This window comes from Gobio gobio, assembly GCF_949357685.1.
Source record: "Gobio gobio genome assembly, chromosome: 15".
NCBI classification, from domain to species: domain Eukaryota; kingdom Metazoa; phylum Chordata; class Actinopteri; order Cypriniformes; family Gobionidae; genus Gobio; species Gobio gobio.
In genome coordinates this window covers 9,073,112-9,217,290 of record NC_137108.1, presented here as the reverse complement: position 1 = coordinate 9,217,290, position 144,179 = coordinate 9,073,112, and the positions used below count along the sequence as shown (strand labels likewise).

Below are 144,179 nucleotides of genomic sequence, written 5' to 3'. Positions count from 1 at the left end.
TTGTCTCCTTAAACGCTCGCTTTTTTGGGTCAACAGCTTATAAAAACTTATTTCTGTTTTTTAGCTTGTTTGCTGTACACCTTGTCACATCTCAGCTTTTAGACATTGTTCTGTTTTTTGTTATAAGTCCGAAATGACAATGAGGCAGCCTCCCGTAATGCAAAGTCAATGGAGAGCGTTGGATTGTTTCCCCCCCCGGTGTGGGCGTGGCCTAAATATGCTCTGTCTCTATAGTTAACAGTACACCAGTTTAAAAAATGTAATTAATACATGGTGGAAAACATGTTTATCTATCATTTCAAATGTGTATATTATAATGTATTCTCTTGAAAATGATTTATTGTCAAATGTGTGTTGAATGTATACATACTCCTCTTAGGAATTTCACCATTCAATGGGAATCTATTTGAGAATATTCTTAAATAAGGACATCTATTCAGTGATTGGTTCATTCCTATGACATCATACAAAATCCCGTTTGTGGCACAGCAAAGTGTCGTAATTGAAAGTGTCTTGATAACTAACTTTTAAGCACAGCTTTGATCCAAGAATTTTTTTACTCTTAAGTCAATTCTTAGCCGTGTACTTGTGAGTAATTCTCAGATGCTTGATAAATACAGGCACAGGGCCCGTATTTATCAACCTTCTTAAGGTGCCATTTTAGTCTTAAGTGCTGAGAATTCATGAAATTTACTCCTACTTTCAAACTTAAGTATAAAAGCAAGTTATCAAATTTCTTAAAGCTAAGAATCACTCTTTGAGCCAATATTTTTTTTTACTCTTAAGTCAATTCTTAGCAGTGTTCTTGTGAGTAATTCTCAGATGTTTGATAACTACGGGCCCTGGTCTCTTCTCTGGTCCAACCACCAACCGCCTCATATTATGTCCAGGACCAATCATAAAAGAGAGGGAGAAACAGCAGGAGCAACAAAACGTGACACATTACATCATGGACGTAACAGAATCCTATTGGACATTCTGATTTATTTTAATGGAATTTCACTTTGCCCTGTACGATCTTAGAATCTTATTCGACATTGTGTTTTTATTTAATGGAATTTCACTTTGTCCTGTGATATTTTTTATTATTACTTATTATAATAAATAAATAAATTACTTTTAGAGTCATGAGAATGAAAATAAAGACACCCTGCTGTTGGCCATATCCTTCTATCTTTTTCTGACCTCATAAGCAGAAATAAAAATAAAACTTCCTGCACGCGCTCCTCCATGGCAGTGAATGGCAGTGAAAACCAGGCTAAAACTTTACAAAAAGGATCACACAATGATAAAACGCAATTATATTAAAGGGGTGATGAATTGAGAAATCATCTTTCCCTTGAGCTTTTGATATATAAGAGGTCATGGTGATATAAGGATATCCTGTAAGTTTCAGAGCTGAAAACTTTCTTGTTAGTCAAAGAAAAGCTTTTATAGACACCAAACCAAGAAAACGATCTTGTGCTTCATCCTTACGTCACCGCTCGACGAAACACCGCCTCTACAGAATAATAAGCACGTGTAATTCAGTAGCCCCGCCCACCGACTCATGGAGCTGGTCGGATTGCGCTAGCCAGCAGCAATAAACATGCAGAGGATAACACGATATTGCGCTATTCCTGGTTGTGGAAGAACACAGTCGCTGCATAAGCTTCCTTAGGATCCTAATATTAGGAATTTGTGGTTGAACTTTATTTTTAATGAAGTTCCAGCTCATGTGGGGAAGACGGTGTATGTGTGTTCGCTTCATTTCACCGCGGAATCGTTTGAAAACATGACACAGGTTGACACTGGATTTGCAGACATATTGAGATTGAAACACAATGCTGTTCCATCTATATTAGACCCGACAGGAATGGTGCAGCACACTTATGTGAGTAAAACATGTTTTTTTATACGTGATAGTATTGCATTGTTACAGATCACACAATGTTACTCTAAAAGTTAAAGGGATAGTTCACCCTGAAAGTAAAATAAAGCAATCTTTTACTTACCCTGCTGATGTCCTATGTCCTTTTATCTTTTTTGACACTTTGAAAAACGTACTGCACGCGACCAGGCTAAAACATTATAAAAAGAATACAAAAGTATCAAGCTAAGATACAGGGAGACGCACGCCATATATAGAAAGTGTTCAGAGGTATACTATAAGGTTTTGCAAGAAAGAAACCGTATTATTCAGTGTGTTCAAAATACTGAGCTTGGTCGTTACTCTGTGTGCGAGTGCAAGCCAACAGCGCTCATGCAGTGTTGTCATGACAACCGGCACAAAGCATTCACCTCAGGAGGTTTACCTTATTATTATTACCTTATTATTATTACCTTATTATTTCTTATTATTAACCTTTTAGTGCACAATTACCATCGCACACCTGTAGGTAATAAAAAGATGCTAATAAAAAGTTTTCATATTTTTTGCAAGTACTGATAGTGTGCGGGATTTCCCTTTATTCGTTGAGATTATTATTAACCTTAAAAGAGACGAGAGTCGCGTTTGTTTCTATTGAGTCTGATTTCTCAACAGGGTGCGTGTGTGCTTATCCTGGGTGCCATGACAACAGTGCGAGTTATAGTAATATGCTGATGGCATGCGCTCACAGGAACACGCACAGAGTAACAGCCGAGCTCAGTGTTTTGACTGAATAATAAGGTTTCTTTCTCGCAAAACCTTATGCTGCGTTCACACCAAATGCGAATAGAGCGTCCGGAGCGAAAGATTTCCCTCCTGAACACTTTCCATATATGGCGCGCCTCTCCCTGTATCATTGTGTGATACTTTTGTATCATTTTTGTAAAGTTTTAGCCTGGTTTTCACTGCCATTCACAGCCATTTGCATTATTCACCTGGCGGCCATTTTGAAAACTCGAACGCCGTTGAGGGATACACAAACCCGGAAGTTGGACTCCGGTATGGTACTATCAACCAGTAGCAGCAATGGAAACTTTGTGGACTACGAATCTTACCGGTCTGCCTGAATTAACAATGCAAAATGTAGAGCAGTGGGCCAATACGGCCAGCAACATCCCCCGGGCTGTGTTACTGAAGGGATACAGCAACTGAATCGAAGGATATATCCACGACGTGGAAGGTGCAAACTTACTTACAAACTTTTCCGCTAGTTTGTTATGCTAGGATAGTTAGCTGTGATATGGAAAGACATTTATTTTCAATGAAAATTAAGAAAATATTAGAAAAGTGAAAATAAAGCTTCTAACGCATTTAATCAGTGTTCAGGGTATGTAAACAGACGTGCTCAATTAGAGACGATAAAAGTGAGTGGCTCCAATATCATTGGTCGTAAAAAGTTTGTGGCTCGATGCCGAATCTCCTGGCGAAATGCGGGAATCATTCAATGCACGGCGCGACTCTCACAGTGCATTATGGGTATTCTCTAGCCGTCGAGCATACATCGGTTGTAAACTCATTATTGCGGTGCATTGTGGGATTGAATGAGTGCACTTAATAACGTCCACTATGGTTTCGGACACCACTAAATGGCTGTACCCTCAAATAGTGGCCACAGCTGAATCAATCATCCATCCATCTTCCAAACCGCAATGGTCCAGCGCAATGTCATGCATACAGGTATGAATTCCTTTTTAAAATTATTATTATATTGTTTGATTAAGGTTTATACATACTAGTTTCCGTGGCAGAGTTCAAGATAAATCTTTTCATCATTACTGGAGCTGCTAGTTTGCTACGTTTCAAATAAACAGCAAGCAAGCACAAACTGCAAAAATGGCTGCCTTTCCGGCGCACAGTGTCCGGAATCACTCACTCGTTTTCAAAGTGAACTATATCAGTGGACTAATGTAGGGAATAGTGAATGAGGGTATAGGGGATGATTTCGAACACAGCCTATGTCTTCATCGAACTGAATCTCTGAGTTTGTCAATAAACCTGTTCGTACTCGCTATTGGATCTTCTGTGATTCTTTTACAGTGTGTCGTGACAGTGTACCCCTCAAGCTTCTTAGAACGTTGATTGCATCATTGCGCATTGCATTATGGGTAGTCACCGCCATGTTTTAGGACTCGGTCAGGTTTATACAATGATAAAAATTACGAATCACCAGAGGAAAAAAACTACTGTATTTACGTTAATACTTTTTAAGAACTGCTTGCACTCACTTAGAATGAATGGACTAATATTTGAATATTCGTGCGGCCAGACATTGCACATATTCATCACATTTCATACAATCAGAAATCATACGGCCACCTTCTACCGCACACAAGACCACACATTGGTTTGTCTTATGCAGTTTATTTTTTAATAGCCTAACTAAAAAGTCTGTATCTGATATTTAAAATAATAAATACATATTGCTTGATCTCAGCCAGTGGATTGTTTATTCAATCAATATAGCCTATCATATCGCCCTAATTCCTTAACATTAAGGGCATTAAAGAATTAACAGGTGAAGGCTCTGACACTGACGCAGATCAGCTCTAGCTACTGAGATGAAGTAGTGTTCTAGAGCTGAGGCGACCATGTTACTATCCTTTGAGATCTCATATTCCAGATTTATCTCATGCCGGCTCTCGGGTTCTCCTCTGCTACGATGACGAACCACACCGAACACATAAAAGTAGACCTGGTGTGAGTAATACGTTTGACCAATGGCAAACCTAGGAAGGACCAGGTTCTCCATAATGTCAAAGCAGACAGTGAATATATCACCCACGTCATTTAGTGTGTCATAAAACTGATGGGCTCTGCGACCGTGAAATGTGTAAAGAATCTTATTCTGCTTCTCTTCTGCAGTCAGGTCAGAATCATCGATTGCAATGTGGAATTTGACACACAAAGAGCACACATCTTTGGCAGGATGACCAAAATCCAGGCTGAAGTCATACACAAAGATGCTCCAGTATAGTGAGTAGGAAACTTGTAGATGATTTTGCTCAAGAAACATCTGATGCATTTGTGCCACACTCAAGTCACTCGGCAGGAACTTTCTACCAGGTGCACCACGGCGGGCATAGTGGCTTGCTCTACAATTAAAAGAATGTATGTGCTTTCGAACCATGTCCTTCTTTGCAGTTTGCTCTTCAATTTCCCTGGAACCACCACGATTTTCGGGATGTGCTTTGCCATTCTCAAGCCAGTACTTTGCAATACCTTGGACTCTGTCTTCTTGACACCTAAAATGAAAATAATCATAAAAACCAATCATTCAGGTATATTACCCATTTCAAAGTAACAGCACAGCATTAAGAGCTGTTATGAATGCATGCTACACTTGCGACCAAGCCATTCCCACTGTATCTATTTTCTTTTGCTTTGTAACGGGAATCTGAATATGAATCTAAACAGAGCCGGCCCAAGGCATAAGCGAACTAAGCGGCTGCTTAGGGCCCCCTTGGCACTTTTAGCACATGAAATGACTTTTTGCTGCATGTTATTTTGATGATTGAAATCGCGAAATGGCCTTAAACAATTACTAAATAAACTGCAAAATGTTACGTTTTCTAATATATGCACGGATTGATTCTGACACTGCACAAGCTCGCAGCACCATCAGACACTATTCGCTTGTTAGCCAGGGTTCAAAGTGTGAGAAAAATCGGCGCTAAAATGTACTCGTCAGTTGCCCGGTAACCTTTTTATGAATGGATGGATTTGAGAATGTGATATGGTTTAGTGCGAATATCTTGTCTGACGTGCTGAATGTTTTGGACGGAGTAGGCTACACTAGCATAGCTTCCAGTTTCTCAGTAAATGTTTTTCTGCAAGTGCTATATCGTCCCCTTGGAATTATAAGTTATGTAGCCTACATTTTGGAAGTTTATATTTAGAAAATAAAAAGGTTCTTTATACACATTCGAATGGAATGCAAAACATTTAATTTTATTTCCGGCAAAATTAAAAACTCTGTTTAATGTTTGAAAGAAATCAACATTTCTTGTTTTTAAAAGAGTCTCTTCTCCTCACCAAGGCTGCATTTATTTGATCAAAAATACAGCAAACATATTAATTATTATTATGTAAAACAGCTGTTTTCTATGTGAATATTTAGTAGGCTACACTCTAAAAAAAAAGGTGCTATATAGCACTAAAAGTGGTTCTTGGCTCGTAATCATAGGGGAACCTCTTTAAGTGCTAGCACCAATCTTGGTGCTTCAGTGGTTCTTCAGCGGTTCATTGGCTGAGGTGCTATAGCACCGCTACAATATACAGAACCTGTTAAGATATGGTGCTATATTTTATTTTATGTGTAAAAGTGTAATTTATTCCTGTGATCAAAGTTGAATTTATCATCATTACTCCAGTTTTCAGTGTTACATGATCCTTCAGAAATCATTATAATATGATGATATGATGCTCAACAAACATTTATGAGTATCAGTGTTGAAAACAGTTGTGTAAAATGTTTTTAGCATTTTTTAAAATGCTTTCTATTTCAGAGAAATGCTGTTATTTTGAACCTTCTATTCATCAAAGAATCCTGGGGAAAAGTGAGCATATTCAGCATAAGAGAAAATTTAAACTTCCCAGTCTGAACTGTAGTACTGTAAGACTTACTGTAGGGCTTTGAATATTAACACCTGACCACTCTTGTGGGTTTGCTACTGGTAAAATTAAAAACCGTATAGGGGTAAAAACATGACAGCCAGATATGATGTAAGCAACAATCGTATTGGTGGCACCGTGGGGCCCCCAAATAAAATTCTGCTTAGGGCCCCATAAGGGCTTGGGCCGGCCTGAATCTAAAACAATCTCCACAAAAAAGCCGACTCCTCAGCGTGCCTCTATATTGAAACCTCTCGAAATCATATGATTCGATTCGCGCCTTATGATTTGTTTATCGGAACATAACGGCTTTTGCTGCCAAAGGGAAGTTTCGTCTAGAGGCTTTTGCCAACAAACCGATATTTTTGAATACTGATATTTTGGGATTTAGAGGATTTGAAACAAACATATTTTCTGAAAGCGTACTATGTGCAGAAAGCTTTCGCTTAATGTTATTATCTAATTGTTGACGGAGGTGGCGTTTAGCAGCTTTTGCATCTGAACTCTGAATGTGAATCTGAATGTCAGTATTGAAATGCATATAAATGTCAGTGTTTTTCTGATATTAAAATTGAGGACAATTTATTTTTAAATACCTAAAAATGGGTATTAAATGTCAAAGAATTATGATTGTCCTAGAATCAGATTTTTTTTTTAAATGAAATCTTCATGATCTTTCAACCGCTACTGAGATTGTGTAATTTGTTCTATTAGGACATCCGGAAGAGACACTGGAGTGGATCAATCTCCGGGAAAGGCTAGTGGCTGAACCGTCTGGATGATGGGACAATGAACACAACTACTGTGACTGTAGATATGAGTCTACATGGAAAAATAAGTATGAACAATTCATTCAGATAAACACAAAAATTAAGAGACGGCATTGTGTTGCGTTCATTTTTTAAAAACTGTCAATGTGATCTCTATTATTAACTTACCATTGTGTTATTAAATGTATTTCAATAATAAATTATACTCTGAATTTTGTAATATTTTAATACATTTTTTCAACATACATTTCTATGCACTTCTGTGATTTTCTAGACTCAGCAGTGAACGGGACTTTTATTTTGGTGTGGAGATGTGACGTCATAAGGCTGCGCGTGCGCGCGCTCCTGCATCTGTTGTGATTCGGCTGAAGAAAGGTTTGTGTTTTAAGCGTTTAAAGTGACACAGAATGAATGATGTAAGTTAAATACATAACATTGCATTGATTTAATAACGTTGTGTGAGCAAAGTAACATAATGAAACTCACGAGAAACAGAAAGCGCGTCTCATTTCGCGAAGTAAGTTAGTGATGGGTGAAACTGAGCTTTTCGACACTTCGAGTCAACTGAACCAATTGATTCGTAACGAATGATTCAGTGATTCGAAGCGCTATGTTCCTATTTCTATCTCGATCTCTATAAACCATGAAATGACTAAACTGACTAATATAACAAGGGTCTGTATAATTTGCATTAATTTATAGTGTTAGTTTTGTATAATCAGGTAATTTAGGTCCATTAACTATCGTTCTGACTGCACAGATATCTCATTTGGGCGTTTCATTCATGACAAAATAATCTTTCATGGAAATATGACACTTAAATGTAAGACATCAGTAATACTCAAAAGATGACCATCAGAATGACCAACTAATAATAATATTAGACTCAAACCAATGTCTACAAATAATGTTTTTCTTTGGTGTGCGATATACTTATTTTTTCAATTATACAATTTGTGAGGAGAGAAGTCGTGTAAAAACCAAACACCACGTTAAAAAGACTTGCTTATGAAAATAAGATAATTGAAGAGGTATTTTGTTAATAACAAAACTGCATATGAGAGAAAAATGTGATTCCAAACTAAATGAAATAAATGGTTAGGGAAAATATTCCACAGAGAAATTCATTTTAATAAAATAAATTGAGTCTCCAAACATTTGTTTTTAGGTCAACTTGATTTAATTAATGATAAATGCAGTAATAAATCAATTACATATTTTCTTTGTGTATATCTCTTCTCCTCCATCTAAATTAGTTTGGGTTAATATGTTTCCCTAATTTGAGTGGGAAGATTTTTGGGGTTATCTTAAGGGTCCTGCACACTGTGCGATTTTTCAAAATCCTCTGCGAATGTTGGTTGTCAGACTGTACGAACATGATCCCCGATGTAATACATGTCACACTGTAGGATCTCAGTTGTCATTATGTCAGACTGTACGACAGTCAGACGCGAAAAACGGACGCAAACAAGAGACTCGTACGGGCTGAGTTTTTCGTCATCAATCCGTGACATGTTCACAGGGCTCTACGCTAACATTTTTCTTGAGGAGCACTTGTGCTCCTAATTAAAATAAATTAGGAGCACAGTCAAAAATTTAGGAGCACTTTCTGATCAATAACACGTATTCCAATTATAACTTTCCCATTACAGGATGATCTTTGTCCCTTTAAATTAATGTCCAGGGGCATTTTTACCATTATAAGAGCAATGTTTTCTAATCTTATTAAATGTATGCATCATCTTTTGTCAATTTCTTCATTTAAAATAGAAAAGTTTTTTTTTAAAAATGTTAATTTAAACAATACATTCAGTTAGAGCAATAAGACACAACCAGACTGTTACCAATCAAATTAAATCAGCATCAAAAGTAGAAGTGGCACAGCAGCTCTATCTGAAATGGTGTTTAGATACATTTACATGCAGCTCATGGGTAAATAATGTTGTATAAATGTTTTAAATATAAGTTTTTGAATTTAGAAATAGGCTATGTACAAGTTAAACTTAGTTAAAATATTTATATTTTAAATAAAAAGTCCATGCAAAGTATAAATTTGAAAATAAAACCGCCAGTAGGTGGCGTCAAGTCTATGTGGGAGTCATTGATTCAGTCGTTCAAACGCAGATTCATTCAATCGAACCGCTTGGAGATGCACAACTGGTGTTGTTTTGATTTTCACGAAATAAACATTATTGTGGCTAAAACGTTGTTACTTAATATCAACTTGTCTATTGGACTTTTGTACAAGATCAGTATCACATTTGCAATCATGCCAATACTCGAGTCGGAGCAATAGCAGTCCGTAACTTTTCGCTAATAAACAGAACTGCGTGCATTTTGCGGAAGAACACTGCAGCCGGATCTACTTCTCTCTGTGTGTGTCTATGGCGATTGGCGAGTCACACAGGGACTGTGCTCCTCCACAGCGCTGCGAACCAAACTGGAATAGTCAGAATAGAAACACTTATTGTATGTGTACCGTAGTGATTCAGGGTAAGATAAAAACACGGTTTGGAAAATGGATTCATGATGTACTCTCTCACTCATGCATCTAGTCATTTTTAAACTCAATAAATGTTATGGGCTGCAGCTGATAAAGATTAAATCAAGAACTCATACAGGAGCGTTTTTAAATTATTTTATATTAATTCATTTTTGGTGGCATTTTTGCCCCAAGCCCCTGTTAATTTCCGACCTTGTTTATGATAATCCAAATGTGGTATTTCTAGTTAAGTTTGGCTGCAAAGAAACATCAGCGCGAGGCGTCTGCTAAGTGCATGGCTGCGTCACACCTGTTTCACTCATAGACCGTGGTTTCACCTTTTAATCTGTGAAGTGTTAGTCCGTCGCACACGTTTTTTGCACATGCTCCGCTGACAGAAGGCATGAAAAGCAGTTGATTGCAGCACGAAACGTAACAGTTGCTCAGTCAGTCAGTGTTTTTAGTTTTTATTCCGATTGTAGGCTATTATACATTTATTCACGAGAAGCGATCGGGTCACTCGCACCGGTGCGCCTAAATATTTTTTCGCAGTCGCACGCAGTAATTTTCAGGCGCAATTGCGCCCAAAATGGTCGCTATGTAGAGCCCTGGTTCAGTAATGGTGAGCCGCATTCAGACACAATGGTAGCGTTCAGCAAACAACAAAAACAAGCGGTGGCATTTTTCATTCACCTGACTCTTTTCGACATGTTCCCTGTTTGATGTTGTCGCACAAAATGCGTCATCAGGTTCTGCGCTCCTATTGGTTCTTGATTTGACGGTCGTCCTAGGAGAAGTCACACTGCAGGATTGCGCCTCAAATCTTCTGACACTGCCAGAATTTTGTCCGAGGTAAAATTTGATCGCAACGGTCAAACTAAGGATCAAAGACTTCAAAATGTCAAAATTTGTCTTAGACGGCCAAATCGTGGCCAAAATCGCACAGTGTGCACCCGGCTTAAGGATCAAAGACTTCAGATTTTAGCCTAGGATCAGAGAAATCTTTTAGGATTTCAAAATTTGTCTCAGACGGCCAAAATCGCACAGTGTGCACCCGGCTTTAGTCGGTATTGTGTAACAAATAAAACCAAAGAAGTGTCATTTAAAATCGTTCACAGAATATGTCCTGAGAAAGACACATTAGATATGAGATGTCATAATTTCTAAGTGATGCTAAGTTTAATTTTAAGTAAAAAAAATATTTATTTTTATATAAATTATTGTTGTGTTTCAATTTATACTTACAAAATTACAGAATTCAACAGCAAGGTCTTGACACATTTTCAAAGTTACATACAAAAAAAAACTCATTCTCATCTTATTCTCATCTTAAACAGGACAAACACACAGAAATATTCCTGCTGAAGCAACTAAGATCTACTTGACACACTATTATAAAGATGGCATTAATTAAAGAGGAGAGTGAAGACATGGAGATTGAAGAAACATTTAGAGTGAAGCATGAAGAAACTGAGGAACACACAGGTTGGTTTCATTCTCAGAGATTCTTATAAAAATGTACAATGGTGAAAATAATAAAAAATGCTGGCACTGACTGGCAACATTTTTAGAAACAAATCACTGGCAAGGAAAGAGTTATAAATGGATATGATTATTTTAAATAATCCAATCATGTCAGGCATTGCCAGTTGAGCGAGATGGGTCTAGCTCAAGCCTGCAGCACTCCTCTCAGAAACTGAAGCCTCCGCGCCTCGATATTGAGTGAAGTTGTCACTGAGGCACTAACAGACTTTTTTATGGATTTTCGGGAGGAGATTGGAGCTTTAGCTTTAATTTCTAAATTTCCAGAACTGTTTATTTCACACCAACATAATGAATTGTTCTGCATCTGTGAGAGTGTGGGCGGGCTTTTGATAAATGCGACTCTACTTCCTGCTCTCTACTGCACAGACTCATTCCCAAATCTGCGCAAGATGTCAGCACCGTGTGCGGGCCTCTGAAAGCTTCAACTCTCGTCAGTGGAAGCCAATGAAGTCGCATCGTCCATATATTTTTATGGTCTAACTGCAGAACCCATATACGTCACTCACAACAGTCTGAGGACAACAGCGCAACGCCACAGTCTCATGCCGGAAGTGGGCGGAGCTGATTTATCTTCATTTAATCTTCGTCAGTTTAAAACCATGTTAATAATGTCAAGTATTTTATTAATACGTTCTAATTATAGATAGATAGATAGATAGATAGATAGATAGATAGATAGATAGATAGATATACTCACTTTTCGTTAATAGGACATAGTTAAATCAAGTACATATTGAAAAGAAAAAAACAAAAAAAAAAAAAAAAAAAATATATATATATATATATATATATATATATATATATATATATATATATATATATATATATATATATATATATATATATATATATATATATATATATATACACACACAACCCCCCAACGTTTTGTTAAGGATTTTTAAAGTTGCTATTTATATTATTTGCTATTTATATTATGTCTTAAAAGATTATATTAGATAAATTGAACACAAAGCTTAAAACACTAAAAATTAAAACAAAGATTTGAATATTTATATGACACAAAATATATTTTCTCTCAAGCATTTCAGAATGATCCTTTTTTTCATAGTAGACACAATACACATTACACAATTCTACACTGGAATGCATAATTCAAGCAGATTCAGATTAATCAAACCCCAAAACAACGCACAAAAATAATTTAATTTTAATAAATGTACTTTCCCCTTAAGTAGCAAAGGCATCATATACTAGCTGTGGTTTGCTTTAAAAAGATACACAATCAGACCAAAGAGAATACATTTAAATAAGTTGTAAGTTATTGCACTGCAGGTACATGACAAATTAAATCTAAAATAAATAAAATCTCCATAAACATGCAATTAATTCTATAAATACAAATCTTTAAATAATAAATTGGAGAGGAGAAATGTCAAATGCTGACAGAAAACGCAACAATTGCAGTGAAGAAGAGACCATTTTGATTATTTTATAGTCTGAAATGTCCATTCAGGATAAACTTGTAAATACGAGGACGTGCAAAACTTGAGTATTTCTGTAAACATATTGTGTGCGGTGTTCGTCCAATCAGTGACACTGACACTGCAAATAAGGATGTTATCCCATGGTTTAGTAAAGGACAGTGTGGAACGGCAGTGTATGAATACCCAGGATTAATTGTTCATCTCCGGTAAATGATGATCAGTGTGAAAAGTGAAGCAATAAGATAACCCAGGATTCTGTATACCTGGGGCTTACTATTTCAAGTGTGAAAAGCCCTCATGTTTTTCATCCTAATGAAGAGAAGCTAATATATTTTTTAAAAATGTTTGTTTTACTTTTTCTTCCCATTAAAATGAATGTTTTTTTTTAATCAGCTTCCATTGTCCTGGGGTGAAACAGTTGTAATTGTACAAGAGAGCCAAGTTTCATTGTTCTTAAGCAAAAAATACCAATTACTGCATTGCAAAAACAATATTTTAAATTCATAATATAAAAGAAACATTCAGAACATCATGCAAATGGACATCATGCCTAGCACACACAGTAAACCTTGATCTGCAAACAATATCTATATTTGGCAATACATATCACATGTTTGGTTGTGTGTTTGATTCAATTTTAATAGGACACATTCAAAAATATGAAATATTGTTTTTATTTTTTTAGCTTAAGCACATTGTGCTTATATATAAATATATATAACTGGATATATAATTAACTTTAAAATATAAAAATGTACAAAACTAAAATTATTTGTATTAAAGTCCCTGTAAAGGCAATTCTGAGATTTGTTTCTAAACACATTATAAATGTTAGAAATGTATTGCTGAAACACATTACAAAGACTGTGAACTATGAAGTACTGAATTCAGAAGTTAGACCGTTAAACAGTTTTTCACCGTTGCTGTGTTCAGGATTTTCTGGGCGAGGCTAAAACGGTGGCTCGATGACGCACTGGAGCCACCGAGCCTGGCTCCTCCCCTAACACGATCATAACTAGAGCACATTCGCATCAGTTCGATCGCGAGTTACTGTTAGTACTGTTAGTTACTATAGTCAACAACTTACATAACAGCTTACAAAACAAAAACGATGAAGAGGTGGATTAATTTTTTGAACAGCAACCTTGATGGAGAGCTGAGGATCATCACCGACACCTACCTCTTCAGTGACTTTACACCGGATCATTTTACAAACTTTCACCGGAGACAACTGGGATTCACTGATAATCCGCTGCAGAACCGACTATCCCCCGTCCAGGCCTTCATCCTCCCGTCCCGCCGACATCTGGTGCGTCGTCGTGATCATAGACGCTCGTAATCAGTGAGTGTTGTCTTGTGTGCAACTGCCGCTTTCCCGCGAGTGGCCGTGGTTTCGGCGCCGACAGCGGACACACCCCCAGTGTTTGGGAGCAGAGAATGCTGCTCATTTTTTCAGGTTTTTGATAAGCTATTTTATGTACTTCCCGGATTTTTTTATGATTCAAATTTGGCTGGGTGGTTAATAACACATTTATCTGTGGTGTGAGGAACTCAGAACACATGTTTAGTTTTGACTTTACAGGGACTTTAAGTGGCCTAGTGTTGTCAAAAGTACCGACCGCCATACCAAGTCAGTACTGGCATTTAAAAAATTTGACGCTTTGAGCGCTGTTGAGAGGAATCATAAACACCTCTGACTGGCCATTGTGCTCACACGATCATCGGATGTGTCTGTGATTGGCTACATTTACAACATATTTTTGAAGTGCTGATCATTGTAGCCAATCACAGACATATCCGATGAGTATGTGAGCACAATGGGCAATCAGATTTGTTTACGATTCCACTCAACAGCGCTCAAAGAAAATTTTTTAAACTTTCAGTACCGAATTGGTATCACGGTGGGTACTTTTTGACAATACTAAACTGACTAGATTTGCAATTAAGAAATGCAGCTAAATCAATTATTGCAATCATTGTTTGCATTTATAATTCACTCTGATAATTAAACATGCATCAACAAATCATAAATTACCTTTACGCCCTAATCTATTTAATTATTCTTGATTAAAGGGATAGAAGGAGATTTTATCTGGAATCGTGGTCCTTGGTGATTCACAAAATGCAAGTCAATGGCAAACCGTCACTTTGAGAGTAAAAAAAAGAACAACTTGCAGGCAAAACACAGGTAATACCCTTGGCTCCTGACATATCAGGAATAGAAATGATCGGTCTGTCTCTACAGTATTTTTTAATCACTCCCAAAGAACATATTTTATTATAAAATGTAAATACTAAGTTTATGAAATGTAATAACTTTTAAACCTGTGAAAAGTAACGTTTTGCAAGTAATTAATTAACTCTACTATTTCTACAAAAAAAAACTACTATATAAAACTACTATATATTTTTTTTTCCCTGGACGAAGCAAAGCTAATGAAGCTAGCGTTAAGCACATTTGACCTCGTTTATGACAGAAAACTGCGTACGGCTGTTCCACGCAAAACTTGACATTTATCAATATGGAAGTGAGTGGTGGCTGCGATCAAATCTCAGGTCAGGTCTCAGCTCGTTTACAAGTTTTTGAGGTTTGAGAACTTGCGTGCATCACAGCAAATCTGGCGGAGAATTTAAATGAGAGCGTTTTCCCGACTTCCTAAAGCAAGTAAAGCGTTAATAATATTGAGAACGCTCCTCAGATTACATGTAACACCTCTTATAGTAGCTTAGTGGGTATAAGATTTAGTTGTGTGTTGGTCTTGATGCTTTACATGTATAAATGTCTGTTGCTTTGTGCCATTAATGCGAGGTTAACTTTTATTTGTCTTTTTTAGATTTAATGGCACCGAAAAAGGAGACTGAAGTACTGAATGAAATGGAAGAGAAAGATCAATATAAGAATCATAATAATTTCATAACTGGAGAAAAATCATTCAATTGCTTACAGACTGAAAAGTCTTCCTTGCGAAAAATAGCTCCAAAGGCAGGGACTAGAAGTCACTTCATCTACCAACAGTGTGGAAAGAATTTCAATAGAAAAGGAAATCTTAAAGCCCACTTGAGAATTCACTCTGGAGAGCAACCCTACACATGCTCTCAGTGTGGAAGGAGTTTCAGAAAAAAAAGTGACCTTACAGCCCACTTGAGAGTTCACACTGGAGAAAAACCCTACACATGCAAACAGTGTGGAAACAGATTCACTCGAAAAGGAAGCCTTAACAAGCACATGAGACTTCACACTGGAGAGCAACCCTACACATGCCCTCAGTGCGGAAAGAGTTTTACTCAAAAACCACACTTTGAAGTCCACATAAGAGTTCACACTGGAGAGAAGCCGTTCACCTGCCAACAGTGTGGAAAGAGTTTCAATCAAAAAGGAAACCTTCGCAGGCACATGATGATTCACACTGGATAGAAGCCTTGTACATACCCTCAATGTGGAAAGAATATCATTCAAGACATGAACCTAAAAGTTCACATGAGAGTTCAAACTGGAGAGAAGCCGTTCACCTGCCTATAGTGCGGAAAGAGTTTCAACCAAAAACAGGCACATGAGAATTCACACTGGAGAGAAGCGAGTGTTGTCGATCTGTTCATCACTAAAGTCTGAATCCGATTCCGAATGATGATCAAAACATAGATGGAGCAGATCACATCCATCAACTTGCAATGAAATGGTTTCGCCATTTAATTTGCTGATGTTACAAAGCTTTAATTATATCGCTGCTGTTCCATAAGCGCCACTTCTCATGGTATCTTGATGTCATACACAGATCTGTCTGCGCTAGTCAGACACGTCTGTTCTGATTTGTTCCTGTGTTGTCACATTGTTATTGTTTAGCAGTGCTTAACCCATAAGAACCCACAGTGACACGGGTGTCACAAACACTGGTGATTATCTGGAAAGGTCTTTTTAAAGCAAAATCCCTAAATTTCAACTCAGGAAGCAGGGCTCTACGCTAACATTTTTCTTGAGGAGCACTTGTGCTCCTAATTTAAAAAAATTAGGAGCACAGTCAAAAATTTAGGAGCAGTAACACGCATTCCAATTATAACTTCCCTATTAGGATGATCTTTGTCCCTTTAAATTAATTTCCAGGGGCATTTTTACCATTATAAGAGCAATGTTTTCTAATCTTATTAAATGTATGCATCATCTTTTGTCAATTTCTTCAATTAAAATAGAAAAGTTGTTTTTAAAATGTTAATTTAAACAATAAATTCAGTTAGAGCAATAAGACACAACCAGACTGTTACCAATCAAATTAAATCAGCATCAAAAGATCCATCTTTGCAGTGTAGAAGTAGCATAGCAGCTCTATCTGAAGTGGTGTTTAGATACATTTACATGCAGCTCATGGGTAAATAATGTTGTATAAATGTTTTAAATATAATTTTTTGAATTTAGAAATAGGATATGTACATACCAAGTTAAACTTAGTTAAAATATTTATATTTTAAATAAAAAGTCCATGCAAAGTATAAATATGAAAATAAAACCGCCAGTAGGTGGCGTCAAGTCTATGTGGGAGTCATTCATTCAATCGTTCAAATGCAGATTCATTCGATCGAACCGCTTGGAGATTCACAACTGGTGTTGTTTTGATTTTCATGAAATAAACAGTATTGTGGCTAAAACGTTGTTACTTAATATCAACTTGTCTATTGGACTTTTTTACAAGATCAGTATCACATTTGCAATCATGCCAATACTCGGAGCAATAGCAGTCCATAACTTTAGGCGCTTAATAAGCATAACTGCAGGCGTCTCGCGGAAGAACACTGCAGCCGGAGCTACTTCTCTCTGTTTATGTCTATGGCGAGTCGCGCAGGGAATTGAATAGTCAGTGTACCGTATGTACATATGTACCTTATATGTGTACCGCAGTGATTCAGGGTAAGATAAAAACACGGTTCATGATGTACTCACTCAGGGGCGCCGCTAGCAATTTTGGGCCCTATGAAAGAATATGAAGTTGGGCCCCCTACCGCACCATAGCTATCCAAAATTTTTGTCTGCAATTTAATAATTCTGACCAATTAAGCTCTGCTCGCTCAACCCAGAATGCCCCAATTGGCATTGATTAAAATTAAGATACAATTTATTCAAAACAAAACTTAATGACGTGGTCACAATCATGTCTGATCCACTCCATGTCTCCTGGCATTGCGCATCTTATGATGTGTCCTTTCTAACTCATGCTGTTCACTTTTCATAATCAACATAGATTGACAGATTGACAACATAGACATACAAAATAACATGATAATATGTAAACATAAATATAAAAGTAAATACTTTTTCTTAATGGCTACAACAATTATAGTAGCCTACAGTACAGAGAAATTTCATGTCGTAGTGGGCTTTGAGCAAATGTCTTTTTACCCGTGAGCGGTTCATGAGTGGAGTGTTTTGCTGGATTTTGCCGGAAATGCAGAAATAAGACATTTTGTTATATTTGTAACTCTTTGGTAGATTATACATTTATAATTTCTATTACATTACTACTAGTACTGTTACTACTAATAAAACCAATCTCTGGGGGCCCCAAAAGTGTGTGGGCCCTTAGAAATGTCCTAACTTTCCCCCCCTTAGCGGCGCCCCTGTACTCACTCATATGCATCTAGTCATTTTTAAACACAATAAATGTTATGGACTGCAGCTGATAAAGATTAAATCAAGAACTCATACAGGAGCGTTTTTAAATTATTTTTAATTAATTCATTTTTGCCCCAAGCCCGTGTTAATTTCCGACCTTGTTTATGATAATCCAAATGTGGTATTTCTAGTTAATTTTGGCTGCAAAGAAACATCAGGGCGAGGCGTCTGGTAAGTGCATGGCTGCGTCACACCCATTTCACCCATAGACCGTGGTTTCTCCTTTTAATCTGTGAAGTGTTAGTCCGTCGCACTAGCCTGGCGTGGCCATACTCAATTCTAGTCAGAATATGAGTCTGGTACCGCTCCATTGAGCTTTGATTATGGGGCGTGTTTCAACCGAGCCAGGAAAGACCTCAATTGGATAGACCCACAACCAATCAGAGCAACGGAGCGACGCGTAACGTTAGTTGTCAAATGTCAACAGAACTCAACTGCACTGTTACCAAGTCCGTGTTTTTCTCCATGTCCGCGGGTTGAAGCGACCCCAATTATGTGATTATATAAACCCAGGAATGCGAATTTTAGCAGGCAACCTTGCCAAAATAACATATTTTGCCAACCAAACGCCATTTTTTTCCGGAGAACCCCCCGGAAAGTTATAGTTTTGGGCTATAGTTTTGAGTAGCAATTGTGCGCGACATTGCAAAAACACTTGGAAACCCTGTCTGCACGCACGCTGGATTAAGTAACATTACAAGAAAAAGATGAAAAAATGTAAACGATCTTTGCCAGTAATAAAATAATTTAAGGATACACAGAGTACTTACCAACACGATCATCGTTTCTGAGAGAAATAGTAAAGGTGAACGCATATACGAACAAGTTCTCCGTTTAGGATAAGAGCAAATTCAACCCAAGAGCCTTCGATGACGTGGATGATTACGTTACTGTTGATCATCTGTCCATCATCGTCTAAAGCCCGCCCTGACAATTTCATTGGTCCGAACAGTTTCTGTTCGGGCATAATTCCTCCTCTATGGAGCGAGTCCAGACCGAATTGCCCGAGCAAAACATTTTGTGGGCGGGGCTAAATTCGGCTGGCATCCAGGCTACCGTCGCACACGTTTTTTGCACATGCTCTGCTGACAGAAGGCATGAAAAGCAGTCGATCGCAGCACGAAACGAACAGTTGCTCAGTCAGTCAGTGTTTGTAGTTTTTATTCCGATTGTATTATACATCTATTCATGAGAATCGATCGGGTCACTCGCACTGCTGCGCCTAAATATTTTTTCGCAGTCGCACGCAGTAATTTTCAGGCGCAAATGCGCCCAAAATGGTCGCTATGTAGAGCCCTGGGAAGTCCCTAAGTGACATATAAGGAACACCCAGGTTCAGTCATGTGACACTTTGTGCATTTTTTGTTGCCATGGCAACATTTCCAAAATAGTGGCCTGTCTGGTTAGCACATGTTGCAGTGTGAGCAATTTTTTAATACGCTTGTTTTTGTTACTGAAGGTATGTTTCAACCCATGCAACAGTTCTAACATTTTAATAACTTATCATAGATTACACTTAACCCGATTTTAATACATTTCTTAAACAAATTGATATAAAACAAGTTACGAAAATATTGTGGTGACATATGTCACATCGGGCTGTTAATCTTACAATAGTTGGTGGAATTTTGATGTTATGTATTTGTCATATTAAGAAAAATATTAATGAGCTGCTCAATTAATTTAGCAGATTCAATAATTTTTTTAGTGTTATATATTTTCTCTATGTTTTATATACAATCTGGGACTCAGAAAAATGTTAACTTCACTGTTTAATATAATTGAAATATTGATTGGTATTGATCTGCACCAAATGTCAGGAAATCATGGATACTTGGGAAAATGACAAAATGACATACCATGGTGGCTGACAAAATGTTACGCAACTGTTTTCAGACTCTACTAGCATGTCTACATTTCACTGACTACAATGATTCTTAAAATCAGCAAGCAGGGGATAAGTGTTGGAAGATCCGTCTATGGCTTGATATGTTTTGTTAATAATTTTTTAATAATATGCATAATTTTGATAAATGTTGTAGAAAAGAAACAGAAAAAAACATATTAAATGTTTTTTTTTAAACTGAGTAATAAATGCCCAATGTGACATATATGTTACATAAAAAATGTATCATAAACGCCCAATGTCACATATGTGTAACATTACAGATCTTTCACAAGGAGGGGTTGTATTTCAAAAACAACTGCAGAAACATGTTACAAGTGGTCCATTAAGCCTGTTTTATATGCCCCATTATTTTCCTATAAGGATAAATTGGTCCGGGTTCTTATGGGTTAATTTGTCAATTTCAAGGTCTAGGACTGTAGTCAAGTCCACCTTTTGTCGAGTCCATGACCAGGGACCCGTTTCAGAAAAGAGGTTAAGTGAAAACTCTGAGTATGTTAACCCAGAAATGAGGGCAACTCTGGGTTTTCTGTTTCAGAATGGGAGGTATGTTAAACCCGAGAAAGCAGGGTAAGTCAAGCCAGTTTCTGAAAGAGAGGTAATTCATACTCAGAGTCAGTTACCAGGGTAACTAACTCTGTGAACCTAAACAGGTCAGGAACAGGTTTTCTTTGGTAAACCCAGAGTTTCTTTTGGTCTCCTCACCCTTTTTAAAGCATCAGCGATGTTTAAATACTTAATTTGTTCATTACGCTGCACAAATGCTTTTCTTAACGAAGATTTGTGTCTCATTTCATGCACAAATATCTAAAAAAATTATAAATTAAATCTATAATCTAAATTTTGCACATTTTACTTAAAACAAGTAAAATGATCTGTAGTGGGGTAATAAAAATAATCCTAATACAAATGGAAACCAGATTATTATTTTTTTTACCCCACAGATAATTTGCAAAATAAGAAAAATGCACTTCAAAGGTTAATTCACCCAAAAATGAAAATTAGCCCATGATTTACTCTCCCTCAAGCCATCCTAGGTGTATATGACATTCTTCTTTCAGACAAACAAAATCAGAGTTACAGTGGGGCAAAAAAGTATTTAGTCAGCCACCAAAAGTTCTCCCACTTAAAAAGATGAGAGAGGCCTGTAATTTTCATCATAGGTACACTTCAACTATGAGAGAGAATGAGAAAAAAAATCCAGAAAAGTACATTGTCTGATTTTTAAAGAATTTATTTGCAAATTATGGTGGAAAATAAGTATTTGGTCACCTACAAAAAAGCAAGATTTCTGGCTCTCAAAGACCTGTAACTTCTTCTTTCAGAGGCTCATCTGTCCTCCACTCGTTACCTGTATTAATGGCACCTGTTTGAACGCGTTATCAGTATAAAAGACACCTGTCCACAACCTCAAACAGTCAGACTCCAAACTCCACTATGGCCAAGACCAAAGAGCGGTCAAAGGACTCCAGAAACAAAATTGTAGACCTGCACCAGGCTGGGAAGACTGAATCTGCAATAGGTAAGCAGCTTGGTGTGAACAAATCAACTTTGGGAGCAATTATTAGAAAATGGAAGACATACAAGACCACTGATAATCTCCCTCGATCTGGGGCTCCACGCAAGATCTCACCCTGTGGGGTCAAAATTATCACAAGAACGGTGAGCAAAAATCCCAGAACCACACGGGGGGATCTAGTGAATGACCTGCAGAGAGCTGGGACCAAAGTAACAAACCAGTGCCAGACGTGTCCCCTTGCTTTAGCCAGTACATGTCCGGGCCTGTCTGAAGTTTGCTAGGAAGCTTTTGGATGATCCAGAAGAGGATTGGGAGAATGTCATATGGTCAGATGAAACCAAAATATAACTTTTTGGTAAAAACACAACTTGTCGTGTTTGGAGGAGAAAGAATGCTGAGTTGCATCCAAAGAACACCATACCTACTGTGAAGCATGGGGGTGGAAACATGCTTTGGGGCTGTTTTTCTGCAAAGGGACCAGGACGACTGATCCCTGTAATGGAAAGAATGAATGGGGCCATGTATTGTGAGATTGAGTAAAATCCTCCTTCCATCAGCAAGGGCATTGAAGATGAAACGTGGCTGGGTCTTTCAGCATGACAATGATCCCAAACACACCGCCCGGGCAACGAAGGAGTGGCTTCGTAAGAAGCATTTCAAGGTCCTGGAGTGGCCTAGCCAGTCTCCAGATCTCAACCCCATTGAAAATCTTTGGAGGGAGTTGAAAATCCGTGTTGCCCAATGACAGCCCCAAAACATCACTGCTCTAGAGGAGATCTGCACAGAGGAATGGGCCAAACTACCAGCAACAGTGTGTAAAAACCTTGTGGAGACTTAAAGAAAACGTTTGACCTCTGTCATTGCCAACAAAGGGTATAAAACAAAGTATTGAGATTAACTTTTGTTATTGACCAAATACTTATGTTCCACCATAATTTGCTAATAAATTCTTTAAAAATCAGACAATGTGATTTTCTGGATTTTCTTTTCTCAATCTGACTCTCATAGTTGAAGTGTACCTATGATGAAAATTACAGGCCTCTCTCATCTTTTTAAGTGGGAGAACTTGCAAAATTGGTGGCTGACTAAATACTTTTTTGCCCCACTGTATATTAAAAAAGTCCTGGCTAATCCAAGCTTTATAATGGGAGTGACTGTTGCTCTGTTTTTAAAGTCCATAAAAGTGCATTAATCTGTCATATAACTGCTCCACATGGCTCCGGGTGTTATTAAAGGCCTTCTGAAGCGAAGTGATGTGTTTGTGTAAGAAGAATATCCATATTTAAAACTTTATAAAGTAAAGTTTCGGCCGTTCAAGTGTTGAAAGTGCCTCTCGCAATTCAAAATGCTTACGCCACGTCTGATGAGCGCAACTGGTAGCATAAGCATTTTGAATTGCGAGAGGCACTTTCAAAGCTTTTTTTTCATGGAAGGCCATCGGCCGGAAATCAGATGCATTTTTTATGGACTTCAAAAACAGAGCTACAATCACTGCCGTTATAAAGTTTGGATTAGCCAGGACTTTTTTTTAATATAACTCTGAATTTATTCATCTGAAAGAATGTATACACCTAGGATTGCTTGAAGGTGAGTAAATCATGGGTTAATTTTCATTTTTGGGTGAACTAACCCTTGAAGTCTCCCATTGTAACCTGTGGTGGTTAAGTTTTTCTGTCACAAGATGGCACCAGATAGTCCACGACAGCGGAGTGACACGTTAAGCATATAGTAGTAATGGTCAAGATAACTCGTAGTACCCGGATAAGCGGTGTGTTATTCACTTTTGCTGTTGTTATCTCGGAATAACATACAGCTGGAATGCGCAATTGAACAATCAGAATCAAATTATTCCAGAGCTGTGTAATAACATTAGTTAATGCACTGTGAACTAACATGAACAAACCATAAACAACTGTATTTTTATTAACTAACGTTAACAAAGATGAACTAATACAGTAACAAATGTATTGTGCATAGTTGGTTCATGTTCAACCTTATTGTAAAGTGTTACCATAATTTCTTTATTTTCGTGCTGTATTTGAGCAACATGTAGGCTTACTGTAGACAGTCACACAACGCACAATCAAATTAAGATGTTTAAGCCTACTTAGACTTTGGATCAATTATAAATTTTTGCTTTGCCATTTTTATTGTGTATTGTTTGCTACTGTGTTGCTGTTTATTCAAGTCTGCACGTTGAAAAACAATATTTCCGATCGATGATGTAATGAATAAAACAATTTTCATGATTACCCCAAGTTTATTGCTGTTGTTATCTTTTTCAAATTATAAATGATATAACTAAATAAATTCATAATTAATTAGGTGAAACTGCGTTTGAATTTGTCATCACATGTCATCTTTTGTCATACATCCTATGCAGTGTGGTGAATTATTGCTCTTTATTGTCTATTTAGGTTATTTTAGTAATTTAAATAACATGGGTTATCTTTATATGTGATTAATGACACTTAATTATATTATTACACCATCCAAATATGTATTTATTTCCTTCTAATTCTTATTGTCATTGCAGGCTGATTTAGCCTATTCACCAAAAAGTGATTATTGTAACCTGCTTAAAATAGCATAAAACAACAGGACAAAAACATAATGACGAAAAATAATTTCATGGCTCGATAATAATTTCATGGCTCTATACATTACTTTGTGAAGACAGTGTCATAATACAGTGACATGTTTTTTAGTCACATCAAAACAGAAATCATTTCCATGGGTACATTTTTACCCCCTGATGTCAAAGACAAACCCTGACTAATGTCTAGAAATAAATCATCTGAACAATGTTTTGAGGTGTGGTAACTGTAGTATAAGCGGAATATTATTATTCAAAATATAATGCACACCTGAGGTGTAACGGACATTCGCGTTGTGACTGCATTACCACCTCAGGTGTGCATTATTTTTCAAATAATTAAACGGCCCGGAGCCATACTTGCCAACCTTGAGACCTCAGAATTAGGGAGATATTCAAGGGGGGGGGGGGGGGGGGGATATATAATCACACACACAAACAAATGTAAAGAAGAATATAATTCATTTATGTGTACATAATTTATACATACATACTATGTACAATAACAACAACACTCCTAGGGCCCTATGAAACCGTTTAGTTTTTTCTCAAATTCCGTTTAATTTTTTCCCAAATTCTGTTTTTTGCATTTTAATTTTTGCTAATTCCTTTTTTTTTTTCGTTTTAATTTTTGGGACCCTTAACTATTATTTTAGTCATAAAAAGTTTTTAATGTTAATATAATAGAACATAAAACATAAAATAGGAATGACCTTAAATTTATTGAGGTAACAAACATCACATTTACTTTTCAGGACAAATACTGCAACATAACACTGCACTCTAAGCACTTCAAGTCACAACTAGATATTAGTGCTGTGAATTGATAATAAAAAAAACCCAGAATTAATCGCACTTTCTGTAATTAATCATTATTAGTTTTTAATATTTTTATAATGTAATAATTTCAGTTACTCTCCGAATTAATTTAGAAACAATTTAAAGACAGCATATTTTAAATGTGTGTTGTAATGGCATCTTTTTATGAATGAAGGCCAGTATCACTGATATTAATGTCTATATGAAACATTGATAACGTTACATTACAGTATAACTGAAAGCTACCAATTTCAACATTTATTAGGCTTTAAAAAATAACTTTTAATTTAATTGAACTTAAAACAATCTTTACATAAACCCATTATAATAAATGTTATATTTACCTGTGGCCTTCCCTGTCAGACATAGTCTACACAGAAATTGAATAAAGTTATCAATACCTTTCTTAACTGCATAAATAATAAGTGAAATATAGATTAATCATCATTAAAGCTACAATCTTCTGTTTCCGTTGATCTTTGAACATTAATGAAAGACATTATCAGTGCTACTGTCACTTTAAGATCTACCTCAGCCAAACATGATGTGGATAATGCTGCCTTCAAGTGCTATCGGAAATTAGATGATTCCGACTTCTGAAGTCGTAATTACGAGCGCATTGCATTCAAGTTTCAAAATGTGAGGGCGTTCATGTGCAATGTTTAACTAGGAAACTCGTATATTACGATAATTCCGAGAGCACGTGAAGGCAGCATAAGACACGCTGACCCGCGCATCTCATTTTATCTCAAGTTCATTTAAGGCATTATTTTCCATACTGTACATTAAAGTGCATTAAAAACAAGGCAAAATACAGCAAGCACTCCCCTTGAGGGAACTGCTCGGCTCGGTACTGAGGGCTTAGCGTTGAGTTTCTTAACTTTTTCGCCGACGAAAGCAGAGCAGTGGAGAGCCTGAAACGGCGCCCAGTGACGGATGGTGTAGCAATATTGTTGTCCGGGTGGAAATCGGGAGAAATTCGGGAGAAAGGTCGGCCCGGGAGATTTTCGGGAGGGGCTTTGAAATTCGGGAGCCTCCCGGAAAAATCGGGAGGGTTGGCATGTATGCCCGGAGCCAATTATTCCTTACTTATTATTATTATAATTATTATTACCATTGTATTATTGTTATTTATGATGAATGAACCTCATGTTACATTCCACGCCTGTCCCGGACTCATCATCATGGATTCCCTGCACCTGGTGTTCATCATTTGCGCTCCCTTTTTATTGAACTAATTTCCCTGCACTCCTTGTCCGTTCTCGTTGCTGTTATGTGCTGTTTGGTTGATGTTGTTGGTCCTGTTCTTACTCTTCCCTGCCGCACCACAGACTGTAACAGAAGAACGGACCTTACTGAAGGACTTCCACAAAGAGATGGGTATCTTCCTGACCCTGTGTTCTCCCGTGTCTTCCCAAGAAGACACGTCAGCGGTGGATCGCCTGTGGGGGCTTAGGCATGACGGTCGCCTGCTGGAGAGGTATGTGGAGGAATTTGCTAAGCTGTATTGTTTGGTGAACTGGCCAGATGCACCACTTAAGGCGTTTTTTCTGATGGGCCTGGACGAGGACACTATTCGTTTAATTGAACCTGCCTGTGCCTTTTCCATGGTATATATATATCTGATTTTGTTTTTAAATTGTTCTGATTTCGAAATTTAAGAGGTTCATAAGAATTTGTGTCTTCCTCGTCCAGTCCCCTCAGAAAAACACGGGGCCTGGTAAGTTCACCCTCAGCCAGTTTCCTCCGCATATCCCTCAAGTGGGTCTCCCGGTAATGTCTGCCTGTCCAGAAGCCCAAACCACGGAGAAGGAGCAGTGTTTCCCACACATAGACTAATTTATGGCGGTGCGCCACAGAAAAAACACCGGCCGCCACATATTGCGCTTCGTTATAATTATATATTTTTTTAAATGACCGCTATTTAAAACACGCAGCGTATTCGTTAAGCTGAATTTCCTTTCCCTGCTCTCCCTCTGTCTCTGTCTCTGTCACTCACGCGTCTCGCGTCTCACATGCACACACACACAGCCCCTCCCCTCGGTGCACACGCTCTGTCTGCATGAAAACGAGATCAGATCGTCCCTGGAAGCGGGAAGCTTGGCCTTGGTGCAGATAAGATAGCAAAAAACTCACGAAAGGTTTGTATCTCGTGAACACCTTTACACAATCACACATTAAAAAGTGCTATAAAAAAATGTATATTCTGAATACAATGTTGAGTATATTCAGCATGTTAATGTTGGAGTCCTGACCTGACCCTTCTTTAGAAAGTTAACTAGTCGCAAGTTTGCTGTAAAATGCATTTGGGTTGTCGAGGTCAAAACACTATATGTAGCAGCTGTGAATCAAATAAAATGTATTATAAATAATGTTATGTCATTTTTATTTACTCTTACACTGAATGTTTGCTGCTTCAATCCAGATGAGTATTGAAAAGTATTTTCCGCAACTGAAAAAGGCACGTGTTGAGGATGAGGACCAGCCAGAACCAGAGGTATCAGTCTGAAACAGAGCTGAACAGTCCGACCAGTGTAATTAGTTATGTTATTAATTAATATTTTCAGGCTTCAACCAGTGCTGCTCAAGCAGAAAGACAGGTTCAGGGAGAGAAAGAGAGAGATTTGTTAGGCATTGAAGAAAGAGTAGGAGAGGAGGACAGCATCCAACATGCTGTTGTGAGAGAGCCAGCTGAAGCAACAGGTGAGGTGGACAAACAGATGTAGAAACAGGCAGTAAGAAAGCAGGTCTCAGGACAAGGGAACTTATTTCTATTCTTCTGTTTCTGGCAGATAGGACTTTGGCAATATCCAAAAGCACCAAATACAGGAGCACTGGATTCAACCCTGAGTGGTTGAACATGCCTCAGTTCAAGTCATGATTGTACCACACACAGCATGGTAAACTTAATGTCTGCATAATATGCTATCCTTTACAAATAATAAGAAATATTTTATTGATTCTTCTTTTTCTTTTTTTTCTTTTTTGATTATTTGTCTGGGGCTATATGCCCCTGGTAGGGTCTCCCAAGGCAAACAGGTCGTTGGTGACGGGCCAGACCAAGAACAGTTCACAAACCCTTATGTCCACAACCACACCAAGGACCGTGACGTCGCCCGGCATGCCGCAGCCGGGGCCCCACCCTGGAGCCAGGCCCGGGGTTGGGGCTCGTATGCGAGCGCCTGGTGGCCGGGCCTCCCCCCATGGGGTCCGGCCGGGCTCAGCCCGAAGGAGTGACGTGGGGCCGCCCTCCTGTGGGCTCACCACCTGCAGGAGGGAGCGTAAGGGGCCGGTGCATAGCGAATCGGGCAGCAGTCGAGGGCGAGGGCCCCGACGACCCGATCTCTGGACACGGAATCTGGCTTTAGGGACGTGGAATGTCACCTCGTTGGCGGGGAAGGAGCCTGAGCTTGTGCGGGAGGTCGAGAGGTACCGACTAGAGATAGTCGGGCTCACCTCCACGCACAGCTTGGGCTCTGGAACCACACTTCTCGAGAGAGGCTGGACTCTCTACCACTCTGGATTTGCCCATGGTGAGAGGCGGAGGGCTGGAGTGGGTTTGCTTATAGCCCCCCAGCTCAGCCGCCATGTGTTGGAGTTTACCCCGGTGAACGAGAGGGTCGCTTCCCGGCGCCTTCGAGTCGGGGATAGGTCTCTCACTGTCGTTTGTGCCTACGGCCCAAATGGCAGTGCGGAGTACCCGGCCCTCTTGGAGTCTCTGGGAGGGGTGCTGGAAAGTGCTCCGACTGGAGACTCCGTCGTTCTACTGGGGGACTTTAACGCCCACGTGGGCAGTGACAGTGACACCTGGAGGGGCGTGATTGGGAGGAACGCCCCCCCCTGATCTGAACCCGAGCGGTGTTCTGTTATTGGATTTCTGTGCTAGCCACGGTTTGTCCATAACGAACACCATGTTCAGGCATAAGGGTGTCCATCAGTGCACGTGGCACCAGGACACCCTAGGCCGGAGGTCGATGATCGACTTTGTGGTCGTGTCATCAGACCTTCGGCCATATGTCTTGGACACTCGGGTGAAGAGAGGGGCGGAGCTGTCAACTGATCACCACCTGGTGGTGAGTTGGATCCGATGGCGGGGGAGGAAGCTGGACAGACCCGGCAGACCCAAACGTACTGTGAGGGTCTGTTGGGAACGTTTGGCCGAGCCCCCTGTCAGAGAGATCTTCAACTCCCACCTCCGGCAGAACTTCAACCGGATCCCGAGGGAGTCTGGAGATATTGAGTCCGAGTGGACCATGTTCTCCACCTCCATTGTCGCTGCGGCCGCTCGGAGCTGTGGCCGTAAGGTCTCTGGTGCCTGTCGAGGCGGCAATCCCCGAACCCGGTGGTGGACACCGGAAGTAAGGGATGCCGTCAAGCTGAAGAAGGAGTCCTATCGGGCCTGGATGGCTTGTGGGACTCCGGAGGCAACTGACCGGTACCGGCAGGCCAAGAGGACTGCAGCCCGGGTAGTCGTGGAGGCAAAAAATCGGGCCTGGGAGGAGTTTGGTGAGGCCATGGAGAAAGACTATCGGTCGGCCTCGAAGAGATTCTGGCAAACCGTTCGACGCCTCAGGAGAGGGAAGCAGTGCCCTACCAACACTGTTTACAGTGGAGATGGGCACCTGTTGACCTCAACTGGGGATATCGTCGGGCGGTGGAAGGAATACTTTGAGGATCTCCTCAATCCCACCGACATGTCTTCCGTTGAGGAAGCAGTGGCTGGGGACTCAGAGGTGGACTCGTCCATCACCCGGGCTGAAGTCATCGAGGTGGTTAAAAAGCTCCTCGGTGGCAAGGCACCGGGGTTGGATGAGATCCGCCCTGAGGACCTCAAGTCTCTGGATGTTGTGGGGCTGTCTTGGCTGACATGCCTCTGCAACATCGCATGGCGGTCGGGAACAGTACCTCTGGACTGGCAGACCGGGGTGGTGGTCCCTCTTTTCAAGAAGGGCGACCTGAGAGTGTGTTCCAACTATAGGGGGATCACACTTCTCAGCCTCCCCGGGAAAGTCTATGCCAGGGTGCTGGAGAGGAGAATTCGGCCGTTAGTGGAACCTCGGATTCAGGAGGAACAGTGTGGTTTTCGTCCCGGTCGTGGAACACTGGACCAACTCTATACCCTTTCCAGGGTGCTGGGGGGTTCATGGGAGTTTGCCCAACCAGTCCACATGTGTTTTGTGGATTTGGAGAAGGCATTCGACTGTGTTCCCCGTGGCACTCTGTGGAGGGTGCTCTGGGAGTATGGGGTCGGCGGCCCCCTGCTTAGGGCTGTTCGGTCCCTGTACGAACAGAGCAGGAGCTTGGTCCGCATTGCCGGCAGTAAGTCAGACTTGTTCCCGGTGCATGTTGGACTCCGGCAGGGCTGCCCTTTGTCACCGGTTCTGTTCATAATTTTTATGGACAGAATTTCTAGGCGCAGCCAAGGGCCGGAGAGTGTCCGGTTTGGGGACCACACGATTTCGTCACTGCTTTTTGCAGATGATGTTGTCGTGTTGGGTTCCTCGAGCCAGGACCTTCAGCGTGCACTGGGACGGTGAGCTGTGGGTCATGACCGAAAGGACAAGATCCCGGATACAGGCGGCCGAAATGAGCTTTCTCCGTAGGGTGGCTGGGCGCTCCCTTAGAGATAGGGTGAGGAGCTCGGTCACTCGGGAGGAACTCGGAGTAGAGCCGCTGCTCCTCCACATCGAAAGGAGCCAGCTGAGGCATCTATTTCGGATGCCTCCTGGACGCCTTCCCAGGGAGGTGTTCCAGGCACGTCCCACCGGGAGGAGACCCCGGGGAAGACCTAGGACACGCTGGAGGGACTATGTCTCCCGGCTGGCCTGGGAACGCCTCGGGGTTCCCCCGGAAGAGCTGGAGGAAGTGGCTAGAGAGAGGGAAGTCTGGGCGTCTCTGCTTAGACTGTTGCCCCCGCGACCTGGCCCTGGATAAGCGGAAGATGATGGATGGATGGATTCTTCTTTTTATATCATTAGCATTTATGTAATAAATGTAATATGAAAAAACAAAAAAACAAAACAAAGTGTGACTGTGGAATGTCTGGCTATTTAGCTCATTTGATTAATTATCAATGTACTTTTACAGGGATGTTTTGTAGACTGTGTAGGCAGCGCAAGCCTGCGCCTAAGAAAGGTGCCACAAAGAAAAGTGCCACTTTTACCTATAGAAAAGACTATTTGGACCGGCACATCACCACAGAGCACCACCAGGAGAGCAGTACGTTTTGGGAGTTCATTTTAGTCCATCCTGAAGTCCGTTTTGCAGAGATGGACTAAAAATGAACTCCCAAAACGTACTGCCAGATTCTGGAAGATGGACTAGAGGATGTGGTGCTGGTCCTTCAAGAGTCACTCTCAACCTATCTGTCCATAAAGCCTATAAAAAAACCTTCTTCATGTATTTTACAACACTTCAGCTTATGATTCTTATTTAGTGGGGGTCATTTTTTAGGATTCTTTACCTAACTGAAGTCTCTGAGATCCTGACACCTTGCACTTCTGGAGACTCCAGGTAGGTTGCAGCTTTGGAAAATGGTGGCGCTGGAGACTAAAGGGTTCCTGATGGTTTCACCCTTAATTCTTCACCTTAATTCTTAATTCTTTTGCAGTTAACAGGTGTCTTTTCTTCACCACCTGTTTTTGTCAGATCCTGCTGACCCAACGAGCATTTCACTGTCCAATGGTCATGCCTTAACTGCAATGTCTAGTATTGCATTAGTATTGCATCCTTCTCATGGGCATTTAATACTTTTTGACTTTTCAGTCTGAGTTAAATCTCTTTTTTGGCTCAATTTATCTGTAAAAGAAAACATGCCTAATAATTCTGCACACCTGAATATAAAGTGATTTTCATTTCCAGCCTTCATGAACAATTATATATCACTTATACATTATTAAATACTAAATCAATAGTAGTTATTAGGATTACTGTGGTTTGGAATTGGTGAAATGTGCCTGGAAAAAAAATATGATCAGAAAATCAACGTGCCTAATAATTCTGCACTCCCTGTATATTGCCGGTTGAATTCCTAAATATTGTAACTAGATATAGTTTTTTTTAATCTAGGTCGTGTGAATGGGGTTGCAAAGCAGCTAACAGACAACTTCCCCAAACTTGTGACCATGGCCTGTGCTGCCCACAGACTGGCCCTTGCCTGCCAAGATTCATCAAACAATATGAAATACATGGCCACTTTCAGGGACCACCTGCAGGACCTCTACTTATATTTCAGAAATAGTGCAAATCGTACTGCCACTATGAAGGCTGCATCCACCACCCTGGGTGTCAGTGACTTAAAGGTAGGGTAGGTAAGAATGATCTAAAACACTTTTGTCCAAATTTGTTTAAACTTTCTTTATATGTCAATACATAATTAAAATGTAAGTACTCTGAAAAAGAGAGTATAAAAATCGAGTGACTCTAGACTTTTTAATCTGCAATAAACACCGCTCATTATTTTCGTTCGGGCCGAAACAAGTGATTGGCTTGGGCGCCTGTCACTCTCTCTCGCTACCATGGCTACCACCGCTTTTGCTCCAGGATCTGCCACATGCACGCACCCCAGTGTTGCCAAGTCGGGCTACTTCCACACTGTTGCCGCGGGCTGTTTTTCATGTCCGCGGGTTGAAGCGACCCCAATTATGTGATATTTTGCCCCGGGATTTGCGAATTTTAGCAGGCAGCCCTACCAAAAAGGCACATATTTTGCCCCCCAAATGTGATTTTTTTTCCGGAGAAACATGATTGGGCTTGTTTTGGGCTAGTTTTGAGTAGAAATTGGGCGGATTTTGTTGTGAAAACCTGGCAACCCTGCCGCACCCGTTTGATTTGAGGAGTTCGCGAGGCTGTATTTCTGCTGGACAGGTAATCTTTCATTTTGATTATACATTTTTTTGGTTTATGTTTTCATGAAGCATGTATCACTAGCACACGTAGCTGCCTAATATAGCTAACATAACATTTTCTTAGAATAAAGTTACAATGTTATACACTTAGCGAGCCATTAGTAGAGATGATAAATACTCAATATGCTTAGCTCAAGTTGATCGCTGTCGTGTTGAATTTCGCAAAATGTAACTTTAGATAACAAAATGCATGTGTAAAAGCTAGTATACTGCATCCAGGAACTTTTTTTAGAACTAAGTCAGCTTTAGCTACTACCCTCTGTCTAAACTCTTTTACCATGTTCACCGGGAACTTTACCTGCACGTTTATTTCCGCGGTTTGTTTTTATATTCTCTACCAATGTTTACTGATGCTTTTATCTTGTATCTGTGTGTGTCGTAGACGTGTTGTGTGTGTATTTTAAACTTTACCAGTATCGGCATTCTAGCTTGATAGTGAGTACTAAAATACATCTTATTTGTTTTATTCATAATGATAAAGTTAGATTTTTTATTACATGTGATTCTTACATGATGTCACTACATGCACTTCTTCTCCGCTCGCCTCAGGTAAATAATGCGTCTTTCAGCTGACGGTCGGCGTGGTGCGTTCATGTGTTTTGGGGGCGTGGCTTTGGAAAGAGTCCAGAAGGGAGAAGGTGGAGTGAATGGAAATAATGAGCTGTCTTTAAAACAGTCGTGAGAGGTCTACAGACACTTCATACTTTCTTTTTCAGAGTACTTACATCTTAATTATGTATTGATATATAAAGAAAGTTTAAACAAATTTGGAAAAAAAGTTTTTTAACCAAATCCTACCTACCCTACCTTTAAAGCTAAAGGTAATATTATTCTGATACAAAAAGTTATCTTCTGTCTTTTCATAACTAATCATTATTGCATATGACATTTATAGGAAGTGAAGGACACACGCTGGCTCTCACAGCACAAGGCCATTGAGACCCTGCAGAGGAACCTCAGTGCTGTCCTTGGAGCCTTGGCAGAGGTGCCTGGGGCGAAGGGACTATTTACATTTTGTGCTACATACAGGTTTGTGGCTGCCGTGTACCTCCAGGCCGATGTTTTGCCCCATCTCGCCTGCCTGTCTAAAGGGTTTCAAAAAGCGAATGTAATTTTTTTACATATCAAAGAGCAGGTATGATAAATGTGCACAATCTAATTCAAATCTGTTTGATGTGATGCATTGACATTTATTGTTTGCATGTACTAAATGGCAGGAAAACTTTTTTTTAATTTAGGTTCCTGTGACAATACAGAATCTCAGACATGTCAAAGAGGCTGGACAAACTCCACTCCCTGGATCCTTCTTGTCTTGCCTCCATAAGGACCTTGATGATCCCCAAGGACTTGGAGCCTACAATATACAGCATGAGGAGGAGTGGGATAAAAGAGGGCGAGAGGTCCAAGATGAGTCAAGGGAGGGGCAGTGGGTCAGAATCCAGCGAGAGGTAAATGATAATTTGCTTAGTGCATGAGAAGTACAGCAATCTTGTTAGGTGAGCTTCACTTTCTTCACATAGATGTGACAAGATTAAAAATTGATTTGTGTAGGCCTAAATGGTACATTTTAATACCTTTTAAAAGATAATCAGTAGTCCTGAACATACTCTCTGATTTGGCCCTTAATGCCTATTATGTAGGCTCTTCCTAAAAAGATGCTGATCTGGTCATTGTAGGTCATTCGCCCTTACATAACTGGCCTGGAAACAAATCTGGAGGGAAGATTCCATAATCTGGACATCCTTGGAGCCTTCCATGCCAATTTTGCCCTTGACATGAGAAGGAAGTCATTCAGGAGTGGCTCTCATTCAAGACCCATGTCCTTACTGGGATATTCAAGGTGAGTGAATTGACCTGACTGTTCACACACACACACACACACACACACACACACACACACACACACACACACACACACACACACACACACACACACACACACACACACACACACACACACACACACACACACTAATGCCATGACAAACCCTTATCTTTAAAGAACAAGGAGGAGCTCTTGAGTTTACTGGCAAGTGAGTTTGATGAGTGGGCCAACCTCTACCCCTCTGAACAGGGTAATAGCAAAACATTGAAATTCCCAATGTCTTTATATTGGTGCATTTTCTATTGATAATAATTAGCATTTTGCTTTATCTTCAGATGAAAACAGACCTCAGGAACCAACTTCAAGGAGAATACCTGGCAGCTTGCCTGAGGATCTCCATCAATGGACCCTGTCCTGAGGCCTTCCCTTATGATAGGGCATTAGAATCCTTTTTTAGCAAGCCCCGCAAAATCATGTGCTCTGACAAAAGTTGCGGATTTTGCAGCAAGTAGGGTGTTTATAGTAAATGTAGTATAGGGTGTAAAATTTGTTGTGGATTTGAAAATTAGCTGTGGAATTTGTATAGGGTGTGAATATTTTGATAAATATAATAAAGTTCTATGTAAATAATCACTAGCGAAGCAATTATTTAGAACCCCAATCCCCCCCCCCCCCCCCCCCCAAACCCGCCCCCCACCACACATTGCTTTCTAATCTGAGGGAAACATTGAAGAGGGCCGCCGCAAAGCCAAAGACCTCATTAAGGGTGGCCGCCGTGATACCCTCGTCTCCGGCCAAGACAGCCTTCGGAGTCCTCACAAAGGGAGGAGCGGTGGCTCATTGATTTTTGGAGACAGGCAGCCAAGAGTCCGCTCCAGTCATCCAAGAGTCTCCTAGAATCCGCTCCAAGTCTCCATGAGCGTGCTCCAGTTCTCCACGAGCCCGCTCCAGCGCACAAGCCCGCTCCAGCCCACGAGGCCGCTCCAGCCCATGAACTTGCCCCATTCCCTGGCAACCTGAGACTCCTGACCTGTCATGGCCGTCCAAGGCTCCTGACCCGCCATGGCCGCCAAAATACGAGCTTGGTCATAGATATATCCATCATAGATGCCTAATTCTACTGATCCTTGCAGGCACTAATGAGGCATCTACGCATACATCTGTGACCAGGCTCGTTTTTACCTCACTTAGCGGAAGTTATGGCGGAGCTCAGAGATGATCACGTTCGTCTGATAAGAGGTAAAATAATAGGATAAATACTGCTCGGTTTCTCGCAGAAACTGATCGTTTCGCTAAATAAGACCCTTATTCATCGTCTGGTATCGTTTAAAGCCATTTGAAGCTGTACTGTCATTTTGACCTTGAACCGTTTGGAGCCCATTGAAGTCCATTATATGGAGAAATATCCTGGAATGCTTTTATCAAAAACCTTAATTTCTTTTCGACTGCAGAAAGAAAGACATGGACATCTTGGATGACATGGGGGTGAGTAAATTATCAGCAATAGTTTATTTCAAAGTGAACTAATCCTTTAAGGTAGGGTTCCTCAAACTCAGTCCTGGAGGGCCACTGTCCTGCAGAGTTTTGCTTCAGCCCTAATCAAACACCTGAGCAAGCTAATCAAGGTCTTCAGGATCATTAGCTGTGTCCCAAAGTGAAGGGCGCGCACTTCGAAGGCCGTGCACTTCGAAGGCCAGACCAGGCCACGCCTTCGAAGTGCATGAAGGGCGAACCGAGGGACAGGGTTGCCAGGTCTGCACAACAAACCCCTCCAATTGCTAATCAAAAGTAGCGAAATCACGGCCAAAATGGGCCAGCATATGCCAAAACGCGGGGGGCTCCCAGTACAAATATTGCTAAAGTAAAGACAACTTACACCTGTGGACTATAGGCAGAGCCGGATTAACGCAAAGGCAAACTAGGCACGTGCCTAGGGCCCGATTGGCGGGATGGGGCCCAGACAGAGGGACAAAAAATAAATAAAATTAAAATGTACAAATGTCCTATCTACAATTTATTTCAATATTTATTAATTAACTAAAAATAGTGACGATGTTTATCTTAACCATAGACTGTTACATTACGTCACATTAACGCCAGCCCATGACTGTATTTATTATAATCAGGTCAGAGCGGGACAACAAAGCTAGCAGGCAGGTGTTTTGAGTAGGCTAACATTCAAGATGCTTTCGGTGCGGCAAAACGTAAAAAGACAAAAATGAAGAGGAACAAAAGAAGAGACAGCGGGGGGCTTTATAGAAGTTTCTGTCCGCCAGCTGTGAACCTGCTCGAGTCAGCAGAGCCAAAGGCCGAGCCATGCCTGGAGACACGGCCCGAAGACGCGGTGGAAGATGCGGCGGAAAATAAGTAAAACAACATTTCCGTGTCAAGTTTTATGCTGCGTTCACACCAAACGCGAATAGAGCGTCTGGCGCGAGTGATTTCAATGTTAAGTCAATGGAAAGGCGCGTTTACTCGCGTCTGGAGGTCCCGCGGCGCGGAAGGCGCGTTTCGCGCGGAACGCAGCATTAAGTTACAAGAAAATCTAATTCAAAATGATAATAAAAGATAAAAACAAATGTAAAAAAAGAAATAAATCATTAAAAGAATAATGGCATGGCCCTACTTTACATATGATATAATAATCATGTATGGCTCCCATAATAATTATTATGGGACAATTATTTTAAACAATTTTTGTACAAAGTCCTTTATTTTACTCTTGGAGATATAAGTCAGCCTTTCCAGTCCAATGCACTCTGAAAGTTCTTTTATCCATTGTTTTATAGAAGGTGCTTCCACGCTCTTCCAGTTCAGCAATGGCTCTTCTGGCATGTAACAATCCAAAGTCCAATAGTCTAGTGTGTTTCTTTGTTTGTGAGAAACCTGTAGGATATATTCCTAGTACACAAAGTTTGGCACAATGTGGTATTTTATGACATCCTTCCAGAACTTCTGTATATCAGAACATTCCCATAGACAGTGAATTAGAGTTCCTTTATAATTTTGGCATTTTGTACATATATCAGGAATATTGCTAGACATATGATTGAGTTTTTCAGGTGTTATATAAACCCTTGTCAACCATTTATACTGTAATAATTTAAGCCGCGTGCTTATGATTTGTTTTTGCGCTTTTAAACATGCTTCAGTCCATTCAAATTCCTCTATTTATTCTTGAATGGCTTTCCTCCATGCGTTTAATTTGTCTACAGCAGACTCTTTATAGTTAGACATTATTAAATTATAATATTTTGACAATTGGCCCTTTTCACCTCTTTTTTCAATTATTTCCTTAATTAATGACAGTTTGGGAATGTACATAATATCTGTAGACCTGGAAGACATAAAACTTTTAAGCTGTGAATATTTTTTTTTTAAATGTTTTGAGGGAATCTGGTGTTTATCACAAAATTCTTGAAATGTAAGAAGTATACCATCCATATACAAGTCTTTAATAGTCTGAATACCTTTAGTTTTCCATAGTTTAAATCCTCCATCCTTATATTTATTATTATTTATTGTTAGACAGTTTCTAAATGGTCTTGATGAATGTGAAGGGGTCATGTTTGCCTTCTTGTTCTTAATTACAACATTTATAAATGTTGTAAGCTATTGCATTTTGCAGAAAATCTTAATTAAATGTGTTGATTAAATGTAAACAGAGCAAATAAGATAAACTTATTTGCTCTGTTTACATAGTTTACTGATACCTATTGTTTATTTACTGGTACTACTGCCTTAACAATGACACCCAATGGATGAGGATAATTTAATAGCATTTAATAGAGCCATGTAATGACCTATAAATAATGAATATCAAAAAATAGTCTGATGGACTGTTTAATATACAACAATTTGTAACCAAAGACTAGGCTATGTAAAATGTGAATTCACTTTTATTAGTAACTTTGGTAAGTTTCAGATTTCAATTCAAAAATAACATCGATGGAGGGGGGCCCAAAAAATGCAGCCTGCCTAGTGTAGTCCATTTATTTAATCCGGCTCTGACTATAGGCTACAAACAAAACAACCCACATCAACAGTAAATGCTTCCCAATTCCAGACTTGGCAACAATGAACCGAGCGTCGTTGAATGGGCTAGCAGGTGTGTGACAACTGACAGCGGACATTCGCGAGGAGATTTTAAAAAGAGAAATGGAGCAGAATTTATTTATTTATTTTTTGCTTTTTATGAGTTTTATTGGATTTTGACATGCTTCAAAGCCTGAGATGATGGGAGACCGGACCATAAGCACGTAAATCTGTAGCATGTGGTTAAATATTTAATCGTTAAGTTGTAACTATTGTTTATTTATTATGTTAATTGTAACTGTTACAATATATTTTAAACATTTATATATTTACGTCCAAGTCTTTATTTAAGTACTTATTTTTATTCAACTCACATCATCTCAGATGCAATTGTAGCTTTTTATGACATGCCAGCCGTCGACCGATTCAGCCCCGCAAGCCTGCGGACAGTGGAAATATGCACTCATCCCAGAAGAAGATGATGTCCCGCTGGCACAGACCTTACCAGGGTTTCTATTGTGCATTACCATCCCGGTCCAGCTCCACCAGCGTCTCCCGCTCAGCTCAATGAAAGTGTAGAAATGTTTTCTTCTGTTTCAGCTGTTAATTAAAATTTCTGTTGTTTCTGATGTTTATTGTAGGCCTATGAATAGTTGTAAAAAGTAATTTATGTCAGGTCAACTGGAAGAGAGACAGATGGATCCAATAGCGATTTAAGTTGTACTAGTTGAGAGTATAAACAGAAATAGTCCGTAGACTACAATAAACAGGTTGACACAGAGGCAGGAAGTAGATAGCAATATCGTCCAGCTGATCCTCATGAAGCAACAGGCAATCCTCCGATGAGAACACAAACTCAGGCACGTAGATCAGGAAAGGGTGGTGACGCAGGGAAGCAGCGGACAACTCAGATCGGCGGAAATCCAGAGACCGGAATGGAGAGATCACTCAGGAACCAGAGGGGAACAAACACACACGAACAGCACCGGGAAACAGCCTAAAACGATCTGACAAGAAAAACCTGACTGTTTTGTGATTCATACCTGGTTATATTATGTCTATGAAACAATAGGTTGTTGCTGGTTCCCATCCCTAAAAATCAGACTTATAGCAGTCTTAAACTTAAAGTAGTTAAGGCAGTTATATAATATAGTTAACTACTGAACCTTATTGTAAAGTATTACCCAATTAATATTTCATTGAATAATAGTATATCAAATATAATATTTTTTTAATAACTCCTTCGTGTTTTATATAATGACCACTAGGAGGTGTTCTAGGCGTATGTTTTCCTTGATTAGTTTTCCCTGAAGAGTTGAAAATGGAAGTATCACTAAAACACGCACATCCAGCACGCGCAGAGCATAAGCAGCGCTTATTTTTTTTCACCGCCCATGTTAACAGATTAAAGCATACACCGTTTAAATGATTAATCATGTAAACTACCTATACACATACATGTGTGTTTGGCACAGAGGGGGACACGGTCACATTCTCAGCAGATATATGCTGCCCGTCACAAATCAAAGCATGAGACAGAGAGGGGTCGTAGGAGAACAGCGGAAAGAGTGACAGAATGGACGACACACCAAGGCACTCGTCTGTATAGTAGCTATACAAGGGCAGCAGTTGAGCTGCGCGTGAAAAACGCTGCCAATGTGAAAAGTACAATTGACTCGCGCTGAATCCGATCAACTAAACTTCACTGTGGTCTAATCAGCCTTATCTAAACTTCTGCGATCGTGTTGTTACTTCAAATAACAAGTCAAGAGAGTGAACAATGCACATCAAGACAGGAATTTTATTTCACTATTTAAGATAGCCCGTTGGGCACTGCGGTGATACATTTTGGTAGCCCGACTGGAAAACACATTAGCCCCGGGACATCGGGCGGGCCATTTTGCGAGCCCTATATTCTATTACATACATTTTTTTTAAACAAATTTCCATGGCTTTTCCAAAACTTTTCCAGGGCTGGAAATTGCTACTTTAAAATTCAATGACTTTTCCAGGTTTTTTATGACCGTACAAACCCCGTCTCATGTGACGATCAAGACTTCCTTTTCGGTTGAAACCTTTTCTTTCCACACTGAGGGCATGTGTAGGGTTTCTCTCTGGAGTAAATTCTCAAGTGGACTTTAAGGTTATGATCAAAACTTATTCCACACCATCGGCAGGTGTAAGGCTTCTCTCCAATGTGAATTCTCATGTGCCGATTAAGACTTCCTTTTCGGTTGAAATCTCTTCCACACTGTTGGCAGGTGTAAGGCTTCTCTCCAGAGTGAATTATCATGTGCCTGTCAAGGCTTACTTTTTGAGTGAAACTCTTTCCACACTGTTGGCAGGTGTAAGGCTTCTCTCCAGTGTGAATTATCATGTGCCTGTCAAGGCTTACTTTTAGAGTGAAACTATTTCCACACTGTTGGCAGGTGTAAGGTTTCTCTCCAGTGTGAATCCTCATGTGCTGATTAAGACATCCTTTTCGATTGAAACTTTTCCCACACTGTTGGCAGGTGAACGGCTTCTCTCCAGTGTGAATTATAAAGTGGTCTTGAAAGTGTCCTTTATGATTGAAACTCTTTCCACACTGAGGGCATGTGTAGGGTTTCTCTCCAGAATGATATCTCATGTGGTCTGTAAGATTCCCTTGTTGATTCAAATTCTTTCTACCCTGAAAGCGGGTGGAATAACGTATAGTTTCCTTCTTTTCAGCTTTTTCTCTGCTTTTTCTTGAAGTCTTTTCAGTCTGTGAGCAACTCAAATATTTTTTTTCAGTTATGAAATCATGATAATTCTCATATTGATCTATGTCTTCAATTTCCTTTAGTACTTCACACTCCTCTTTCAACGGCATCAGGTCTAAGGCAAAAAAAAGAGACAAAAGTTAACCCGTTTAATAGCAGAACACAACAGGCATCAAAACATTTATACATGACCAACTCACTTTTTTCTTATCAGTACAAAAGAGACTCAACATACTCCATCGATTTAAGTCATACAGGTAAGTGTTATACATCATTATAATCTGTTAATTTTCTACTTCTATTTTTGTGCACTCAAAATAAAAACAAAAAAAATTAATTAAGAAAACAAACATGATACTGCCGCCTCTCTCTCAATTAAGTCCATTCTGAAACTTCATAAAATGAACTGCAACTTAGTGAACACATGTCACACAAACATGAGACATATGTCTAAAGAAATGCTAATGGGCCACACCCATGGAGCGTGCGCTCTACGCAAAGGCCAATTCTGAGGAGATCTATGCAAACAAGTCAATGCCCACATTAATTCGGTCACACACCTGATCTCAACCCACTGGCTGTCACAGATCATCTCGGGCCACTCATCAAAGAGTGCTTCAAAGATTCTGCTACTGCACAGTAGTACAAATGTGCAAAAACCAATACGCCTGTTTTATAAATCAAACAGTGGCCACACATTTCAAAAACACACTGGTAATGCTGATGAGAGAGAATCAATACACCCTCATTACAGATGGCTCAAATGACACGGATAGGAAAGAAATGGGTTTACATCATGGTACCCACTGAATTATAGCCATATTTTTACTCATTCTACTCAGCCAACAGCAAGAGAAGAGGATATGGTCGTAGGATATTAAAATCCAACAGGAAAAAAAGTAACAGTTGCTTTTATATTTGTAGGAAATAAAGATGACCAAAAAATGAATAATTGTGTTTATTAAACAGCTGTACACTGCATAGATCATGGACTACCCTTCCATCTGGCATCCTTCTATTCCTTACATAAAATCGGTTTCATTTTTGGAAAGTGTGATAATGGGAATGTGCGCATCAATACATTGAACCACATTGGAAAATCCTAAAGGAAACGTCTCAGGTTATGTCTGTAACCCGTTGAGACGCTGTGGGAACACTATGTGATTGCGTCATGAAACACATATGAAATCAGCCCAATGGAGAGACTGAACATCATAGGTGGATGATGTCACACCAAGGGAACTCGAACTGCATCGATATGCTGTTGGAACCCTATACCCACACCTACATAATAGCGAGTGCCGGTCCAGGTGAAACCGTAGAGCACACAAAGAAAAAAGTACCCTTGACGCTGGAGTGGAGCCCAAATCCAGGTTATAAAACCTCACAGAAGTGTGTGGAGAGGACCAGCCCGCCACATCACAGATATCTTAAAGGGAAAATCCTGAAAGTAAAGCTTTAGAAGCAGCCATACTCCCAACAGTCTTTGAAACAGTAAGTGACCGACCTAGCTTTAACCAATTTACAGCTGAGAGAATCATATCGATACGAGCAGGAGAAAGAGCGCCTGCATCATCGTTGAATCGCCAAATCACACCTAGTCCTCTGAGCTGGAAGAAGATCACTTTTCTTTGAATTGAGCACATGAATGCCCTGTAGTAGTAGTGGAGCCAGAATTGCATCCACACATTTCGTGAATGTAACGGGTGATAAAGCTAGACCAAATGGAAGAACCTAATATTGGTACACTTCACCCCCCGAAAGGAACTTCCTGTGTTGTGGTAGGATGGAGAAATATGCGTCCTTGAGATCTATCATGACAAACCAGTCCGGGGACTTGATTTGTGACGATTTGCTTTAGCATGAGCGTCTTGAACTTGAGATTGTTCACAGTGAGATGTAGAAGCCAAAAACTGGACGTAACCCCCCTTTTCTATTGTCAGCAGGACCCAATGAGATATTTATATTGATTATATATTTGGCAGTAGTTTACACACTGCCAGAAACTCTACTTAGGGTACCAGTCTCGAGACTGGCCTCTGGTATTTTTCCAAGTCAGTTTGGTGCTGGTAGGAAACAACCCAACAGACTGCTCTGGGACCTCCTGCAGAGCAACATGACATCATGACTTTGCGTAAACATACACGCCACTTTCTAAAGCCAAATGGCGTGTTATCTGTACGCATTTTGAGCTATCAGCGTGTATGTCTATGCCGTGTGATTCCGCGTGCATGTCTACGCCGTGTGATTCCTTGTGTATGTGTACGCCGAAACGAACCATCATCTCCGCGTGCATGTCTACGCCGTGTGATTCCACGTGAATGCCTACACCGAAACGAACCATTATGTGTGTGTCCCCACAATGTAAATGGATTTATAAACATACTAAATTATGTTTTTTTGAAAATGTAAAAATGCAGAATGTTTCTTGAGATGGGTAGGTTTAGGGGCAGTGTGTGTGTGTGTGTGTGTGTGTGATGGGTAGGTTTAGGGGTAGGGGCAGTGTAGGGGGATAGAATGAAACGGCGTTGATAAACACGCTAAAAACCGATTATGCGTCTTGATAGCACGCCAAAATTGCATAGCGAATTGGCATGTCATACATACGCCATTTTATGAGATCAGTCTGTGCAGAGGATCGCTGGAAACCGCTGCGCTCCGAAGCACACGAGGTAGCAGGGTTGGCAGAACGGACCCCTGCGGTAAACCCTAGCGGTTCGCTGTCCTCAAGTTCCCTCTCGCATTTTCTCTTGAAGCCAATACGGAAGTAACTTAAACTGCAATTCATCGAATGGCCACTAGGCTCCAGAAGGGAGCAGAATCTCATTGAGCTCATGTTAAAATGCCCAACTTTACAGCAGAAAAAAACAAGTTTACAGTCTGGTACAAATTGTGGTTTTGGTCTATATGGCCAGTTTTGCCCTTCATGACAACTGTGAGGGGGGTGAATTTTTTTATAAGTCATTCGTTTACATTATATAATGCCTTGAAGTTCTGCATAATTAAGGATGTGGCCACTTTGAGTGACAGATGGATAGCCATTTATCCGTTGTCTGTTAGTCACTAGGCTTGTTTGAGATGCGCCTCGCCTGAAATTCAGCCGAGACTAGGCGGCTGCAGTGAGGGGAGGAGTGAAAAAAGTGCAGGCAAGACGGACAGTTCTTTCTTCTCGTAGTGGATCAGACACTTGCGAGATCAAAGGCAGATATCACGGGATTCATTGTTGCTGATAAACTGGATGTAATTTAAGTTCTTTTGCTTTTATATGAAAATAAATATGATGAGCAAGACACCCAAAGTTTTTGTTATTTATTTCCATTCGAAAGACGTGTTTATCAATCATTGTTACTTTAATTACATACTAGTTTTTATATATTTTTGTATATATATATATATATATATATATATATATATATATATATATATATATATATATATATATATATATATATATATATATATATATATATATATATATATATATATATGACAACAATCACATAACCCACAGAGAGATCGCCTTTGTTAGAGAGTTTGGGAATATTCAAACATAAAAACATGATATCAGAGTTTTAAAATCAAACATTTAAAAAAAAAAGAACCATACATCCATACATTTTCTATTATCCGGGAGTGACGCGCCGCCAAGATGGCAACGGCCAGCTCGACCCTACTTTACGCTTCAAAACTGCTCTTCAGAATCCTATGGGTGACGTCACGGACACTACGTCCATATTTTTCTATATCTATATCCCATGTGTGTAATATGCTGAGTAATATGTTGACTAAGATTTACTGTATATGTTCACGCTAGGTTTAATCTAGTAATCAGTTTAAATAATTATTAAATACTCAAGTTGGTAAGGATGTTAAAATGTTATGTTTTACAATAATTAATATGGTTAGTAGTTTGTATGAAGTTAAAAATTAAATGTTGATATGTATTGGGATCATGGGTATTGCATCTGATTGGTCGTGCGTGTGCGTGCGTTTGCTCATAGTCGGGGAGTTCTCGCGATACGCTTCATTCTGAGTAAAACTTTGAATGAGAAGCATTGCGTCTGATTGTTCATTGATAAACGTGCTCCCTTACAGGTATATGAAGCGTACATTTGTACACGGGAATATTAGAGTTTCTAAATGTATTTTTGCTAGGTGTTGTGATGTATTATTGGGTGGGGTGCGATACGGGATGAGTACAATGTAAATTATCAGCTGGTGAGCACGCGGTTCGCGCGCAAATCGGCAATGTGTGTTTGTAGGGTGGTTACATTTATACGGTTAAGTTGTTCTATAAATCGCCCTGTTTAGTTAAAAGTATATGTATGATTTGTATTGTCGTGTATGTTTGATATGAGATGTGAGCTTTTGAATATTAGAGTGTGAATGTTTTAGGGTGGGATGGACAATACTTTTAAGTGTACTCATTTATTCACTGTGAACGTGAGGTGCATTGAATTTAAAGGTGAAGTAAATAAGAGAGCTCATCCATTTATTGTGTATATAATTATATAAAAAAGAGAGCTCATGCATTAGTTGTGTGTAATAATTGTTCATTTATTGCAACATTCATTCTGAGTAAAACTATGAATGAGAAGCTTCGTGTCTGATTGTTCATTGATAAACGTGCTCCCTTACAGGAGTGCTACACGTGCAGGACTGTTTTACTTCAAATGTTTACACAGTTCAGCTTTGAGAATGAAACCAACCTGTTTGTTCCTCAGTTTCTTCATGTTTCACTCTGAATGTTTCTTCAATCTTCACGTCTTCACTCTCCTCTTTAATAAACGCCATCTTTATGTAGACGTGGATCTCAGTTTTTCTTTGTGTTTGAAAACTCTGTCCTGTTTAAGATGAGAATAATTAACAGAAACAAATCCACACAATTTCTGAGTGTCTCAATCAGCTCTAGTTCAGTAGTTCAGTTAATGGACTTACAACACAACAAATTAATAAAAGAATGCTAATTATACAGACCCTTAATATATTAGTCAGTTTAGCTATTTAATGATTTGTAGAAATCGAGATAGAAAAAGAGCGCTTCGAATCACTGAATGATTTGTTGTGAATCAATCGTTTCAATTGACTCGGGAGAGTCGAAAGCTTCGGTTCTCTCGTCACTCGCCAGAGACTGTTTATGTTTGAACTGATTCATGATAAAGAGTGAAATGAGACGCTCCTTCTGTTACTCATGAGTTTCATTCTGTTACTTTACTCACACAACACTGATAAATGTTAGATAAAGCAATGCAGTGTTACATTTAATAATATATAATTCATGCTGCATTGCTTTAAACACTTTAAACGCTTAAAACACAAACCTTTCTCCTGCCGAATCACAACAGATGCTGGACGCGGCTTTATGACGTCATACACCAAGACCAAAATAAAAGTCCCGTTCACTGCTGAGTATAAAATCACAAAAGTGAATAAACATTTACATAGAAAATATATATTAATTAAAATAAGAAGAATACAAAATTCAGAGTTGAATGTATTATTGAAATACATTTAATAACACAATGGTAAGTAATACAGTTCACATTGAGAGATACATTTTTTTTTAAATCACTCTAAATCAAGACTGTACCCGAGTTTGTTTGTATACAATACAGAAAACACACTTTATAAATTAAATTAATGAGGAAATACCATAACTTCACAAGAAAATAACAGGGTTTCTGTGGGTCCTTAAAATTTTTGTTCAAATTTAAGGTCATAAAAATTAATAAATAGTATAAGAAATTTTAATTATAATTTTAACAGATTAGAGGTCTGCACAGGTTTAAACTGATATATTGTCCATTAAAAATTAGCCCGAACCCGACCCGAAACCCATACATTTTCCGGGACCCGTCGGGCTCGGGTCGGGTAGCAGACCTCTAATGCAGATACCAATCTTGAATTTTACAAAATGCTAAATGTAATTCTTAATGTGGTAAATAACAAACCCTACGTAGTTTTTTTTATTATTTAATTTTTTTTTAGTAACACTTCAGAAATACAGGGACTGTAAATGTAGTCCTTTTAAATTTAAAATGATGTGCTCTAATGTAATGTAATTATGTAATGTGCTCCGAATTGCAATAACTAGTTAAGTTACTTATACAAAACTTTGGGAAAGTTTTAGGCACATTAGACAAATGCCTTTGTTTTACATTTACCTGTTTTTTTTAAATTAGCAAAAATTGCTAACATTTTCTCTTTTTTTTTGTTCCAGAATAAGAGAGTACCAAAGACAGCAGCAACCAGCAGAGGCTGCACAGCCCAGTGTAGGGCTTGGCATCAATTTCTTCAAACCCGCATGTTCATTGAATGAGGAGAGCAGAGACGAAGTTTAGATTAACTGTTTTAATCATTAATTAAGTCAGATGAATGAAGCATACAGCGCTCTGGGCCACAGCTATCCCTGATTACACAAAGCTACGGAGTCTTGTCCAGTTTGTCTGTGACTGACTCACTTTCCCTCGACCCAAATATATAAACACAATAAAGATGTGGGCAGTCTTTTTTTGGAAATCAGATGAATTCTGGTCCTCTGCCTCGCTTGCAACACCTCACTCCCAGAGCCGGATTAAATAAATGGACTACACTAGGCAGGCTGCATTTTTTGGGCCCCCCTCCATCGATGTTATTTATGAATTGAAATCTGAAACTTACCAAAGTTACTAAAAGTGAATTCACATTTTACATAGCCTAGTCTTTGGTTACAAATTGGTTGTGTTGTATATTAAACAGTCCATCAGACTATTTTTTGATATTCATTATTTATACGTCATTACATGGCTCTATTAAATGCTATTAAATTATCCTCATCCATTGGGAGTGTCATTGTTAAGGCAGTAGTACCATTAAATAACCAATAGGTATCAGTAAACTATGTAAACAGAGAAAATAAGTTTATCATTTACATTTAATCAACACATTTAATTAAGATTTTCTGCAAAATACAATAGCTTATAACATTTATAAATGTTGTAATTAAGAACAAGAAGGCAAACATGACCCCTTCACATTCATCAAGACCATTTAGAAACTGTCTAACAATAAATAATAATAAATATAAGGATGGAGGATTTAAACTATGGAAAACTAAAGGTATTCAGAATATTAAAGACTTGTATATGGATGGTATACTTCTTACATTTCAAGAATTGTGTGATAAACACCAGATTCCCTCAAAACATTTTTTTTTTTTTAATATTCACAGCTTAAAAGTTTTATGTCTTCCAGGTCTACAGATATTATGTACATTCCTAAACTGTCATTAATTAAGGAAATAATTGAAAAAAGAGGTGAAAAGGGCCAATTGTCAAAATATTATAATTTAATAATGTCTAACTCTAAAGAGTCTGCTGTAGACAAATTAAACGCATGGAGGAAAGCCATTCAAGAATAAATAGAGGAATTTGAATGGACTGAAGCATGTTTAAAGGCGCAGAAACAAATCATAAACACGCGGCTTAAATTATTACAGTATAAATGGTTGACAAGGGTTTATATAACACCTGAAAAACTCAATCATATGTCTAGCAATATTCCTGATATATGTACAAAATGCCAAAATTATAAAGGAACTCTAATTCACTGTATATGGGAATGTTCTGATATACAGAAGTTCTGGAAGGATGTCATAAAATGTTTGTCAGAACGGTTTAATCTTAAAATACCACATTGTGCCAAACTTTGTGTACTGGGAATATATCATACAGGTTTCTCACAAACAAAGAAACACACTAGACTATTGGACTTTGGATTGTTACATGCCAGAAGAGCCATTGCTGAACTGGAAGAGCGTGGAAGCACCTTCTATAAAACAATGGATAAAAGAACTTTCAGAGTGCATTGGACTGGAAAGGCTGACTTATATCTCCAAGAGTAAAATAAAGGACTTTGTACAATTATGGGAGCCATACATGATTATTATATCATATGTAAAGTAGGGCCATGCCATTATTCTTTTATTGATTTATTTCTTTTTTTACATTTCTTTTTATCTTTTATTATCATTTTGAATTAGATTTTCTTGTAACTTAATGCTGCATTCCGCGCGAAACGCGCCTTCCGCGCCGCGGGACCTCCAGACGCGCATAAACGCGCCTTTCCATTGACTTAACATTGAAATCACTCGCGCCAGACGCTCTATTCGCGTTTGGTGTGAACGCAGCATAAAACTTGACACGGAAATGTTGTTTTACTTATTTTCCGCCGCATCTTCCACCGCGTCTTCGGGCCGTGTCTCCGGGCCTGGCTCGGCCTTTGGCTCTGCTGACTCGAGCAGGTTCACAGCTGTCGGACGGCTGCCCGACAGAAACTTCTATAAAGCCCCCCCCGCTGTCTCTTCTTTTGTTCCTCTTCATTTTTTTTCTTTTTACGTTAACTTTTGCCGCACCCGTTAGCCTACTCAAAACACCTGCCTGCTAGCTTTGTTGTCCCGCTCTGACCTGATTATAATAAATACAGTCATGGGCTGGCGTTAATGTGACGTAATGTAACAGTCTATGGTTAAGATAAACATCGTCACTATTTTTAGTTAATTAATAAATATTGAAATAAATTGTAGATAGGACATTTGTACATTTAAATTTTTTTTTTTTTTTTTTTTTTGTCCCTCTGTCTGGGCCTTTTTCCAACTTGTTACTGCCTTCCGTGTGTGCCTCCACGACGCATGCGCGAGAATATGACGCAGATCCGGCGTTCGGACAGATGACCCAGAAGCGATTTGTTTACAATCAGAGGAAGACGCGCGTGTCTAAGCTGTTGGATTCTACATTGATCGTGCTTTAGGTCTCGGCGTAGTGCTCAAAATGGGGCTTAAGTGTGCATTTCATGGATTCCCGAACCCCGGCGCTACGTCATATTCTCGCGCATGCGTCGTGGAGGCACACGCGGAAGGCAATAACAAGCTGGATAAAGGTGTTTTTTTTATTTTTTTTTGCGCACAAAAACTATTGTCGTCGCATCGTAAGATTATTGTAGAGTCACTGTGGTGAGATAGACTTTGTAACGACATTTTAAGTGCCTTTTATCGGTCTTGGGAGTATAAGTGTACTGAATGCCAATGGAGGCCTATCTGAAGCCTTTCTCAGCCATCAGCTTTCAACAAAAATATCTTCATTTGTGTTCCGAATATGAACGGAGGTCTTACGGGTGTCGAACGACATAAGGGTGAGTAATTAATGACAGAATTTTCATTTTTGGGTGAACTAACCCTTTAATTTCTACAAGGTTTCTACAAGCATTTAGCAATAATGCACAAATAAATATTTTATCCCCATCACCAGCATAGCAGGATTTGCAAGAGCAGAAATGGCAAAACAAGCAGTGCTACTTTATGATGTAAATTCTCCAAGACAACAAGAAATTAAGGATCTGCTCATTGGCAGCACTTTACCTCTGTCAATTGTTGAAAATCAGCATTTCAGGCATTTCTTGAAAGCAATGGACAACAACAACACTCCCATTGCAAGAAAAACAATCACCGAAAAACACATTCCTTTGTTGGTTGATCAGGTTAAGGATTCAATTAAAAGAAGGCTCCAAACCCAATCATCTGTTTCCATAACAGCTGACATATGGTCTGATCGAACCACGTGGTCCTTCTTCGGTGTTACAGCCCATGGATTAAACCAAAAGCAAAATCAGCTGGAGTCCTTTCTTTTAGACTGTAGGAGGTTTTGTGGCAGACACAGTGGAGACAACATAGCCATCATTGATGAATATAACATTGCAAGCAAAGTCAGGTACATTATTATTGATAATGCAGCCAATATGAAGTGTGCATTCAAACTCAAGCTACCACAGGAAGAGCATCACAGTGATGGCAGTGATGCAGAAGATGAAAACTTGGATTATGAGAGTCTTTGGGAGGATGTGACCTGGGAAGACGAGACTATCCTGGTGAGAACAAGACAGAGGTTGTCATGTTTTGCACATTCTCTCTGCAATTAGTTGTGCATGATGGAAAGAAAGAAGCCAAGGCCTTTTCTTCAGCACTTGCCCAAATGTCAAAATTAACCTCATTACTTCACACTAGTAGCCTACTCAGTTTAAAGAGCAATTTGAGGCTACATTTGGGACAGATAGATCAATTCCTGCAGCTACATCCACATGCTGGAACAGTACATTCAAGGAGCTACAAGCCCTTACAGCACTTGACCATAGGGCTCTCACACAAATTTGCAGTTCAGACTTTCAACATGTTCTTTTTTCAGTTCGTGAATGGGATCAACTGAAGGATTTAGCTTCTGTTCTCTTTCCTTTTGCGGAAGCAACAGACCTTACAGAGGGTGAGAAAATGGTCACTAATTGTATGGTGGTGCCCACTGTACTGGATTTAAACCTCATCTGCTTCGAATATCAGAATCAAGAAGTCATTGCCGGCCACTAGCCACAGCCCTTTGGCAATCACTTTTAAAGAGATTCTCAGGGATCTTTGTGAGAACCAAAATGGTTGAGCAAAATGGGAGAGAGGACTAGTTCAACAATAATTTATATTTCATTGCTACAATGCTTGATCCTCAGTTTGGCCTTAACTGGGTTGATCTAGATGTAACCAACAATGAGAATCCAGATTCAGTGAAGAAATTCAGAGAGGATCTGAAAAGATCACTTATAGGTAGTGCATTTTATTTGTTTTTATAACCTAAAAATTATTGTCTTCATTTTATTTACTTTGTATATTGCAGAGTACAAAAACGGCATACAATAATGGTCCTTAGGTCCCTAAATCAAAATGCATTTTAACGTGTGTTATTTGTGCATGTTTCATCATTTTTCAGATACTTTGACTGCAGAGGTCGAGTACACAGCAGATGGAGACATGCTGCATTCTGAAGTTAACTGTGATGCCGATGCAACCACACATTCTCCTCCTGGCAAATGCCCACGACTTCTAGCTCGCTATCGAGCCCACAAGCACCTGAGCTACTCAGCTAAGGATACATGCATTGTAGCTCAGATACATAAGTACTTTGATGCCATTCGAGACACAGACCAATACAGCACTTGAATTTTGGTCTACAAACAGAGAGAGATTCCCACAGCTCCACTCTCTGGCAGTAAAAGTGCTGTCTATTGTCCAGGGGTTTTCAAACCTGTCCTGGAGGACCCCCAGCACTGCACATTTTGTATGTCTCCCTCATCCAACACACATGATTCAACTCATGAGCTCATTATTAGAGACGGCAAGACCTGAAGTGGGTGTGTCAAATATGGCAGAAATAGAAAATGTGCATGGCTGGGGGACCTCCAGGACAGGTTTGAAAACCCCTGGACTCTATACCAGCATCCTCTGCACCAGTAGAGCGTGTCTTTAGGTGGCCTCATCATGAGACCACACCATGCACGCTTAACTCATAAAATGGTCACAGCACTTGTATTTCTGAAAAGCAATATGGCCTTGGTTTAGAGATTGACTGTGTTCTACAGTACATTGCATTTTCAGTGTTCATTACAGCTCAAGTTACAAGATCTGAGCTGTGTTCAGAAATGAGTTTGTTGTCATTCATAGATTAAGCACAGTAATAAAGCTTGAAGCTTGTTGTTATGTCTAGCTGATAGATTTAACTCTACTCGGAGTATTTCAGCCTATTCTCAGCTTATTTAAATGTGGGGGAGAGGCATTAAATAATTGAAAAATACAATAAAACAGGTTAATTTGTATTTTCATGCATTTGTAATAATAAAAGTTCTACATATATATCTATGTCCCTTCTATTCTTTAAAAAAGAAAAAATATTGGAAACTAGTTGAGGTTCTGTTGACAAAATAAAAATGTTAAAGGGATAGTTCACCCAAAAATGAAAATTGTGTCATCATTTACTCACCCTCATGTTGCTCCAAACCTGTATGAGTTTTTTTTGTTCTGCTAAACACAAATTTATAATAGCAATTTCTAATATTTTTTTCAATTTAATTACTTTCTGGACTTGGGCAGACTTGACTCGGACTCTGCCGATAAGAACTCGGACTTGAGTCCAACTCAGCCCTTTTTGGACTCGGACTTAATTGTTTAAGACTTGGTCTTGACTCGAACTTAACAAAGGTGGACTTGGACCCAACACTAATCTATTTTATTATTTGTATGTGTGCCTTTCTGTGCACTTCTGTGAATGTAGACTTTCTTGTGAGAACGAGACTTTTATTTTGGTGTGGTGGTGTGACGTCATAAGGCTGCGCCGTGATCCTGCATCTGCAGTAGAAAGGTTTGTGTTTTTAGCGTTCATAGTGTTTAAAGCGATAGAAACCATCGTCAAAGTTTTACAGGCGACACAGATTTAACTATTTATTATTAAATGTAACAACGCATTGCTTTATCTAACACTTATAAACGTTGTGTGACTAATCTAACAATGAAAAGAAACTCATGAGTAACAGAAGGAGTGTCTCATCCTACTCTCTATATTGTGAATCAGTTCATCATATAAACCTGAATTCAGTCTCTGGCGATTAGAGATGAGAGAACCCGCTTTATGAAACTCAGAGTCAATTGAATCACGATTTATAGAATCATTAAATACCTTAACTGTCTAAAATGTATAGTGTCTGTATAATTTGTGTTCACTATTAGTGTGTTACTGAGACTGCGCTGAAACTGAACTAGAGCTGATTGAGACTCTTTCTCTTTCTGTTAATTATTCTCATCTTAAACAGGACAAACACACAGTCAAGTGACTGAGATCCACGTGACACACTACTATAAAAATGCTGTTTATTAAAGAGGAGAATGAAGACCTGAAGATTGAAAATGTATTCAGTTTGAAACAAGAAGAAACTGAGGAGCAAACAGGTTGGTTTCATTCTCAAAGCTGAACTCAGTCATTTGATCCTTATTCAAATGTCCATTTCTACAGAAATGAGTGATATTTTTGAAGAATGTCTTGTGAATGTCCTCAATCCTGCTGGTTGGAGTGAACTTTTAATTCGTCTACACGCTCGCAGATCCTCTCACAACAAGCAACGCTTATGCACGATGTAAATAAGAGATTTGTTGTCGTGAGATTAATTGATTATAGAGGGAGATTCTGTCGATCGCACTGTAACAGCTGCACTGCTCGCTTTCTGTAGTCTACACTATATTCCCAATTTAAAGAAAAGTTTTGTTCATGCTTTTCCACGTATTCTGCCAAGTTTCAGGAATGACAAACCCTTTTGAGTGACTGAATCCACTGTCTTGTTCTGCGAGTCGCTCCTGAAATGGCCATGATCAATCCTCTACATGCACCTTGGGAATAGAATCGCCATTGGCTAGTCATTTTTTTAGATTACTTGCCAGACTTATATAATCTGTTCATATTTTTATAAACCCATGAAAATAGTAGAGTCCTGACTTCGGAAAAACATCAGTTCATTAACATATTATATTTTTGGATTAGGAAAATGCACATGCGTTACGGACGTCACGTGACAAAAAAGACACAAGTTTTTGGAAGACAATATATTTTGTTGACGGAAGCAACAATATCAACCGAATGGAGAAGGGTTGGCTCTTCACAGAACATAAAACATCTATTTTATTTCGCATTTCGGAGGAGAAATCAATGTTACTGTGTGACCTGACCGTTCTTAAAGCAGAGTTTATCTGACTATGGAAACACGCATAAAATCTAGTGGGTATTTAATATAATAATCAGGTATTGAATAATATGTATTTATAAAACACCGATTATCTCTTCATCATGGCACCTGTTAGTGGGTGGGATATATTAGGCAGCAAGTGATCATTCTGTCCTTCTGTCCGTCACCTTCTCCATTCCTCTTCGACATTTTTACCACTAAATATACTACACACAAATCCTTGTTGGGGTGTTGATGGACTCGATCTACAACATCTGTGTTTTGTTCATCGTTCGGACGTAACGTTAGTCTTTTACAAAAACGTGATTTTCTCAGCTTTATGCTCAAAATGTTGCTTTTTCATTAAACTTGCAACATTCAAGTGTTGATTAAAAAAATAATGTATGGAGCTAGAATAAAACGGGTCTGTTCTTTCTTTTGATATATTGCATGTTTAGATATTCATAGCCTACAAGATATTCTGTGGGCCATGAAACTTGTGAAAATGACCATAAATGCTGACGGTGACTGGCAAATTTCATGTTTACGTTAATTTAAAAGACCTAACTGACTATGTTTACGATGATACTCAACAAGACAGTAATTTTGATATAATTTTGTGTGAATATTTGCGCGCTGTGAGACGCATGGCCATGCTTATGTGTGTTGTTGAGAGACACTTTCTCGTCTGTGCGAATTGGCAAGGCTTAAAAATGCGCAAATGAAGATGCCGCATTGGCCCGAGTGTCTTTCACGCTGGCACTGGACCATCGGGCAATTATTTTTTTCCCTAATAGAACTAGACCCCATTGACATGCATTCTATGAGTGACACACAGCAACGGTTGAAGTTAAAAATCTCCATTTGTGTTCTACTCAAAAAACAAAGACACCTACACCTTGGATGGCCTGGGGGTAAGCAGGTAAATGTCAAATTTTCATTTTTGGGTAAACTATCCCTTTAATGTGGCGTGACTGATCACTGTTCAAGCGGCCGCACGATGCGCACATGCTCGTGAACGCTATCTTCTGTGAACGCGATCGATCATCTCTTCCTATAGAATAAACATGAATGAACATCTGAAGGTGTGTTGAGGATCATTACAACTTACTGTCACGTATCATATGGTGGTGTAATCGCTCAATCAGTGTTTCACAACGGAAAGACCTCAAAATAACTGCTTGTAAATGAAACAATATCATGTAGCATCACATTTACCTCAGGCAGTCATTCAGTGTCCACAGAATTTTATTCACTAGAGAAATCAACTCTTTCACTAAATATATGCACTATATTAGCCTATATATTCATTATATTCTATTTAACTGTATTCTACTTAGTGATGTCTTGATTATTTCATGTATGTTTAAATAAATCTGTCATGAAAATGAGACAGTGTGTAAATGATTATATTTCAACAACAAATTGGAGAAAAAAATATTTTATAATTAGATTTAGAAGTTAATGCAAAAACTGCCTAATGTGAAGTTTACATGTTTGCATACAATGTTTTATTTGAGTGTTGATTTATTATACCTAAAAATAAATAGCAACTGAATTTAGGCTAATAGTTTGGGCTCTTTGTTGTTAACCTTTAATATTAATGTGCAAGTAAGGGCTCCCTTTATATTTACAGCAATATCTTCAATAAACTTTTAGTTATAATTTAATTAATTCAAGGACAGTCACCTTTTTTCTCAGTAAACCACTGTTTAATAAAAATAAATAAAAAGCAATTTTGTAAAACTGCTGTACCGAACCGTCAGTTTTGTGTACCGTTGCACCCCTAATAAAAAATAAAAAAAAATATATATATATATATATATATATAAAAAGGTGACTGTCCTTGAATTAATTAAATTATAACTAAAAGTTTATTTATTATTACGAATGTACTGTGTCTGTACATGAATGAGGCGTGCAATCAGTGATCTGGAGCGTACACATACACGGTTTGTTGCATCAGACACTCGTGCTCTGGTACGTCACCAAAATTGCGTTATACAGAAACAATCGCAGAATACGACAGAGCATGTGTTTAACGGTATAAAATGGCCTGATCACAAACAGAGACGCAGAATCGGGTTAAAGAGTTAGACTGGACATGTCCTCCTCCCAGATGCTCAGTGTGATGAAAATGACATTAATGACGCAGCTTCACAAACTTCTGTAATTTATTTGCATTAAATAATTTTAACGCATTAAAGATTTTAAATTAACCCACAAACGCATGAGCATCACGACGGCATTGCTCTATTTTGTGCGCGTGTCTACATTTTAAGGGGTGTCATGAACTGGCTTTTTAAAATGTTTTATACTGTTGTCTGAGGTCAACTTGTGGCGTTCGTGTGGTTTTTACATTCAAAAACATAATAATCCATCCATCCATCTTCTTCCGCTTTATCCAGGGCCGGGTCGCGGGGGCAGCAGTCTAAGCAGAGATGCCCAGACTTCCCTCTCCCTAGACACTTCCTCCAGCTCTTCCAGGGGGACACCGAGGCGTTCCCAGGCCAGCCGGAAGACATAGTCCCTCCAGCGTGTCCTAGGTCTTCCCTGGGGCCTCCTCCCGGTTGGACATGCCCGAAACACCTTCCCGGGAAGGCGCTCAGGAGGCATCCGGAACAGATGCCCGAGCCACCTCAACTGACCCCTCTCGATGTGGAGGAGCAGCGGCTCTACTCCGAGTTCCTCCCGAGTGACTGAGCTCCTCACCCTATCTCTAAGGGAGCGCCCAGCCACCCTGCGGAGAAAACTCATTTCGGCCGCCTGTATCTGGGATCTTGTCCTTTCGGTCATGACCCAAAGCTCATGACCATAGGTGAGAGTAGGAACGTAGATTGACCGGTAAATTGAGAGCTTCGCCTTACGGCTTAGCTCTTTCTTCACCACAACAGACCGGTACATCGACCGCATTACTGCAGAAGCTGCACCGATCCGTTTGTCAATCTCCCGTTCCATCCTCCCCTCACTCGTGAACAAGACCCCTAGATACTTGAACTCCTCCACTTGAGGCAGGAACTCTCCACCAACCTGAAGAGGGCAAACCACCCTTTTCCGACTGAGGACCATGGCCTCGGATTTGGAGGTGCTGATCCTCATCCCAGCCGCTTCACACTCGGCTGCAAACCGTCCCAGTGCATGCTGAAGGTCCTGGTTAGAAGGGGCCAACACGACAACGTCATCCGCAAAGAGCAGAGACGAAACCGCGTGGTCCCCAAACCTGACACCCTCCGGCCCCTGGCTGCGCCTAGAAATTCTGTCCATAAAAATTATGAACAGAACCGGCGACAAAGGGCAGCCCTGCCGGAGTCCGACATGCACCGGGAACAAGTCTGACTTACTGCCGGCAATGCGGACCAAACTCCTGCTTTGGTCGTACAGGGACCGGACAGCCCTTAGCAAAGGACCCCGGACCCCATACTCCCCGAGCACCCTCCACAGGATGCCGCGAGGGACACAGTCGAATGCCTTTTCCAAATCCACAAAACACATGTGGACTGGTTGGGAAAACTCCCATGAACCCTCCAGCACCCTGTAGAGGGTATAGAGCTGGTCCAGTGTACCACGGCCCGGACGAAAACCAGACTGTTCCTCCTGAATCCGAGGTTCTACTATCGGCCGTATTCTCCTCTCCAGTACCCTGGCATAGACTTTCCCAGGGAGGCTGAGAAGTGTGATCCCCCTGTAGTTGAAACACACCCTCCGGTCCCCCTTCTTAAAAAGAGGGACCACCACCCCGGTCTGCCATCCCAGAGGCACTGTCCCCGACTGCCACGCGATGTTGCAGAGGCGTGTCAGCCAAGACAGCCCCACAACATCCAGAGACTTGAGGTACTCAGGGCAGATCTCATCCACCCCCGGTGCCTTGCCACCGAGGAGTTTCTTGACCACCTCGGTGACTTCAGCCCGGGTGATGGACGAGTCCTCCTCTGAGCCCCCAGCCTCTGCTTCCTCAATTGAAGGCGTGATGGCGGGATTGAGGAGATCCTCAAAGTATTCCTTCCACCGTCCGACGATATCCCCAGTTGAGGTCAACAGCCGCCCATCGCCACTGTAAACAGCGTTGGTAGGGCACTGCTTCCCCCTCCTGAGGCGCCGGACGTTTTGCCAGAATCTCTTCGAGGCCAGCCGATAGTCCTTTTCCATGGCCTCACCAAACTCCTCCCAGGCCCGAGTTTTTGCCTCCACAACCACCCTGGCTGCAGTCAGCTTAGCCTGCCGGTACATGTCAGCTGCCTCAGGAGTCCCACAAGCCAACCAGGCCCGATAGGACTCCTTCTTCAGCTTGACGGCATCCCTTACTTCCGGTGTCCACCACCGAGTTCGGGGATTGCCGCCTCGACATGCACCGGAGACCTTACGGCCACAGCTCCGAGCGGCAGCTTTGACAATGGAGGTGGAGAACATGGTCCATTCGGACTCAATATCTCCAGCCTCCCTCGGGATCCGGTCGAAGTTCTGCCGGAGGTGGGAGTTGAAGATCTCTCTGACAGGGGGCTTGGCCAAACGTTCCCAGCAGACCCTTACAGTACGCTTGGGTCTACCGGGTCTGTCCAGCTTCCTCCCCCACCATCGGATCCAACTCACCACCAGGTGGTGATCAGTTGACAGCTCCGCCCCTCTCTTCACCCGAGTGTCCAAGACATACGGCCGCAGGTCAGATGAAACGACCACAAAGTCGATCATTGACCTACGACCTAGAGTGTCCTGGTGCCATGTGCACTGATGGACACTCTTATGCCTGAACATGGTGTTCGTTATGGACAAACCGTGACTAGCACAGAAGTCCAATAACTGAACACCACTCGGGTTCAGGTCAGGGGGGCCGTTCCTCCCAATCACGCCCCTCCAGGTGTCACTGTCATTGCCCACGTGGGCGTTGAAGTCCCCCAGTAGAACGACGGAGTCCCCAGTCGGAGCACTTTCCAGCACCCCTCCCAGGGACACCAAAAAGGCTGGGTACTCTGCACTGCCGTTCGGCCCGTAGGCACAAACAACAGTGAGAGACCTATCCCTGAGCCGAAGCCGCAGGGAAATGACCCTCTCGTTCACCGTTCAACACATGGCGGCAGAGCTGGGGGGCTATAAGCAAACCCACACCAGCCCGCCGCCTCTCACCATGGGCAACTCCAGAGTGGTGAAGAGTCCATCCTCTCTCGAGGAGTGTGGTTCCAGAGCCCAAGCCGTGCGTAGAGGTGATTCCGACTATCTCTAGTCGGAACCTCTCAACCTCACGCACAATCTCAGGCTCCTTCCCCGCCAGTGAGGTGACATTCCATGTCCCAAGAGCCAGTTTCCGTGTCCAGGAATCGGGTTGTCTAGGCTCCTGCCTTCGACTGCTGCCCGATCTTCTCCGCACCGGCCCCTTACGGTCCCTCCTGTGAGTGGTGGGCCCACGGGAAGGTGTCCCCACGTCGCTCCTTTGGGCTGAGCCCGGCCGGACCCCATGGGGGAAGGCCCGGCCACCAGGCGCTCGCATACGAGCCCCAACCCCAGGCCTGGCTCCAGGGTGGGGCCCCGGCTGCGCCGTACCGGGCGACGTCACGGTCCTCGTTTTCCTTGTCGTCATAAGTGGTTTTTGGGGTCATAATAATGGGGTCATAATAATGAATAAGTAATAGGCTATTTTCTGCCATGGTTTTGAGGCTCTCTGAAAAACGATCGGTTTTGATGGACGTGCCACACGGTTAGGATTTGATAAGATTTACATATTTAATGAGCTTCTGGGAAACGGCAACCAGAATGAATTACCCAGCCCACAGCCAGGGCTTGCAAAATGTCTTAATCAAACAAACACAATGATTCATCTCTCATCCACCCGCGATTGATTGGAATGTTATTTCTGTATCATTTCGCTCGATCATCAGTGAATATAACAGTTGAATATAAAGCACATAGCCCCGGGACTTTGGGCTTTGCAAGCTGGCGTTACAAGTCCGAGTCTGATCACGAATGAACCAATAACACCTTCTCCAGCCTGGAGAATATCAAACGATCTGTTACAATCATTGGTGTAGTCTACGTGATACGCAGGTATAGCCGTATACCCACTAGGAAAGGCCAATGATTTCCGTATACCCACTTAAAAAAGCGTGAGGATACGTAACAACATCGTTTAGTGACAGAACTTTCATTCATAAATTCTGTGGTTGCGATTGCGAATCACTAACGTTTTTGGACCATTGGGGCTTCCGTGGCCTGTGACCTGGATCTGACGTTACCTACCAAGGAAAAGAACAGTTGCTTGGCGGTCTTTTTTGGCACAAGTTTGAAATTAACCAACTAATGTAAAAGAAGATATGAAACGAAAGCAGACTTAAACTACTAAGCCTGCCCCTAAAGCTACAGCAGCTTCGGGTGACACTTCAGCTGCAGAAGATGACACAAACGTTACAGAAACTCCAGAAAATGAGGCTGATGCTATCGTGACGTTACCTGGTAAGTAAAGCTAGCATACAGTACATGTTATCATTAAATGTAACTGTAACAGCAGGGGATTGTTGGTATATTGAATTTTATCCAGAACTTGCTAACTTCACTACCGTTAGTGTGGTGGATCAATTAATGCGGCAGAAGAGGGGAGATAATGTGTGTGTGTGTGTGTGTGTATGTGGTAAACACAATACATTTTTTATATCTCCTTATTTCAGATGATGAGAGAAATGAGAACTCCTGGCCAGCCTTGTGGACTGAAACTCAGGCTAGGGAATTTAAAAACAGGCATCCTTGGTTAGAGGTTAGAGTTTAAACAATTAAAAATCATTAAGTCAATGACTGCAAATGAGAGTTAATTCATGGTCACCTTAAATGTTCATTAATTTAAAATAGCCATGTGACGGTATCAAATTTTCATAGTGTGACAATTGCTTAAGCTTTTATACGGCATGATGAAACTTTGGGTCCCTCCTGGGACTGTGCTTGCTTAATCACCCACATCCTATCAGGACTATTTTAGCCATACACACTGTACGGACATCTCTACCTCTATCTCATCAGTAACCCACATCTGCCAAGATGTAATGTGACTATATCAGCTTGTAAGCTTGAAGCACAAACATGAGCCCAGCCCTACAATGAAACTGAGACTTTTTAATGTTTTGTACATCAATAACCTCACACATTCGAGAATAACTTTAGTTGTTGGTCAACACTTATGTCGCCATTGCAAGTAATTAAATGACTTAGAATACAGTGGTGCTGTGCATTTTAAATGGTAAATGAGGAAAATGTATTCTTAAAATGCATTCTAAAAATCTAAATAATTCGTAATAATTATTTACAATAGTCTGAAGTGCCCACGATAACAATATAGTGCATGTTCATTATCGTGATATATTGTATTACAGATACTGGCACATGTCTAATTTAAAACATTTACACCAATAAATTACTATATGATGATATTAGTTATCAATAGTTATAGTAATTAGCTATTGAAAAGAGTGGAAAATTGTTCTCCTTTCACCTGCTTTTGATGCATTTGTTTTCCATGGTTTGAAGATTGTAAACGGTTAAATAAATACTTTAAAGTAAATGTTGGCCCTGTTCAGCATATGTTATTGTTAATATAGATACAAAACTTCTATGATGATGCTAATTAGTCATGGTTTTGTTTACTTGCAGGTTGTGCTGTTTGCAGCGCAACAAAATCAACAGGCATCCTCACAGAAAAAAGTGTCCATATCTGAGGAGTGGGTGCATTTTAAAGAGCACCTATCATGGAATTTTGAAATGTACCTTTCATGTAGTGTGTAGCATAGATCTAAGTGAACAAAAACATCCTGCAAAGTTTGAAATATGACAGTGCACTGTATATATAGTTATTTTCTTTCAAAAGTAAGAGTCGACTCTGAGTCATTTTAAAGAATCGTTAGAAGACCGAAGCTTTTTCTCTGACTAGATGACGTCAACTTGTCAAGTTATTTGAATACGATAAACGCCCACTTATTGCGCTCCAAGACGCCAGTGAAAACTAGAAAACATCATGGCGACGAGACGCTGTGTTCTGAAGTGCGACTCAAAAGCAAACTTTTTTCATCTGCCCAAGGATGAGCATTTGAAGACTAAGTGGCTTGAAGACAAACCATACATCGTCGCGATTGAGTGTTAATTAGTCTTCAAATGTCTCTATTTGCATGTTTCGCAATCTCAGGAAGCTTTTATTATGGACTTCTATTATGGCACATGGTATCTTCTTCGTCTGTCTGTACCATATATGGACTACATGTGCACAGAGCGCCCTCCGGCTGCCAGTATGAATTGAAAACAACACATAAGAGACTCAATCGCTCATGATTAGGCTACATCTGCGCATTTTGAGGAAGTATTGAATAAAAAATACTCCTCTGTTTAGAAAATTGACAGACATATGAGAATCTATCAATATGTCTCCTCATCTGCACACTTTTGAACTAAAACCCCTGAGGGATGTTGATTTGTCGCGAGTCTTCGTGAGGAGAATAGAGGAGTTTTTTTTATGAATGAGATCAGCTGAGGCTCATATTACAATCAAACGGTACCAACACGGTTTTCATATTCATAACTCCTGACACATATTAACAAATTACTGTCACTATAAGACTTTGATGGGCATGCTGTTTCCGAAAATATCTGCACAGACTATACCAATCACAACTGACTGGGTCCTCGGACCAATCACCGCAGATTAGCGTCACGTAAAGGCGGGGTTTTGAAAAGTGAATCACTAAAGGAATCATTTGAGAATCGCTGTCAAAACAGGTAAAAATAAACGCATATTATAAGAAAACTCAAGTCTTTTTTGTCATTACATGCATGCAAAACTGTTGTTGGGGACTTCTAAAACAATATTTGGAACATTTTAAATGCCATAATAGGTGCTCTTTAAGATCCAGTCCTTAAACACAAACAGAACAACATCTCTGGCCTCTTTGAGGAATAAGATACGACGACGACATGAGACATCCAGGACACACGAAATAGCCCAGGAACTCACTTAAAAGGGTGGGCAGGATTTACTTGGAAATTTGGTGAGAACTGTGTCAGAGACTGTGTTGGCTGAGACAGATGCTGTATTCAGAACAGTATACTATCTTGTGAAGATGAACCGACCTTTCACTGACCATGACAGTCTCATTGAGCTTCAGGAAATAAATGATGTCAACATGGGCACTAGTCTGCACTCAAGGTACAGTTCCACAAAAATTGTGGAACACATAGCAATAGAGATGCAGAATAAAATAGTTCACAGTATTGTGTCTTTTTCAAGCAAGGATGTCTGTTCTCATTGACGAGGCTACATCTCTCAGCAACAAATCTGCCATGATTGTCAACGTGAAAGCCTCAGTAGATGGAGCTACTCCTGAATTTGTGTTCCTGGAACTGGTGGAGCTGGAGAGCCAAAGGGCAGAGGATATAGAAGAAGCTCTACTTAACTGTTTGGACACTGCAGGCTTCAGTGAAAGAACTGGGTCCCATTTGTTTCTGATGGAGCCAGTGTCATGTTAGGCAAGAACTCTGGTGTGGCAACCAGGCTGACTGCAAGATACCCTAACCTCTTCACATGGCACTGCATGAACCACCGTTTGGAACTGGCTGTATCTGATGCTGTGGATGAGGTTCAGGCAGTCAACCACTTCAAAGCGTTCATGGAGAAGATCCACAATCTCTACAGTCAGTCCAATAAAAATTCCCGGGAGCTTCTGAAAGCAGCACAAGAAGTGGGTTCACAAGTCCTGAAAATTAGCAGAGTCTTGAGTACGCGATGGGTGGCCAGCAGTTTCCGTTCTTTAAAGGCTGTGTGGAGGTCGTATGAAGCACTCAATAGACACTTTGAAAATGCTGCGGGAGACCAAACAAGAAACGGCAAAGAGAGACAAACTTACAGGCCTGGCACGTTAAATGCAAAGCAAGGAGTTCCTGTGTGACCTTGGACTAATGTACGATGCACTGTCTGAACTTGCAAACCTGTCTCAGCAACTCCAGGCCCATTCAATCACACTATTGAGAGCAGACCAGCTTCTGAAGCGCACCATCAGAGTACTGGCATCATTCAAAGACACCCCAGGAGAGAAATCAAAGGAGGCACAGTAGAGGCTTTGGGACATTTTGGATCAGTTCCCCAGTTCACTCCAATCAATGCAAAGCAGTTCCTACAAAGTCTGATCAACAACATGGGGAAACGCCTCTCATTTGAAGGTGAAATGCTTCATGATCTCAGCGTTCTGGATACAGGCAACTGGCCATCAACACCTGGCATATGGCATGGCGAGGCACAAGTGAAACGACTGTGTAGGCGGTTCAATCTTTGTGATCAAGCAGTTAATGGTATGAGAGATTTCCTTGAGCACCCAGACAGTGAGCCTGAAAGCCTAAAACCACTCATACGATGCATGCAGACCTTCCATGCAAAACTGTATGAGTTTCTTTCTTCTGTTTAACACAGAATATGATATTTTGACAAATGTTGGTAATCAGACAGTTGGCAGCACCCACCGATAGCCTGGATGCCAGCCGAACTTAGCCACGCCCAAAACATTTTTACTCGGGCAGTTCGGTCTGGACTTGATCAGTAGAGAAGTAATTATGCCCGAACAGAAACTGAACATGTGAAATTGTCAGGGCGGGCTTTAGACGATGATGGACAGATGATCAACAGTAACGTAATCATCTACGTCATCAAAGGCGCTTGGGTTGAGTTTGTTCTAATCCTAAACGGAGAACTTGTTCGTATATGCATTCAGCTTTACTATTTCTCTCAGAAATGATGATCGCGTTGGTAAGTAAACTCTGTGTATCCTTTTTTTACAACACCGGCAAAGATCGTATAGCTTTCCAGGGGGGGTTCTCCGGGAAAAAAGGCATTTTGGGGGGTAAAATATGTGTTATTTTGGCAGGGCTGGCAGCTAAAAATCGCATTCCTGGGTCTGTATATCACATAATTGGGGTCGCTTCAACCCGTGGACTTGGCAACACAGTGCAGTTGAGTTCTGTTACCATTTGACAACTAACGTTATGCGACGCTCCGTTGCTCTGATTGGTTGTAGGTCTATCCAATTGAGGTCTTTCCTGGTTCGGTTGAAACACGCCCCATAATCACAGCCCAACGGAGCGGTATCAGACTCATATTCTGACTAGAATTGAGTATGACGACGTCAGGCTAACCCACCGACTTCCACAGTAGGAAAAAATATAAATTATGATTACTAAAATTTTTCCAAATATCATATTTTTTGTTAAACAGAAGAAAGAAACTACTACAGTTTTGGAACAACTTGAGGGTGAGGAAATTATAACAATTTAAATTTTGGGGTGAACTATACCTTTAAGAATGATGATACTATATGAATATGGTTCCTGGAGCACAGGTTTTATCAGCTGACTGTCTTTTGTTGCTTATAATAAATTTTGCATACTTTATGCATTAGTGAGTGTGGTGGTGCCTATGGGGTGTCGCTCTGGGATGGGTGCGTATGAGGCTTGGAGGGGAAAAAATCACAGTGTGCTCACTACAAAAAACTAGACTACACCACTGGTAACAATGCAATACTTGTACATATAAAAACATGTTTTACTCCCATAAGTGTGTTGCAACATTCCTGTCGGATCCAATATAGAAGGCACAGCATTGTGTTTTAATCTCAATATGTCTGCAAATCCAGTCTTGACCTCTATCTTGTTTACAATCGATTCCGCATCGTTTAGCTTCACGTGTTGGTGGGTGGGCGGGCTTCTGCGTCCTACTACGTCAGTGGTCGACATATTCTGAGATCTCTCGTTTTCTGGGCCTGGTATCTATAAAAGCTTTTCTTTGACTAACAAGGACGTTTTCAGCTCTTGCAGGATATTCTTATATCACAATGAACTTTAATATACCAAAGGCTCAAAGGAAAGTTGATTTCTCAATTCATCACCCCTTTAAAATAACAAACTTGAGTAAACAACCCCTTGGTCAGTGGTTAGATCAGCGTAGCCCTCAATATACGGGTCAAGGAAAGCCACGTACAGGACATTTAGGCCCAGTATACAGGACGTCCGGGCTAATACTGGACAGTTGGCATTTCAGAGTGGACTGAAATGACCATGCTTAACTCTGCAAGACAGTGGCCCTCCAGGAACAAAGCTGCCCAGCCCCGGTCCCTAGGATAGGATATATAACCTACTACTCTATACCTTGTATTTAAGCTTTAAGTCAAGTCAAGTCAACTTTATTTATATAGCACTTTTTACAATGCAGATTGTTTCAAAGCAGCGTCACAGTGTTAAAAAGGAAAATAATGCAACAGATTAGGCCTTTATCATGTATGTATTCCAGTATGAATACTGGAATGCGTGTCGAAGCAGTGCATCGAATCTTCCGGTTATGCATGTTTTCAATGTGCTGTTAACACCTTGTTGAACAAACATCACTTAAAATAAACATCTGGATGATGATTTAAAAAAAACTTACATTTTCAGAGACAGGAGAAGAGAGAAACTGATCATTAATGTGTACAGGATTTTCCAAACTCTACTGAACTTGTATTTTTTTCTTCCAACATAAGCCGAGTGTCGTAAATATACGTGATTATTGCACCACACGGTGTCAGTGCTCGTCTAAATAGTGACTGCGATGAAGTGTGTGTGTGAGACCTTACGAATAAGAACATATTTATTTATTTGTATGAAATATTTTAGTCATTATTCTGTTATTTTTCATTGACAATCATTTATGTAAAACAATGTGTATGTAAATCACACATTTATGCCAAAATTCAGTCACGCTGTTAACGTATTACTGTTTAAGGTTAATTAAATGTTTAACAATTTAATACTGCTGTCATGAAAATTAACCATGGTTTTATTACAAATAAAATAAAAAAACATGGTTATTGTAGTTTAACCATGGTATTTGCAGTAAAACTAATACAAATGGTAGTTAATCCATGAAAAACTACTACATTCTTACTATAATAAAACCATGGTTAACTTTCGTAAGGGTGTTTATCAGTCCAATTCATTTAAAAATGTAAATGCAACTGGTAGGAAATATGATTAGTAAGTGAAACACTGTTAATGAGAAGACGAGCATTGTTCAGAATGCACATTTGGAAGGGAACATTTCAGCAGGCTGACGATATGAGACGTAAACATCCTCAGTTTGGAAATGCATAGGCCTAACGTTACAACAGACAATGCATATTATTTTAAAAGAAGGACCTTCTTCCCGCCATATCAGCCTCACCCATGGTTTCCTCTATTCTTTTAGTATCAGGAAACGGTAAAATCTGAGGTAAGGATGTCATTATTTAGTATTAGAGCACCGAATCGCTGCAGCAACAGATTAAGCCACTAGTTTTGATTGTGTCGCGATGGGACCAGAAGTAGCAGTGTATTTAATTTATTTTAGTAATTCAATTTATTTGGATATTTAGTTGAAAATTTAGTGTTAAGCCAAGCCAAAGACAACAGTGGCAAGGAACCAAAACTCCATCAGGTAGCATAATGGAGAAAAATAAAAACCTTGGGAGAAACCAGGCTCATTCGGGGTGCCAGTTCTCCTCTGGCCAATTAACAAACACTGTTATGATTATTATTCTGGCAACTTCACAGGTCAGAGGTCATATTAGATGGGAATATTCAAAAGATCGGAGTCATCACGCCGGAGACGGGTTTATTGAGGATGACATGTCGATTAAACAATTATAAATTGGGAATATTCGAAAGATCGGAGTCATCACACCGGAGACGGGTTTAATGAGGATGACATATCGATTAAACAATCTTTAAATTGTAATATTCGAAAAGATTGGAGTCATCACGCTGGAGACGGGTTTATTGAGGACGACATGTCGATTAACCCATTTATTTTAATTTTTTTCTATGTGTGATATTCTTGCTCTTCTGTAAAGCACTTTGGTCAGCCTGGGGGCTGTTGGAAATGTGCTATACAAATAAAATTTAACTTGAACTTGAACTTGAACTATTAAATAGGAATATTCAAAAGATTGGAGTCATCACGCTGGAGGATGCCGTGTCGATGAGGCAATTTCAGGGGGAGTCTAATTGACACGGTTTCTGCAGACACTTCAGGGATGTGTTGGTCATGTCTGGGCGCAGGTCCATTAACATTAGTGTAGATGCCATTCTTCTGATGATTCAACGGGTACATCAGGTGTTATGGGAAGTGTTCCAGGTTCCGGCTGACCTAGTTAATGCAGCCTAACAATCATTTGATTGAATTTTTTTTATGTGTATGCCATAGTAAAGAGATGTGTTTTTAGTCTAGATTTAAACTGACAGAGTGTGTCTGCTTCCCGAACAATGCTAGGAAGACTGTTCCAGAGTTTAGGTGCTAAATAGGAAAAGGATCGACCTGCAGTTGATTTTGATATTCTAGGTATTATTCTATATTATTATCAGCTGACCAGAATTTAGAGAATGAGTATAATGTGTTAAGAGCTCGCTCAAGAACTGGGGAGCTAAACCATTTAGTGCTTTGTAGGTAATAAGCAAGATTTTAAAATGTATGGGATGTTTAATAGGAAACCAGTGCAGTGTTGACAGAACTGGGCTAATATGGTCATACTTCCTGGTTCTAACAAGAACTCGAGCTGCTGCGTTTTGGACCAGTTGGAGTTTGTTTATTAAGCGAGCAGGGCAACCACCACAGCTTTAAATGTCTAAATTGTTTTATGTATGTTTTTGCCCTAGATCTCGTGGCATTGAAAGAGGCAAGTTGTGAACCTAAACATCATGATTTTATGACTGGAAAAAGATTGACACAGGCTAAAAAGACTTCCTCACAAAAAAGAGCTCAAAAGACCGGAACTAAAAGTTATTTCCCCTGCCAACAGTGTGGAAAGAGTTTCACACATAAAGGAAACCTTGACAGTCACATGAGAGTTCACTCTGGAGAGAAGCCATACACCTGCCAAAAGTGTGATAAGAGTTTCAATGAAAAAAGAAGCCTTATAGCCCACATGAGAGCTCAATCTGGAGAGAAGCCTTACACCTGCCAACAGTGTGGAAAGAGTTCAACTCGAAAAGAAAGCCTTAAAATTCACATGAGAGTTCACACTGAAGAGAAACCTTTCACCTGCCAACCATGTGGAAAGGGTTTCAGTGAAAAAGGAAACCTTGAAGTCCACATGAGAGTTCACACTGGAGAGAAGCCTTTCATCTGCCAACAGTGTGGAAAGAGTTTCACACATAAAGGAAACCTTGACAGGCACATGAGAGTTCACACTGGAGAGAAGCCTTACACCTGCCAACAGTGTGAAAAGAGTTTCAGAAATAAAGGAGATCTTAAAGTCCACATGAGAATTCACACTGGAGAGAAGCCTTACACCTGCCAACAGTGTGGAAAGAGTTTCAAACATAAAGGAAACCTTGACAGTCACGTGAGAGTTCACTCTGGAGAGAAGCCTTACACCTGCCAACAATGTGGAAAGAGTTTCAATCATAAAGGAAACCTTGACAGTCACACGAGGGTTCACACTGGAGAGAGGCCTTACACCTGCCAACAATGTGGAAAGAGTTTCAATCATAAAGGAAACCTTGACATTCACATGAGAGTTCACACTGGAGAGAAGCCTTACACCTGCACTCTGTGTGGGAATGGCTTCACACGGAAAGGAAACCTTGACACTCACACGAGGGTTCATACTGGAGAGAAGCCTTACTCCTGACCTCAGTGTGGAAGGAGTTTCAAACATAAAGAGAACCTTGACAGTCACATGAGAGTTCACACTGGAGAGAAGCCTTACACCTGCACTCTGTGTGGGAATGGCTTCACATGGAAAGTAAGCCTTAGGGGACACATGAATATTCACACTAGAGAAAAGCTATTTACATGTGATCCATTTTGAAAGAGTTTGAGATGTAAATGAACCCTTAATTACCACATGAGAATTCACACTGGAGAGAAGCCATTCATATGTGGTCAGTGTGGAAAGGGTTTCAGATTTAAAGATAACCTTAAAGGGATCCCCTGGTTTCAAGACTTGTATGGCTTAATATAACATAAATTATGTCTCTTACTGAAAGATCTACGTTATTTAAAAAATCCATTACATATTTGGACAATGGGCAGCGCCATTTTGTTTGTGTTCTATGTCGATGACGTAGAATGGTTGCACTCGGCAATCAACTGGTGCTACCCGTAGCTATTTTTACCACAACACAACTCGAAAAAAGTGCCACATGAGGATTCACTGGAGAGGGAAGACTTGGAGCCCCTAGACTTGGAGATCTTTTTTATGAACTTTATATGTTTGTTATTTCTCTGGCTGCTCTGGATTAAGTGGTTGGGTTTTATAAGTTGCTTGACCAAAGAAATGAATTACATTACCAGAAAAACAGGTTGTTTATGTTTAATATATACCTCGTGCTTCAGTGGAAAACATGGAGAAACTTGTTTATGGATGTCTTGTAGAGAACTTAAGACTTCTGTCATATGCATTAGTAGAAAAACACCATCACGCTACACAATACTTACTTACAGAGAACTTCGGTCACGTGCGTAATTATGTGTTCAAAATGATCTCTCTGTCACTCTCTCAATGTAATCCTCACACACTGAGTTCAGGCACACTCTGGCTGAATAATAACTATACAAATGTTTATGAATATTAATACTGAAAATAATAAAATGTTAGTCTTCAAACTGTTTTAGTTGTCATCAGTGTGGAAAGAGTTTCACAGACAGGAAACACTATGAGAATCATGTGATAACTCACACCAGAGAGAAGTTCCCATGTCTTCAGTGTGAGAAGAGTTTCCCATATCAAAGAGACCTGAACTGGCATTTGAAAACTCATTCTGGAAAGAAATGCAGTATATCAGTGCAACAAGGTGTAATGAAGAAGCAATTTCAAATAACTTATTTTTCTTTTTGTCGTCATGCAGATCTGAGGCTCTGCCATTTCAAATGGCACCAGAAAATATGTATCTATGTGAAACTATATTAACATTGCAGCTGAACCTGATTTTCCACTTAAAATGCAATGTGTTTGTTGTCATTTTTTGGGTGAGGTCTATTCACATGACCTTTAAATATGGCCCGTATCAGATACTCATCTTCAACAAGACCGCCCTGGAATGTTTCGCCCATTCTCACTTTTTTTTAATTTGCTTTCTAATTGTGTACATCCACACATGACCATCTCCTTTGCCCATGTCACATTTCTACTGTAGGTTTTTGTTTCTCAGTAGAGATTTTCATATTTAGATATATTTTTTCTGTTCTTTTGTTTCAGTTCACATTTCTTATTTCTATTAGTGTCTATAGTTACTCATCATGTTTCTATGGTTTCACTTGTTCCTTGTTTATCCCTTTGTATTGTTGGAAACTTGTCCTTCTTGAAGCAGAGACCAGGGGCCTCATTTATAAAACTTTGCGTAGGATTTTTCGTCAGAAGTGGCATACGGATGAAACAGGACATGCGTACGCACAGAAATATTCGGATTTATAAAACCGTGCGCACGCACATCCTACACAGTTTTCCCTTAAAGGACAACTCCGGTGAAAAATGAACCTAGGGGTAATTAACACATGGTTATCGGGTAGATCGTTCTCTGGGATGTGTTTTCATGAAAATCGAATGTAAAGAGTTTTATCTCTAAAAACAGATTAGCTTATAACGCGAGTGAATGGGGCACAGAGTAAGTAAAATTAAATCGCTGTTCCTAATTAACACTCGCTGTTCCTTATTTCTATTAGTGTCTATAGTTACTCATCATGTTTCTATGGTTTCACTTGTTCCTTGTTTATCCCTTTGTATTGTTGGAAACTTGTCCTTGTCGAAGCAGAGACCAGGAGACGTTGGGATATCTTTCAAGCAGACGTTACTCTTTATTGAGAACACTTGCTGTTCTTCACTGTGGTCATCCAATAAGTCTAACTAAAACAGTTTACACCGTAATTTATCTACATTTTAGGGGGAGGGAATACACACAGTAGAGGCGGAGACAATGTTCAATTCAATTCAAACTTATTTGTATAGCGCTTTTCACGATACATATCGTTTCAAAGCAACTTCACAGAAAATGCATCTACTTTACAATTTAAATTGATTTTGTACGTTATGCATTTCAGAAATGCACATATACAAAGCACACAGATTAGCTAACTATCTATTATTAATCAATATAATAACTATGGCACAGAAATAAGTGAAATAAGAATACATGTTAATGAATAGGGTATATAGAGATGAGCATGGGTGTGTGTTGATGCAAAGCTGCGTCATCTGAAGTCCTCGCAGGAGTTGAGTCGTCTCTTCACAGGTGATGGTCATCTGAAGTCTTTACGAGAAGCTGGATCCAGACTGGAGCTGACGGACTCTCTAGTTACCTCGGGATGGGCGTCCCGAGATAAAACAGAACAGAAAAATAATTAGCGTAGCTGCTGTTCAAAGCATTATGCAAAGACGATCATGTGCACTGCACTGATATAACTAGAGAGTACAAGGTTAGGAGATGCATCATGTGAATGCCTGGCTAAAGAGATGCATCTTTAATCTAGATTTAAACTGGAGGAGTGAGTCTGAGCCCCGAATATTATTAAGAAGGCTATTCCATAATTTAGGTGCCAAATATGAAAACGTTCTACCTCCTTTAGTGGACTTAGATATCCTCGGTATTACCAGAAGCCCAGAGTTTAGTGATCTTAAAGATCATGGGTTATAAGGCGATAGAAGATCAGTTAAATACACAGGAGCTAAACCATTTAGGGCCTTACAGGTCAGTAGCAATACTTTATAATTGATACGAAACTTAACAGGTAACCAGTGTAGAGATGTTAGAATTGGTGTTATGTGATCATATTTTCTTGACCTAGTAAGAACTCTAGCAGCTGCATTTTGGACTAATTGTAGCTTGTTTATTGAGGAGGCAGGACAGCCAGCTAGTAGTGCATTACAGTAATCTAGTCTAGAGATCATAAATACATTAACTAACTTTTCTGCATTAGAGATAGATAGCATGTTTCGTAGCTTAGCGATGTTTCTGAGGTGGAAGAAGGCTGTTTTTGTAGTATTTGAAATATGATTTTCAAAAGACAAGTTGCTGTCTAATATTACACCCAGGTCTTTAACTGTAGCAGATGAAGTAACAGTACATCCTTCTAAATGTAAGTTATAATTTAAAGGGTAACTAAACCCCAGCTCAGAGCTTAACTCCACCCACTGGCAATTTTCCCACTCAGAGACACAGAGTTTCTTTGCGATATGGCATTCCTTACGGACGTTACCTCACACCTCAATCACCTGAACATACAGTTACAGGGGTGAGGCCAAACTGTATCCGACCTTTACGCACACATGAATGCATTTCGGCGTAAATTAGAGCTTTTCAAAGAAGGATTTTCATCCAATTGTCAAAATTTTGCACACTTTCCCGCTTGTGAAGAGATGCGGAGAGATGTCCCTGAATGCGAGAACATTTTTCACAAATACAGAGCCGACATCGAAACACTGCAGCAGTAGTTTAAGTGCCGCTTCCATGATTTCCACGCCATGCAGCCACGAATAGTGTTATTCACTGACCCCCTCTCTGCTGCTGTCAGCGAGCAACCCTCCGAGTTGCAGCTTGAACTCTGATAAATTCAGTCAGACCCGTTTTTTTCAAGCAAAGCGCAGTGAGAGGGGAGTTTCATTTTGGAGGTTACTACCAGAGTCCCGCTTTCCACTTCTCAGGGATTTTGTACTGTCAATGGCCAGCATCTTTGGGAGCACGTACATCTGCGAGAGCAACTTCTCCACAATGAAACATATAAAGTCGAAAGAGAGAAACAGGATCACCGATGACTTTCTGTTTGACCTCATGAGGATTGGCTGCACTAACATTGACATCCAGTCTATTGTACGCCAGCAGGAGAGACCACAAGTATCTCATTAACTTTAAACTTTTCCCCCCTGTAGGTGAGATATAACCTATGGTGGAAAGTATGCTTATGTTTTTCTGAGAGCCCACAATGTTTGCACTGGAATAATAATAAATAAATAAAAAGTTTGCTACTCAGTAATGTGTTTTGTTTGTTTATGTTAAAAAAGAATTCATGAAAAGCAGAAAAAAATAATTGAATATGGACATGCAGGTTGATTCACTAAGCAGAGTCTGAAATACAGACATACATACATTATGTTTTCTTCTAAAAATGGTACCTCTAATTTCCAATATCCCTTTGGTGGAAGTGCACAGTCACATTTGGCCCTCTGATAGTGATGATAAAATATTTGTGGCCCTCACTATCATCAAAGTTGCCCATCCCTGAAATGAAGCAATAAGCAACGCAAATTGGTAACGCTCTGATAGATACGATCTAAACCACTTTAATGCCTGTTCCTGAATACCAGTGTAATTTTGTAGATGATCTAAAAGTATTTTATGATCTATGGTGTCGAATGCTGCACTATGATCAAGTAAAACTAGTATTGACATACAGCCTTGGTCAGCAGCTAAGAGTAAGTCATTAGTGATTTTAACGAGCACTGTTTCTGTGCTATGATGGGCTCTGAATCCAGACTGAAATTTTTCATAGAAATCGTTTTCTTGTAAGTAAGAGCATAATTGAGCAAAACAATTTTTTCTAGTATTTTAGACAGAAATGGAAGATTTGAAATAGGTCTGTAATTTGCCAATTCAGTTGGATCTAGTTGTGGTTTCTTAATGAGAGGTTTAATAACTGCCATCTTGAATGGTCTTGGGACATGACCTAGAGTTAAAGATGAATTAATAATATTGAGAAGAGGCTCTTCTGCTACAGGTAACAACTCTTTTAGTAGTTTAGTTAGTATTGGATCTAATAAACATGTTGTTGGTTTAGAAGCAATGATTAGTCTATTTAGCTCTTCCTGTCCTATAGTTGTAAAGCACTGCAGTTTTCTTCAGGGGTAATAATTGAGGCTGAATCGTAAAACCCTGTCAACGGTTGTACATTTATAATTGTTTTTCTGATGTTTTCGATTTTTTTAGTGAAGAAATTCATAAAGTTATTACTACTAAACTGTACTGACGTGCGTTTATTTGTTAACCTGGCCACTGTACTAAATAAAAACCTGGGGTTGTTTTGGTTATTTTCTATCAGTTTATGGTAATGCTCAGCCCTGGCTGCTTTTAGAGCGTCTTTCCACATGATTCTATAGACCTCTAAACTAGAGGTCGACCGATTCATCGGTTTTGCCGATTAATCGCCACCGATAGCTGATTGGTGGAACAATCGGTTATCTGCAAAAATCCACACCGATAGTTTTTCCATGATGCGTCCGTTGCTGGAGCGGCTGAGAAGGGTGCACTGCCATTACACAGTACGAGAGCTCTGAGAAGGGCCTGCTGCCATTATAAACCACGAGAGCGGCCTCTAGACAGCGAAACAGTATGAATAAAGAACACTACAGCACTTGTTGCCAAATCATTATAAAGTAATTAATTTCTTGACTAGATGCTGCATTAACAGGTAAATAACAGCAGTGTGTATGTTTGTCGTCGAGGCTGAGAGGATGCTAAAAAATTAGCAGTAACTTAACCTCAAGCAGTTAAAACAATGTGATAAAAACACGCAAGTCCGACCCAAATGTTGCATGTATAAAATTAGTGACGTGAGAACGCAAACTGTATTGTCATGCTGCCGACAAAAACATAAACAAGGCAGAAGCGCATTCGTTTTTTATTAGATAATCACCTTCTAAAAAAGCAGACTGTTTGGATTTATATGAAATGGTAATGCTACAATAAGATTCCATTTGTAACATTAACTACGGTTAATAAATGATATGGAAGTATTGTTCATTGTTAGTATGTTAATTTCAACATTAAATTGACTTTGAATTTTTATTTTATCTGGTAACCTTGGTTAATGCACTATGAACTAACATGAATAATCAAGGTACAAAATTGCTCATATTAAATGCTGTAAAAATGTATGCATAATGCATATTCACTCACCTAAAGGATTATTAGGAAATCGGAAAAGAGAAGAAGTGATGGCTGTACGATAGAACAGGATCGAGTGTCGGAAAAAGTGTAAAAATAGCATCATATGACTGTTGTCGAAAAGAGAACTGATTTAGAGTTGGTATAATGTCATTGGAACGTGAGGGAATAGAAATTTCCCCTTTGATCATCGGATGACAGAGCTGTGCGTCTGATTCTCACAAAACAGCGCTAACCACCATGTGAGAGATCAGTGTTCGTGTTAGTGGAAAAACTACCGTGTGTCGCTTCTCTTACCAAGCGAAACTTAAGGAGACATCCCAGATAGCGCCCTGAGATCCCAGTAATTCTCAGTGGTTCCTCTGGCAACGCTGGACAAGCCGATCTGCCGTCCGTTCTTCACGGGTCATATTCCCTATGACCGAAAGTGCATCACATGGAAGACAGCTCGGACTAACGCTGGTAAGCGAGCTGTTGGTTTATTTGCTCAACCTGTTTTGTGCCTCAACGAACCCAAGCATCGTATCAGGCCTGCCATGGGGTATTCATTTTATTTATTGCATTTTTGAACACTGACACCTGGATATTTTTTTTTACCATGTGAACAGTGACTGTGGGAATTAAGACAAAAAATATGTGTTTGACTTGAGTATTTACAGTCGGTTTCCTTGTTGATATTTGGGACGCTTTGGGTATTGGCTGTTCAAATTATTGTCTGTAAATTGAATTTACTATTTGTGTTTTCCCTATTTGATTTTAGTAAATTACTCTAAGTTTCTATTTCACTTGCAAGATGGTGTGGTTATTTTAGTCTGGTGATAAGGGTTTACTGACACAAAGTTAATAATATCCAGGAGCTGTTTTAGAGAGATCTAACCATAAACTAACCCAGGGCCCCTCCCGCTTAAGTCTAAGGGAGTGGGCGCTACACGTGGTAAATACAGTTTGGTACACTGTGTTCTAAAAGGTTAACCCTCTGAGCCCTGAGCTTTTTTCTGGACCCTGGATGCGTTTTGACATGCCCACATTTGTGCTTATTTATGTTACCTGTAACATTTTCTTGGATTACACTGTATTCAGCACAAACCCTGCAACAATAATATGTGAGCAGCAAAAAGTTTGTAGTTCTGAGAAAATTACGTTTATGTGTGGTTTGTGGAAAAAATTATAATAATTTAAATCACTGAAATAAGGCCATAAAACCCATACTAAATACTATATTTGTTCTATTGTTTAGATTCTCTGCCCGAGCCCAAACTTGACCCGAGCCGCGGGTCTATCTTAACCTCATAAATTAAAAGGTTTTGTTATAATATCACAGAACAATAATAATCAACAATACAATATTTGTAACTTAAATAATAATCAAATAAAGAGAGGGTTTTTAACAATATGTTAAGGAGTAGTATCATTTATACAGTCATACATTTACACCCGGCCCCTTGAGGGCAGCCATGATGGTGAAGTAGCTCTCGGTGAAAATGAGTTTGAAACCAGTGAATTAGAGACTAAAACAAGAATTTTGAAACACTGGCTGGTTATGTACCTGTTCAAAAATTTATTTTGAAATTTAACCCAAAAAAAGTTACTGTAGCTGTAAGGACTGTAGCTTTAAAAGGTATGAGCAGTGCTTATGTATAAGTTTAAGTTAATAATTTCTTCATGAAATGATTCTCTCCCGTACGAGTTATTACATAAACCCAAGGTTTTTCTGTCTGTAATTCATTCCAGACTGATGACATAAAACCGTTCACTCACAAGTGAATCCTCATGTGGTGCTTAAAGGTTACTTTATATCTGAAACTCTCTCCACAGAGACCACAAATGAACGGCTTCTCTCCAGTGTGCATTCTCATGTGGGAATCAAGACTTCCTTTACGGTTGAAATCTTTTCCGCACTGTTGGCAGGTGTGAGGCTTCTCTCCAGTGTGGATTATCATGTGAGTGTTAAGGCTTCCTTTTCTGTTGAAACTCTTTCCACAATGTTGGCAGGTGTAAGGCTTCTCTCCAGTGTGAATTATTAAGTGGCCTTTAAAGTGTCCTTTTTGATTGAAACTCTTTCCACACGTTTGGCAGGTGTAAGGCCTCTCTCCAGTGTGAATCCTTATGTGGTCTTGAAAGTGTGCTTTTTGATTGAAACTCTTTCCACACTGTCGGCAGGTGTAAGGCCTCTCTCCCGTGTGAATTTGTATGTGCCTGTTAAAGTTTCCTTTTTGACTGAAACTCTTTCCACACTGAGGGCATGTGTAGAGTTTCTCTCCAGAGTGAACTCTCATGTGGACTTTAAGGTTTTCTTGTTGTTCAAAACTCTTTCCACACTGTCTGCAGGTGTAAGCCGTCTCTCCAGTGTGAATCCTTATGTGGTCTTGAAAGTGTGTTTTTTGATTGAAACTCGTTCCACACTGTTGGCAGGTGTAAGGCTTCTCTCCAGTGTGAGTTCTTATGTGTCTGTTATAGGTTCCTTTATGACTGAAACTCTTTCCACACTGAGGGCAGGTGTAAGGCTTCTCTCCAGTGTGAATTCTCATGTGAGCATTGAGGTTTCCTTTTTGGCTGAAACTCTTTCCACACTGTGGGCAGGTGAAATAAGTTTCTGTCTTTTGAGCTTTTTCTCGTGAGGAACTCTTTTCGGTCTGTGAGCTACTGAAAGATGTTTCTTCAGTTATGAAATTATGTTTCTCATATTGATCTTCCTCTTCCTTTCCATTCAGATCTTGACTCTCCTCTTTCAAAGCCATCAGGCCTAAGGAAAAAAAGACAAATAATTTTACCTGCATGATGTTTTAACTTTTATGTTTTAATGATTTTTAATTTCATATGATTAAAAGATCAATTCAATTAATGTTTTATGCCTTCATTTGATTGCAAATTTTTTTTTAATACATTTCTGATAAAAATACACAACACAATTTCTGAAGAAAAAAACTGATTGAAATGGATCCTTCGGATGAGATGTTAAACCGAGGTTCTGACTCTATGATCATTAAAAATCCCAGGATGTCCTTCTGTAAAAGAGTTTAGGTGTAACCCCGGCATCCTGGCCAAATTTGCTCATTGGCCTCTGTCCATCACGGCCTCCTAATAATCCCTATTTACCGATTGGCTTCAGCACTGTCTCCCATCACACACCAGCTGATTGGTGGAGAGGAGCGTTCTGGTGCAATATGACTGCCGTCTCATTATCCAGGTGGTGCTACACATTGGTGGTGGTTGAGGAGATTCCTCCCTTCTATATACAAAGTGCTTTGAGTACCCAGAAAAGCACTACATAAATGTAACAAATTATTATTATTATTAAATGTCAATCTTGAGTGCCTATAGAGTAGTACTGCATCCTTCAGATCTCCGAAAACTCTTTAGTTTGTGGGATAATTATGTTTTATGGGACAATTATGTGTTATCTAAAAAGGTTAACTATGTTTGGTATATTACAATATGTTTGGAATCTTTTAATATGCTTGTGTAACCACTTACAGCAGAGGCCTATGGTGACTAAAGCCAGTCACCGTATGAATTAACTAGGAGGCATGCTCTGATAGCGAAAGTATTTGAAACCTTGAACTGGCAGTGGAGGAGCGGCTATGCTTGGTATGTCTTTGTGTGCAGATGCCAAATAGGGGAGGTCGAGAGGAGCAAAGGTGGTTGGAAGGTGTCCATCGAACCAGGAGAAAGGCGTCACCAACACAAGAATAAAAACTGCATACTTAGCCTTGAGAGACATTACAGACGGCCCGTATGGCTGTATTGATATTGCTGTTCTGTAATCCTGAGCTCAGAAGCTGATCTGATTTTGCTTTATTAAACTTTCAAGTTACTTTTATACTTTTACTGAATCTCTTGCGTCTACTTATTGACAAACCAAAGAACTGGGGAGGAAACGGCAAATTCCAACAATTTGGAGGGGGCACCCGGATTTGTCACGACGCTGTAGTCATCATTGGGGGGCGATCCGCTTTCAACCTCTCTGCAGAGCATCTAAAATAAGGTAAGCAGACACCTTTTAAATAAAAGAACTGCATAATTGGATATACCAAATTATCAGGTTGAGAGGGGATTGTGTACCAATGTTTATGGTCCTACAAAATCAGATCAGTTGTTAAGGTTAAATAAACAAAATAGGTCGTAATAACCTGGCAAGGTTGGGAAAGAGTTGACCAGGCTTGGTTACAATGTTATGAAAACTCTGTTTATCCTGTGAAACCCGGCGTGGTGAAAGATAAAAGTGTCTGAAGTCTAAAGATCTCAGTGTGTGTGATAACGAGTGTGTATGATTCCGCATTTGAGAGGTTTGAGTGCTGCGCACCTTCTCTGGACCGTCACTTAAGTGTGACCTGGTAGGAACGGATGCAGTACTCGAGCAGCTCAGAGAGGAAGAGAGATTGATGAGCCCTCTTGAAATGAGAGGGTCAGAGTGAATGTAATAAAACCGAGTGATTGAGTGTGTGTGAAGAGATCATAAATAAATGGTATTAGAAGCATTGCTACCAAGACAGAAAACGCGTATCAAGAATGTACCAAAGTGTTGGGTGTGTAGACTGTTAGGACATAGACCAGACTGTAGAAAAGTGTGATCCGTTAAAGGAAACACGACCATTACTAACGACATGACTACATATAAGGCGACATGGGAAGCCATGGGCAGTCAGATGGTACATCAGACTGAACCAAAAGACAGAAAAAAGATAAAAAAGGAGTTAGAGGAAGTATGGACACACCTAGCTAATCACAATGGGTGGGATGATAGGACCAAAAATGAAGGGAAGTTGCTGCAGACCATTCTAACCGAGGAGAAAAGGGCGCAGGCAGAGTTAAAAGCCCTCATTAAGGAAAAAGAAACAGCTAGTGTATGGAGATGAAGACTCATAGGCAGCTGTTATTAGCGAAACGAAATTTGGATGAGACCAAGAGGTGGAACAAAGGAAAAGTAAGGAAAGAGATAGAACAGCTGGAGGGAGAAATGAGAAAGTGGACTAGAGTTGCAGCCACGGCCACAGCATTGAGCAGAACAAAAGATGGCCAGATGAATAACACAAATAAGTCAGAAATGATGACTTATTTGTGCGCCGATAATGGCCCCAGTATACGAAATAAAGGGAGGACAGTTCACATATAACCGACTCCCACAAGGCTTTATCTTGTCCCCTGGTATTTTTAATAAAATTTTGAAGGACAAATTATTGGAGTGTACTTTGCCAGACAACACAGTACTGATACAATATGTCGACGACCCGTTGATAGCCCCTACTACAAGAGAAGGCTGTTTAAGCGCCACAAAAACGATACTACAACAATTTACAGAAAACAAGTAAATTGGAATCCATAGAGAAACCTCTCAAAAATTGTATTCAAAAACAGCCGAAGTACTTTGAGAAATGGAAAAAGAAGTATAGATGTAGGATTTAAAAAAAAAAAAATGCTAAACTAGTTAGAATAAAAAATATGTCAATTGAACAATTGCAAAGAATTGATGAGAAATTAACCTGAATGAAAATTATAAAATAGCATGAATGTTAGTTGACCGGTCTATTAGATAATTCAATGAATAAGCAGGCCTGCAAAAAGGGATTGATCCGGAGGATTGAACAAACTGGTGGCCACCAAAAAACACTGGAGTTTTCTCCTTAGTATAAGTGGTTTGTGCAGTTCCCTGAGGAAATCCAAATAATTAACAAAAAGGATTCTAGAAATATCTGATATACAGAGATAGAAATATATGGAGACGATAGAGATCAAGTTACGGTAAGAGGGTATGAACTAGACGTAGAATACGGAAACAAAAAGAATAAAAATGAGGAGGAAGAAGATAAACTAGAAAACAGCGGCCCCAGATACAACACCAGGTCTAAAACAGATAGAAAGAACGGGAATATCTTACAGACATTCAGAGGGGGTGAAGGTAAAAAATGTCAAATGATGTGCCCTTTAATTCAAGCCAGGGGCGGGGTAGGTAATGAGTACAAACCATGGGGACATTCAGACATGAATGCAGTTTTGAGTAAACTCCCTGATATAACAAAGGGAGGAAAAATGTGGTTGGCAAAAGTCATAACATTAACCTATGGAACAACCTTGGCATTAGGAGATGTTAGGGCATTGTGGGGAAACCTAATGACCCTGACTCAGGTAGAGCAAATCGAAAAACAAGCCGATACAGTCAATGAGTCCAACCATACACCCCTACAGTAGCACATTACTGACATAGGGAAGGCGTTGGATACATTATATCCAATGCCCAGATGGACTTATCAAAGCATTAATTTCAAGCTGCAAAACGGAGAGTCAGCCTCAGCATACCTACATAGGTGTGAGGTGGAGTGGGAGGGAAGAACAGGGGAAACTCCGGATGCTAAAGAAATATGCCAGGAGTTTTTTAGACAGGCAGTAATGAAGGGGGTTCCAGATGTTGCAGTCGCGGCAATGGAAAACAGTCCCGATATGGTAGGAGGGGATAATGCTACCTGGACGAGACATTTTGTGTACCATGTAGATAGAGCCATAGATAAACGAGGAAAGGAGGACACTGAGTTAGAGAAGCTTAAAACTCAGCTGTTAAAAATGCAGATAGAGGTGGAAAAAGACAAAAATAAGAAAAAAACCGAAAGAGAATTCCAAGTTGACAGTTTTTCCAGTGGCAGGGGTCAAGGAGAAGGCTCGATCACCTGCACACAATGTGCATCCTGTTACTGGGCCATACAGCCCACAAGGGTTCCCTGGGTATCCTGTCCAGGGTTTTTCCTACATTGAAATTTTTTTGGCGGCCGCCAAAACAAATTTTTGCCCCGCCAAAGCCTTATTTGATCAGTTATTGTGATTTATGAGTGATGTAGATCTACTGCGCTTGTGATCGGCGCATGTTAACTGATGACAGAGAGAACGAGCGGAGAGCCCTACCCCGCGCGCACGCTCTCGGTCTTCAAAATAAGCACCGTTTTAGCATTCTAATATATCACATATCACGTTAATCAAAAGGTCGGAAGACCGAATCCATGTTGCACGTGGTGGATTTGGACATTTTTGTCCTTGAACTACCGCTGGATGTGAATTGCGCTCAAAAAACGCTAACTCTTCACCGACCAGCTGACATAAACCATACTTTCAATAAACGGGAAACAAATCCTATCCAGTTATGAAGTGTTTTCTGTGTGTTGACAAATCTTTCGCGATGTTCTAACAGACGGGATTCACACACAAAGCGTCTGCTGGTGTCCGATTCGCGACCTAATGACTCCTTTGAACCGAATCATTTTAACGACTGGTTAGAACAACTGAACTGTCCAACACTGAACTCACGAATCAGTTTAATCATTTACTCAGAACATCTGAAATGAGAACACAAGTGTGCTCACCCAATTTAGCAAGAGTGGATAGTAAGAATTAGTTTGAATTATCCACAGTCTTTCAGCTTATATCTGTTGACAATGTGTAGTAAATAAATAGCCTAAAATCATTTAGTTTAGACTGGAGTGAGGTGAAACCAGAACAAAGTTATTAGCTAGCTGATAATTTTAAGAAATTGTATATGGCAGAAAATTAGGCTATTTGTTATTTTTTTAATACTATTTTTTTAATATTGATATGGTTATATACCAAAACAATTATTTGTAAATAGTGTAAAAATGAGGAACAAAAGAAACAAAAATCAAGGTATCGAAATAAGATAAGCAAAAATTACAAACTGTTTCTTTGAATTTATTTTAAATTTATTGTCAGTATTGCGATCGCAGATCACGTGGGTAGGGTACTTTTTACTGTGTATGTGTGGATGACCATGTCTGTCAGCCACCACCGAAGACCATTTTTGACCCAGGAAAAACCCTGCTGTCCCTGACCCAACTCCAGACTGGCCACCACCATATCAAAATTTGAGGAGGGAATTGCCCTCTAGTGAGCAGGGGTGTTTTATATGTGGAGCTTTGGATCATTGGAGGCGTGAATGCCCACAAAATGCCAGAAGGCCAAGGGGACCACCCCTTGCACAGGGACGGGCTCCTGTTAGAGGGGGACCTCAGAGGGGAAGAGGTAGGGGTACCCCAATGGAAAGAGGTTCATGGTATGGCAACCAACAGGTGCCCAGACAAAGCCCAGTCTGGGGCCCGTCAGACCATGCGACCTATTGACGAGACCCACAGAGAACCAGTGAGGTGGCGTTGGCTGAGCCCCTCCTAACAATACTGGTAGATGACCTGTAGATGCTACTGGTTGAGGCCCTAGTGGACACTGGGGCCACCTTCTACACTATACAGCTACAAAGGGTGGAGAAGGGCTCACTGTCCACACAAAGTGAGGAAGTGAGGGGGTTCTCTGGGGAAACTGAAAAATGGCCACTGACCAAACCACTACAAGTGAAGGTGGCAGGACAGAAACTACTCCATTCATTCTTATGCTCTGCTAACACGCCCTCTGCATTACTGGGGAGGGATCTTTTGATTAAATTAGGGGCTAAAATTCTCTGCAGTCCAAAGGGGATTACACTGATATTTCCAAATGGACTGACCACAAATTGTTCCTACGAAGCTCAGGACAGTCTGGGGAGGGGTCAGTACGTGATACAGGTAGAAAAAAAGGTTGTTGACAAAGTTTATTGGATGAGGTTAACTGAGTGTTCCAAATTGACAAAACTAATTTCTGAATGGGACGAATGGATAAAGTCTGTGCACAATTTTGAAGTCCCTCCAGACCCCTGGCACTGTACCTTGTATTATGACACCGCAGACGATGAGCATTATGAGAGAGAGTACAACAATGAACTGAAAGGTAGACTGACACAAGTCAATTGTACAACTTTATTCATAGGAGAAGAAGGAGTAGCCGTAGCAGTTCAGTTAACAGAAGAACAGCAGGGGTATTTTGAAGAGGGAGACACATCCTCCCCACACGTGTCCCTGCTGCTCAATCCAACCCACGAGGCGCGAGCATTAGGCCCCATGGTAAAACGACTACAACAAACCACTGATTGGGAACCAATAGGAGACGGTTGGGAGATGTCTAGAGCCGCGGATAGTTATAAATTCCAGTTTCAGGAACACGTCGAAGCAGTATACCAAACGGAAATAGTAACTCGAACTGTTATCATAACTCAACCAGACGGTGAAGGGACCGAGCGAATGTTAAGAGACCTACCAAACACACTATGGTCGTCAGGATCTGGAGATGTAGGGAACTGGAACATAGAACCTGTATCATTTGAGATAGAAAAAGGAAGAGTAGTAAATGTTAGGCAATATCGAATCAGCAGGGAAGCCTCAGGGGGCATTAGAGAAACAATACGAGAGCTAGAAAATGCAGGAGTTCTATGTCGTACAGTTTCTGATTGGAACACCCCCATACTGCCTGTACTAAAAAAGTCGACAGGGAAGTACCGGATGGTACATGATTTGAGATGCATTAATGAGATTGTGACCACCCCCACTCTACCTACCCCGAACCCATACACCATTCTGGCTAAGTTGACACCTGAGCACACCCATTTCACCTGTATAGATCTGGCGAATGCATTTTTCTGTGTTCCTTTGGCAGACCACTGTAAGAACCTGTTTGATTTCCGCCATGAAGGTTGTCAATATACCTACAACCGCCTCCCTCAAGGGTTAATCCTGAGTCCTGGGATATTTAATCAAGAGCTAAGGGTGCTGTTAGAAACATGTGAATTGTGTGAGGGATCCATACTGGTGCAGTATGTAGACGATCTGCTAATAGCTTCAGAATCAAACGAGCGGTGTCTACTTGATACCGAAAAAGTGCTTCAGGTATTGTCAACAGCAGGCCTAAAAGTCAGCAAGGACAAATTACAGGTCAGTAGGCCTGAGGTAATGTTCCTGGGAAAAGTGATAGGAAGGGCTGGGACTGGTATGTCAAATGAAACAAAGCAAGCCATTCTGTCTTATCCAAAACCAACTAAAGTCAAGGACATGTTGTCATTCTTAGGTTTGGTTGGATACAGTAGACAATATGTCCCAGATTACTCAGAACGGACAGGGATTTTGAGAGCATTAGCAAAAGAGGTGGGGCTAAAAAAACAGCACAGGGAAGTTGAAATGGACAGAAGAAGCAGAAAACGTGTTCATCTCATTAAAAACAGATTTGGCAGAGGCAGCAACGCTGCAGACCCCAAACCATCAACTACCATTCTACCTAGATGTGAGCACAACCGGTTCCACAGTTAGTGGGGTACTGTATCAAAAACAACACCAACAGAGAAGAGTGTTAAGCTATGTCAGTGCACAACTGGACAAAATAGAACAAAAACAACCCCCGTGCGCCAGATATGCAGCTGGGCTGTCTAAGATGATAGAAAAAACGGAACACATAGTCATGAAACACCCATTGCACATCCTCTCTACACATTCTGTAGTGTCGTTCATTCAGTCATCTGCATTCACTTTTTCAGCACAAAGACAGAGTAAGTTGATAAAAACACTCACCGCCCCACACATAGTACACAGCCACCAAGGAGTCAACATGGCCGATTTGGTGGGGGAGGGAGAACCACACGAATGTGCACCAAGATCCCTGAAGGACGAGCAACTCAGGGAGGGGTTGAGTTCAGTACCACTGACAGATCCAGACATAATCTTCTACTGTGATGGTTGCTGCTTTAGGACAGATTTGGGAACTCTGTCAGCCAGCTACGCTATAGTCCAGCAAATAGGGTCAGACTATCAAACCATAGAAGCATGCTCCCTTAAAGACCGCCCTTCTGCTCAGCGAGCTGAATTATTAGCACTAATCAGCTCCTTGCACTTGGGCAAAAACAAGAGAGTAAACATATACTAAGATTTGGCATAGTAGTCAGGGAAAGGTTGAACGATTGAATCTGACGTTAAAAAACAAACTCGGGAAAATTTGTTCCACCACAAACCTCAACTGGGTTGATGCACTTCCACACGCGCTCATGTCAGTCAGATGTTCCATAAACAGAACCACTGGGTTCACCCCCTTCGAAATAATGTCAGGGAGACAATTTCCAGGCCCATGGGCAAAGTTTGATACTACGTGGGCCCTGGATACTCCTGCTCGATATTATGACAAAGTAAGTGCAGTGGTTAACATGTTTTGTCCACAGAAAAGTTGGCCACAGGACAATACCCCGGAGATTGAACCTACTACAACCGAACTGTGGGTAAGGCTGAAACAAATTAAGAGAAAATGGTCGACTCCAAGATGGAGTGATCCAATGACAGTCACTGCTAGAACCTCACACTGTGTCCAACTGGCAGGTAAAGGAAAAACATGGTATCATTTGTCTGCTTGCATGTTCTGTCCCCCTCCTGGCAGGTCGCTCGCTGCAACCAGAATTGACCTTGTGGAAGGTCAAAGAGAGGGAGAGGAGGTGACGGAGGAAATCCAGGAGGAGGTGACGGAGGAAATCCAGGAGGAACAGAGAGACACACAGGACAGCCAAGCAGACACCCGAACAGAAACATCGCACACTCAGCTCTACCAGAAAACGCTTGGAGGACACTCTGCCCTCCTATTTAGGAAAGGTGATCTGTTGAATACACCAGCAGATGTACCCATAGCTCATTGCATCAGCGCTGATTACGCCTTAGGAGCAGGAGTTGCAAAACAGATTCGTGAAAAATTTGGTACTGAACAATTAGACACGACCATAAGCCAGCCAGGACAGTGTGTCAGAACTCAACACGGTACTAAAGTAATATATCATCTAGTAACCAAGAGGTGGTGCAGGGACCTGCCCACTTACCAAGACTTAGAGAACAGCCTAGAACAACTAAAACACCAATGCACGAAGAATAACGAAAGAGTGATTGCAATTCCAAAAATTGGGTGTGGGCTGGACAAACTACAGTTTGAAAAGGTAGCAGAAATACTAGAGAGGGTGTTTCATGATAAAGAAGTATAGGTGGTGGTAATCTCAAAATGAGGAAAATACATGGGGTGGTGACATGTTGGACGGTGGGTGTGTTGATCTGTGTAGGAGTAATACTGTGGGGAATAGGGGAACAGCAAAATAGACATAAGAGAGGTAACAGTCTGATAAAACAAGGAGGAAAAAATGGAGCAAAACTAACTCTAGAGAGGGTGACGGGAAAGGACGGACTGTGGGAGTTTGACCTCTGCCAAGTGATAGATTGTGGCAAAGATCCGATGAGATGGAGGGGTTATGACATATACGGATGTTTATGGCCATCCACCTCTGCCACACCAGTACCATGGTGCCACACATGGCATGATGTAAATTGGATGACAAAACCAGGGTATACCAAGACAGTTCTCACTAACAGCCCTTTGACCAAACCAGATCACATACAGCATAGGCTGAAATTATTTCGAGGGTACCAGCGTAGTTGGGGAAATTGGAAACACGTTAAGGATCTCATTGAAACATGGAAATGATCAAAAATAAACATATATAACTCTAGGTGTAGATGTCTCGGGAAGAGATCCCTTGGGAATGATAATGATAGAACTCCAGGAACCAGAACCCACCTCAGAACCAACAAGTAAAAACCTAATCAAAGGCCCTAGCAAAACAATTAAAAGCATTGATTATAGCAGATTAACACCATTAGATGTGCTGACCATGGAAACAGGATATTATGACAGCAATTTGTGGTTAGAATGGGTAGTGTAGGCAGAAAGAATAGGAGGATGTTTTGTTTGTTATTTTTATAAAAAGAGCCCCTTCCCACACAATGTTTTATTATTTTTATATATTATTTTCATTTCTTATTATTATACTCATAATATTTTCAAATGTAAATAAGAGGGGACATTTGAGAGTCAGAAGCAGGTCATTATCCATGTTACGAGATAATACAACAAGATTTAAAGGGAATGATTTGAAAGGTTATATATTTTCTAGATAACATGAATGAGGGAAAAAGCATATATGAAAGTTTATATTGGAATTTTGAAATATGATGTGAAGTTCTATGCAAGCCAAAGAGGAAGAGGATCGACGAGCACATCAGTGCTTAGCAACTGGGTTGACTCTACTGGTGGTTTAAAAACCCGCTGTCAGCCCCAACACCAGGTAGAACTCATGGCAAGCCTAGAGTACACCTGGCAACGGTGGAGCAACCCAGATAGCGCTCCAGGCCACCGGAAGCGTCTGTGAGTTCCTCTGGCATCATGAGACATATATAACCTACTGATTAATAGTATGAGTCACTGAAAATGAATCTACTGAAGTAGTGATACCCTGGTATAATAATCGAATTGTAGTGAATGTAATGCACTGAAATTTGATGTGTGGTTGTCATCCCCTAGCAGATCCATTAGATTAGGGAGGTGGGGTCTTTTACTCCTCTCTAGCCAAAAAAGGGGGGGAGATGTTAGACCTCATACTCCAGTTAAGTCTTGTCCACATGAGGGAAGTGATTGAGAATGATGACTGGCTGGATTCAGCCATGACTTGAATGTTGAAAGAAAGGGCTGAACTTATGGGGACAGGACTTAACCAGAGGGCATAGGTATGGGACTCGCCTAAAGTCCCAAAGGGGGGATGATATGGAAAGTCATGTGGAGGAGATGTGATCTCGTTGAGATCAAGAGAGGGAATTGTGGGATAATTATGTTTTATGGGACAATTATGTGTTATCTAAAAAGGTTAACTATGTTTGGTATATTACAATATGTTTGGAATCTTTTAATATGCTTGTGTAACCACTTACAGCAGAGGCCTATGGTGACTAAAGCCAGTCACCGTATGAATTAACTAGGAGGCATGCTCTGATAGCGAAAGTATTTGAAACCTTGAACTGGCAGTGGGGGAGCGGCTATGCTTGGTATGTCTTTGTGTGCAGATGCCAAATAGGGGAGGTCGAGAGGAGCAAAGGTGGTTGGAAGGTGTCCATCGAACCAGGAGAAAGGCGTCACCAACACAAGAATAAAAACTGCATACTTAGCCTTGAGAGACATTACAGACGGCCCGTATGGCTGTATTGATATTGCTGTTCTGTAATCCTGAGCTCAGAAGCTGATCTGATTTTGCTTTATTAAACTTTCAAGTTACTTTTATACTTTTACTGAATCTCTTGCGTCTACTTATTGACAAACCAAAGAACTGGGGAGGAAACGGCAATTTCCAACAAGTTTTATTATATTTATAAAAGATAGATAGGCTGTACCGAGTCTTTCCGGACAAAACCAATCGACTGGGGGCATATCGTGTGGGCGAAAGCTGTGACATCCTTAAACGTGGAAAAAACTTTATCCTAAATAAACCATGGAGATCAATTGAATTTAACCATACATTTATGATCCAGAATCAGATCTAGAGGCTGAAATTGAACAGGAGAAGCAACAACAACGACTACAACAGGACGTCTCAATGGTATGTACTGTAAAACTTATATAATATTACTTGCTTGTAGCGGCTTGTCATGCGCGAGTTTTGCAACATTTATGTGTGTTTACTCATGGTTTATGAGGACATAATTTGATTTATGGACTGTATGCGATTTAATGTTAGCAGTAGCAAGCGGAACAGTTTTGCAAGTCAGACTAGTGTGTGTTTACATAGAAAAACAATGGAATAGTAGCGCATTTGAATGAACGAGTCGATAGCTAACAACACAAAGATATTTGAAGCAGTTTTACTCACCGCCTGCTTCAAACCTTAATCGCTGGAACCGCTCCATCTTACAGCATTAGACGAGCTACAAATCCGGAATTTAACTGGGCCTTGTTTATAAAACGATCGTCGCCGAAATGCAGGGGTCCCATTAACGCTGGGTTCTTTGGGAAGCTGTACAGGGTTGTCTTGGGTCCAAGTCTTTAGCAGTGTAAAAATCTCAGTATGCATGAAACAGCATTTCACCCCCCCTTTAAGATCACTGATTGTTAAATCATTGACTATTAAAATGTAATTAAACATTTCAAATGGAATCCAGATTTTTCTGGACCGTTTTCATGGCCCTGAACATGTAATTAAATAATAATAATAAATTGTTGTTAAATAGTTTTTCATGATTTAAATTAATTACACATGTATTTACAAAAATTATGTAACCATTAAAATGGGAGTCAAAAAAAAAAGTAAAAAAAAAAAAAAAAAATCAAAATCCAGAAAAAATAAAACAGAAAAAAACGTATTTGGGACAAAATAAACCATTTTATAGGGCCCTAATATGAGCAGTGGTTTCAAAACATGTCTCCGTCATATTGTCATTTTATGCTCTTTGCAACATCACAACCTTGTTTCTGCAGTAACTTTCAGCATGTGTCCTAAAACAACTTCTGACGTTTACGCTTTACATGCCGTTAGCCACATTAACCAATCAGAGCAGTCAGGCTGAAACTGATTTCCAGAAATGTGATTTCAAATAGGATGAATATGATTTCAAAATCAGGGTTTTTCCTACATTGAAAATTTTTTGGCGGCCGCCAAAACAAATTTTTGTCCCGCCAAAGCCTTATTTGATCAGTTATTGTGATTTATGAGTGATGTAGAACAGATGACTGCTGCACTTGAGTTAACTGAGTGACAGAGAGAACGATCAGAGCTCCTCCTCCGCTCGCACACTCTCTGTCTTCAAAATAAGCATTCTTAGCTTTCTAATGTTTCACATATTACGTTAATCAAAATCAAAAGGTCGGAAGACCGAATCCATGTTGCACGTGGCGCTATCAGACGTCTTCCTTTAATTACCGCTGGGTGTGAAATGCGCTCAAAAAACATTGACTGATTCTCTGACCAGCTGCATAAAGCATACTTTAAATAAACAGGAAACAAATCCTATCCGGTTATGAAGTGTTTTCTGTGTGTTGACAAATCTTTCGCGATGTTCTAACAGGATTCACACACAACACGTCTGATAATGTCCGATTCGCGACCTAATGACTCCTTTGAACCGAATCATTTTAACGACTGGTTAGAACTGATCTGTCCAACACTGAACTCACAAATTAGTTTAATCATTTACTCAGAACAACACCTGAAATGAGAACACAAGCGTGCTTACCCAATTTAGCAAGAGTGGATAGTAAGAATTATTGCACTGAGATGCACAGCCACAGAATATCCATCCACTTTTACGGTCCTCGTTTATTGTAATTTTTTTAAAGGAAGTCCATTTTTAGTCTAGTAAGTCTTTCAGCTTATGTGGACAATGTGTAGTAAAATAAATAGCCTAAAATCATTTAGTTTAGACTGGAGTGAGGTGAACCCAGAACAAATTTGTTGTTAGCTAGCTGATTGTATATGGTAGAAAATTGTATATGGCAGAAAATTAGGCTATTTGTTCATTTTTTTAATACTATTTTTTAATATTGATATGATTACCAAAACAATTATCAGTAAATAGTGTAAAAATTAGGAACAAAAACAAACATCAAGGTATCAAGATAAGATAAGCAAAAGTTACAAACTTTCTTTGAATTTATTTAAAATTTATTGTCAGTATTGCGCTTGCAGATCAAGTGGGTAGGGGTTTTTTTTTTATCGCGTGTGTGTGTGTGTATGGATGACCATGTCTGTCAGCCACCACCGAAGACCATTTTTGACCCAGGAAAAACCCTGAAAATACATATAAATGTAGCTCTAAACAGATTTGTAAAAAAAAAAAAAACCCAAATCAGGTACTGGTTACCATAGCAGGAAATACACATCAGCAAGATAAGACCTAAAGATATATGACCTAAAGGAATTGTAGAGTGTTGCACTCCCACTTCACTTTGAAACAGACAAAAACACTTGAGATATGGATAAATTTATCCAAGTTTCCCATCTCTAAATTTTCCTTTTCTATCGATTTTGCCTATGGATTTATTCACACTCTTCTTAAATGTTTTAGAATTACTTAGCGTAACTTACAAAGTTCACTTGTATAACATGTTTAGTATCTGATATTCTGTATGTTCATTTACATTATATTTCACCAACTCTGTTATGTATTACTCTTATAAGATTCTGAAAAGTTCTTCCCTCTATGCAAAACACCCAATAGAAGACAGAGGATAGCAAACTTTCCTTCCGAAAGTATAACTCCTTATTTGCTCACTCACCGCCTGACATAACTCTTAAAAAGATCACTGATCACATGAGCGTTTGGGAATTTAGGGGAGAAATTCTGACATGAAAATGCTGAGCTAGAAGTCTTTGAGGAACCCCTCAGTTTGTGCCAGGCTATGGTCTTGTATTTTAAGATCTAATCCACACATACACAGGTATATTTATAAACAGAGTTTTTCCTCCTGTTTTAAAAAAAAAAAGTTGCGTCCACATGAAAATGCAAATACACGCTATGAAGCTGTCAAGAGCATGCCAAACCAACAGGTGGCAATATAACCCTGACCATAAAGCCAGCCAATCAGAAGCCTGGAAAAAAGGTTATTGCCGGTTCCGATTCTGACGCAACAACTCAATCTCCGGTTTCACTGTCCACACGGCAACACTGCAACCGGAGTTTCTAAAAATGTTCACACTGGAAGTGTTCAGAAAAGTTTGGTTTCAGTGACCGGATACTGCGTTTGCGTGTGGACAAACGGCCAAACCGCAAAGATAAATCTGCAGTTTTAAAAAATACCTGTGTTCGTGTGGACAGGACCTTAATCTTCAAAGACCTTCTGCATCAACCCAGCTCTCTCTCTCATCAATACAGCTTCAGCAAAGATCAACTGAAGCATCAAGAACTTGTATTAGGACACTCTTTCAACACTTGAGACATGCAAGTACCAGACTTTGTCTTATTATTTGGCACATTAAGTATCTCCAACCTCTTTTCACATAGATGTTAGAACAAAGAAACTGTTGTTTTCTTCAGTCTGTTGGTTTGCTAAATATCAAATACTGTCATAACTTCATGATTTTATTCTTTACTCTGCTTCAGTCTAAACCTCCTTCCTACACCAAACTCAAACTATATGCTTGTGCATTTATGTTAGAACAGTTTGAGTGTTTAGTGTATTTAATAAAACCTTTGTTTCTATCAAACTCTAGGTTGTTCATTGGCTTGCACCTAAATGAGTTAGGGTTAGGTCATGCTTATCACAGCTACAGACTCATGCAAAGTATTGGATAAGTATTTGGATTTTATTCTTCTTTTAGGCCACGTCCACACGAAGCCAGAGCTTTCCCTATCCAATCTTTTTTTTTCCACGTTTCAATAAATATCTGCGTACACACAAGAGCAATGAAAACGACTCAAAACAATGTAGTATACATGCCAGGCCAGTGTGTGGCGCTGTAATTCTGCCACAGAAATACACAAAAAATGAAGAGTTGTGGCTAGAAGGGGTACAGCAATGATAGGAAGTGAGGTGAAATCTCATGATAAAATGACAATAAATACATTTGCTACTTAACAGATGTGTTTTATTAACGCCTACACCTACTCCAACCTAAACCTACCCTTACAATAATGCAAATACAGTAATTCAATGACACAATATTGATGTGCGCATGCCCAGTGCCGGTAGTTGTATCCCTTCTAATCTTTCCCATTACCGTTTCACAAAATATACGGATTGGCTGTACACACAAAAACGCATGGGTGTCGTTTTCAGATTTATCCACTCTGAGACCCGGTTTAAAAAAAATAGATTTCATGCTCCCAAAACGCCGGATCCATGTGGACGGGGCCTTAGTCTATGGCAAAGAGAGTATAATCCTACTATAGATAATATAGACCAGTGGTCTCAAACTCAGCTCACTGTCCTGCAGAGTTTAGCTCCAAACATAATTAAACACAACTGATCCAGCTCATCAAAGTCTTCAGGGTTACTAGGAACATACAGGCAGGTGAGTTAAAGCGGGTTAGAGTTAAACTCTGCTGGACAGTACAGTGGCTCTCCAGGAGCTGAGTTTGAGACCACAGCTATCGACGTTCTCACTAAACTAAACGGGACGAGTGTTGGGGGGGATGGCTAAGACTCCATCAGGAATCCTTCAAATCATATACCTGATCCAAATATTTTTACTTGGGCTGTCAATAGATTAAAATTGTTAATCATGATTAATTGCATACCTATCATCAAATTAAGAATACATCATTTATCTGGTTTAAAACGTTTATTTTGTCATCAAAAAGGTGATGCACACAACTGTATTTTTGGCAGCTTTTTTTCAAAGTAAATGTAGGAGTCTTTCCAAAAATAGGACATTTGGAAACTCCAAAAGGACACCAAATGATATAAGGAGTCCATATAATTCATACATTTATCTAGGGCTGTACGATTAATCGGAAAATAACCGAAACCGACATTCAGAACCTCTAACCGACGTCATTTTCCCATGTCGGTTATTTCGTTTTTTTCCCTTTAAAAACATACTGCCGCGCCGCGTGCACAGTCACGTGACTCCACCCCGTCCAGTCAGCGGCATAGAAGCAGCATGGAGGCGAGTTCAACGGAGTCAACTGAGCAGCTTGTACCAAAGAAAAATGCAATGTCCGTCGTTTGGACACATTTTGGCTTCAGTAAAGACGACACCGAACAAAATCGAGTTAAATGTAAACACTGCAGAAAGACAGTTTCAACAACTAAAGGTAATACAAGCAATTTGTTTCAACACCTGGAGCACAATCACGTTACCGAGTATAAACAGGCCATGACTCAAAAAAAGAGAGAGACTGACAAACACCCAGCAACAAATCAGACGTCGATAACACAAGCATTTACAAATGCTACACAATATGTAAAGGATTCAAGAAGATGGAAAGATATAACTGACGCAATTTGTTACTACATCGCAAAGGATATGGCTCCCATCGCAACAGTGGAGCGCAGTGGGTTTAAACAGCTCATTAAAACTCTCGACAGAAGATACAGTGTGCCATCGCGACCATATTTTTCCCAAACTGCGCTGCCCAACATGTACACAACATGTCGTAAAAAGGTAGCTACTGAACTGAAGTGTGTTCAGCACTTTGCAGCCACATCTGATCTCTGGTCAAGTAGGACGATGGACCCATACATGAGCCTTACTTTGCACTACATTGACGATGAATGGAAGCTCCGCAACAGATGCCTTGAGAAGGCATATTTTCCAGTCGATCACATGTCAGAGATGATTGCACAGGGCCTAAGAGATATGCTTTCTGCATGGGAACTCGCGGAAGAAAATCTCGTGGCCATTACGACAGACAACGGCGCTAATGTTGTCAAAGCTGCACAACTTAATGGATGGACACGCCAGCAGTGTTTTGGACACCGGCTGCACCTTGCAATCGGTAAGTGCACGTAACTGGCTGCTATATTCTTTCAGTGTTTTTTTGTATGTGTCTTTTTTTTTTTGTATTTGTATGTGTAATATATATATATATATATATATATATATATATATATATATATATATATATATATATATATATATATATATATATATATATATATAAAATTTATATATGTGTGTGTGTGTGTGTGTTTTTCTCCCTTTCTGTGCTTATGTTCCTTTTAAGCGCTTAGTTACAATGTTTAGGTGTTATGTAAATAATATTTTACTTCAGAACACTAAATAAATACTGTTACAATAAAAAAACTGTTCATATAGCACCTCTTTTAATGTTAAAGTGCTTGCATTGATATTACAATGTTACAATGTAAACTTCACATTACAATGTAACAAAACGCTACATTGAGTCAGAGTAGAAATAAAAAATGCTCTAGAATAGTTGTTAATCTGATATTAAGCAGTTTAAGAGGCATTTCTATTATTAATTTTGCTACAGTTTGTAAAAGCTTCAGGTGTAAGTCAAATCGGTGTCAATAATGTAATTAATTTTTGTGTGTGTGTGTGTGTTTATTTCAGAAAATAAAATGAGATCAACGTGTGACACGAGCAATGAGGGTGTGCAAAAACATAGTGAGTGCTTTTTCCTATAGTTGAAAAAAAAAGAAAGCATTAGTGAAGGCGCAACAAGAGCTGAACCTGCCACAACACAAGCTGAAAACAGCATGTGCCACCAGATGGGGATCGATGCAAATGATGACTGCAAGGGTCCTTGAGCAAAAGAAAGCCATTACACAGGTCATCGCTTATGATAAAAAAATCAAGGCACCTTGTTCCATCTTGGGCTGACCTGGATGTCTTAGAGGCTGTCAACAAAGCTCTTGCCCCATTGATGGATTTCACAGATGCCCTGTCAGGGGAAGTGTATGTGACCATTTCATTCGTGAAGCCAATCCTACACATCCTCAATTCACGGGTGCTGGCTGAGGAGGAAGATGAGACAGAGCTGACCAAAACGCTCAAAACCAGCATCCTTGAGAACCTTAAGCGGAAGTACTCAGACCCCACAACAGAAGAGCTACTGGACACTGCCAGTTTTGTTGATCCAAGATTTAAAACCTCATACATTTCTGCGCAGCATGTTCCCACCATTCAGGAGAAAATTAAAACAGAGATGGAGTCAGCAGCTACAGTCCACAGGGAAAGTCCTGCAGAGAGTGCAGAGAGTACAGAGCCCTCAACTTCATCTGAAGCAAAGAAGCCAAAGAGGTCACTGGGAAGTTTTTTCAAAGGAAGTGTGGCAACTCCTTCAACTGCACCCCCTTTGTCGCTTCAGCAAACAATAGAAGCAGAGCTGAGTAGTTACTTGGTGTCCCCCTTGCTGGATAGTGAGGAAAATCCACTGGAATGGTGGAGAAAGCATCATGTATACTTTCCCACTCTAAGTAAGGTGGCAAAAAAGTATCTCTGTATACCAGCCACTAGCTCCCCATCAGAGCGGGTTTTCAGCTCAGGAGGAAACATTGTTACATGTCTCAGATCCTGCCTGAAACCTGAAAATGTAAACATGCTAGTGTTTCTTAGTAAGAACCTAGAATAAATACTTGTGCATCTAGAGTGACAGGACTAGATCACTGAGAGGATGATCATATGCAACACAGTCTGCTGATCTATCAGAGGTGCCCTGTCCAAGCCTTGCTCTTGCTCAGCAGTGTTCTATTTACATTTTTGCACATGGCATTATTTAAAATATTTGTTTACAGGAAATGCAAGTTATTGTTTTGTACATTTCCCATTGCATTATTTAAAGTAATATTTATTTACAAGAGATGCAAGTTTACTTTTTGCATGACAATATTTAACATTTATTTTGTTTGCAAGAGATGCTGGTTATTTTCTACATTTGAGATGACAATATTTAAAATAATTTATTTTGTTTGCAAAAATGCAAGTTATTTATTTTATACTTTTTTAGGAAACAAGACGTTTTCATTTGAAGCAATGTGTACTTTGATTTCAATTGTTCAATAAATAACCATAAATACAAATAATTTGTTTCCTTGAATTATTTTAAAAGACATGCACTTCATTAAAAAAAATCCCACATTTAATACTATGAGGGCCAAAAAAAATAATAATAAAAAAAATAAAAAATAATCGTTCATTAATCGTAATCGAAGTAAAATGTTCAATTAATCGAGGTTTTTTTTTTGGAGTAATCGTTACAGCCCTACATTTATCCACACCAAAACACCCTTAAAAACTGATTCTTTTGCAGAATTCACTGTACAGTATGTCTACAGTACAAGAGCATGTTTAAAGCTTTTTATAGTTTAAATTTTAGACACGTCAAGTTGCGATACAGAGCAGAACCACATGGAGATGCCAAAAAAAACCCTGAACCAACCACCATGCCCTGACTGCATATGCCTACTACTGTACACGGATCCATTCAGAATGACTAAACACAGCAACATACACGATAGATAAAACTCTTAAGAAACAAGGACAGAACGTGACAGAGCTAAAACTAAACAGACAGATTAATAATTCACAGAAAACCGGAAAAGTTTTGCAGCATTGAAGCGGGTATTTTAAATAATTTTAAGATAAAACACAGTACTGGTCATTGTAACATTCATGAGGTTAATTAGGCCTTTCCAGATGTCAAATATCTAGAGAAGCCTAGCAGTTAATGTTAATTATCGTTTTCTGAAGAAACAGAATAGGGATGTCAATGACAACCCAGCTCAAATTATTTTATTTATATTAAATTAAATCTCATCAATTCATGTCCAAAGTTTTGACTCGTACTGCACAATTCCAAATCAAATGTCTAGGTAGATAAATGTGAACTTTCTTATTAAAGGATGCTTTCTAAAGTGTCAGGGACAGGCAAGAAAATTGACTTATGTCCATGTGGGCAGCTTATCAGCCCTCCAAGAAGTCCTGTGACTCTGAGAAGCAGCAAGAAAAGACATGGGAGGAGCATGAAAGTCTGTCTGAGACTTTAGAGCAGGAGACAGTTGAGCCCTCAGAGAAAGAAGAGAGACCAGGCCTTATCGCTGCCTGCTTTTATGACATCTCAGCTTGGATAAAGGGCGTCATGTCAAACCTTGTGAAGATGGAGATTCTCGTAATCCCTGCAAAACCAGCTCTACTGGTCAGTTGAACAACATCACTGTTCCAGTGGCTGGTTGCATAGATGGTTTTGACTAGTCTTAAAGTTAGTCATCTAATTTGGTCACATGTGGTCTTTGATCAGCCAGAGAGAACATTGGCTTTGCGAGCAAAAAACTCTGCAGAAGTAGAGCAGTACTGCGCCTTCTGAGAATATAGTTCCCAGTATGTATGTAACCTTGTTATTTGTACACGCTGTGACTACACACATCACAACATGTAAAATGTTGGCGTTATTTTGTCCCTTATTGAGCAGTATGCTAGCTGGAGCCATATACCTCCAGTCTTTGTGCTAAGTAGGCTAGTGCGTCAGACAGAGTTATGGCACGCACGGAGATGAGAATGGTATGGACTTATCTAATGCTGCGTTCACACCAAACGCGAATTGAGCGTCTGGCGCGAGTGATTTCAATGTTAAGTCAATGGAAAGGCGCGTTGGCGCGCGTCTGGAGGTCCCGCGGCGCGGAAGGCGCGTTTCGCGCAGCGCGAAGGACGCGAATCCGCCTCATTCGCGCGTCCAGTTCGCGCGAATTGGACGCGAATTGAGCGTCTTGCGCGATACGCGCGTTACACGCGAATGGTGCTTTTGTGCATTCACGCGTTTGAAGCGAATTCGCGTCTGACGCCCGAGTTGAAAAATTTGAACTTTGGCGTCAATTCGCGCCGCGTCAACCAATCAGGAGCCTGCTTGCTGCTGTCACGTGGTAAAGTGACGTGTATGAGAAACCCTGCATAAATTAAAAATATTACTATTGTGTCACAAAATGTAGTTTTAATACTTTTTCAGGTGGATGTAGTTGTTAAAGCTCAAATCTGTGGTTTATTTATAAAGAGAGCGCCTATTTAAAAAAAAATAATCTTGTGTTTTTGGAGTTGGGAGATCCAGGCGATCACCGGGCAATCACTGCTCATAACCCCAGCGAAGCCAGCCTTTCCTCAGCCAGTCCTTCTACCGTCTGCCGCTGGCTCTGATGTCCTGTAGTGGTTCGTTTTGTGTAGATCTAACAGCCGATCTTTGCTCTCATGAATCTATAATTTGTTGTCTGCCAAATCGTTTTGACTGAGGGCAAAGAGAAGTTTCATAACTTTATATTTTAAGGATATTTAAATATACATGCAGTGAAGATAATGTAGGAGTTGCCTGGACCACATTTGTGTGGCTATTAATGTTCAATATATATTTTTAATGAAAATGAAAAGAGGCAGAGTGGTGTTTTATGACATATTTCTCCTGGAGTGCCTTGAACGCGCGTCAATTTCGCTTCCAGCGCTCGATTTCTACGCGCGTCCAATTCTCTGCGGACGCGCGAATGCATTCAAAGTGTTCGCGCGTGAAACTACACGCGGTAGACGCGATTTTGACGCTCAATTCGCGTTTGGTGTGAACGCAGCATAACTCTGGGGAATACAGTTAATAAGCCAAAATCCCAAAAAGTTGGCGAGTTCCTTTAAAGCAAATGTTCCTTTTCTTCAAAAGTTTTGCTTCGCTGACGAAATTACATATTTCCGTAATAACATACGATGGATTAAATGAATCCAATCACAGTCAATGTCAGGCATCATATTCCTATTAGATTTTTCTTTTTCAAAAACACTGATGGTTGTAATGTTCTTACATTACATTAAACATCGACTAAACGTTTATCTCTCATGGCCACATGGAGCCATCTTTAATGTTAATGTGATTATTTTAATGTTTGCTACTGATGGCATTTGTTAGTTTAATATAAAACTTGATTAAATGATTTCAGTTTGTATCAGTACTTTTTAAACATTTACAGCCCATTTTAACAAAAACATGAATATACCGATAACCAGGAAAATGTGTTTTTTAACTTTCATACCATTTTATCCCTATTCACGATCTGCTCATGTCTATTGATTCCTGACCTGCAGCCATACCACAACTGACAAGCTCAATATTTCATTGAACACTAGTGTTTCGCACACCCACGTGCAGGACTCAGTGTTTTACTTTAAATGTTTACACACTTCCTCCAGATTACACACATAATCTCCATATCAATAACCATTTCAATCTCCAATGACATTGTGGATTATGAACCAAATATTCTATAGTACAACATGTTGGCTAGAGCGCTTTTGAGGATGAGAAAAAATCCCTTATAGACAACAAATGTAAAACTCATCAGTCACATTTCATGCTTTGCTTTATGCAAAATACAGATTTTGTTAGATACTGTTATCTAGTATAATTATGTGACACAAATGAATGGTTTTCAAATCAGAAGTAGATTTTGGGTTTAATGTCACACAAGTAGTTATTTAAGGCTATTACTCTATTATTTTACCTAATTTAATTTCAGATCTTCACAAGTTCACTTGAAGCAGCATTAGTGTGTCTGGTCATGTGATCTCAACATGTCTGTCCACACGAGGCGACCCGCTCCATGGCAAATAATGACACTTTAATCAGGACAGTCATATCCTCCTGGGACCCACGAATAGACTTTTGTCCACTGTAGTGGACATTATATTTTAGTGAATTTCTCTGACATGTATGATGTCACAGTTTTAAGTCTGGATGTCCTGTAAAGAGCACATCTGGGGCTTTGCAGAGATACCAAATGTTTGGAGGTTTCATCAGGACAGCAACTTGGTCTTTAAAAACGGCTGACATTAATGTTTAGCACTCTTATGGAAATATGATAATATTTTTAAATCAGATTAATTTTCAAATTGTTTGTTATAAATCAATATCTCAGGAAAATGTCATGGGGTTTCTAATGAAAATATGACTTTCTTTTACAAAACAGGGCATTGATTTAATAAATGTCCACTGTAGTGGACGCCAGGACTTTTGGAGACATAAATGAATAGGCAAAGAAATTACATATAAATATTCCTATGAAATATTAGATATTATTATGAAAATGTTGCCAATTATTACTCCCATTATTACACTTCTTTTTCCATTACATGTTGCACCCAGAACACATTAATACGCTAATTAGATGCAGTGTATAGATACATTATATTGAATGGGAAAATCCAAAAATTGTACCCATTTATACATGCAATTTCATGTCATTTTATTTTTTAAACAACCGAGTCCTGGTGTCAACTAGGACATAGCACAACATATTAATAAAATATAATTTTTCCACAAAAAAAATAATAATTCCATTTGTTTCTTATGCTCTAAACAATGTAACGACATGAAAGAATACTAAATTAAAAAAACTACAATTTTCTGGGTCCCAGGAGGATATGACATTCTTCAAAAATATCAATCCTGTAGAGCTGGACATTTTAATAAGGATCAACTGACTGAGTTCGGCTTTGAGAATGAAACCAACCTGTTTGTTCCTCAGTTTCTTCATGTTTCACTCTGAATGTTTCTTCAATCCTCACGTCTTCACTCTCCTCTTTCTTTGTTTGTTCCTCAGTTTCTTCATGTTTCACTCTCAATGTTTCTTCAATCCTCACGTCTTCACTCTCCTCTTTCTTTGTTTGTTCCTCAGTTTCTTCATGTTTCACTCTGAATGTTTCTTCAATCTTCATGTCTTCACTCTCCTCTTTAATAAACGCCATCTTTATGTATGTGGATCTCAGTCACTTCTCCAGGAGTTTTTCTGTGTGTTTGAAAACTCTGTCCTGTTTAAGATGAGAATAATGAACAGAAACAAATCCACACAACACTTCTCGCTGCGTCCCAATTCGCATACTATCCGTCCTAAATAGTATTCGAAATAATAAAGTAGTATGTCATGTTTAAAAGAGTATTCCGAAGATTCCCGGATGGTCTACTATTTCCGGTCAGAATTCGAAGAGCAGATCGATGCACACTCTAACATGTTCAGTTAATGGACTTAAATCATCTGATGAGACAAAACTCAAAACTAACACAACAAATGAATAAAAGAATGCAAATTATACAATTATACAGACCTATGATATGTTAATTTAACTTAATGGTTTGTAGAAATCGAGATAGAAAAAGAAATGCAGCGCTTCGAATCATTGAATCGTTTGCTGTGGATCAATTGACTGGAGAGTCGAAAAGCTCCGGTTCTCTCGTCACTCGCCAGAGACTGAATTCATTTTCGAACGGATAAAGAGCGAAATGAGACGCAACTTCTGTTACTCGTGAGTTTATTCTGTTACTTTACTCACACAACGCTGATCGATGTTAGATAAAACAATTCAATGTTACATTTAATAATTGATAATTCATAATGCTTCGCTTTAAACACTTTAAACGCTTAAAACACAAACCTTTCTTCAGCCGAAGCACAACAGATGCTGGAGCGCGGCGCGGCCTTATGACGTCATACACCAAGACCAAAATAAAAGTCCCGTTCACACACAGCTGTATGTAAAATCACAAAAGTGCATAGAAATGTACATATAAAATATATATTCATAAAAAGAAGAAAATATGACAAAATTCAGAGTAGAATGTTTTATTGAAATACATTTATTAACACAATGGCAAGTTAATGATACAGTTCACATTGAGAGATAAAAAAAAATTAAATTCTAATGCTGCCTTCACGTGCTATCGGAAATTTGACCATTCCGACTTCTGAAGTCGTGATTACGAGCTCATTGCATTCAAGTTTCAAAATGTGAGGGCGTTCATGTGCAATTTTTACCTAGGAAACTCGTATTTACGATAATTTCGAGAGCACGTGAAGGCAGCATAAAACTCAAAATCTTAAACATCTAAATCTCCTCAATTAAACACACCTGATTTCAGGTCATCAGCTCATTAGTAGCTACTCTAAGACCTATGTTGCGTTCCAGTTCATTTTTATCATGCCCTTCACTCATTAACTTCCCTCTGTCTCGTTCACTCGGATATGCGTCATTGGTTACGTTGCATGAGTGCCCACTACTGGCGGAACTTTTGCAATGGACTGAACTGGAACGTCCTAAGCCCTTGATCACTTCAAATCCACTATGGACTTGATTTATTATTAATTTTTTTCCTTTACGAAATTGTTTAATGCAGCATTCTATATGTATATTGGTGTATTTGGGTTGTTTTAATTTTTTTTTTAAATAATAAAAATATCATAGAGTTGTTTGTGGTGGGGTAAATTAAACGCAATATGCGGTGACGTCACAATCGTGTTGCATTGTGGTATATGAAGCTGCCTGAAGTGTACATATGAAGTAGACTCGTTCCCTCTGTCAAAATCGAGGGAGCAAGGGTCTGTCCATATAAACTTCCCTTGTCCACTTCACGAAGTGGAACGCATTTCAAAATGGCAGCGGGGATTCCCCTGAGGGGAAGTGCTTAAGGAAGTTTGCAAGTGCGTGTCTAAAACTGGAGTGGAACGCAGCACTGGGCTACCGGAGTGTGTGAGCGGCGTCCTATTCGGGCAGCGAAAATATCGGGGCACGACATCCTCATCACACCGACATGTCTTGTTAAAGCTACACTGTGTGATATTTTCCCCCATCTAGCGGTGAAAAGGTATATGACCATCCAGTGAATATTAGTTTCTGTTCCTCTCAATTCCGATTTCGTTTTAACTCCTACGGTGGCCGATTTAGTCCAAGATTAACCTGGCTTCCAGTTCGACCTCGTCCACATTCGACGCGGTGCCATCGAGTGTTAAAACGCGAAAGGCGAAGCTTGAATTTACGGGTATGTCCCTCTTTGGCTTATGTACTTTCAAGATGGAGGGGCAACATGGCAACTCGCATTCGAACCCCTCACCCGTATGTATTTTCAATGGCATATTATAAACTTACGAGAATACTTTATTACTTGAAAGATGTAAATATACATTAATGAGCACATATACTTTTGAAAGAATTAAGTGTTTTTAGCTAAGAATAAACTAAAAAAGTTACACCGTGTAGCTTTAATGAACATTTTGATAGACTTTTCCACTTTTCCTGGCCTCCCTTTCCTTTTCATGACGTTACTGTTACCCCGATTTTTTTCCTGTCATTTTCAGTCAGTTTCACTTCCACTGTAACTTTGCTTCTAACTTCAACTGTTCTCGGAGCAGCCACAACTGTGATTGGTTTTTCTGTTTACTAGCGCTTTTATTGGGTCTCTCTGCTGTTTTCCGCTGAATAATTAATAGCCATCAGACTAAACCATTTTTAGGGAGGGGGGAGAGAGGAGATTTGGAATACTTCTTTTACTAAATTGCATGTTTTTGTGGTTTTCATTGAACTATCAGGCATACAAATGTATATATTATAATGATGCATAAGAGTAGAGGAATATATAGCATAACTACTGAATTTAGTGGGGCCCCCTGGGCAGTGCCGGTCCCTATAATTGTCACCACCTTTCACCCCACTAGCGACGGCCCTATTTGACACACCCGCCAAACGAGAGAAAACGCATCTCAAACCCGTTGCACACCGCTTCCAGTAAAACATGACGTTCAACCGGAAACCGTAGCAAAACGTTGCGCACCGGTTTGAGCTTTGAACTTGCCCCTGATGTGGGTGTGTCAGACAAAGGAGACATGCAAAATGTGCACTGTTGGTGGGCCTCCAGGAACGTGGTTGGGAACCACTGCTCTAAATAAAGACACAGTGCCCGACTTTAAGTTTTAATGCTTGTATACACACAATATATATAAAACACACATTAAAAAGTTAATTAATGAGGAAATACTATAACTTCACAAGCAAACAACAGGGTTTCTGTGGGTCCTTAACAATTTCGTTCAAATTTAAGGCCATAAAAAGTCACAAATAGCATAACAAACTTAAAATATAGCTGCAAGCAGCCATTTTCGGGGCCAAGCGCAAAGAAGAAGACAAGACATGCCAAAATGGCTGGCAATGTCAGATCAACTGCAGCAATGAGCAATTAAAGACCTATTAAGGTGAGTTTAGGTAAAATAGCTGTAAAATGATAAATACAGTCAATAATAATTATTTAATGATTTATCACTTTCAACCAATAGGTGGCACGGTTACGAAATTGATGTGGTGTGGCCAGAATAAGGGAACAATGACACATGCAAAGATTGGTGTCAATATATCAAAGCAGGGTGACAATATAGTATCAATATGTCATTGCAGAGATATAGCCTCAAGAGGCCTTTTCATTATAAGTATGGACCACATGGCGGTGCTGTTTTGAAACCGTTTAAGTAGCTTAAAGGCATGGTGCTGATGGCACATACCAAGTTTCGTAATGATACAACAATTCATTTGTGAAGCATAGCATTTTATATCATAATACTGCATTGTAGTCAATGGGAATTTCATGTTTTGTTCTATTATAGCGCCACCAAGTTTTGGAGTTATAGACATTTATATGAAAAAACACATGAAAAATGACTGACACCTGACTTTGATTGGATTTTACTCCCCCTTACTATCAATATTTTGACATTTGGGCATTAGCATATAGCTACCGACCAATGTTTCCGAACTTCTGACGCTGGTTTCGTCTCGATCGGACTAGCGGTTTTGAAGATATCAGCTAATGTTTTTAAAGTGCTAAATTACACCGCTGCACAAACCATATGCCGAAACCTAGCAAGTCTGGTATCGTTGGACTCGGCGAGGATTCAGGAGACAAAAAAAGTTACTCTCATGAAAATAAGTCAATCTCACCTAAAGTTATAAGCATTTGAAAAAAAAATTCTCCACTAGGTGGCGCTGTTTCGAAACTTCTTGGGCTCATTCAGGGCATCGTGTTGATGACCCAAACCGAGTTTCGTAACAATCATGTGTTCATAAAATACAGCATTTTAGCACATAATTCAAAATGGCCGACAGCCAAAATGGCCGATATGGTAAATTTGAATATCAGACGACTCGGCATGCCGCCCTGAATCTAACGAGACCACTTTCATGATTTTTGGACAAACGGTTCAAAAGTTATAAGCAAAAACAGCCATTTTTTGTATCTCCGGACCTGTAGGTGGCGATGCGCCGAAACAGTGCATGTTGCCTCAGGTCATGCTTGTGATGAGATGTACCAAGTTTGATTTGAACACGATAAAGCTTTGTGGAGATATTGCCTTAAGTGTGTTTTTGCAACCGCTACGTGAAATTTGTTTGCGGGTTTATCAAAAACGATTTAACGAATCAACTTGATTTGCAAGATTTTTTGTCAGCATAGTCTGAAGATGATCTGGTTCAATTTTCGTGCAAATCGGATGAACCGTCTAGGACGAGTTCGCAAAAGTAGGTTTTTCGGTTAATTAAAAATGGCGGGAAAATTATTATGACGGAAAATGACGTCATATGGTGTAATCGAATCGTCTTGAGCCTTGAGGAATCAGAGGAAAAAAGAATTTTGTTTCTAGCCCTTATGGTTCAAAAGTTATTAAAGGGGTCATAGAATGACATTTTTGTACAAGTTAATATGATTCTTTAGTGTCTAAATGAAAAGTTTGTAATATACTTTAATTAAAAATTCTCATTAGTATTGTAAGAAAACACTAATTTTACCTGGTCAAAACCAGCTCAGTTTTCAGCAAGTCATTTCAGTGTATGTGACTTTAAATGATAATGAGCTTTGCTCACCCCGCCCCCTCTGCTCTGTGGGGCGTTCAGTTCGACCCAACACAACACCACACCACAACACACGTGGAGTGTTGCCTTGACAACATTTGAGGGTATATTTTCGAGAAATAATGGCAACGGGAGTCTCTGAGGACACATCTGAGCAACCTTATCATTTTGAACCGGAGTCGGACCAGGAACAGATGACGAACCCATCGAAGTTCGAACAGGACGTTTCTGAATGGTTGGTTAGCGTCATGTCACTTTGATCTATCTTTGTACTGGCAGAGTAGTGTAGTTGCTATGTGTTTACTGATGTGTTAGTTCATTGACAGATTGATGTTATGTTATTAGATTTTTTTTTTTACATTACTTCTTAATCAGTAACAGACACCGTTATAAACCATGTACAAAAGTAAGCTTAGTGTAGTGTTACCACGTTAACTTTATCACCCGAGTACACAGTTTGTAATAACAAACATAACGCGTTGTTCATTAAATACGTGGGATTATGAATTATATTGAGAACGTCATACACAGAAAGCATGCCATAATGTAACTTACCCTGTAAACTTTAGCCTCATTCATCGTGAAGCGTGCAAGCGATTTGCAAAGATCACAAGCAGGAACACAATCCTTTTTTCAAGAGCAGCTTATTAGCAAAACCTGCTTTATACTGACGCTCGTTTATAAAGCAGTCTGCTGAGAAATGATTCGCGCAAACATTGACGTTGATCGGGGGGAATATTCCCTTCTAAAACAAAACTCAGCAGCAACTGGGTCTTCAGCGGTTCGGATTTAGGAACATCAAAATGACTGCTGTGTTCGTTATTACACCCAACAACACAACACCACAATCGCTTAGACGCCATTCTGCTGCAGCGTATCAACAATGGCGGACTGATGACAGCTCGCTCAGGGCGGGTCTGTGTTGAAACGCTGCTGTCAATCAACAATCTTAGGAGGGGCGTACACCGTGTAACGTCACACGATCAGACGGCTCGATTTGAGACGGGAAAATATATAAGGAGATTAAAAAAAAACACTGGATGTATTTTTATCATTATAGGATGGTTGTGTACAGGCACTGCCAACACACATTTCCGTATAATCAACTTGTAAAAGTGCATGTACCATTCTATGACCCCTTTAACATAAACATGAGTCAAATTTTGGACTGATGGTGGCGCTAGAGGGATTGAGTTAGAGACTCCAAATTTGCTATAGTGACTTTTCAGACTGTCCTCTATGAGTGTGCCACTTGTCACAACTTTTTACCATACGGTTCTATGGGCTGCCATAGACTTTGTGGCGGAAGAAGAAGAAAAAGAAGAAGAATCGGAGGAATAATAATAATAAGAACGGGAACGGTTTCAATAGGTGCCTTCGCACCTTCGGTGCTTGGCCCCTAATTATCATTCTAACAGGCCTTGAATTTGTGGCTGTAAAAACAGAGGCTCTGTGGTCTGGATATATGCATATATGTGTAGTTTGAGAGTCTAGAGCAGGGGTAGGGAACGTTGATCCTGGAGAGCCACTGTCCTGCAGAGTTTAGATCCAACCCTAATCAAACACACCTGAAGCTAATCAAGGTCTTCAGGATTACTAAAGTTACAGGCAGGTGAGGGTTTGTTTCAGGGTTGGAGCTAAACTCTGCAGGGCAGTGGCTCTCCAGGATCAACGTTCCCTACCCCTGGTCTAGAGAGACCGAGCAGTTCAGCTTCAACCCTCAAACAAAAGCTTTTTTCTTATGGCTTATCTCTATCTTATCATGTTTACTGTCATTTATTAGTTTATGGCTTTAAAATGGGACAGTGACCTAAATAATGTCAATAACTGTTGAAAGATTATGAAGATTTAATGAAAATAAATCTACTGATTCAAAGAGAATCATATTTTTAGACATTTTATACCTATTTTCAATTTTATTTACAATTTTTAATTTTGTAGACTTAGATTAACTTTTTATGTCCACATTTTTAATATCAGAAAAAGCATTTATATGCATTTCAATACTGACTCATATATGAACTCTAAAGGGTTTTGTTAATTCTTTTTTTTTATCACATTTGTCACTATTTGTATTTCAAATGAATGTATATCTGGTATAAATGGTTTCTTCACCCAAACAGTTGGATCTTTTAGACACTGAATCTTTAGTAGTTTCCTACTATATTCAGCACATTATTGGACAACATTTATTTAAATATGTATTTCCCCAAATACATGTAAGATAGTTCACCAAAAAATGAAAATCGTCATTACTTACATGTTACATGTTGGTAACCAGACAGTTGACAGCACCCATTGACTTCTATAGTAGGAAAAAAGTCAGTGGGTGCCGTCAACTGTCTGGTTACCAACCTTCTTAAAAATATCTTCTTTTGTGTTTAACACAAGAAAGAAACTCATACATGTTTGGAACATCATGAAGGTGAGTAAAATGTTTTTTGTGTGAACTATCACTATAAATAGGGTCTTACTGTTAAAAAGTATTTTTTCTAACTTTAACAGAGCAGAAATCCTTAATGATATCATTAAAATCCATGGTTCTAACAATGTCGCATTCCAGGGACATCCGTGTTAGATGGCTCAAGGCCGCAACATACTCCGCAAGAACAGAGAAAAAAGTTCTCGCTCCCAGGGCTGCGAGAACAAAATTACATCATTTTGTTCTCGGAGCCCTGGTTTGGGAGTTCTCGCAGCTTGTTCTCAACACATCGTCTGAGCAGAACTTTTTTCTTGTGGGTGTCCAAGAACCATTGTGTGATTGATCAGAATTTTAAAGTGGGCGGGGTTAATGTGGAGAAACGGAGATGTTCGGCACCTGCTTTTCTCGTGAAGTATGTAATGTCCTGGAGAGAACAAACTTTGTTCTTGTTCTTGCCACCTCGAGAAAACGAACACATTTCTTTGTTCTTGCAGAGTATGTTCCAAGCTTTAGTCTTTCTTGGGCCATTGTTGACCGCAATCGAGATTTAATGAAAGATAATTTTGAGAAGGAGCGCTCTCCTGATGCATTTGTGACTGGCAAGGTGAGATATAGTCTCAAGGCTATGTCCACATTTGGAAAAACATTTTGAAGGTCCCTTACTCTTATTTCTTTCAGCAATACCCTGGCTGATGCCGTCTTTTCATTTTTGCAAAATGCACAATCTCATCAGCAAAATCTTCTTGCAAGTCTGTATTGTATTTCTGTTGTAATTTAACACAAGAAGAACGAAGCTCTTGATCAGGGAGAGTATGGATATTATTCAGGAATGTGAAAAGGTTAGTGATCTCTTTGGCCCCGTTCACACCGCAAGTCTTTATGCTCAATTCTGATTTGTTGCTCAGATCCGATTTTTTTGTTTGACTGTTCACATTACCTTTTAAAATGTGGCCTATATCTGATTCCAGTGTGAACTGTTTGAGGTTTCAAACTAACCCGCATGCGCAAAAGAACAATAACAATGACATCAGACGCAGCACGCTGTTGCACTAAAGTTCGGGAGGTTATGGAGGAAGCAAGCATTTTCGCTTTTATTTCAAAATGTTTGTGTAATGAAAGCCGTAACATTAATGAGCAGGTGCTGAAGAGGACAAGAACGAAGCGAAAGAGAGCAAAATTGGTTATTTTGGCCTTTTGCAGGTTTAACGGCTGACAGCTGGGTTTATCGCCCATAACACGGCTAATCTCGTTATAAAATGGGCAGGTGATGCGACCACGACCGCTTCGGTTGTTAGAATCATTTGCTTCTTTAAATTAACCTTTAAGACTCTTTACCTTCCTTTGGCACTGAAGCCACGTTCTTCTGTGTCCCCGTTCTTTCATTTCGTGTGCTATTTTTTTCAAAAACGGAGTGATTACGGTAGGATCCTTCTAGTTTAGCTTGAATTGAAGTATCTCCCCATATACTAATTAGGGCTAACACCTCACTCTCCCTCCAGTGACTCGCTCCATCGCTGTTCTCCATATCTAGTCAAGTTTTTAATGTTACTGTCTGTGTCTGTTGTGTCTAGGGCTAACTCGCCGGCGCATAATTGTGACAAATGTCGACGTAGATTGACTTAAAAGTCGCATCAAATCCGCCTTGGTTGTTCACACTGCGGCCGCATTGAAAAAAATCAGATCTGGGTCTGATTCAGGACCACATATGTATGTGGTCTAAATCTGATTTGAAAAAAATCAGATCTGGGCAAGATTTGAGTGTTCACACTACCTCTGAAGAAGTCTGACCTGGTCACTTGACCCCAAAAAAATCAGATTTGGGCCACTTTTGCCTGCAGTGTGAACGGGGCCTTTGTATGATTCACTTCTTCTATCAAGCTCTGTTGTAAGACGGTCATTTATCACATTAAAACATCTGCAATAAACTTCTGTCTACCAGACATCTGCAAGTCCTGATGAAGTTTGTCTGGTTCATCTGCATGTTTTTTACGTGTTCGCTTTCTCTGGGAGTCACTTTTGTAGGCCTGTGAAATAGGTGACATTCCTTTTGCTGCTGTTTCAAAACTGTCAAACTGGCCTCTCAACCCTGCAACAAAGTCCCTTAATGATGCAACCAAATCCACAGCTTTGGAGAGATCAAGGTCAATGTCTTGTAGGACTAGCTTCTAGAGTGGATAAATTCTGATTGTCGTCCTCAGACAAGTCAATGAGACCACTGAATATTTGAATAGTTGTAGCACAGTACTTTAGTTGCTAAGGCATGTGCAGACCAGCGAGTGTCTGAAAGAGACATTTCGCTTGTTCTCATTTGCTTCGAGACCACTGTAATAACCTGCCATCGCGAGGATGATCGGGAGCAGAAATGAAACAGTGTCTGCACAAATGTAAAGAACTCAATTGTTTCAAAGCAGCAATTCACCGTGTTTATTCCCACCAAGTTAAGTGTGTGTGCTGCGCAAGGCACCCATTCTGCCAGTGGATTTACCTCCCGAATGCGTGATTGTACGCCCTTATAAACCCCAGACATATTGCTTGCATTGTCGTATCATTGTCCTCGACAATTGTTTATGTCAAACCCCAGCTCATTCAGTACAGTCATCACAGAGTTATAAATGCGATTCCCCTGTGTGGCTTGTAATAGGAAGAAATTCAAGAAAGTGTTCCTCTATATTTCCCTCAGGAGAAAGGAATCGCGCTATGAAAGGGAGTTGATCAATATGGGCAATGTCTGGCATGGAATCCACGCTTATCGAAAAGTACTTGGCTAATTTTATTTTGTTGACAATCTCTGACATAACTTTCTCCCATCAATTTGACATTTTCTTCACATATTATACTAGATAGGTAGGACGGCTTTCTTCTCCCAGCATTTCCAAAGCGAGCTATGTGTTCCCGCTAAAATGGATCGAATTGAGCAATGAGTTCAAGTATTCCCATAGAATTACCATTATTAGGGGAATTGAAGTATCTCAGTATCTCACCTTCTTCAAAGTGTAAAGCACGCAGATCGGCTATGGTGTCGGTGGGCGAAGATAATTGTGAGCTGCCGCTGCACGCGGGGTCTTCCACTGGCTCGGATGTTTTATGTGAACCAAATTAGTTAAGTTCGTTTTGGAATTTTTGCTGTAAGACTAGCATCCCTTTTCTCCCTTTCAAGCTTATTTTTTCTTTTTTGCGCACCACTATCACTTTTTTTCCCATTTTGAACACCAGTAAAGCTGAACAAGCAATAAAGGCCAATTTCCCATTTTCTAAATGTGATAGCATAATGCAAAGAGGCATTTCCCGAGGTCATGGCGCGAATTGTAAAATGATTTTGATTGGACGGTGATTTATCAGTCAGGCACATTTTCCAATAATTTTTTCTTGTTATTTTATTAGACACAAATCAACCACCTATGACTTTCACGGGCCCCCTCTACCCGCGGGCCCTGGGGCTTCAGCCCCACCTAGCCCTTATGTTAATCCGGCCCTGGTCACCACACTGTATACAAAATGACTGCACACTGCAATATACTTTTGCTTTGGGCTGCGTTTAATGGCTGCAGAACATGGACTCTAGGTTACAATACACACCAATCTTACAACAAATCACATGCCATATTTCACTCATCCACATAACTGAGAGTAAACGGAGGGTAATGATTAACCAGCCGGTTACTTAACAATGCTGATCACTATGGCAAATTATTCCTGTTTAACACTTAGGTTAATGTTGACTGTTTAGACACACTAGGTTAGTGGGTTTGTGCCACACTCTGTATTTTCTGTTTGGCAGATAGTGTAGGGAAGTTTAAGGAGAGTCATCAAAATGACAAATAATATAGGCTTGTATTTCAAATAGAAGTGTTTTGAAATGCAAATATTGTGAACCTACAAACTGAAGTTATGGCAGAAGAAAATGTTTGATTGTAAGACAAGCTCTTAGCAATGCAAACTTGTCTGTTTATTCATCTGCTAAATCAATGAACAGTTGGTCAGTATTTTCGTCAATGGGTGACTGGGTGAGAAGTAAATCACTGTCTGTCACTGTCATGTGCATTTAGGTGTTCGTTCTCTAATGATGGTGGCAGGTGATTGGAACATTCAGTCCTTGGCCTTTAAAACATGAAATTAAAGTTTGTTTTCCTAATAAGAGACTGAATATTAAAACAAGATTAAGACCAGTCAATGTTCTCCATACCTGCAGCTCTCAATGTGAACCTTAAGTTCATTGAAACTGAACTGTTTTACACAGTTAAGACATCTCTCCATTGGCCCAAGCATAGGACATTCGCAGACAACCTTACAAATTAAAAGATGTTTAGATGACTGTAAAGGAAAATAATAAAAATACACGTATGTACATTATGTGAAAACCTATTGTGTTGCCTAAAATGTAATAAGCACAGAATTTAGACAAGAACCACAAATAAGTAATTAAAAAAAAAAAAACCTCACAGAACTGGACAGATCTGTCATTTTGCATAGGACGTATGTAGATGACAGCATGTCCCATATTTTCTTAGTCTTAATTGTGTATCCTGTGTTTGGGCAAGGCAACACCACCAGCTTCCTAGATCAGATCTTGCCTGATGTTTTTAAAATCTCATATCCTTCAAGTTTTGGATATGTCGTTAGAATGAAGTTTTTTTTAATCTTCTGCATTATTTCCATCACCCTTAAATAGACACAAAAAGAAAAGATAAAGCAAATTTTTAGGAACCAAAACGTTGGCATTTTACCAATTCCTAAACATTTTTGATTGTTAAATATCTTTCTCTATGTAACCTTAAATTTTGAGGAAGAGAAACTGGGGCAGTGTCTTTATTTTATCAATCATGTATCACTTTGCTCACAGCTCATTGGTCCAGTTTCAGATCTATTACCCAAAACAAAGGCTGCATCCAAAACCTGAAAAATGCTGCCTTCGGACAACACATTTCAAGGTAGGAAGGCATCAAGGCACGTCCGAATCTAATATTAGCTTCACTTCTCCTGAGAGACCTTCATCTGATCAAGTTTTGAAGGCAGCATATGTATCGTTCGCTGCCCTTGATATCCCACAATCCCGTGCTTTCCATTCTGTGAAAGTTGAGCTGGAAAAAAAAGATGTGTAACCCACCAGACAAGAGCGGGCTAATAACTGGCCTCAGACTGTAGTGAAAGCTGTATTGCTTGTACAAGCAGTTTTATTACAATTTAACAAATACCGCATGTTGCATGAAATACTAAATATCTAAAATGCTAATACCGGTCTCGTTCATAGAAAAAGAATGAAAACAAATGTACGGCACACTACAGGTCTCCAACAGGTGTGAAGAAAAGAACCACCACAACTTGAAACTTGAATCCCCACCACCTCACCAGTGTCAGTCACGCCCATGGAGGAGACCCTGCAGCTGTCATGGAATCAGGACAAATGACAGCTAAAGAAAACAAGAAAACAAAATCAAAAATACAATAATATTCACACACAATGTCCAAAGAAAAATGAGTAGTTCACCACCAAATAAAACAATAGTAACAATAGTCGTGCTAGTCCTGCAAAATAAAAAGAAACATTATTATATAACATTATAGTACTTTGAACATTTGCATTTAAATTTTTTTTAATCTAAATCAAATACCTTTCTAATAACTGGATTTAAGAGATAGAAGGATTAATAAAATCAACCAGATGGTTCTTCTTTAAAAGAGACCTACAAAACAAACTTTCATGAAAAACTATTAAATTCATAAATACTTATTACCTCTAAGCATAATTTGCTCACAAATCATTCAACACTCTGAAGACTGCGTCACCAGGCCAGTATATATATATATATATATATATATATATATATATATATATATATATATATATATATATATATATATATATATATATATATATATATATACTGTTGTCAACTTATGACGTTCGCATGGTTTTTACATTCAGAAACATCATAATGAATAAGTAAGGGACATCACTAGGATTGGAAGACAGGGGGGGCTTAGCCCCCAGGGTATTTGTAACTTGCGTTTGCAAAATCTTTGCATCTAGAGCTACACTTATGTCAACAACCAGTCAAGAAACCAAGATGTTAACAAGTAAAACGTAACAGACATATCCTCTTCTTCAATTTCTACTGTTAAAGAAAAGTTACTGTAATGTTAGCTTTTAGACACAAAGCTGCATGGGGGAATTTACTTAGGCCAGACTTTGCTCCTGATGCGTTACTATAAGCAATGACTTAAATGCTATCTGTCTGCTCATGTAAATGTATGATAAAGTAATATCTAATTCCTCTCTATATAAGATACGTTGTCCACAGAATGCTATTTAATTACACTTACTACTGTAACTGCGCTATGGATTGAATCAGAGTGTGATTTCGCTGTGTAGTTTGACTTTGGCTTGCATACAGTTTATCCCAAGAACCAGAATTTTAAGGTCATAGTGAAATTTGACAACACAGGTTTGAGCATTTCTCAATTAAAGATGATTTATTTTGTCAAATGATGTATACAATGTATGATATAAATCAACAACAAAAAGGCAGTATTCAAATAAAGGAAAATGAAGAATGAAATCATGTTCAAAACCACAGTCAACAGTTACTTTTTGTTTATTGTCTACTTCGTGGGTGGAAGCATCAAAAAAATGCCTTCTGTTTTTAATGGTTGCAAATCGGTCTATCACTCTGTTGTGACTTGGGTGCTTCAGTATGTCATTTTCAATCGTCATGGCTGCAAGACTGTGAAGTTTTCTGCCCCATTGTTTGACGCAGCCAGGAGTGAAGCCGACGCAGTGCACTAAAGGACCTTTCACAAGAGCAGCTGCTCACAGGCACTCTAAAAACATGGGAAACTCTTGGGAAACATGTCTGGGTCTAGGAGGTTGTGCACAGCTAACATGTCTTGGGGTGGAAATCCAGCCTCTGTTTTGTGGGCAAGAAAGTTTTTTGCTACGAGAACCTCCTCTGTTTTCAAGTCAATGCTGTAGGGGTGACCCCGAATAGTCGAAGATTCGATGCATCGATATGCGGAGCCTGATTCGACCACCGATCTCACAGTCGAATCTTTGCGGGTATTATGAAACGAGGATCATACCATTTTGGCAATATGGGGGTGCTCAATGTATAATTTCACACATAACTACTGGTTTTGTACGGTTATATTAAGTTATATACAGCCTTTAATTATGATAATGATGTAAAAAAAAAAAACGTGAAAAGAAAGCGTTCAATAAATATTGCGTGTGTGTGTGTGTGTGTGTGTGTGTGTGCGCGCGCGCGTGTGTGTGTATAAATCCAACCACCCCTGTCCTGTGACAGATTTTAAGTTTCACTTTCCCTGATCCGTGACAGACGAGGCGCATCTTGGCGGCAGGGAATACTTAACAATGTCTGAAATAAGAAACTCTAAAGTGTGGATGCACTTTGAAATGGTAAAAGATGATCCAAAAAAAGTTAAATGTAAGTTGTGCCAACAGCTCATGTCCTACCACTCATCAACAACAAACATGGCTTTCCACTTAAAACGGGCAAGTTTAAGAGCGCACTGCAGCCGGCCAACGTTAACAAGTTGGTTTTCCCCGCACACAATTCGAAAAGACTCAAACGCACACAAGCAGAGTGAAAGAATTGATTTTTTTCGATTGGGTAGGGTACAAGTGTTTTCAAACATTTCAGCCGTTTCTAATTTTAATTTGCTGTGAACATGTTTAGCTAAAAAAACTGCCAGTTTAGCGTTATTGTTGTTTCGGCAGTTAAAAAGAAAAATTTCACAATTCTGGCTAAACTTTCGTTGTTTTAATGTTTGATGTTGCGCTGCATTGAAAGCATGCTGGCACAGCAATTTTGCCGATTTAATTTAATTTCGCAAAATTTGAAATGCAAATCCTGTCTGCAGTCAGTGTGTTCTTTTCCTCTCTAGGCAGGTTTTTTTTTTTTTGTTTATTTATCAAAATGTGCTTTTATATATTTGTGTGATGTTCTGTATTTCAATCGCGGCTTCAAAATATTATGAGAAAACGTTTTACGAATGTTTATCCACCACATTACCTTTTATTTTAACCTAAATAAGAAAGCCATTGTCAGTTCGTCTGTCAGTTGGCAGTTTTGGTCGCTTTATTAAAAGGTGTTGCTGTTGCTGTGTGGAGTGTGTAAAATAAAATAAAAATAGTTTTACCCTCCTGCTGACTGTCGTGCCCCTCCCAACCCATTCACACACACATAGATGATCCAACACAATATCATGACAATGCGTATCAATAGTACGAGTGTGCAATCTCGTGGAATGTACACGCCTAAATGAGTTTTGGCGTGCATATAATACGCATTTTATGGCGTGTATATGACACGCTTTTGGGTAGGGTGAGGGTAGGGGGTGCGTATCATATGAACGCGAAAAGCGGCGTACCATTCACGGCAAAACTAATTTTGCCATATACATTCCACGAGATTGCACACTCGTATTATTTATACGCATTTTCGTGAGATCGGGCGACTATAGTAGAAAGATTCAACAATTCTGATTCGAATGTGTAAATCATTAGTTGGGGACCCCTACAATGACCCCTACAATGCTGTAGTGCCTGGCTAGTTCATCCAAGTAGGATTCACTCAAGAAGTTCTCAGATTTAGGGCTGCATGCCTGGATGCCTTTTAGGAGCCCTGAATGTACACTTGAAAATCTTAGTTCAAGCTCACTAACCATCCTGTCCACACAGGGGAATAGAAAAATGGTTTTCAACGTCTCTGAGCTGATCAACTCAGTACCTGAACCCAAGGTTGTCTCCAACACAAAATCCTCCATTTTCTTCTGTTTTTGCCTTTTCTTAGCATGTGGTTCTGGTATACTGTGTGTGTGGCACATGGCCTTGGTTCTCTCATACAGGTCTGTGGCAAATGCATCTGTGCGTTGCCCCTCAGTGTGTCACAGACAGCTTCTTTGCCCATAAAAGCTTCTGCCAGGTCTAAAGTCTCCTTTTGTAGGAGCTTGTGGAGTCCTTGAGTTACAGACAGAAGTTCCTGAAACATCAGTAGTGCATAGACTGTTGAGAATTTGTAGAGCTTTGCTCTAAGACCAACAGCTATGGTCTATCCAATGAAAGAGAGACACTCAAAATTGGAAGGTAATGCCTCAAGAATGGCATTAATGGATCACAGCTGGCATGCCCAGCGAGTGTTTGAAAGTTGTACGAGCTCAACTGCTGTCAATCCAAGCCTGGACTGAGCCTCTATGAATTTATGATGATTTACTAGAGAGGTGCTGAAAAAAGAATACACACTCTCCAACAAGCTGAAAAGCTCCACAGCCTCTGAAACAGCCCTGCAAGTATGGCACAACACTAGGTTTAGCTCATGGTCTTAACAAAGCACATAAATAGCCTCAGGATGGAACTTTCTAAAATATGCTTGCACACCTCCAGTGGACCCACTCATAACAGCTGCGCCATCATATGCTTGTGCTACACACTTAAGTTCTGCTACACCATTCTTCTGGATCTGCTGCTGCTGCAGCTCGTTAGCAATGGACTGGGCATCAAATGACTTTATCTCTGTAAGTGCTAGGAAACGTTCCTTCACTTCCCCCTCTGACACGTACCTAACACAAACAGCCAGCTGTTCTGACCGTGCATATCTTGCCTCATCTGCCATAATGGCATTTTGGATTTTGTCATCTCAGATACAATGACATTGGTCACTTCTTGAGCACAGCGATCAATAATCTCGTTCTGAGATGTTGGCGAGATATAGGTAGCATTTGATGGAGGTTTATATTTTTGAAGGAACGGATCAAACTCCTTTAAAAGCTCCATAAAAGCAAGAAAGTTGCCTCTGTTTGGTTCGTCTTCGCCTTCTTTATTACCACAAAAGGGGATTCCCTGTCTCCCTAACATGGAAGTGACTACAACAATTCGCCTTAGATACTCTCTTCTCTCTGCGATCTCACTTGCATTTGCAGATGCTATCATCGGTGAAACATTTCCCTGTCGGCTAGTTGCCTGGTAGCTTTTCCATGCAAAAACACCTTAAGTGTGTGTGCCATCTCATGCTTGCCAAATATAAACAAGGCTTTCTTCCAGTTTTTGCAACCACTACTGACCAAAGCATCATGTTTTATGTTTTTGCCAAACACTCGACATGGGAAGCAGAAAGCTGCATTACGGTTGATTGAATATTCCAGCCAGTTGTGCTTTTCAAACCAGCTGAGGTGAAATGACCTGTTCTGTGTACCAAAGCTATCTTGTGGGTAGCTCTTCAGCTTCACCTGTCGGGGCCCTGTATCTTTGTCACCTAAATCAAGCCTATTACTGGGAGAAGTTGCTGCAGTTGCTTCTTCATTTTCCTTCTCTAGGTCTGTTTGCTCCTCTCTCCCTGGATCAGTTTGGTCTCCCTCTCTCTCTATTTCCATTTGCTCAAGCTCCTCTGTCTCTGGACCTGCTTGCTCATCCTGCCTCAAGCAGCTTGCCTGTTGACCCTTTTCCTCCTCAGCCTCTCCTTCTGTTTTATCCTTTAAGATAAAAAAAACCCTGATGCTAATTTCATGACATCGAAATGCAAATTGGTCACATGAAACAACATCCAAAATGTCCAAAAACAGACAAACAGAGGCCAGACTGCTAAAAAGTTGTTAAGTTAAACAAATATGACAAATAGCCGTACAAGAAAAAGAAAAAAATAGGCATCTCTGCATACTTTATCATGTAAGCTATTGATACAGATCCTATTTCAAGTGGCTACTGTCTAAATACAATAACCTGATGGCGGAAAGAATAAAATATTTGTCGTAATGATTACTGTATATGTACTGTATGTAGGATTGCTTTCATTTTAGTTTCACATGTGTATCTGTGGGGATTTGCTCATCTTTAGCATACATTTAGGTCACTTCTACGCATTTATTTAATTTATCACAGCCAATGAATGCAGAAAGTTAAATTGGTTAGAGAATATAGCTAGCATATATAATAAATATAATTAAATCATTTAGTTTAGGCTATGCATATTGCCTAGATCTGCCAACAAAAGCTTATTGTTAGAAGAAAACAAAACAATCCTTAGACCTGTAGACCATTACTGACCTCAATCACACCGGCTTCCTCAGAATCAACTGGCCTGCTAATCTCCTGCGGCTGCTTCTCTTTCTCTCTGCTAAAATATCTTCGAATATCCATCTCATCTGCTCAATGAATTGAAGAATACAAAAGTAATAGCATTAACAGGGACCCTATGACATTTCGTTTTCAGTGACAAAACATTCTATGGGGATTGATATTGTTTTAGAAAATGCCTATTATAGAGATAGGTTGTATTATTGCCAAAGAATAAAGAGTTGTGATTAGCTTGCTAAGTCAACCATTTCTTGTATTTTGCTTGTTCACTCTAGCTAGACTATAGCCTGGGAAAACCTAGACAACTTCCGGCAAATTTAGATTTGCTCTGCAAGTAGCCTGGCAAAGAGCCAATTCAAACCCATTTCTATTCCCTCAAAATCGAGGCACCAATCAGAAACGTTGGGGCGGGCTTTACACGATGACGACAGCGCAGCGACAGTGAATCAGATTCTGTACACTACAAAGATGGATGCAGCCATGGAACATCACTCGTTCGAAATCAGCTATCGCGGCTGTTTTAAGCGATTTAAACTTTTCCTTTCCGTTAAAACCCGAGCAAAGAACAACACTCGAAGCCTTCATATCTAAAAAAGATGTTCTCGCTGTCTTCAGGGCCGGCTCTAGCTCTTTGGTTGCCCTAGGCGAGATTGAGTTTTGCGCCCCCCCCCCCATTTTGATTATGAATAAAGATTGATCTGTTGAAAGCAGTTATTTTGAGTTAGATGCTAAATGTTCTCCTCTTATTCATATTTGACATTGAAGGGGTGCATAGGCTACAACATATTTGCCCACCGGCAACTATACCGTAGTTGCCACAGATTCAAATACGATTTTCAAGAAAAAATACAAAAACCTGGGGAAAATAAATGCAGAACATGCCATTGGGCACAAATGGGTTAAGTATTTATAAAAACTACATAAACAAAAATGCTCCTATTGTTACTCCAAGACTTAAAAAGCTAATTATAACTTAAATGATACACTCTAATAAATTGCACATACAAAAATGCTACAAAGAACGTTGGAGGATATTTAACAAATTATGACTCAAACTATGGATGAACAAACAAAAATGCTTTTATAGTCATTCCAACACTTAATCAAGAAAATTAAGACTTGAAGGATCAACTGCAATAAATTGGTCATACACAAATGCTAGAAAGAATGTTCAAGGATATTTACCAAATATTAACTCCATAAACTGTGCAAAAACTCTCTTAAGCACCTGTAAAGACACTTAAGCAAATTATGACCCATAAACTGGATTAACTATACCCTCTACAAACAAAAGTGCTATTATGGATACACTGTACTTACCACTACAAAATTAAAATATATAAGTTCTTGTAGCTCTATCCCTATCTTAAATAATAAAAGATGAACAGTTGTTTCTGGCATTTCTATTCACCTTCAAAATTGACGCAGCATTAAAATTGGGCTCGTCTGGATTTCCTTATTGTCAGTGAAATGCGTAGTAATATGTAGATAACTAGCTAGCTAGTGATAGCTTAGTGACAGCAATAAAACGTCCAATGCCGTCCAATATTAGTTGATAATATCGATAATACGAAGTAAATTTATTTCGTTTGACACCTTTATGGCTGAGATGAGAAGACTTACCTCTATACTGGGCTTTCTTGTGATCGTCTGCCTTTCTCTTTTTCCGTCCCTGTGCACTCGAGGGTTTAGACCGCTTCATTTTTGAAGAACGCGCCAGTGCTGAGCACTTGCCTGACATAACGCCTGTGCTAGACAATATTCACTTTCAATTCAATCTAATAATCAGGTTAATTAATTAAACGTGCGGCTGAGGGGGCGCCCAAGGATGATCATGTTTAATAAACAGTATGTTTTATTTCGCTTGTTTTAATTCTATGCTTAATGGGAAGTAAGTTTAAGGGCGCCACTACACATTTGTCGCCCTAGGCAACCGCCTAGCTCGCCTATAGCAAACGCCGGCCCTGGCTGTCTTACCGACTGGATTCGGCAAAAGTCTGATATACCAGCTTGCTTGTCTTAGCGAGAGCCCTCTGGTAGTGTTAATGTTTCACAAAATATAGTCCTTTTCAGGCGAGAATGTAGTTGTTTAAAGCTCAAATCTGTGGTTTATTTATACAGAGAGCGTCTTTTTGAAAATTTGATCTGCCGCTTTCGGAGTTGTGAGCTCCAGTGGATCAGCGGTGCTCAATCGCTCATTAACCCCACCGAGAGGCGCCTTCCCTTGGCCAGTCCTTCTGCCGCTGGCTCTGATGTGAAGATATGATTCGTCTTGTGTATGTCTAATGGCTGATCTTTGCTCTCATTAATCTATAATTTGTTCCCTGACAGATCGTTTTGTCTGAGGGCAAAGTGAAGTTTCATAACTTTATATTTGTAAGCTATTAAACTTTACCGTTGTAGTCTCCTAGCGATGACTTTCTTTGACTGAATTGCTTTATGTATTGTATAGCTTCTTATACCTTTTACTTATACTTTTATAATGGATATTGATCACGCATTAAACCAACATTTAACAAAAAGAGACTGGGTTTTGTTTTATGTCATATCTCATTTTATTACAGTGATAATCATAGCCTATATTATGCACACATATTACATGTTTTTATTTTTTAATGTAAATGAAAAGAGGCCGGTTTTTTTTATATTTTGTTTTGTTAAAGGGGTGGTAAACCACGATTTCACTATTCTAACTTTAGCTAGCGTGTAATGTTGCTGCTTGAGCATAAACAACATCTGCAAAGTTACAACGTTCAAAGTTTAAAGCAAAGGGAGATATTTGCTTTTAAAGAAATCCATTTCTAAGAACTACAGCAAACGGCGACTACACACATTCCTCCAGGGTTGGTGACATCACCAGGCTCAATATTTACATAAACCCCTCCTCCGAGAATATTAAATAGGGGGGGCGGGGGCGCCATTTTGTATCGCAGCGCTGTTGTGGTATAGTTAGGCTGGAGTGTTGTTGTGGTATAGTAAGGCTGGAGTGTTGTTGCCGCGATGCAGAGGAAACGCTGTTATATTCATCCGGATTGCAGGTCTGGGGTACTTGCTTTGTTCAGCCTTCATAGGGACAGGGGTGCGTTGCAGAGCGTTTAACATACAACATGTTATATGCACGCGTGTATGAGACAGAAGGGAACAGGCGCGTGCGGGGCTCCCACAGCACATCTCACGGAGGGAAACTTCCACAATGTTCGCGAGTTCAATACCGGATTTGCACAACGTCAGCTGCGTGAGACAAACGCGGCCAGTGTGTGAATGCACGACGCGCGCGGGGCTCCCTCCTGCAGCACATTTCACGGAGGAAAACTTCCACAATGTTCGCGAGTTCAATACAGGATATGCACAACGACTTGTCCTGAAAGCTGGATTTACAAACAGAAGCTGTTACGGGCCACAACCTGTAAGTCTGATTTATTTTTCATCGATGTGTTTTCCTGTAATAGGTTGTAGCAAGGAAGTAAACAGACGACAACGCTGTTCTGCAAACCAGTCTGTTAAATATTCATTCATACTTAACGTTATCCGACGAACACCTATCGTTACAAACACTAACGTTAAAATCTCAACAGCGAACTTGGCATTAGTGTAAATGATTCTTTGATTAGAGCTTTTATGTGTTGTTTATCTACAGGCTTGCTAAACATGGTTCTGTGTGTGATTTGGCTAACTTACTAGTAAAGCCAGTGCTTAGTGTTTTGGGTTAATAGTTCTTGCGACAGATATTTGGCTATAATCGTTCTAAAAATACAAAAGTAACAGTGCCATTCAGTAGCGATCACCATAGATCCGCAGTCTTTACTCTTGAGGATGGAACAGGTTGAACAGGTTCTGCTCGATCATCTTCACTAAAATGTTCTGGGTCTGATTCGGGCTCAGATTGGTGTGGTTTTATTGACGCCATCGTTTCTAATACTGACCAAAGCACAGTCTACCGGTGAAGGGCGTGACGTTTCCGACAAACGTACACTGCGATTAGCGAATCACAACACACTGGGCCAGCTAACCAATCACAGCCCATTGCGTATTTTTGAGGGACTGGCTTCATACAACCCGGAAAGCATCAGACCGTTTTACAAGGAGGGACAGAGCAGTGTAGAATAAAGGTCAAATATATGAAAAATTAAGATTTTTTTTTTAAACGAAGCATGAACACATGTTACAGTGCACCCCACAAACACAATCAAGCCTTCAAAACAATGTGTTTTTTCCACCCCTTTAAATACATGCATTGAAGATAATATGCATTGTCTGCACTACATTTGTGTGGCTATAATATGTTTAATATTTAAAATATCATTATTTTGTTTTATTGTAGCCTAAAATATACAAATATATACTGAGTGATACTGTCAAGAACGCTGCTTGTCCATTAGCAGAGTACTGGACTAGTGTCCTCCCGTCCTCGGGAGTTCATTCTCCGGAGTCAAACTTGGTAAGTCACGGACGCAAGTCAGAAGTTTGCATACGAAATATGTCATAAAACACCACTGCCTCATTTCATTAAAAAAAAACTTCAACATATTAGTCACACAAATGTGGTTCAGGCAACGCGTAGTTAGGCCTACATTGATTATCTTATATATTTATAATAAAACAAAGTATAAAACACCCTGCCATTTTAAAAATAAATAAACATTAATATGTGGTTTAGGTAAGGTGACCAGATTTCTGGAATGGAAATCGGGGACATTTCCTATTTGAGAACACAAGTACAGACAAGAACGCATATTGAGAGACGGCCAGAGTCTCAGATGTTTCTCCTTCGCTCTGCATACGTCATCTCCTTCGTCGCTCTGATTGGTTTTAGGTCTATCCAATTGGGCCCAGAGGCATTTGAGCGACGCCAGTTGGTGACGCCCCTTTGGAAATGATTTGTCTATGAAGCTTTGCCAGACCATAACTCAGTTACTACAGAGAATGGTCTGGTTTTAACCAGGCTAGCTAGACTACAGTTTTCCATAGCAAACCAAAATATCCCCTTTCCTTTACCTCAAGAAAACCTAGCTAAAGGTAAGCAGGTTATTTAAAACAACTTACAATATCACTCTGTATCACAATTCACGACACTTACCAATCTTCCTTTCACCATTAGCGTGTTTATCAGTGTGTGTGTGTGTGTGTGTGTGTTTGGGCGGCAGGGTGCATAGCGAGTTCAGACCAAACTAGAGTAATGACCAAGGTTATTATAGTTTTGCATTTTTCATTAGTTTTTATTTTTATTTCGTTTCTTGTTTTCAAATTCAGTTTAGTTTTAATTAGTGGGTTTGCTAGTTTAGTTTAGTTTTTATTTTTTGAAAATGCTTAGTTTTAGTTTTTATTAGTTTTAGTGTTAGTTTTAGTCTTTTTTTGTAATTTGGGTTATTTGTCAGGGGCAAGATTCAAAAAGGTCAGAAAAAGTATTGTGTAATAATAACTCAACAAAAACATCATACAATTTAAGAAAATATTCATTCAAAAATAAAACCAGTACATAAAATGTGCATATGGGCACAAATATGTAAACAGTCACACTTGTAAGTGCAGAATGTGTAAGTGTGCCAGTAAAAAACCTAAAGAGCCAACAGACTAAAGAAGACATACATGAACCGCATGTATTCAACCCATTTTTTGAGCTAAAATACAAATATATAGCTTAACCTAAACCTAAATTGAGCTAAACCTATACAAATACCACAGCTGTACAATTTTAACACCCTATGCTAAATTTACCCTATACAATAGCCTACTCATCTAGACTGAAGCAGCAAACATTCAGTCAGTGTAAGAGTAAACAAATGACATAACATTATTTAATATTTGAATCACAGCTTATATAGAGTTTTGACATCGACAACCCAAGTATGAATGAGGATACGGTTATTGATAAATGGAATTGTTATGTTGTTCTTATTATCATTTAGGGGGGGCTTAGGAACATTTTGGGGTAGCTTCAGCCCCCCTAAAATAGGCCTAACGACGTCCGTGGAATAAGTAATAGGCTACTTTCTGCCTTGGTTTTGATACTCTCTGAAAAACGATCGGTTTTGATGGGAGGCCGCACTGAAGACTTGGAAGTAAACGCCCACGGCTAGGATTGAATAAGATTAGCATATTTAGTGAGCTTCTGCTCCCCTGTCAATGACAGCGTGTATCAAACGGCAACCGGAATGATTCACCCAGCCCACACCCAGGGCTCGCAAAATGTCTTTATCAAACAAACACAAAGATTCATCTCTCATCCACCCGTGATTGATTGGAATGTTATTTCTGTATCATTTTGCTCGATCATCAGTGAATATAACCGCAAACCGCACACACACACACATAGCCCCGGGACTTTGGGCTTTGCGAGCTGGCGTTACAAGTCCGAGTCTGATCACGAATGAACCAATAACACCTTCTCCAGCCTGTGACTGTATGCTAAGGTATGTAATCAATAGATATCAAACGATCTGTAACATTGCAATACTAACACATATAAAAACACATTTTACTCACATATAAGTGTGTTGCACTGTTTCTGTCGGATCCAATATAGAAGGCACAGCATTGTGTTTTAATCTCAATATGTCTGCAAATCCAGTCTCGACCTCTATCTTGTCTACAATCGATTCCGCTGTGAAGCGATCCATTTAGCTCCATGAGTCGGTGGGCGGGCTTCTGCGTCCTATTACGTCAATGGTCAACATATTCTGAGATCTCTCGTTTTCTGGGCCTGGTGTCTATAAAAGCTTTTCTTTGACTAACAAGGATGTTTTCAGATCTGAAACTTGCAGGATATTCTTATATCACGATGAACTTTTATATACCAAAGGCTCAAAGGAAAGTTGATTTCTCAATTCATCACCCCTTTAAATTTCTATTTCTAAAACACAATCGAACATAAGTTACCTGATTCTAGCTAACTTGTTTGCACAATGAATGAATGAGAATGCGCTATGCTACGGTGCATCTATTTATAGTACGTGCAGAAGTAGGCATTAAGCTAGCCCAAGAGCTTATGGGAAATATAGTCCCGAACTCATACGTCACCCTGTCACAGATGGGTTTAAGTTATCAGATTTAAATTAGTCTTGAAAGCATTTTGGAGGGTTTCTTGATTGGATAGCTAAATGATCAGAGAAAACACATGAAGTGAGCAGGTGCAAACAGGTCCTAAAAGGGATCTAAAATTGTGTTCCTCAACAAAGTAATAAAGACATGAAACTCAGAGTGAGAATTTTATTGATAAGGGCAGGCAGATACAAATGGCAAACATGTAGCTGTAGTCATTATCTGAAAGTGGTCTGTTTTATCTGAGGGAAACATGAAGAAAAAAGCATTTGAAAGTGGATTTTTAAAAACTCCACCAAAGTGAAAGCTGTTATATTTCTGCATATTTCTGAAGCAGCTCCAGCATTCGTCAATGACGCAAAAATAATAATCAGAAATTGCATCATCATTAGGTTCCTGATGTGGGAATTTCAGCTGGATGCCGTTCAGCTCTTCTGGATCTGATATCATAAACCAGAACAACAATGGCAACCACAGCAGCCACGCCCACCAGAGCAGTGACAACCAATCGGATCACTGCTTCAACAGCATCACAACCGTGGACAGAGTCTGAGGAGTAAAAGCATGAAACGGAGATCAGCTCAGTGAACAAATGCTAATATCACTAATCTCAGCACTGGCGTACCTGCACATGTGTGACAGAGTTGAGTGATGTCCAGATGTTGAGTCTGGTTGCTGGTGGGATTGTTCAGCACACAGCTATAGGTGTTTTTATCCTGATATTCCACCTCCAGAGGTAGAGAGAGACTGATGCTGAGATCAGACACACTGATGCTGGAGAATAAACTGTTTCCTTTGTACCAGGAGAGAGTCACGTGACTCACATTCAACACTGAACACAGCAGTGAACATTTGGACACTGATGATGATGGAGTTGGAGGACAGTAACTGAAGATGACAGGAACAGGCAGAGGGGCTGGAAAACATAAGAGAATAAGGATAACATGAGGATAAATGAAGATGAGTAGTAGATGGTCCAATTACCCAGTTAATGGGGAACTTTGGCTAACGTTCTGTCAAGGTTCTCTCATAGTTAGGGTTCAAGCACCGAAGTTGCGTAAACATCTATAGTAATTGTTAGTGTTCCTGTTATTCTTCTTCTGCTCTGGAAATCAATGACAGCCCATACAACCCCTTGTGGGAAAGTTATGAAATTTGGCACACAGATAGAGGACCATTTATACTCTGAACTGACACCATATCAAATTTAGAGTCTCATACTCAATCCCTCTAGCACCACCAACTTGAATCGTAAGAGCTAGAAACCCTTACTAGAAATCCTCTGATTCCTTGGACTTGATCCATTATGCCCGAACAGAAACTGTTCGGACCAATGAAATTGTCAGGGCGGGCTTTAGACGATGATGGACAGATGATAAACAGTAACGTAATCATCCACGTCATCAAAGGCCCTTGGGTTGAATTTGTTCTAATCCTAAACGGAGAACTTGTTCGTATGCATTCACCTTTACTATTTCTCTCAGAAATGATGATCGTGTTGGTAAGTACTCTGTGTATCCTTAAATTCTTTTTTTACAACACCGGCAAAGATCGTTTACACTCATCTTCTTCTTCTAACGTTACTTACTCCAGCGTGTGGGCAGACAGGGTTGGCAAGTTTTTACAACAAAACCCGCCCAATTGCTACTCAAAACTAGCCAAAAACAAGCCCAATAGCTTTCCGGGGGGTTCTGGGGCATTTGGGGGGTAAAATATGTGTTATTTTGGCATGGATGCCTGCTAAAATTCGCATTCCTGTTGTTATAGTAGAATTTGTTAGAACATCGAACAGAGCAGAGTCACTTTATCCATGCATGCACGTGTTTCTTCAGTACAAGCCAAAGGCTTACCACTAGGGTATACTTCTGCAGGGCAGGCAGGGGTAGGCTCACTAAGTGTCTCCCTTTCAAGCGGAAGAATGTTGGCTGACGCGTGTTCTGGTCAGCAGATGAGGAAAGTTCACTGAGTGCAGTGTTTCCCCTAGGTTTACAGCTTTGGGGGGGGGGGGGGGGGGGGGGGGGGGGCTCCCGAAACTACTAGTGTCGCGGAGCGGGAGTGTTACGGATACGTGGTGTTGCCATAGACAATCAATTAATTCATTTGGTAAATAAATATAAACAATATATATACTATATTTCAGGGCTCAATGCTAAGGATTTTTTTCAGGGGTTCAAATTTTTACTTGCCCTGTCAGAATTTTCACTGACCCCACCACAAAAAAAAAGACAAATAAAATAAAATAGGCCTAGTATTGTTTTTGAGCCATATAAGCTTAATAAATAAGGTTATGACTCTAAAAACTAATATCCTAACTCATATATTTTTTTTATATTGTTAAAGACCGTCAGTAATAAAATAAGAACAAATAATCAAATTATGAGCAAAAGCACAAATAAATAAAGCAGAACAAACATATACAAATGAAATAAACAGTTCTTTTCATTTAGGTCAAAACTAGATTGTCAGGTACAAAAATAGTAATCAAATGTAAAATATAACTGCATAGTCTGCATAAAATGATATGCCACTGCATATAAATACAGATTAACCCTTATTAAAAGTTATTCAGTCAAGAGCAGTGAGTGATTTTTTTTTTTTTTTGTCTTTTGTTATCTCAATATGTATATAGCCAATGACGATATTTTCCGGCTTTCCATGTTTTCACTGTTATACGGTAGGGGGCGCTGTAGCGCATTTCCTGCACGAGAACAGAATCTCCTGATCAAAACACTGCCGAAGAAGCAACGTGCGATATCATGTGTAAGCAGATGCATAAAATAACGTGATCATCACCATTAAACAGCATATAAATCAAAACTGCCTAATGTTATTGAATGAAATGTCAACCCAGGACGAGTTCTAGGACTGAAGCTTTGGGGTGTTGATGGACTCCATCTACAACATCTGTGTTTTGTTCATCGTTCGGACGTAACGTAGTCTTTTACAAAAACGTGATTTTTTCAGCTTTATGCTCAAAATGTTGCTTTTTCATGAAACTTGCAACATTCAAGTGTTGATTAAAAAAATAATATATAAAGCTGGAATAAAACAGTGGGTCTGTTCTTTCTTTTGATATATTGCATGTTTAGATATTCTGTGGACCATTAAAACTTGTGAAAATGACCATAAATGCTGTCTGTGACTGGCAAATTTCATGTTTACGTTCATTTAAAAGACCTAACCGACCATGTTTACGATGATACTCAACAAGACAGTCATTTTGATATAATTTTGTGTGAATATTCGCGCGCTGTGAGACGCGTGGCCGTGCGTGTGTGTGTGTGTGTGGTGTGTTGCTGCCCTTCGCGACGAGCAAACTGAGAGACACACTTTCTCGTCTATGAGCGCTTGAATATTTAAATTGGCAAGGCTTAAAAATGCTCAAATGATCAGTTCAGCTCTGGGAGTGTCTTTCACGCTGGCACTGAACCATCGGGTAATTCTTATTGTCGACCGTAATGACAAATATTTTTTGTCATTCATTCAGGGGGGGCGGGGGTCGTTTTGGGAGGGCGGGGCGCCCCCCCAAAACAATGGTAGGGGAAACACTGGAGTGTCTCACTCTATGCGGACATCACATGGGTGGCCGTTGGCGGAGGAATGCTCTGTTAACAACAGGATAGGTTATTCAACTACACACGTATTTCCCCATAGGACAAGAGAACAGGCTTACGGCTGGGTGTGCTTCTATCAAGCAGGCAGAGGTAGGTTCACTGGGTGGCTCACTTTAGGCGGACATCACATGGAAGGCCATTGGCGGAGGAATGCTCTGTTAACAACAGGATAGGTTATTCAACTGCACACATATTTCCCCAGGGGACAAGAGAACAGGCTTACGGCTGGGTGTGCTTCTATCAAGCAGGCAGAGGTAGGTTCACTGGGTGGCTCACTTTAGGCGGACATAACATGGAAGGCCATTGGCGGAGGAATGCTCTGTTAACAACAGGATAGGTTATTCAACTGCACACATATTTCCCCAGGGGACAAGAGAACAGGCCTACGGCTGGGTGTGTTTCTATCCAACAGGCAGAGGTAGGTTCAATGGGTGGCTCACTTTCTTTCGTCTCGGGCAGTCATCACATAGATGAGCACTGATCGAGGGATTTCTCTACTGACAGACAGAGTACGTTATACAATGCATATCTTCTTTCCACATTTGCATAAAGGGGGTATTCACATTCAACACCTGAAATCCTTCTTCAGTGACAACGGATAAGGATAGGAAAAAATAGGGAGTGCAACGGCAGTTAATTTAATCCCCACACACTGCAACCTCACTTCAACGCAATACTGTGCAACACATCAATTCAGGCACTGCATATCCACTCTCACTCAGTGCAATAAGGCCAGCACTCACCCGTTGGTCGATCCCTCCACTGTCGTACTGAATCCGTTATCTTCAGATGTTGGGCGGATTAAGATGCCTTTTTACTGAAGCGTGGAGGACACTCCCTTAACACTCGATCACACTCAGAAGAAGAGGCAATAGTTCAATGATGACTTGGTTCAAACGCTCTCTCAGGTGACAATGACACTCGTGATCAGTACACTTCACAACTTCATATTCAGTTCAGTGCAGGTGCATACATTCAATGAAATCCGATACTCATACTACTTATCTCCGTTCTGATGTTGATGGCGTTTCTACAGTCTGTACTCAACTCTGTAACTCCTTTCAAACGTATCCATACAAATGCCACTTCACCCTTTGTACAGCCGAGCCTTTGCGCACCCTCTAGGAACCTCCGTGAACCAACACACCCAATGACGAAATGACTTCTCTCGGGGAAGGAAGAACGCTGAACTGTCTCTCCACTTCCTTTTTATACTCTCCTCTGTCATCTCCCACACCTGCCCATCATCCGCCATTAGCCGCCATTTTGTAGGGGCACATGTCCAACCGGAACCGGCCTGGTGTTACACCAACAACGTTCCGGGGGGGAACAACTTCTGACGGGACTTAGTTCCGCCTCACTTCGTCACCTTATGACATACCCCCCCACTAGAACGTTCTTGTCCCTAGAACGGGATCCGGTCACCCAGTCTCCATACCTTGCTGGGGGCTGGCCTCGGTTGTCCCGCTGGGACCGTCTCGGTGGAGAGATAGGGTCTATTTGATGGGGCTCTATGCCCAGTCCCCTTGGGACCACTGCCCATCCTACCACCGAGGGCATCGCCGTTGGGGGCTCGATTGGGGGATTTTCTGCCACTGGGTGAGGGTAGTTAGGACAAGGGCGAATCAGGTTCCGGTGTAACACCCGCTCTGGGCCAACTCTCCCCTCAGGACGCATAGCGTATACAGGTTGTTCTGGGTGTGGCTGCCGTTGAATCACATATGGTTGAGGCTCCCATCGAGCGCTCAGCTTCCCCTTCCCCTGGCGACGGTTGTCCCTTACCAGAACTCTCTCTCCTGGCAGTAGCGGTGCCTCCCTAGCCGTCCGGTCGTACAATCTCTTGTTCCTCACAGCCGCTTGGTTTATTCGGTCTGAGACCTGTTCGTAGGCAGCATGGAGACGCTGATGGTGTCCGGTCACCCACTCTGTTAGGCTGCCCCCTTCCTCTGCCGTGGCAGCCCCAGATAGCAAGTCGATCGGCAGCCTCACATGCCTCCCGAACATCAGATAGGTCGGGGCATACCCGGTGGTGCTATGCACGCTGTTGTTATAGGCCTGGATCAGCGCCGGGAGTCTATCCACCCAGTGGCCCTGCTGCTCCTCCTCCAGGGTCCCTAATAAACTCAACAGTGTCTGGTTAAATCTTTCACACCCTCCGTTCCCTTGTGGGTGATATGGGGTCGTGTGGGTCTTCTTACCTCCGAACAACTGGCACAGCTCATGAATCACCCGAGACTCGAAGTTGGCCCCCTGGTCCGAATGGAATATTTCGGGACACCCGAATGGTTGAATCACGGACTTCCACAAGGCGTTAGCGGTAGTGACAGCAGTTTGATCTAGAGTTGGAATAGCCCAAGCGTACTTGGTGAATAGATCGGTCACTACCAGGATATTCTGTATCCGATCCACCGGCCAGCCCAGCGTCAGGTAGTCCATGGCTACGATATGCAGTGGTGCCTTGGCTCGAATCGGAACCAACGGAGCCCGCACCTCCTTCCTTGCCTTAAAGAGCATGCAACGTGGGCACCCCTGGAGGTAACCCCTCGTGGTCCCCTCCATCCCAGGCCAGTAGAAGTACCGCCGTAACAGTGACAACGTCCGCTCTTGCCCTTGATGCCCCAACTTGGTATGATAGGCCTGCAGCAGAGAATGACATTGCCCCTCGGGGACCACCACTTGGCAGATCTTTTCGCCCACGGTTGGGTCCCGGAGGGACCTACAGACCACCCCTTCCTTCAGGAAGAGCCTCTCTCTCTGCCCCAATAGCCCCCGCACTGTTCTCGTCTGGGCCCGACGTTCCTCCCCCTCGGGCCAAGTCCCTTGCCTCAGCCAGTTTCGTACCAGTCTCACATCCTCGTCCTCCTCCTGCCACATCCTCCAGCGTTGTGGGTCCCATCCCCAATTGGCGGGGGGCTCGACCGGCGGTTGACCCTGTGCCTCCACAATGCCCACCATCAGTTCCTCCTCGCCCCCCTCACTCAACGTTGGTGTCCGTCCCACCGGTCCTGCTTCAGGGAGTCTAGACAATACATCAGCGTTAATGTGTTCTTTCCCTGGCCAATACTGAAGCTGGTAATCAAAGTTGGCCAGTTGTGCCACCCACCTCTGCTCAACCGCCCCCAGCTTGGCGGTTTGTAGATGCACCAGCGGATTGTTGTCAGTCACGACGAGTACCTTCGCTCCCCACAGGTAGTCTTTAAACTTCTCACTCAACGCCAATTTCATAGCCAGCAACTCGAGCTTGAAGGAACTGTAATTGGCATCATTTTTCTCTGTCGGGTGTAAACTTCGGCTGGCGTAGGCGATGACCCTCTCTTTCCCCTGTTGTTTCTGAGCCAGTACGGCTCCCAGACCCAGGTTACTGGCGTCGGTGTAGAGGACGAATGGTTGAGAGAAGTCGGCATAGGCTAGGATCGGGGCTTTACACCAACAACGTTCCGGGGGGGAACAACTTCTGACGGGACTTAGTTCCGCCTCACTTCGTCACCTTATGACAAATGTTCAGAAACAAAAAACAAAACAAAAAAAGAGACAATAACATCTAATGATGTTGGTTGTTAGCTATTGTCATTGTGAAGTGGTTTGATTCACTGATCAGAAGATTGTTTTCTTATGAATTTGTTTAAATATTGTGTTTCTGACCAATTATATTAATGTGACGATCAGATATTTTGAAACATTATGTCAGCATATTGTGAGCAGGAAGTTATTTACTACTGTGTTGTTTAGACACTCACAGACATCAACAATCATGTTGCAGTGCATTCTGGATACCAGTATACAAAACTCATTAATGACTCCCAGCATGTATTGTGACATTAATAAATTATGCAGCTGAATTCTTTTACTATTTATATTTGAATTTTTTTCATTGTCACCATTGTTGAGGTTTCAGTGGTGAGTTTTTATGTCTAACCCCCGGTTTCACAGCCAAGACTTAAGCTAGTTTCAGACTAAAATGCATGTTTGAGGTATTTTAACTAATAATTAAGTAACTTGCACTGACATATTTTAAAGCAACACGCCAACTTTGGTTTATTCACCGTATCCCCCAGAGTTAGATAAGTCCATAGCCTACCATTCTCATCTCTGTGCGTGCCATAACTCTGTCTGACACACCCACCGCTAGCCTAGCTTAGCACAAAGACTGGAGGTAAACAGCTCCAGCTAGCCTACTGCTCAATAAGTGACAAAATAATGCCAAACCCTAACCCTAATGCTAACCCAATAATATTACGCAGCCCCAGATAATAGTCCCCAGCATGCTCTCTGTGCAAGCAGGTTGTCAAGTTGGTTATGTTGACGGAAGTTAGCCTAATTTCAGGTGCTGTGTAATATCATTGCGCTGCTGTACCCATGGTACGGCAGCAAAGTTCCTTGATTATTACCATAGACCGTAAAAAAATATGGACGACGCGACTTCATTGACTTCCGCTGACCATAGTTGAAGCTTTCATAGGCCCGCTCACGGCGCTGACATCTTGGGACCGAGTCTGCGCAGTAACGATTTCGGGACCGGAGTTGCGCAGTAGAGAACAGGAAGTAGAGGCGCGATTATCAAAAGCCCGCCCACACTCTCGCAGATGCAGAATAATTAATTGTGTTGGTGTGAAATAAACAGTTATGGAAATGTAGAAATTAAAGCTAAAGCTTTAATCTCCTCCCAAAAATCCTGAAAAAAGTCTGTTAGTGCCTCAGTGACAACTTCACTCAGAGAAGCCGTCAATCTCAGCTGTCAATCATGACGTCACCCCCCCCCCCCCCCCCCCCGTTTTTATAGCATCAAATAACTCACTAAAACTAAACTTATTTAAAAAACGAACACTTGAAATGAAATTATCGTAATAAAAACTGCCTAAAATGACAGAAACCATCTTTAGGAAACAATTATTTGAAGTGTAATTGAATTGTTTAGTGTGTCTCGCGTCCATTCAAATACATGGAGGGGTGGGGTTTAGGAGCTATACTGGGACCGGCCACCGGGGGGCGATCGAGGCGCGGAAGCTTCAATTTCTGACAGGAGCACTACAGGCTTGATTATTACGCAGGAATGAGAGTATAGTTCCTAGCCATAATCGGCCTAGAAAATCGCAACTTTTAATTTTCTGTCGGTCTTATGTAACACTATGTAACTAGACACATCACAACATGTAAATGGGAAAATGTTGGCATTATTTTGTCACTTATTGAGCAGTAGGCTAGCTGAAGCCATTTACCTCCAGTGTTTGTGCTAAGCTAGGCTAGTGGTGGGTGCATCAGACAGAGTTATGGCACGCACAGAGATGAGAATGGTGTGTATGGACTTCTCTAACTCTGGGGGATACAGTGAATAAAAGCTTCTTGCTAAAGTCACAAAAAGTCTGTGGGTTCTTTTAAAATATGTCAGTGCCATTGTTTTGTCTTAAGATGCACACCAATAATGTTTAAAATTTTAAAATAAAATTTTTTTTTTCTAAAGCACGTTTATAAAAGCTACAGAAATGTCCTAATTGAACTAAGGCCTTATCCTGGCTTAATCTAAGCCCTGTCTGTGAAACCAGACCTAATTGTCTCAACTTTCTTACAAGAGGTTGTAGCGTTTTTGGAAAATCTCACACAGATCTCTTGAGTTTTGCAAGTGACCTTAATATCACAACGGCCATATTTATTACTTTTTATATTCATCAACACTTCCATTCATAACTATTTATATCAGTCATGAAACTACAGATAAGCTATTTAAACCACTTTAATGCAGTCATTTAACTGCTTATTAGAGCAGACAGGTTGATCTGCTTTTTAATCATTCTCTTTCTGTATCAATGCACAAATGTTCTGTGAAAACACTATTGCAATTGCTGAAAGATAAAATAAGTCAAAAGTCCAGAGCCCAACTAAAGCAAACACAGATCACCATAATGGTGACTTCAAACCAAACATTTTCAACCAAACATCAACATCTAAACCTCTGTTTCTGTTCTTGTTTCGCTTTCCTTCAGGTTTCCATCACATTTAAATTATGTTCTATTAACATTAAAGCTACACTGTGTAACTTTTTTAGTTTATTCTTAGCTAAAAACACTTAATTATTTCAAAAATATATGTGCTCTTTAATGTATATTTACTTCTTTCAAGTAATAAAGTATTCTCGTAAGTTTATAATATGCCATTGAAAATACATACGGGTAATGGGTTCGAATGCAGGTCCCCATGTTGTCACTCCATCTTGAAAGTACATTAGCCAAAGAGGGACATAACCGTAAATTCAAGCTTCGCCTTTCGCGTTTTAACACTCGATGGCACCGTGTCGAATGTGGACGAGGTCGAACTGGAAGCCATGTTAATCTTGGACTAAATCGGCCACTGTAGGAGTTAAAACGAAATCGGAATTGAGAGGAACAGAAACTAATATATTTACTGGATGGTCATATACCTTTTCACCGCTAGATGGGGGAAAATATCACACAGTGTAGCTTTAAGGCAGCGTTTCTCAAACTGTGGGGCGCGCCCCACTGGTGGGGAATAGAGACGTGACAGATGGGGCGCGCCAAACGGGAGGAAATTTTCATTTTTATGCCTTATAGGGTAACGTGAGATCAAATCTTCCGGAATCTGGAGCAAGACCGCGCACTAGACTAAAGAGTGACTGCGCGGTGTGTGTGTGTGTGTTCAACACGTCATCTCAGTTTCATTTTTGTATTAATGGTTACAAATGAAATGTTTAACCTTTTGAGCGGTATCCGGTTTGGTCCCATATATAGGATTTTTATTTCTGTGCCCCTGAGAGTACCGTCCCACATTATGGGATTTAGAATGTTCAGTGACGTGACATCACTGCCAGATTAAAATTGTGCTTTCGCGCGTTGGTTGGCGCTGAGCCAGAGACGGACGCGCTCAGCGCTGTCATATAGGCTATCATAACTATGCAGTGTTTTCAACCTCATAATGTTTATTTTAGTTTTCAGCCATTTTAATACACATAAGCACTAGTGAAACAATACATTTGGAGTTTGTAATACACACTGATGTCTGTGGAAGCAGCAATAACAATCTATTCAAATATAATTTGCCGACGTGTGTTATTCACATCAGACAAACATAGTGGAAGTAACTATAAAGTGTACTCTATTCTTCTCGGAGTTCACCGGCCACTTTCTTGCATGTATTTCGGGAGAAACTGATGGCAGACAGGATTCTCTGAACTGCGTCGCAAAGAAACATTGCAGCGCCCATCTCACGTTATCAAGATTATTTATAAAGGTTTTTAAACGACCAAACACACTCACTTACAAATTTTTGAGAATCGGAATATCAGATAGTTGATGACATGGTAAGCAAGTTTGTGAATATTTTGAAATAAAAAAGGAAAAAGGAAATTAAGGCGATCTGTTATTGTGGCTGCGGTGTGTCACGTGACAAATGACGCGTTGCCATGGAAAAATTAAGCGGGAATGTTCTAAAAAAAACAGTAGCCTTGAAAAAAACAATAACAAAACTAAAATAACAGTCGCCTTGAAAAAAAACTATAACAAAACATGGATAAATTTGTGACACGGACCTCAAAAGTTGTCGAGCCAGCGCCAGCAGAGAGACACAAGCCAGACGGACCTAATCAACCAAAAAGCCAACCGAAAAGAAGATATGATGATGGGTATCTTGCTCTTGGATTCACGGCAGCGGTGGTGGGGGCAGAGGAGAGACCGATGTGTGTTCTGTGTCTTAAACCGCTAGCAGCAGATAGTATGAGACCCAACAAATTAAGACGACACCTAGAGACCACACACCCCAGTCACGTCAATAAGCCACTTAATTTGTTTCAAAGAAAACTTGAAGAATACCGTCAACAGGAGACTCGCATGGTAAAAGCTGCCTCAGTAAACAGTAAAGCACAGATGGCGTCATATAGAGTGGCATACAGAATTGCACAATCCAAAAAACCACACACAATTGCAGAGCAGCTCATTCTCCCCGCTGCGCTAGACATGGTGTCAATTATGCTCGACGAGACAAGCGCAGCAAAATTAAAAGCTATTCCCCTGTCAAACAACACAGTTGCAAGACGTATATGCAACATTTCAAGTGATCTTGAGGAACAACTCGTAAAAAAATTAAAAGACAGTCGTTTTGCATTACAAGTGGACGAAGCTACTGACAGCAATAAAGACTGCTTGTTCATCTCGTACGTCCGCTTTGTGAATGGCGAGTCACTGTGCGAGGATTTGCTGTTTTGCAAATACATAAAAAATAGAGCCACCGCTGATGAGCTGTTTAAGATCATGGACAGTTACCTCAAAGAACACGGCCTTAAATGGGAAAACTGTGTGGGCTTTTGCTCTGATGGCGCACAGACTATGGCAGGGTCAAGAAACGAGCTGCAGGCACTAATAAAGAGGGTTGCGCCAGATGCGCACTCAGGGGTGTAGCACAAAATCCTGGGCCCTATGCATAGGCAGTCCTGATGGGCCCCCATGTTCCATGTTAAAATATATTCCAGACTTTTCAAAGGGCCCTCTCCCTAGACGGGGCCCTGGGTAGTCAGGTCCACTTTTCCCCCCACTTCCACGCCCATGTGCGCACTGGACGTACTGTGTCATTCACAAGGAAGCGCTCGCGTCAAGGCAGCTCAGCCCTGAATTAAATGAGGTTTTGACAGAAGTAGTGAGCGTGGTAAATTTCATCAAAACCCGACCCCTGAAAGCGCGACTGTTCTCCGCACTTTGTGAGGAAATGGGAGCTGATCACACATCTGTGCTGTTTCACAGTGAAGCAAGGTGGCTGTCCCGCGGCAAAGTGCTGTCGCGCATCTTTGAGCTCAGGGCAGAGATTCGGATGTTCTTGGAGGAGGAGCGCATGTATGAGGCTGCAAGCAAGTTCACTGATGAAGAATTTCTGTTTAAACTGGCCTACCTCAGCGATATGTTTGGCAAGCTGAATGAATTAAATCTTCAGCTTCAAGGCAAAGACAAGCATATACCTCACCTGGCAGATAAGATCAATGCATTCAGCCTAAAGCTAGAGGTATGGGGCAGGCGCCTCGATCAGCAAAACATAGATGTCTTTGAGAACCTGAGTGAAGTTGCTGAAAACACTGATTCTGGAGCCACCACAGTTATCCCTTGTATTAAGCAGCACATCTCTTCCCTCAAAGAATTGTTTCAAAAATACTTCCCGAACAACAGTGCTCAGTATGCCTGGGTTATGGATCCATTCAATGCAGCAGGTTGGTATTTTGACATTTTATTGAATATTATACTCATATATTATACATGCATTTTATTTATGGTATGCTACTTACTAACTGGAATAGACTGTTGTCAAACATATTTCTTTGTCTTTATTATGCAATGACAAATAAAGTAAGCCTATTTATTTATATTCTGTCTGCAGCACCTGCTGATTTTGGGTCTGCTGAGGAGGACCAGTTTATTGATCTGACATCTGACTCCAGAGGGAGTATCCACTCATCGGCAGAGAGCTGTGTGCATTCTTCTTCCCTTTGCCACATCATATCTCTGTGAGATGGGGTTTTCAGCTGTTGCTTCACTGAAAACGAAGTACAGATCTCAGCTGAACATTGAGCATGACTTGAGAGTGGCAGTATCAAGCCTGCAACCCCGCTTTGAGAAATTGTGCAATGCAAAACAGGCCCATTGCAGCCACTAATGCAGTGATAACTTGCAAAGTGGCACTTTTATATCTTATCTATTTTTGAAATTAGTAAAAAATTTGACACAGCTGCACTTTTATTTTCTCTATTTTTTTTTTATTTCATGCAAGTTATGATGACACAGCTGCACTTTTATTTTCTCAAAATTTTTTTATTTCATGCAAGTTATGATGACACAGCTGCACTTTTATTTTCTTTATTTTTGAACATTCTGTTATTTTATGTATATAGTTTGTATTTTAGATACAACTTGTTACTCTGATAATACTTGTTAGTTCAATAAATTGGAACATGTTAAGCTTGTTGCGCATTTCATTAGCATTGTGTTGGGGCGATGGGGGTAGGTGGGGCTTTAAAATTCCCCCTTGTCTAAAGTGGGGAATGACCAAAAAAGTTTGAGAACCACTGATTTAAGGAAACTGGACATTTTTATGTTCTTGGAATGTTATAAATCAACGTTCCTATAATGTTGAGTTGGCAATAAAAACTAAGTTGAAAGGACATTTTAATGTTTCCATAACCCAAATAGATTTTTTGGAAAATGTTATTAGAACAAAACATTGTTAGCTGGGTAGAGAAGGAAAGAAGACAACACTGTTCTCACTGACTGAGGAAGAATCAGATTCAGAATAACCAAGACAGATTAAAATAGAGCTTATAAACTTGGAAATTACATTTAAAAAAAATTCTTAAGTAATAAGATACTTCTTTAGATTAACTTTTAAGCTGTAGTAAAAAAAAACGATGTTAAACTCACTATTGACACTGAGCATGAAAAACTTCCTTATAAGGCTGTTCTGTAGTTGATAAAATCCAGTGTGTTCAGTTCTGGTGTTTGTGATGGTCAGAGATCCAGTTTCAGGATCCACCTGCAGTCTGTCTCTGAATCTCCCTTCAAGAACATCATCATATACAGTGATGCCATCTCCTGTTTTATTGATTTCGGCTATTAAATGGTTTCCAACCCTCCAGAGAATCAGATCATTATTCCTCATTTCTATATCAGTGTGTAAAGTGACAGAGTCTCCCTCCATCACTGACTTCATCTCATCTTTAGCACCAGTCACATCTGAAGAATTAACAGAAACAAGGTTTGTCAATGATTAAGACTTTTAAATACCTTTATGACTGTAAATACTACATGCACTAAAGTAAATAATTTAAAATTACATTAGAAAAGAATAATATAACAAAACAATCGCAACAGAATAAGTATGGTGTGTGGATTAATATTTGTGGTGATTAAAATATGAAACTGATATTTAACTGACCGTGGACAGTGAGAAGGAAAGACTTCTTCATACGGTTGGTCTGTAGTTCATAACGTCCCGAATGCTCAATTCTGGTGTTTATGATGGTCAGAC

General features: G+C 40.1%; 3 protein-coding genes across 3 annotated transcripts; 1 reads left to right on the top strand and 2 right to left on the bottom strand.

The window, feature by feature from the left end:
• Positions 1-40,813: 40,813 nt before the first annotated feature.
• LOC307138407 (uncharacterized protein) lies at positions 40,814-47,157 on the bottom strand. Its single transcript, XM_079836684.1, has 3 exons — positions 47,097-47,157; positions 46,485-46,619; positions 40,814-41,890 (listed from the first exon to the last, which is right to left on the bottom strand). The coding sequence occupies exons 2-3, from the start codon at positions 46,567-46,569 to the stop codon at positions 41,082-41,084; spliced, it is 894 nt and encodes a 297-aa protein (XP_079692810.1). The 5' UTR covers positions 46,570-46,619; positions 47,097-47,157; the 3' UTR covers positions 40,814-41,081.
• A 6,767-nt stretch (positions 47,158-53,924) lies between these two features.
• LOC307138265 (uncharacterized protein) lies at positions 53,925-71,953 on the top strand. Its single transcript, XM_079836477.1, has 3 exons — positions 53,925-53,981; positions 54,430-54,565; positions 70,003-71,953. Exons 2-3 carry the CDS (start codon positions 54,481-54,483, stop codon positions 70,977-70,979), a joined length of 1,062 nt encoding a protein of 353 aa, XP_079692603.1. The 5' UTR covers positions 53,925-53,981; positions 54,430-54,480; the 3' UTR covers positions 70,980-71,953.
• A 4,317-nt stretch (positions 71,954-76,270) lies between these two features.
• LOC307138163 (uncharacterized protein) lies at positions 76,271-104,845 on the bottom strand. The gene is made up of 3 exons (XM_079836330.1): positions 104,777-104,845; positions 103,858-104,155; positions 76,271-79,966 (listed from the first exon to the last, which is right to left on the bottom strand). The coding sequence occupies exons 2-3, from the start codon at positions 104,090-104,092 to the stop codon at positions 78,978-78,980; spliced, it is 1,224 nt and encodes a 407-aa protein (XP_079692456.1). The 5' UTR covers positions 104,093-104,155; positions 104,777-104,845; the 3' UTR covers positions 76,271-78,977.
• Positions 104,846-144,179: the final 39,334 nt, after the last annotated feature.

Coding starts and splice junctions, on each gene's coding strand:
- LOC307138407 (XM_079836684.1), bottom strand. CDS start 46,569: ATGGCGTTTATTAAAGAGGAGAGTGAAGACGTGAAGATTGAAGAAACA. Junction 41,891..46,484: donor AGAAACTGAGGAACAAACAG/GTTGGTTTCATT, acceptor TTTTTGCCTTAG/ACCTGATGCCGTTGAAAGAG.
- LOC307138265 (XM_079836477.1), top strand. CDS start 54,481: ATGCTGTTTATTAAAGAGGAGAATGAAGACCTGAAGATTGAAAATGTA. Junction 54,566..70,002: donor AGAAACTGAGGAGCAAACAG/GTTGGTTTCATT, acceptor TTTTTGCCCTAG/ATCTCGTGGCATTGAAAGAG.
- LOC307138163 (XM_079836330.1), bottom strand. CDS start 104,092: ATGGCGTTTATTAAAGAGGAGAGTGAAGACATGAAGATTGAAGAAACA. Junction 79,967..103,857: donor AGAAACTGAGGAACAAACAG/GTTGGTTTCATT, acceptor TTTTTTCCTTAG/GCCTGATGGCTTTGAAAGAG.